Genomic DNA, 144,179 nt, shown 5'->3' with positions numbered 1-144,179 from the left:
AAAAGAGAGGTCAACAATATGTGCAAAGTCATGTAGAAAAAGCAGCAATCAAAACCTTCTGAAAGGCATGAATAAGAAATTTTGGAAAATGTGAAGGTGGGTTAGATGTCAATGAGGGATTAAGATAATTTTTTACAGAAAACACAGGGCCTGCCATGCCTTTGAAGGAAAATGCAATCAGTGCCCAGCTGTGGATAGTTCCCATGTGTTTATTTGTCAACAGCCTAATGAAATTTAAGGCAAAAGCAATGAGGCTGTCCCAGCCCTGAGGCAGCCAACGTGGGGTGCTAAGCTTAAGGGAGCTGGGTCTATTTCTTTCCCTTGTTCCAGGACAAATCCTCAACCTCACAGCCGCAGTGACAGAGTTCCACTTTGTGGAACTTAGCCTTTTTCTCTGTCCATCATTTCCTCATTCTGCCCCAGCAGCCACACAACCAGAAAGCCTTCTCCCCTTCGCTGGGAGCTTTCTTTTATGTAGAAAATGGGCAAAATTCCCTGTCAGCATAAGGACTATGTGAAAGCAGCTTTTTAACAGTACAAAAAACAACTAGTTTGATAGCAGTTAAAAGGCTGAATGTTTGCTCCATCTATGGACCAACATGCTGATCCCTTGCTATTAAATCCCAGGGTCTATTTCAGACAGGGTATTGGTCTGACCCAGGACAAATGAACCAATGTTGGCCATAGTCATTAATCAAAACCAGAAATCATTTCCTAAATGTTTTATGGTGATTTTGCTAAGTGATCAGGATGCTTTTATCAAGATTCCCTCCATAAGGTGATGAAGAAAAATTAGTAGTAAAATTATTCAGAACAGTACAAAGCATAGCCAGTTCAGCTCAATGCTAATGTGTGTCTGACCATGCATTGTACAAATGTCATCCCCAGGGAGGGTCCAGTATTTTATGTCATCATGATGCTTCATATAGATTTCTGGTGAAATAGTGTGAACTCATTGTTGAAGTGGTCAGTTATACAATCACCTATGTCTCTCTTGGCAGTCACTTTCCTTTTGCACTTTAACATTTCTGGCTTCACACATAAGCAAGCAAGACTATGTATTCATTGTTAGGGATTGACTTCCAAAATTGGCTCTGAAACCAGGCACTACAAACCTTCATTCATTCATTATTCATTAATTTATCCAAAAAATTCCTGAGGGCATTGTATATGCCAGTTACCATAGTAGTCACTAGAACTAGATATACTGCCCATAAGGAGCATGCAGTCCAACGGTTGAGACATGGGACTAAAAGATGAGTGACACATGAAAATAGTGAAATGACAGAAAGGAATACAAAGGCAGCAACATGGAGAGATGTGAAATTAATCTGCCAGATATGGGAAAACCTGGAGGGTGTTCAAAGGAAAGAAGAAATTGTCAAGAGAAAGAAGTTCCCTGGAGAGGACCATAAGTCATTCCCAGGTGTTTTCATTGCCTTGTTCTTTTGGTACCTCACCATAAAACAATTTATAACTATAATAAGTCCTCAAGACTCACTAAGATGACAACAGTTACTACCAAAGTAGGCAGTGTGTGACCTCAGTGTTCTGGCATTAGGTGACTGTTATTGGTTCTGCAAGCCGAAGCCCTGAATCAGCGAATCCCAGGAGTGAGCTCTCCCAGGCCCATCTCTTTTTAGAATGATCTCTGAGCACCCAGGGTGAGACAGGGTTTTTGTATTCCTGGTCATTGCACAACTGTGTTAGTGTCCATCTTTGTCCAAGTGGGTTTCTAGAGACCTTTCACCAGCCTCTAGGTTTGTCTACACCTGTCCTCAGGCCTCTTCTCTTTCCCTCCAGGGAACTGGAAGCCTTCACCCACACTGTGCTTCCCTGGACACAGAGACACTCCCCCATCCAACCACACTTTATAATATAGTAGATTACAAGACTATAGTAGATTATAAGCTGAGGCTTCCATGTAGGAGAGTCCAGAGGATGGTGGGAAACTGGGAGAACAACACATTGTCCCACATATGCAAGCATCTGTTTTGCCTGGAATTGCTCAGGGATTTCTTTGCTGCTCCGTAAGAACTTCAAAGTCAACTTATCTCTTAGTCTATGCTGTCAGTCTCCAAATCTCCAACTTGCTCAGCTCTTCTACCTCTTCAGTTCCCTGCAGCTCTTAGGAGATGGACACCCTAGAAGCTCCTTAGGAGGAAGGGTGGTTGCATGATGCTCTCTGGAGCCTTGCTCAGCTGCAGTAGACCTTGAGCTCAGGACATTCAGCCTCAGCACAGGGGTGTCCTGTTATGCCCTCCACCATAGGATCTGGCCAGAACACCAGGGAAGAATTGGCATATGATGTGAAGAGCAGAGAACTACAGATGGAGCCCTAAGAAGCTGCAGTATCTAAGGCAGAGGAAGAGGATCCAATGAGGGAAGGTGGATATGGCTAGATAGCTGGAGGGGAACAAGAGTGAAAAGCCACCATGCTGTCATTCCCAAAGGAAACAGTAGCACCAAGGGTCACATTCCACCAAGAGGTCAGATCAGACCTGAATGCATAGGATTCAGGAATCAGGGGCTCAGCAAGAGCAGTTCTAGTGTGGGAGTGTAGGTGCAGCCAGACTGCAGTAATTCGAAGGCAGGATAATGGAGGCAAAGGCTGCACAACAGTGACATGTATTCAATGCTACTGGAATGTACACTGTGACCTGACCTCAGTGGTATAGCGTGTACTGTGCTGGAGTGTGCAAAGAACACGGATAAGCTCTTCATATGACAGACTGTTCATCGGGTTATCTACTTGGACAAATGGATTTCTAATGTGGTTGATTTTCTGAAACAATCAAGAAAATGAGAAGGGGAATGTTCATTTTTCCTTTGCATTCAGTTTTTATAATAAAATGAACACTAGTAAAGTACATTCAATGTATATGAAATATGTGCTCTGTTACATATGAAATACTATGCTTCATGTGCTTTATGCATCCATAAATAGGCAATTAATATTATATATACAATATTATATATACATAAAATATTATAAATGTCCATAGCAACTATAGCAAGGGCAATAATGCCTACCAATGTTCCATTTGCCCTTTTGACTAATGGACTCGGGTCAGAAATGATACTTGTCACTTTTAGATTCAGTCATAGAAGATCAGTCCTGATTCTGATGCACTCATTTTTGCATCAATAAAGTGGAGTGTTCTAAATGGGTGTAGCCATGAGGCAAGGAGCATCTACCAGCCAGATCTCAGGAACAGAGGCCCCTCTCCCACTCACCCCTTGGCTGACTCACAGTGGATGGGCAGCACAAGGGAGAAATTTTTGCTGTGCTATGCCACTACAATGTTGCAACTCATTTGTTATAATAGTTACTCTATCATAGTTATTCTGATAGAGTAACTACTCCTTGGAATTCCCTAAACTAAAGCTTAACCAGAACTTTAAATTCAGAGAAAAGGGCAATAGATTTTAAGTGCAATGATTGCATTCTATTCTCAAACTGTTAGAGTCTGTAAACAAGTCAAAATAACACCTGGCATTTTGCCAGGGGAATGTTAGAGTTTGTAAACAAGTCTGGATGGTGCCTGGCAAAATGCCAGAGGGAGTGGTTTGAGAAGTAACAAAAGCAAGCCATTAAGTGTGGAGATTCCTTATTGGTTGACTGATGTATCTAGTTTATGCTAATTAAGATAAGCTGTGCGGAATGTATAAATACCGCTCCTGTCCTGCAATAAACGGCTCCTACTCCTGCTGTATCAACGTACACAAGTTCTTCGTCACCCCCCGGTTATTTTGCTGCAGCCGGACTGCGGCATCAAACCACTTTTTAAAAATCAAGTAATAACTTCAATTTTGTTTTTAAAATATTTTATTTACCTCTTAAATCTGGGGAAAAAATAATTTCAAACTCTTCTATCTGGATAATGTTTAATGATTTTAAATCTTCTAATTTCTTCTTATTTCTAGACTTTTAAGCAAAAGAACTTATAACTAATAAAGTTAAACTAAGTAGTATCCCAAGATTAGAAGGAAGAGGCCTCAGAACAGCATTCTATATGGATTACAAAAGGAACTCACAAGATATTTTTTGTAAAGTTAAAATAATTGAGCTAACATTTATCATGAAAAATAATATTTTTTTTTTTAAAAAAAGAGTAGCCTTCTGCCAGCTTCATGGTTTATTTGAGACAAAATGAAATGCTGAAGGAAGCATTTTTCAGAATTCATCCAACCCAGCTAGATCCAAGTAGTCCAGGAGGGTGCAAACACACTTTAGTGGTTAGAGTTCAAGACTATGAAGTGTGAACAGTGTACTGCTTTCTAACTTCAGCTACATAGGGGTTTTATGAGGATTAAATAGTTAAAACTCTTGGATGGGGACAAATGCTTAAGTGCTAAGCATTATTATTATCTGAAACTATTACTACATCAATTCTTTGTGTAATCAAGTATTATTATTGGAAGCTCTGCAAGAAAACCTAATCTTTAGAGATTTTCAGCTCCATCTGCAGAACAAAGGGGTATGGGTATCATTTATCCTAAGTATTTTAGACATGCGAATCGTGAGTACCTAAACAGTGAGTGTTTCTTGTTTGCCCATATTTCAACCCATAAGAACTTTGTATTTATTGGCATGACCCAAAAAGCAATATGTTACTCTGGGGAGGAAATAAAACACAAAAAGATTTAAGTTCTAGAATAAGAATAAAGTAAAATGGAATCTATCCAAACATTTTCAGCTGAGATTAAAACCCCTCCTGGCTATCTGAATAAATTGCTCTTTAAGTAATTAAAACTATAACCTGTGCTCTTTAGTAAATTCTGGTAATTTCTCTGTACTCAGTTTCAAGTATTTTCTGCCTGGCTTCTTTCCAAAGAGCACACCTGTGTGTTAGTTGAACAATGTCTTACTGAAAGATGAAATTAACTAATTTTGTTTGATTTGGATCTTGGTTAAAACTCTGAAGTTAGATATTTATATGCAGAGCTACATAAAGAATACTAGCTTAAATTATTCCACCAGGGACTATAATAAGATTTCCATTTAGCTAATAGAACATTAGAATATGCTTGGCTAATGAAAATGATTCATCTCTGTTTTTCTATCAAACACAAGAGTTGGGGGGCAGGGATGAGCTATTATTTTAGGTACAGACATTTCAGTGTTTTAACTTTCTTCCCTTTCATGCTACATCTTCTTAAAAATTTCAATTTTGTTTCTGAACTCTGAAAAGTCCTTGATCTATTTTAATTATGAAAAAGTAATAAAACATTGTTTTGACTTTAAATTATTGGTCTTTAATGCCTTTGATCCCCCTTTCCCATGTAAAACAAAAGCCTAATGATTCCCATTAAATGAGGGAAATAAAGTTTATCCCAATGACTATTTTCATTTTATGAGGGCAATTTAAGTTTTTGCTCTTGCCCATTAATTACATGGGGATGGCACAAACTACAGAAGACAGGCTTTATTGGTTTCCAATTTTGATCTCAATTGTTGTTACCACTCTATAGAGAATTAACATGTAACTGAGTGGGGGTGCCATTTTCCACACCTCAAGGGTACAGGTGTGTTCAGTAGGTATCAGGTGCCATTTACAACAATGAGACAATTTCTGAGCAATCATGCTTTCCTGTAAGTCTTCTGCCAGAATGGCCTCCAAGGAACTTCCCTCTTGCTGTCAGATGAGCCAACTCTTATGGTAGTTCGACATGTGGGCTTTCTCAGGCCTTGATGGGAAAGAACGTTGGTGACTTTCCGGCCATCCTGTCTGAGGCTCCAAATAATGACCTAGTCCAAGATTGGAAGAGAAATCTCAATTTAGGAAAGGAGTCTTTGATTGCACTTAAAATGTCTCCTTGGTTGCTTCTCAAATATTTTGCAAAGCACCTTAGGGAAAGTAGTAAATGTGCCTATTTAAAAAGATGATTCGCTGGATGCGGTGGTGTATGCCTGTAATCCCAGCGGTTCGGGAGGCTGAGGCAGGAGGATCACAAGTTCAAAGCCAGCCTCAGCATAAGTGAGGCACTAAGCAACTCAGTGAGACTCTGTCTCTAAATAAAATACAAAATAGGGCTGGGCATGTGGCTCAGTGGCTGAGTGCCCCTGAGTTCAATCCTTGGTACCCACCCCCCCCAAAAAAGATTATTCAATTCTACATACAACATTGGACAAACAAATGAAAAAAAGATGAATGAAAGTAAGTATAGAAATAGGTATCAAATAAGGAACAGATAAAACAGAAGTAGAGCATATGTGTGCTAAACATGGGTTAGAAAGGATGGAAAAACCAAGTGCTTGATAAATATTCAGGGGTCATGTGATACCTCCAATTTTCATGAGGCATTGAATACCCATGTTATCTTTAATTAGCTAGTTGGTGGTGGTACCCAATTAACCTCCACTTTTTCTCAATCCACCACTCAGTTCAGGCTACTTTTTTATGTAGCAGTAGAATTATTAGGACACAGTGTCCCACGAGACATTAATGCACCACAGAAGCAATGTCCAAAAAGCAGAAGCAGCATCTGCAATTTCGAAGGCCATATGTCTCTAGTTTATAAAACTTTAAACATGCACATATTAAAAAGGCCTAATTGTTAAGGAGCAGCACACATGGAATTTCTTGGGAAGCCATATATTTCTCTAATTCTCATCAGGTTGACCCCCAAAATCATATTTCTAGGCATTCCCAAGGATGCCTTATGTATTATGTGTGCTCACTTAGATTATATGCAGCTTCTCCTATCCAGCTGGTGCTTGAAGTCTCTGACATGAGGGTTTCACAACTCTGAAGCCATGGTGTTTCCCTCCAGAAAACAAAGAATGACTCACACCAACACTCTACATCACTCTTTATCACACAGATTCAAGTAAATGGTCTCTAGAAGTAAATGGATGCTACAAGATGGAATTTGGTTGTGGACCAACTAGGGAGATTAAATTGTCAAATAATCCAAAGGGCTTTCCATAGCATGACAGGGAGGTAAAGTCCTGGGATTTATGACCTCCCTTATCCTTCTTCATTTCTTTCTTCTTAAGTTCTCTACCTTGACTTTATTTATAGCCTCGATCCTCCAGTGGGGTTGAGCAGCCTCATATTGCCTGTGAGCTTTTTAGAAATGTAGACTCTCATTCCCATCCTACACTGACTTTGCCAGAATCCGCATTTTAACAAGATTCCCAAGTTACTCCAAAGCACATTAAAGTGAGAAAAGTACCAATTTGTAGAACAGAACCTGTGGATTCTCCCACTCCAGTTTCACATCCACGTTCATTTCCAGTCTGGCAGCTCTTAGACTCAAAGCTCGGTCCCTCCTCCTCCTCTCTCCTTCCCTTTCAGACTGCAGCATGTGCAAAGCTGTCCTTGGCAGCATTTGACTCCAGTGCCGTCCTTTCCCATTACCTGTAAGTAACACTTTCCTGTTCCCTTCCTGCTGAAAATGTCTGCACAGGCTCCTGGGCTCTGTTTACCCTCTTCTCGGAGAGGCTGGAAACACAGCCCAAGCATCAACCGTAGCTGGCTTAAGGGGCTCTGTCTGCCCTGCCTCTTCTCATGCCAGATGTAATCACTCCCAGAGTTCAGAGGTTTATGACTTGTTTCTTGTAGTTCCAAATTTGTGGTCAAGATGCCCTAGTGTTGAGTTGGCAGGACTAATGGCTTGTTTAAATATTTTTCCATCTCTTCCCTTCCAGACCATTTCTTCCATGTTGATATCACTTATATGAAAATGTGAATGTAGTGAAATCGTGTGAATCACAGCTATCAAGCCTGTCTTTAAACTTTTATACTGATTAAGTCACTACATCAGCCGATTCTACACACTTTAAACCTACTCTGAAAGAAACAGTACCTGAAATTGGATATCAAGTCTTTCCATAGGTACTTGTATGTACTCTGGGAATATTCTTTTGCTTCCTAGAAATGGCAAGAGATTATCTTTGGAGTCCAGAAAGGGAAAAATGGCGAAGATGTGTAGAAATCAGAACCCTCATGCATTGCTAGTGGAATGGCACCACAACTCTGGGAAATAGTTGGTTGTTTCTCAAAAAAAAAAAAAAATAGCAAAATAAGGCAGTATTAAAGGCAGTATCATATTGGCCCAGAAATTCCACTTACAGGTAACAACCCATAGAAGTGAAAACATTTACATACTTAAATGTAAATGTCCATAGTACCACAGTAGCATTATTTACAATAGACAAAAGGAGGAAGCAATACATGTTCATGAATACATGAATGGACTTTTAAAACATGGTACATGCACACACACACACACACACACCCACACACACACACAAAACACACATATGGAATATTACTCAGCCATAAAAAAGAATAAAGTTCTGATACATGCTACAACATGAATGAGCCTTAAATTTATTATACTAAGTTAAATTATCCAGGCACAAAAGGACAAATTTTGAATGATTATGCTTATAACATGCAGATTCACAATTTTTACAGGGCAGGAAAGAAAAGCCCTGGAGAAGACAGTAGGAATTAAAGGGTTTATATTGTGTGTGTGTGTGTGTGTGTGTGTGTATGTTGCAGTGGGAGGACAGACACTAAGCAGATAAACAAATAATCTCGGGATGAGATTAGTAATGTTAGAAAAAATAAATCAGAATTAGAAGCTGGTGAGTGGCAAAGGAAGAGAGATTGGTTGGGGGAGGCTGTTATGTTTTGGTTGTGGTTTTTCCCCAAAACTCTCATGTCAAATCTTGTTGCTAATGTAGTGCTGCTGCAAGGTGAGACTGTAAGAAGAGTTAATGTATTTCTCTAGAGACTAGATAAGGTAATACAGGAAACGATTATCTCTTGCAAGAGAAAGCTGTTATAAAGTAGGTCAGCTCTTTTGTCTCTTCTCTTCAACACATTCCTGTTTCCCCTTCTGCTTTCCCACCAAGCATACAGCAATACGTGGCCCTCACCAGAAGCAGAGCAGAGTCTGGCACCATGCTCTTGGACTTCCAGAACCAAAGCTAAATAAACCTTTTTTCTTTATAAAGTACCAAGTCTCAAATATCCTGTTATAGCAACAGAAAACAGATTGAGACAACACTCAGCTAAGACATCTTGGTCATGCCTCAGTTTTACTAAGGGCTGTGTCTACAGGATATAGTCTTTAGACAGAAAACTGTCCTTTGATACTACCTTATTTTGATTTTCATATATCTGTCTAAATTCTTTTTCATTTTACTCCCCAAACTCATCTTCTAACCCTAGAATCAATAAAACAGTGCAGTTGTCTAAGAAAACAATTTAACTAAGTCCAGCTGGCCCAAATTCAAGTTCTCTAAAGTCAATTAGCATATAATCAACTTGCTTAATGATCTACTGACCATGTACTGCTTTCATCTACCTTTCTTGTAATGTTTCATCTGCTGCAACAATGACTAAATCAGTCAGGGCCACTCCAGGTGAAGTGGACTGGCATGAACAAATGACACAGACATTGGGTTCAGTGACAGCTCTTCAGTCCCAGCTCCCACAAGGAAGGCAAGAGAGGCAGGAGAGAATGTGGGGGGAGAGAGGGGCAGAGAGGGAGAGAGGGGGAGAGGGGGAGATAGAGAGAGAGAGAGAGGGAGAGGGAGAGGGAGAGAGGGAGAGGGAGGTGGGGGGAGAGAGAGAGAGAGAGAGAGAGAGGGAGGGAGGGAGGGGGAGGGGGAGGGGGAGAGAGAGAGAGAGAGAGAGAGAGAGAGAGAGAGAGAGAGAGAGAGAGACACGCCTGAAGCCCTACTTATGAGGCAAGGGATTGGGTTTCAGGGGGTGTAGCCCAGTCCTATTGGGTGGCCCACTCCCAGAGCTGTAATTCCTTGCCAAGCAAAGGTGGGGTCCACTTGCTTTCTGCTGCAAGCAGAAGCCAGTTCCACACCTCCATAGCTCAAGGCTAAGGGCGATGCTCAGCTGCTACGTGCTTAGCTCCTGTTCATGGTGTCCCCGACAGTTTCACTTTTAGAGCATTTCCTGTGAAGTAGGACAGTTTTAGCCTTTTTACAAAGTTTTGTATTTTTCTACATATTTTTATGCTTCAGTCATTTATTTTTGTATTCCTCATAAGCATTTATGCAATTATTCATGTGATTCATCAAATTGATCCATTTGAAGGGTTCCTACCTCGATTTTACTCTTTCCTTTGGATTTTTTTTAAATACCTATTTGTCTGTATAGGCTCATTAGTAGAAATTAATCCCACCTGTGTTTGATGTAGCTCATGAAGTATTACTATTTTGACAGAGGCAAACTATTTTCCAAGAAGCTTCCTAGTAGCAACTTTTTACAGGTGCTTCTAGGCTCATAAAAATGAAAAACTAAAAATGCATTACCAGTAATTACATACTATCTGATCACATTATACTCATTTGGCGGTTTAGGAAAGGCTGAATCTCCAGAGCCCACACATATGGACAGAGACAAGACTACAGGTTTTCTGACTTCAAACCCAGTGCATCAAGCAAGCCTTTATGCTGCCTCCATGCTGATGCTGCCAACGTGCCAGCTGTACTGTTAAATAAGACATGGTTTATCTACCATTTGCCCAAACCTTGTCTGATTTGGAAAATATCATCTCTTGTTACCAAGAGTACTTTATTCAGGAGGAAACTTGGTTGAATAGATAGGCAAATTATATGTAAAGTGACATTCTAAAATTTAGTCCATGAATTCAATCCCTAGCACCAAAAACAGAACAAAAAAATTTCAGAGATAAAAAATTAAAAACCAAGATCAGGAAATAGTTGAGCAAAGAAACATCCCCCCTCCAGAAACATTTAAGTTAGCAAATCTTGGTTGGAGGGATTTTATACCCCTCCTGGACATGTAGCAGTGCCTAGAAATATTTTAGGTTGTCACAACAGGGGAGAGGGGGCTACTGGCATCTAATGGATAAAGGCCAGGAATGCTGCCAAATGTCCTGCAATGCACAGGACAGTCCCCACAGGGAAGAACTATCTGGCCCCCAAATGTCAGCTGTACTGAGGCTGAGAAACCCTGTTTCAATGGCTGATTATTTAAGGAGGAAAAAGTGGGGTGTACTTTGGAGACTAATGCTGGCCTTGCAGAGAACAGTCTTCTTTGCACAGCATAATCTACTTCCCCAATATGGCTTTCACATGTCTTGCCATTTATGCCCACACTCTTTTTTTTTTTTTTTTAATCTATGTTCCTATGTTCATTTTCTTGGCCTGAAGTCTTGGGTGAGGCTCTGCTTTGTTCGTCTGTTTTCTCTGGCACAACCCCCTCTCCACCAACTCTCTTTATAAGCTTGACTCTAGTTCTCAGTGGAGAGAAAGACCATTATTGCCTCAAGTTTTGTCACTGCTCCCAGACCCATCACCTGGGCGAGGCTCCAACATCAGGCAAAGCAGGCAAGGTCTCTGGCTCAACCTACTCCTTTTCTAGGCCAAGACCAGCTGAGAACCAACTGAGGTAGGGGAGGATTTCCTACTCTTTTCCATTTGTCTTTCCAACTCCAAAACTCCAGTTTCCTGCTGTCCTCCTTTTTCCTCCTCTGCTCTTCCTTTAGAAAACTAGTGAAATTTTTACCCCTATCTTCTGGTCAAGGTGTCCCATCCAATGTCTGAGCCTTAAGACTAATTTCTTTCAACCATCCCTTTAAGCCTCATTCTCAGAGAGGATCGAGACTCAAAAAACTAATTATTGACAAAGTATGGCCCTTTCCAGCCTTTCAACAAGGGACCCTGCTCAATGAACATAATATTTCCTGGTGGAATATAGGGCATGCTAATACAAAGTGCACTTCCCAATCTTTTTCTCATTGGCTTCCAGAGCTTTTCTCCAAGCTTGGGAGGGCAGGGCTCTCTAATGCCCATCAAGATGGTGAAATATGCACAGACATTCAAGTCACCCATTGGTGGCTGGTGGTGCTTGCATGAAACACAGGGGCTTCAAACCCCATGAGATCCTGCTGGGTGGGAAGTGGGTATGGAACCTTTGCATTATACCCAGGTTCTTCCTTCATGCATGGTCCCTCTACCATATGTCCCAACATTACCCTACCTCCCCTCTGCCTCCAAACCTTTGGAGCTATGTGGTTTAAAGAGCACTCTTATGTGAAACCCTGGCTCACATCAACCAGTTGGCATCTTTTCTTCTCAGAGAGATCCCCAGCAAATGTTTGCCCCTTAGGAAGGACCCTCAAGCTTCATTTGTGTGATGTCCACAGCTCCTCTTGCTCATTTCTGACATGGGAAAACTCCAGCTGAACTAGCTCACATTCTTTCCCCAGGTTCTCATTCTGCTCCTTCCTCATTAAGTAAGGTAATTAGCCAAAGGCAAAACAAAACTTGGGATTTCATTGTTGAGCAAATGTAAAAACATTTGAGAAACAGCCTGAAGATCTATAAGGGACATACAGTCTAAAGGGAAAACAGAACACCATTAACACAGTCAGTCTGAAAAAAATGCTGTAATTGATAAATGTCCCATGTGGCTATGGAAGTCCAGAAGTAAGAGAGCAACTATCTGGGCAGTGTGGCTGGGGAAATGGTCTCCCGGCCTCAGAACTAAGTAACATCCTCAGGTGAGAAGCACTTGCCTGTTTCTATGGCACCAGCAGCGTAGTAGATGGTTTTATTTTTCATTCCATGAATGGCTCCAAATGTCAGTATTACTTTAGTGTGCACTGCTATATAAGAAAATCAAAGGTTGATTTTCCATATGATCCAAGAGACAAATTATAACTGAGAAAACAACAGTTTCATTGTTGCTTTGGCCTAAATTATGGGCAGTTTCATGTTCTCTCAGTTTGCTGACTTTTGCCCTGGAATAAACTTCATCTGATTCTAGATGAAGTTCTAACACTACCTTCAGTCATTTCTGCCCTCAGGCCTTCATGGTTGTGTACACTAATCATTACCAAATTATTTCACAGCTGCAGCAAAGTGGGACAATTACCTAACATACCCCAACAAGTGGCACCAAACATTTAGAGGCACACTTAGATATTATGATACCATAGTTAATCCACTCTACTCCTCCCTAGCTAAATGTCATTAACCTAGGTAGCTGCTCCTGTCTTTCCTTTCAAACTCCCACAATGATTCTACCACACTTGGCATGAGTTTTGGTTTGGTTTGGTTTTCACAGGACACTTATGTGTTCCAAACAACTTTTTCCTTTTTAACTGAAGTAAGCAGCAAAGCTCTCTTAAGTGCATCTCCATTCACAGATTCAGGGCATTGTAAGCCAAGGTCATGCACTTATGATCAATCATGCATCATCATATTTGAAATCAGAAGTGGAACCACAGAGAATGACTTTAGATAGAGCCTACCTCCTCCAACACTTTGACCCACAACACAAAGAAAGCCTTCTGTAAGAACAAGAGAGGAAATACTGACTGCAGTCTAAGGAGACATGGGGAAATTAGAAGAGAGGGGATGGAGCTGGACCTTCAAACCTGTGTAGAATTTCAAATAGTAGAGAACAGGAGAAAGTCTCTCCAAGATCAATGCCTCAAGCAAGAATACCATGGCAGAAAAGCCTGGGGCCTAATTTTTTTTTTAAGTCAACGAATGTTGCTGGATGCCGAAGTCTGGGGTGGGGGGTGGCGAGTGACAAGGAACTTGTGAAGGTTGATACAGCGGGAGCCGCTTTATTACAGAACAGCAGAGGTACATATACTTAACTGATTACACACAGCTTATCTTAATTAACATAAATTAGATACAGCAGTCAAACAATAAGGAATCATCATTTTAATGATTACACACAGCTTAACTTAATTGACATAATCTAGACACAGCAGTCAGTCATTAAGGAATCTCTATCAATCATCTTAATGGCTCGCTGGCATTACTTCTCAAACCACTCCCTCTGGCAAAGTGCCAAGCACTATCTTGACTTGTTTACGGACCCTAACAGCTGGAGATCAACATTTTGGGGAAAGGCAGAGATGAAAAGGAGCCCCAACAAGGAACAGGATATGTAGGGCATTGGGTGGCAAGTTAAGACTTTATTCTGTAGGAAAGGGAGGCCCTGTGAGACTTCAGAAAATACTCTAGGAGCATGGGGGAGAGGAAGATATCCTAAGAGCAAAAGTGAAAACTTGAATCTGGACACTAGGTATGGAGAGGAGAGGGAAATAGTAATCAAATTGATCAGATTGAAGTCAGGTTGGGCCTGGGAAAGTGAAGTGAAGGGTTGATATGAAGAAAAAGGAAAAGATCAGACCATACATATGAAAGTATTCTTTCAGGGGCTGGGGTTGTGGCTCAGCGGTAGAGCGCTCACCTAGCACGGGTGAGGCCCTGGATTAGATCCTCAGCACCACAAAAACATAAATAAATAAAGTAAAAGTATTGTGTCCAACTACAACTACAAATAAATAAATAAAAATAAATAAATAAAAGTATTCTTTCAGCCCAAGGCCCAGGGTAGGAAATCAACAAACTCTCTTTTCAGTTGATGATTTCAGGATTTGGAGTATAAGTGTCAGGGGGTAACATTTACTGGAACCAGGAAGAGAAAAAAATGGGCACTGGGGAAAGATACCGGGGTAAGCCCATGAGTATGTTACATTTGGGATGCTTGAGAAACACCCAGAGGGAAATGAAAAAATGACATCAGATATACAACTCTGGGACTCAGGGAAAGATCTGGAATAGAGGCAAAATCATCAGTGTCCACAGTTCACAGGTGAAGTTACATAAAAATAAATAAGAAGAATAAGTAAGAGAGCATAGAGGCATGGAATCCTTGGGAGCATCAGCATCTGCCACTGGACACTGTGCTGTGCACAAGCCACTCACTGCCCTGCCACCTGTATCTCTAGAGCCTAGCACAAGACTGGCAAAGATCACTTTGCTCAGTCAAGTTTTCTAACTAATGGGATGAACCATCTTAATACAGCAGTCCCTTTCATCTCAGGAGTAGACAGAGATGAGACTTTGCCGAATATCAACTCTACCCACTTTTCTTGTGGTTTCTCTTTTAGAGAATAAAAATGTCACATAAAGCTGTACAAAGTATATGAACCCACCTTTCCAGTGACCTCAGCTTCTGCAGTGTCTGGAACTCCTGTGCCTCCTCACTGACTCTTCTTGCCTTCAGCATGTTTAATCTCCACTTCAGGGAGTCGGGGCAAAATGAAACTCCTTTGAACTTAGGACATTTTTAACATTCTCTTTCATAAAGAAAACTTTCAAATCAAGAAAAACCTGGTTGTTCCTCTGGGACTGTTGTTAACTGATTCATCATTTTCTAAGAGCTGGCCCTCATGTACAACATGTGGGAAGCTCAGAATACCTTTAAAATGCATGTGCATGTGCACACTCACCTGTATATGAATCTTAGAATCTATCAGTAAGCACTGTTCTCTGGACACACTCAGAAGAGAACAGGTGAGGATGGCGTATCATCAAGATCTTTACAGAAGAAAAGTTTTGAGAACAGAGCCACAAAAGCTAAGTAAGTTGATTTGCTTATTTGTTTGTCAAGGCAAAAGAAACCACATAAGCAAAAATATGGAGGCCTGAGTGCAAACTATTTGAAAGGTGCTGGAGCAGAGTCTCAGAAGAGTCTTAACTACATGTCACATGATTGGATTTGTGCTTTGGGAAGGTTGTTCTGCAGCTAGTGTGGACATTGGAACACAGCCTGGAAAGACACCTGAGCAGAGAGCTTTATGCCAAGGTACCTCCTTCCCATCCCCTTGTTGGCCTCACAAAGGCCTCAGGAGGGCTGGATCTTGAAGACTGACATTAGTAAATGGGACCTAAGTTCATACACAAAGCCTCTGCAACTGGCAGAAAGAAAACACATGGAGCAGTCAAGCCCAGAAAAGGGAGGGGTCAAGATGATACTGCTCAAGAAAGTATCCTTTAGACCCCATGTCTTAGATGGGATTTAACTTGTATTTATAGGTCTTGATTTATCATTACTAATTTTTTTCCAGTAATAATTAGATTTACACTTAACTTCCTAAAGCCCTTTCTGTGTTCGAAGGAGTTTGCCTATGTGTCAGCTTTGGATCTGGCTTTAGCCTCAGCCCCAGGAAAAATGCAAAGCTCTCTTACCTTGAGGAATCCAAAGAAAATGGCAACTTGCTGTGGCTTCTCTCACTAGGCCTTACTCCTGGTAACTTACATTTTAAGAACTCTGCTAACACAGATAGACCATGATGCTATAAAATTCAAGTGGGATTTACTAAGAACTCTTATGGTCTGATGCAATCCCTAAATTATATCTTGGGAATATGACCTAACCACTTCATCAGGGTTTAAGAGTCTTTACTATACAAAAAACAATTTTTAAAAATACTGATTTAATTGCTGGTGCATTTAACTGACTTTTCATAGTATACTTTAAGGATTTTGCACATACAGATGCAAATGAAGTAGAGACAGAATGGCTGAATTTCTATAGTAATTTCTTAAGATATAAAAAGTACAAATAGTAAATTCTGTTCTACATTTCTAGATGCATAGCCCTCTTCTGCCTGGCAGGAGAAGCACAGTCATGTAAAGGACTCTCATTTTCAACTCTAGAAAACTTCTACTTGTTCATTTTCTTTCTGGTTCAAAGAATAAAAAACATATTGCTATATCAGGATCTTGGAAAGGACTTCTACCCCGTAGTCGGTAATGATATTGGTCCAGGTTTCCAAGTAAGAAGAAATTCTTACATTGGTTATCCAGAGCACTACCATCAATCCACTTGGTATGAGAAAAAGAGAAACCTCCCCTAGGAAAACTCCTAGAAGACTCTAAAAGTGAGACATGATTATAAAAAAAAAAAAAAATGGAAATAGGTAGATAGCACTTCCCCATCAACTGGTTGCTAACACCTGGGAGGAGAGGATGCACTTTCCAATACAAGAGATTACCCCCTGGGGCTACTCATCCCTGCTCTTTCTTTTGTTACAAAGGCAAGATAAGAGGAGGAGGAAGCATGAGAAGAAAGGAAACCTAAAATCTATAAAAGGGCCAGACACCCCCACTCCCACAGATATCAGCTCTGGGTCCCTTCTCCTCTCCAGAGAAGTCTGTTTCTGTTTATCCCTTAAATAAAACTTGTTTTCTTGCTTAGGTGTTCTTCGGGTGTTTAGTCTTCAACACCAAACCGAGGGAATGAGGACCCAATCTTGATTTTCAAGACCCATATCAAAAGGATCAGCGATTCATTACATATGGCAGCATATGCTAAAGATGACTTTAGAAAGATGAAAATCCACCCAGGACAGTCGTTTACATTTACCGTTTACTCCCAGGGCTTTATCATTCCAGGAAACTCATTTTCACCTCATCTCTGAACTTTTCAAACACAGTTATCACCCACCCAGAAATTCCATTCTAATGTTCACTAAATGTGTTACATTTTAAAATATTCTTAATAAAAGCCTATCATTTATAACAACTTATGATATTTAATTCATTTTCCTTTTTATTTCTTGTTATGCTCTTTTATTTTCTCCAGATGTCACAATGAGAAAGAACATTCAGAGAAGAATGTAGAGAGGTCCGAGTTTCAGACAGCAATAATGCTAGAAAAACCTTAGGTCAATTAACCCTTCTCAGATTCAGATTCCTAACCCCTTAAAGGGAGAGGATCTTTCTGAGTCTTCTGATCCCATAAGACTGCTGTGAGTTTCAGACAAGAGCGTGTCTATAGACACAATCTGAAACCCACCATGAGCCAGAGCAAAAACAGAGTTTCTAAGTTTCCACAGATACATCAGACATCATGTAATTTCTATATCCTTAGTTTCCTTTGATTATGATCCATAACTTTGGCCCTCAAATATTTCACATTCTTAGACTTAATTTTAAAGTAACCTAGCACTGCAGGCTATGCTTTCTACAATACTAGCTAACTATAAAGTTATCATCTAACTTTCTCACCTAAGAACCAAAGACTTGACCAGTCATTGCTCCATATTAAAATCTATTTAAATTATAAATTTTTATGGTAACCAATGACCATCTAAAACCATTTCAAATTTAAGAGATTTACCAATATGTCCTCATATAATGATTGCTACAGTCTGATTATTCTTTCAGTTTACAAATATGTATTAAGCAAACACTTGGCAAAGTGCTAGCTACTAAGCCCATGAAGCTACTAGAAACTAGCAAATAAGTTAAAGAGAGAGCTCGGCACAGTGGTGCATGCCTGAATCCCAAAGACTCAGAAGACTGAGACAGAAGAATTGCAAGTTCAATTTTTTAGTATGCTGCTGAAGCTAGCTAGCACTAGAATTGCAAGTTCAAGGCCAGCCTCAGAAAGTTAGTGACACCCTGTCTCAAAAATTAAAAAAAAAAAAAAGGCTGGAATATAATTCAGTGATAAAGCATCTCTGGGTTAAATCCACAGTATATTAAAAAGGAGGGGGGTGGGAATTGAGGAGCCCAATTATAGATTGGAATTTTAGGAGAATTTTGTTGGAACTTCCCCCTTTGGCTTTCCTTTTTTAAACTATATTTTCAGCTTTCCCCACGTAATATTAAAATTACAATGATTCAAAAGTATCTTTTCCTGTAGTTTGATCTGGTAAAAGTCCTATCCATGTTTGTTTTAAACCAACAGCTCATCTAAAACCTTTTACAAAATCCACAACATAAGTAAATTTATAGTGAAGTTTGGACAGTAGAAGACCCAAAATCAGCTGATAGAAAACTAAGCTTTCCTTGGATGGAGGCTGCATAAAACCTTTGCACTGATATATAGACCTGCTCAGAGCAATGTCTTGTGTACTTCAAATTTTCAGTGCCCAAAACAACAATTGTACTAGATTAGGTCCAGAAACATATTGTTGGACTAGAAAGGGAGATTTTTCAAAAATCTGAGTTTTGTTTTCTTCTATTATATTGCTGATAAGTAGAAAATTCACTATGTGAAAACCTGATGCATTTTTGGCCATAAAAGATCTCTTTTATGCATGATCAGCCAAAAGCAAATTTCCAAAAGAATTAATATGTTATTGTAAGAAGATACATTTATGAAATGAGTAGCTAAAATATATTGTCTTCTTCAAGGGCTACAGAGAGAAATTAGCTTTTTTCTAAATCCAGTAGCAATATAGACTCAGAACTCTGAAGAATTCTTCCTATAAAGGCCACTAAAATTGCTGGACAAAATACTTTTATTTTTAAGCTCATTTAATCTCATTTCACATAATTTTTCATTTTAAAATATTTGCTGAAGATTGAATATATTGCACAACATGATTTTATATGTACATACATTGTGTAATGCTTGCCACAATTAAATCACTAAAAACATCATCATCCATGATTTTTTAAAAATGGACAGTTACGGGATGGGGTTGTGGCTCAGTGGTAGAGCACTTGCCTAGCATGCGTGAGGCACTGGGTTCGATTGTCAGAACTACATATAAATAAATGAATAAAATAAAGATCCATCAACTTCTGAAAAATTTTTCAAAAAATGGACAGCTAAGCTAACAAGATAAGTCAGAAGCTTTCAGAAGAAAACAAAAACTAAAAGAAAACACTTTAGGAATACTGAAGTCACCTAAATAAACCTACAGAAGTACTAGAAGAAAACATGAGTAAGATCTACTTTAACTTCAATGTAGAAAAAGGTTTTCTAACCATAGCCAGAAATCCAGAGGCAAAAAAGCTGAGAAAATGTCTGTAACAAGTATCACAGATAAAGAGTTAATATCTCTTATTTGAAAGAATGTTTAACATTCAAGAGAAAAAAAGGCTAAAAATCCATAGAAAAAAAATGCATAAAACCAGACAATTCAAACACACAAAAATGCCTTAAAGCATATGAAAAGATATTTAACTTCACTTATAACAATATAAAGTAAATTAAAACTATGCTGAGGTGCATTTCTTACCCTATAGACTGGAAAACATTTTAAAAATGTAATGGGTAGGGTGTGGTGACACATGCCTGTAATCCCAGCTACTCTGGAGACCTAGGAAAGAGAATGGCAAATTCCAGGTCATCCTTGGCAACTTAGCAAGACCCTGTCTAAAAATAAAAAATAGAGCTGAGAATGTAGCTCAGTGGTAGAGCACCCGGGGTTCAATCCCTAGTACCACACATACACCAAAAGTACAGCAACACCCTGTTAGTGAGGCTGTGGGAAGGAAGCAGGCACTTTTCTGCATCACTGGGTAGAACTGCAAAATGGAAAAAATCCCAAATAAATGGTGTTTTTGGCACAATCTCACAACTACATGTGTGCTTACTCTTCAACAGAGAAATTCTCCTGCTAGGAATTTGCAAACACAAAAATTCATATGTACAAAGCTATTTATGGTATTCTCTTCATTTGTACTTGCAAACTGTTGGAAACTACCTATATGTCCAAGCATAGGAGATTGGGAGAATAAACTATGATGCTTACACAAAATGAAGTATAATGCAACCATAGAACACAAAAAAGAATGAGGGGACCTCTATGAACTGTTATGGAGTGATTTACTAAAGGACATACTAAAGGAAAATGGAAAGTAGTAAAGAGTATATAGAATATATTAAAAATACTTGCACACATATGCAGAGAGTAAGAAAGAGCATGTTCATAAAACTTTATGTAGGGATGCAAAGAAAATGAAAAAACACACATACAACTATTTATTACACAAAATAAAAACAAGTAGATTAATCAGAAAACAGTGAAATCAGTTACCAATTACAAGTGGAGGAAATGGAGTGCAAGGTATAAAACAGGGAGTGAAATTTCTGAGACTTTGAAAACATCATTATCCTACAAATTCAAAAATTAAATTAAATTAAAAAAATAGGAATGGGACAGGAATACTTAAAAGGGGGGCCACAAATGAAGCTCTTTATATTTCAAATGAACACCATAGCACAGTGAATGGGTGTTGGGGGAGAAGAGAATCAATCTAACTATGAACACAGTGTTAGATTGTATTCTTTTAGTCTAGGAAAGAAAAGCGCACAGGGAGAGAAGGGAAGAAATGCAAAAGAATCCTTAACTCTTTGCCGTAAGTTTGCTTATTGCAATGGTGCGCTAAGCAATTTGAAACTATCCTAAGTATATTATAGGATTGAGTAAATGAGTAAATGTAACAATGTTGTTGGGAAACAGTATTCTTAATATGGAGGAAGAGAACTGCAAATGTGGAAAGGGGAAGGCAAAAACCATCTCTGGATGTTGGAATTGGAAGTATCAGCTTTTTAGTTGCAATTTTAAAAATATGCATTTGTACATTTATCCCCATATGTATGTGTTTAGATGTGTGTACAGACATGCATGTATTTCCTAGCTCCCTTCCACTTAAAGGACCAAGAAATAAAGATACCCCAGTTGCAATGAATATACCTTAGCATCCATCTCTTGGTCTCTAATACTATTCCCAACTAAAAAGAAACAGGGCTCCTTGGAGAAATTATTGACTCCAGGACACATACCAAGATAAGCCTGAACAGCTTGTAAATCAGTAAGTCAGAAAATGCTAATGAATATCGTGGAAGTGTCACAAAGACACAGAAGTTGGCTTTCAGGGACTCACACCAACCAAATATATGACAAGTTGAGTTCCCAAATAATTAACTGCAGTAATTCTAAACCATTAAAAAAACACAGGATTCCATAGCATCTATTACAATAATGCATAAATAGATAAGGGAGAGGGAGGGCTTCTTGTTTACAGAAGAATGTCAGGGACCTACTGGTAACTATCAAGGGAGTCCTGGGTTAGAACATCACTATTTTATAGCCACATGGTAAATAATTATCAATGGATGGTAAGCTCCAGAAGAAATTTTGATAAGGTGTAGGGTATTTATATGTTTACCAGATGCTCATAAGTGGAAGGGAGAAAAAAGCAATAATTACAAGCATTATAAAATTGGGCAATACCTTAACCAAGTGATCAAAATTAATACCATGATGAGGGACAGATGTGCACTGTGTACCTCCATAAGATTCCCTGAGAAGGATGTGTCACTTAGCTGGTATTTCAGTTGAAATTCTTAACCTCAGATTAATCAGGAGGAAATAGACAAATACAAAATGAGGAATGTAGTAATTTTAAAAACGGATAGAAGGCATTCTGTAATCTTCAAAAACTCAGTGTCATAAAAAATAAAGATCACAAAAGTTGTCCAGATTAAGGAAGCTAAAAAGATATGACAAAATGCAGTGTCTACTCCTGGACTTAGATCTAGTTTTGGAGGGATAAAGTGCTCTCAAGGAGACTATTTTATCAATTAATAAAACTAGAATGTAGATGGCCAAATAAATGAAAGTATTGTATTGACTGTCACTTAGGAAGTTGACAGTTCTCCTGTGAGCATGGAAGAGAACAGCCATGTGAGAAAGAGGCAGAGGTCGGAGAGGTGCATCTTCAAATCAAGGAGTGACAGAGGTTGCAGGTGAGATCAGAAGCCAGGAGAGAATGGACAGATTGTTCTTGAGGGCCTTTAGAAGAGGACAGTCCTAGATTTGGGGCATTTTACCTCCAGAACTGTGACAGAAATGAATTATAGTCACTCTAAGTCACTGGGGTTTTTGTGATTTTTTTACAGCAGCTCAGGAAACTCACATGAAAGGCAGATCTGAGTTACAGTGATAAAGGGTATTCTTTGTACTATTTTTACTTTTGGAAACATTTTTATAAGTTTGAAATATTTCCGAATAAAAGCTTTTTTAAAAATAGCACAATTAAAACAATAACAACAGAAATGAAACTATAGAGTCTGCTAAGAATCTTAAGGGCACTATCATGCTGCTATATCCCAGGACCCAAAGTTGGGATTTTTGAATGTGACATTAGTCTAATGCAGAGCTATTGTGGTATACAAGTTGTGTCACTGACACAGACCAAACACATTTGTGTCTTTATACAATGTCAGAATTTATTGCAAAACAATAAATTTACAGGCTATACCACATTCATCAGTGGCAGTTCACTGAACACTTGCAGCTCACCTGATAGTCATAAGCCAGGCAGTCACAAGTTCTTTTATTCCAATCTTAATTTCAAATGTCTACAACACTCCAGGCACACATATTTCACACAATAATAAATATATATAAACAGATCATAGAAAGTCTGGTTAAAATAGCCTCAAGTTTACAGGATGTTATGCCAAGAGCACAGGAAGAGAAAGATGAATTCAGAGTCCAAGCGTCATGGTAGGTGGTCAGATAAAGATTTTAACACACCCAGGTCCACAGAGATGTCAAAGCAGAGGATCTAGACTGATGGCAATTTCAATTTCAGAATGTTAGCTCCAGGTGTGCTTGGATATCATACATGGTCATAACAAGTAGGAGAAACTACACTCTGCTGAAGCCTGATGGGGACAAGAAATCAGAAGTCCATCACGGTGGTGGTTTTCCTGGGCAAGACTCATGATGAGTGATCAGATGATAGGGTTAAGGTGCTGCCATATTCATTCTTGGGGGGCTTCTGTTATGGGTCTCAAGTAAAAGGTTCTCATCTGGTGAGGTTGATAAGCTCTCATGTCTGGTGTTACTGACATAATTTGGAATGACCATGTGTCCAATATATCTTGATTTAGTTTGATAAGTTGGCATATATAAGTTATTTATCAATTTGTGGCTTATGGTGGTACCAGGCAGATGGTGGCTGTTTCCTTGTACAAACAAGATGTCGAGTCATTCTACCTTAGCACAAAATGAAGTAGCTTATGGAAAACTGCTGCTTTATAAAATGGAGTAACTCAGTTTCAGCACAGGCTAAAAACTGCTGTTCTACATATCAAAGAATAATGCAGAACAGTGTGCTGCCTGTGAATGGCTCAGCTCCAAATGTAAGGCTATTTCTTACAGAAAAGGAAAGGCGATTTGGAGGGTAGAATGAAGAACCCAGAGGGAGCGAAGAGCCCTGGAGGTCAACTCCTCTCCACAGCACAGAGCCTTAATTAAGAAACTACAAAACTTACCTCGCTGAATTTCAGAACTGTTCTGGACAGGTCACTCTCATTCTTTCTATATTAGAATGGTAAAGTCTATAGGACCTGCCTTCTACCTGCCTCATTATTATGTGTCAAATATGTTGGACTTTTAATAGTCACTTAGATGATGGAGACTCACTTTAATTCCATATAGAAACTAACCCAAGTAGTAGGAATCTCTTTCAAAGCCCCATTAACTTTGGAAGGAGGAAAAGTTATAGCTTTCATAAAATGTACCCCTTCTATAACTCTTGGACACTAACTACCAGAGATAGAAAATAGCGGAGGGAGAGTTAATGAGTTCTACTTCTTGCAGTACTCTCATTTCTCCCCAACCTGTGGAGAATGGGGAGATAAGAACATGCATTCCTAGAAGGTACCAAATAAGATGGCCATAACAGTAGCATCTCTTCCATATCATGAGAGTCATATGGAGGGTGAAGGAAAGCTCCCAGGAAAGTCTTACCACAGCTTTCTCACATACATCTCTACCTTTATACCTTACGCTACTCCACATCCTTCATCTTGCTTAAACAAATAAATTTCCATTCATTAAAGGGAAAGGAGGGAAAGTCCTTATACTAGATATGATAATATTCCCCAAAATAATCTGAATAAAGAATAATCAATACATTATATCTTATAATATGTCCATTTTTTAAAAGGTAAGACCATACTTCTGATTTGGGTTAACAATAGACCCAAGTTCCAGACACCTGGACCTTCAATGTCTAATTATTTCATGTCCCTGGTACTCACCTCTCACATGGAGAAGAGGGCAGACCATACCCTCGAGGCCCTATCCCTTCTTGAACACTATCTCATGGGGCCCTATCACTTCTTCTCTGAGCACTCACCCATTGTCCTGAATCCATGCTCACATAGTGTTTTCCCCACTTCTTTGGTCAAAACCACAAGGCTGCCTTTTGTATCCAATCTCAGTTGGGCCACCTTCCTGAAGTTTGCATAAATCACTTTGTCATTTAACATCCTTGAGCTTCAGTTTATTATTCTATAAGAGAAATGGTTATTTAATTGCCATACCTGTCTCACAGATTATTGGACAATGAAATGAGATGAACTGAATTTTTTTAAAAAAAGAATACCATATGATAAGCAATGATATTGTCAGAAGTGCCTTACACTGAAAAACCTCCCCAATGAGAAATTCTGTCTGTCCTCCTTTTCAGTGACACCACCTATCTAATTGTTCCAAACTTCTAAGGTTCAAAGTTTTGAAGTCATCTTTAATACCACACTCTTTCATTTTCTATCCAAAGATAAATAAATCTTTGAAAATTTTCCTATGCCCTTCTTTCGCTTTCCATCTAGGAGTTCTCAGGGCTGCCTTTGTATGCAACACCACTCACCCCCATCAACCACCTCCAAATCCAATTTTTCTGACATGTCACTGTCATATTCATTTTCCAGATCCATTACTTCAGTCCCGAATCACCAGTAGGACCTCACTTGCCTGTAGGATAAATTTCAAAGGCCTTCATTTAGCTTATCTGCTTCATCTTGCACTGTTCCTTCTTAGAATTTCTGCCTGAGCAGTAAAACCCTTCCTCACTTTTGATTAGTCCAGTGCTCAGAACTTCCAATATTTTCCATAGACTATTTAACTATCCTAAAAGGACCTTGATTTTTATCCCTTTCTAATAAAATCCCTGAGGTGCTTTATAGTGCTCAGCATGGTCATGATCAGTAGACAGAAGTGATGTTTTTGTCTGTTCCCATAATCATGCTAATTCCATCAACATTGCTCATGTCCAGCCTCTCTATACACATGAATCTGGACAAACTGCTTGGTAGATTTATAAGTACACCTTGTCCTACAATACAAAACCAAAAAGAATAAAAGCATTTTATTGAATAAAATGTCTCATGATTAAAGAAATAGTACTTGAAACAATTAACCAAATTCCTGTCCATTTACATCTAATTTTACAGCCACTTGAAATAATGGGAAAAATTTTGTAAAATTTTCCATAAAATACAAGTATATACAATATATATGTAACTAAATATCATTGGAGTGCTGGAATCAACTTGCTAATAGATATTAAATGTATTAATATTCTACAGCTCAATGAAACATTAATGAGTAGGCTTCTCCTTTCTCTAGTACAAAAATTAACTTATTCTCTACAAGACAAAAATTCATTTGCATTGCTATGGACAATAATCATATGCATTATGATCATCTTTTTACAAGTTAACTTATATCTCTACAAAAAGTTGATAGGAAATAAGTCAAAGGCACACACCTGTTTACAATCAGTTAATTCCCTAGTGTATATGAGAAAATAGCACTTCATGGAAAAGTCACTCATCAATCTCTTTTGTCCATTTCCATGTTTTGGATCATTTTTCCTGATGATTCCGGGGGCAAAATTGCACAAACAAGTATTCTGGGGGAAATAAAGCAGAAGATGGTCTCTGGTTGGATATTCCATGGACACAGAATGGAAAGGGGTGGGGCAAAGAGTTAAAACTGAAAAATCTGATGCCCAAGTAAAGTGCTGTGAGTGGACAGATGAGTTGAACAAATGAACTCTATGAGCCCGTCCAGAACTAACATCATTTGTGTTCATATGAAGGGTAATTGGGCATTCCTTAATGGAGCCTCTTGCACTGGAAATGGGAGTTCTTGATGTGAGGGGTTACTGGACCTTGACTCACTCAATTCTCTTGAGTTCCCTCTTATTCTATGGTCCCTGGTTCCTTCTTGCTGCTACCAGGATGCTGACTAACATACATTCCCTCAGGCCAAAGAAGGACACAGGCCCTTGCACTGGTTCTCCTGAACAATGCTTAGATAAAGCTAAAATATTAGCAAATGCACAGAGAGAGTAGACTGTACCTAGAATAAATTGACTTATAATTATGACTTGTTATCATTTTGTGATACATTAGAGAGATCCATTCTGCCTGCAGGGGGGTAGATAAAGAATCTTTGAACACTTCTCATCTAAAAGTATCCTTGTAGAAACCTAGATTCCCCAAAACTTGTGCTCAGAGAGTGTGAACTGCCCAAATGTTTTATCAACTGAGGCCCACCTTACAGTTGCTTTGGTCTTATTTGACGACTTCACTTCTTCTAGAGATAACAGATACCAAGATTGGCCTTTTGGTAAGACTCCATGTTAACCTCTCTACCTTTCCCCCATGGATTCAAGAGGCACACATTGTCAGGACTCAGCATGATATTCTCATTATCTCATAACAAAGGATGGTAGCCCCAGCACTCCTTCAGGGAAACCATACAGTGAGAAAGACATGTAAATAATAAATCAATATTATACACTTTAGTAATTGCTACAATTCAGATGTGTTAGTCAAGATCAGAGCTGGTACACATAAGAGAAAATCCAAATAAGGGCAGGTTAAAATAAATAGCCTCTATGTCTCAAGTGAAAGAAATTCATACATACATAGTCAAAAGCCAGAATGGCAGCCTCACAGTGTAAGTTTCAGGACTCTTTTATTTTTCTACCCTACCATCTCTAATGTATGTTGTTTATTCTCAAAGGAAGCCTCACAGTCCAAAATGGTTGCTGGAGCTCTATTCAATGCATCCACATTTAGGCAATTATGAAGAAATAAGGAGATAAAGACAAAAATAGCCAGTGGCAGCTACCTGTTCTTTTGAGAGAAATTTTTCAAAGTCCTACACAGCATCCATTTATGTTTCATTGTTCAGAGCTTGGTCATTTGACCACAAGAAGATTTGGAATTAGGCAAACTGACACTCTGAATAAAATCAGGACTCTTTCATGAGGGAAGTAGGAGAGAGTGAATGCTGAACTGACAATAAATTAGCTATGTGCATCAACAGGGGCATGATGTACAGAGGGAATAGCAGAGGGTGGCTGAGGTAGGCAAGAAAGGCTTTGTGGAAAAAGAAGCATTTGAGCTAAAACAAAAGAAGCAAGAACAATTAATTAGCCTTCCCTGTTGGTAAAGAGCCCTGACCTCACAAATGGAGAGACTCAAAATAGTTTGACTCCTGGATGGAGAGATGAGACCAGAATGGGAGACTAGAGTCAGACCATGAAGACATTAAATGCTGAATAGAACAGCCTAGGTTTCACCCTGTACAAGAGAGGCAGTAGATAAGCAATTTCATTTGTTTTTTAAGATAGGTTCTCACTCTATTACCCAGGCTAGCCTCAATCTCCTGGGCTCAAGGGATCTTCCTGCCTCAGCATCCTGAGTATTTGGGGCTACAGGTGCACACACCATGATCAGCTGATTTGATCAGCAGTTCTAAGGATGAAAGTGACATCATCTAATTTTCACAACCGGAAGATCTTTTAATGCTTACCCTAGAATATACCCACAATGGTTCAAAGGGAGTTATGTTTTATCCCAATGGTTCGCTCCAGTAAAGAATCACTAACTGATGCTAAGAACATCTCTGATGATGAGAGAAAAAGGAAGGAGAAAGGCAAATAACTGGGACTTTCTTGCAAACACATATACACACTACAAACCCACTCAGTATGACACGCTCCAAATCTGCAGAACGCCTACAGTGATTGCAGGGACTCAGATAAACAGAAAGAAGGGGGAAAATTAAATAGATAGAAAAGTAACAGATTTCAGTAGGGAATTTCAATACACTTTTCATACAGCATGCATTTATCAACACCACTAAAATGTATAATTAATACATGTTTATCAAAAATGAAAGTAAAAAATTTAAAGTACAGCTTTAACTCTGACCTATTGTTTTTTCTTTTATAGATTGGTCTTCTTCCCCACACACAGTTAAATCCTATCTCACCCTTAATGTAATAGAAAGACAATTTTTTAATCAAAACCATCTTTAGGATCAAAGAGAAATATATTTCTAGGTTGATAGTATGTTAGTTATATCTCATAACATCATATGGTTAGGAGTATTAAACTAAAATTAAAGATGATATTTGTAAAATTTCTAAAAAATCAAATGCCTCCAAATCCAGCAGGGTAGGAGTGGGGGTGGATTGAAATCTTTTTTTTTTTTTCTTCCAGAATATTTTTCTTAAGTACTAGCGGAAGTGCTAATGAGAGACAGGCCTCCTTGCCATCTAGTGACAAATGTAATAGGTCACATGAAACCACAGAAAATGAGTCTATTTAAAAATGTCAGACATAACACTAAAGGAAAACTCAGTCTTGTATTTTTCCTCTTGATCATGGTCTAATAGAGAAGATTCAGAAATGTTTTCTTCTGGACTTGGTGATATTCATGATTGAAATAGTGTTGCTAATGGTAACAATGTGTAGAATTGTTACATGGAAAGTACTAATAATATAAATCATATGGCCCTTAGTTGCAGTTCCTCTGCAGATTACTTTTTCCTAGGAATATTTGATTCCTCAGGGATTAGCCTACTAAAACTCAGATTTGTACTACAATACAGGGAATAAAAACAAAGTTAGAAAATTAACAAATTTTCACTTATGCCAGTTTCATCATATAAAATAACAACCATATAGGAGGTACTAAACTAAAACACTATTTCCAAATATTTTTGGCATCTGATAAAATTTTTCTTAGATCTTTCTCTAAGACATAATGTTAAAAACACTTATAAAATTATGAGTACTTGCCAAATCAAAGACATAGCTCTTATGTTTTGTCAAAATATGGCACTCACTTTAGAATCTTTAACTATTACCTGACTTCTTAATTATAATTTCCAAAAAAGCCAAAATATTTTCTTTTCCTTACTTAGAAGAATTTTTTAAAATTATCTTCATATTTCATCCTTTTGCACATCTGATAGTTACAGGAAACTATGTATCTCCTCTGTAAAAAGCAACATTTATAAAGATGCATTATTTCCACTGATTATAAGGAGTAATAACGTTAGATTTTAAAAATCATAAACAAGAAGAGACAGTGTCCTTTTCTCATATGATTGAATTTCTGGAACCCTATCCCAAAGCTGACACGTATACAGCAGTGGGGTTTCCTTTAAAAAAAAATTAAGTGAAGTATGTAGGCACAAGCCTGTAATCTCAGCAACAGGACACTGAGGCAAGAGGATCACAAGTTCAAGACCAGCCATAGCAATTTAGTGAGGCCCTCAGCAACTTAGACTCAGTCTCAAAATAAAAGATGAAAAGGGCTGGGAATGTAGCTCAGTGGTAAAACACCCCTGTGTTCAGTTCTATCTCTATGACAAAAGAAGGAGGCGGAGGAGGAAAAAAGGAGGAAGAAGAGGAAGAGAGGAGGAAGAAGAAAAATGGTCTGAAAGGGAGAATGTTTTTTACCAAAGACCTGCCATCAAACATCTCATAACTACGTCCACAATGATGAAAGCAAAGACACAACTATGAATTTTATAACAATAATTTAAACAACAAAAATTATGTTTCAAGTTTTATAAAATATACTTACACATTAGTTGTTCAAAAGATGTCACTACATCCTATTGAGGTGTACATGATATATCTTATGTGTATTAATAATGTGATATAGTAGATAAAGATAGATACAATGAATATATAACTATATAGTCTATCCATACTGTATCAGTTTTGCTAGTTTAGACTGCAATAACAAACAACCCCCCAAACCCATCAATTTACAACAACAAAGGTTTATTTCTTGCTCCATTACATGTCCTTCACTGGTTAGCTATACCTCTACTCCACATTTTCTTCATGAGGGGACCCAGAAGAAAGGAACAACCCAATCTGGAACATGCTGATTTGGGGCACAGAAAAAGAGAAGTGGCAGAATCCCACAATGGTGGAAGTCCACAATGGACTCTCTATTAACATTCCATTATACAAAATGAGCCAGATGGTCAAGCTTGATGTCAGCAGTACACAAAATACAATCTGTCATTGAAAATGTCACAAGATTATTGGGAATAACTGAAAACAAACTGTGTGCAATAGTATACCTGTAATGCTAGCAACTCAGGAGACTGAGGCAGGGAGGTCATGAATTCAAGACATGGTGATCAGGAAGGGGAGAGGGGAGAAGGGGGAAAGGGAGGGGGAAGGGGAAGGGAGAGAGGGAGAGAAAAGGAGGGGAGTGGAGAGAAGAGAGAGACTGACTCCCTGAAAACATATTTACCCGAAGAATAGATCCCTCAATTAATTATCTCCTTCACAGGACAATAACTAAAGTAACAAATTTGCTTGCTTACAAATGAGTGTTTTCTCCTCATTACATAAGAAACATGGGATACAAGCAAAGCAAAATTCAGAGGAAAATTCACAGATGGAAAATTTATATTCACAAATAAGTGTCAGGTTAGAAAAAAAAGAATCCCAAGTAAATCAGAAGAAACCAATCATAAATAGATATTCAATAAAGAATTTAAAATGAGATGCTTGTGGAGCTAATAGGTGAATATAAGCATTCCTTCTAAAAAAAAAAACCCTTAATATACAAACATAAAACCTGAGGTCATCTGATCAAGTGAAGAAGTGGGAGATAGTCTAAGAGTACAGAAATTAGAAATGATAATGAAATGACCACAGACGAAACTTAAAGATTTAGAATTGACTACTTTGTTCAACTCCGAGAACACGAATAAAAGAATAATCTTTAGAAAATGTACATTATTTATAATTCCAATACAATTTAAAAATTTTCCAGAGTGCAGATAATTAAAAGGAAGACACTTAAATTCTTTTTATGAATCTAGTATACTTTTGATAACAAAACCCCTAAAAGGTAGACAAAATTAATCCTACTTCAAAAAATTAGTATAAAATCATATATAAAGTATTAGCAAAGAGAATATAGCAGAATATTAAAATAATATTTTATTTTTACATTTTTGAGAAGATCCTCAGGATAATATCCTTCATCCCCTGGGGAAAAAAAAACGAGAAATAAGAATAGGAATAAAGCATGTGGATACCAAAATGTCCATCTTGTTTCTGAGAAAGGCTATATTGAAGTCCACAGGTAATATGAGAGTCCAAAGGGCCTGCATAGTGAGCCTCCCAAGTAGGCAGACTTACCCACACAGTCACAGGAGTGGTCTGCTACAGAGTGGGGTGTCTTGTTCAGGTTATTCTTATATTGTGGAAAAGCAAAGACCTCCCACTCCCTGTGGGAAGCAAGCTCAAAGAAGGGGAAAAAAACATGATTCAAAAACTCACAGTTTATTCTTCCATGCTTTATGTATCAGGCAATTCACTCTATGTTCATTCCCTGGGGCAGAGTGAGGAAGGGATTGAGAGGCCAGGAATGCTACACTAATTAAGGTACTTCACCATGGAAAGGAACATTGTAAGTGGAAAATATATTCCAGCTTGTTGGATTTTTGCTTGTTTCTCTTTTTAGTTTCATTTGATTTGATCATTACCCTGTGGATGTATCCCTTCAGAGATAGTCCCACCGGGAGAATTTTGCTCCTACCCCACGAGGCTATTACACCAAAAACTGTTGTTTGGGTGTTCTTCGGGGCCCACTGATAGGCAAAATAGATATTTCCCCCAAAAGGCTAGGACCTGAATCAGAAGAGTGCCTTACTTAATGAACCTAAGAGCACAGTGTTGAAATTTGACTCTTCATTACTATGCTTTGAATGTGATCCCCCCAAAAAAGTTCATGTGATGGAGGCTTGGTCCCCTCCAGGGATTAATTATGTCAGCCCCCACCCCTTGAAGGTGGAAGGGATTCCCTCAAGTGATTAATGTATTGTTTGCAGGACCCCAGTCAGTTCTGGAGAGAGCGAGTTGTTATAAAGTGAAGCTACCTCATGCATTAGCCTCTTACACATGCAGCCATTTCCCTCTCTTCTGTACTTTATTGTGATACAACAGAGGGGTTCTCATGGGGGGCTAATCAGATGGGACCTCCCAATCTTGTACTGTCAACCTCAAAAACTGAACTAAATAAACCTCTTTTCTTCATGAAATATCCAGTCTTGGGTATTTGTTATAGTAATAAAAATAGATTTATATATCTATTCTGTTTTCTGTTTTAAATTTATCTTTGCTGTGCTATCTAAAAAAGCCTAATATATATTCTATGTTGAGATTAATAAAAACAATAAAGTACTCCAATAGTAAAACAAAAATATGTTTTGTTGGCCAAGAAGCCCCAGAGTAGAACCAGGAGGGTATAGTCAGTCAAGTCGATTTTTGAGAAACTGAATATGCACTGGATATTAGAAGATGTTAGAGTTAATTTTGTGAGGTGTGATAATGGCATTATTTTTAACTCTTTGGCTGTTAGAGATTCATACTAAAGTATTTATGGTTAAAATAATACAATGTCTGGAATTTATTTTTACATGTTCCTTCAAACAAGCAAACAAAGATCATCATGCAAACATAGTGCAGATGTAGTACATGGTAGACAATAGATACGTTCAAAGTATCTTTAGAGACCAGAAGCCTTAGTCAACCTGCAAAGCTAAGTATAGTGATATTTGAGTGTTAAAAAAATGCATAAGGATTTTTATAGGCTAACTGGGGTATGGTTATCTGAGAAGGAAATAACATTTTAGGCAGAGAGTATAGATTATGTAAGGGCAAAGAGGTTTGGAAAAGCATGTTGAAGGATGAAGGATGAAGGATGAAGGAGCTCAGGGGAATTCTGCAGAGAAACTGCACAACCCCGCTGAAAACATTTGAAGTAAGGGTGACACCAGTCTGGGTTGTATAGAGCTGAGATGAGTCAATTTTTTCATCACTAGATCATGCTGCTTCAGACCACTGAATACATTTTGTTAATTAAATCTCTTCATCCATAATGCAACTTTCTCTTTTGAGGCAGGACTCAAGATTCCCGCAGTCAAAGTCCTCCCCATCCAATTCACTGAACCCCACCCGCTCTTCTTAAGAACTATCAACTTGGTACTTGATGAGCTCATGGACAGCATCAGTACAGTTCTACCTGGGATAATCTCGCCTCCTTGAATAGAAGGAGTTATCTCCAACCAGGCCCAGCACAAAGTGGAGGAAGTCATAGGACTCATACCATGGGGCATTCTCCAAACACAGGAAAAGGGTCAGATGTGGGCTGCCAAAAAGTTAACATATCTACTCAACAACCCCACCCGACTCCATTCTTTGGAGTTGATATCTCAGTTGACATTTGGGGAAAAAAAGAAAATAAATATGGTTCCTTAGACTTCCTAAAATATTATAAAAATGGATGACTCCAGAACTAAAAATTGGAATGCTTTAAAAATACTGAAATTCCACATTTCACCTAAATTTTGGATTCATTTTATCAACTTCAATTAAGAATTCTACACATAAACATGAATGAAAATGGAATTGACGGGTGAATTTGAACTCTGTGCTAATAATATGACTACATTTTGGTGATTAGGAGATAGACTGTGAAAAGACAGGCAAACACAAGGCTTTTACAGTTCTTTGAATCTAAGAAATCAAACATGTAGCATAGAAACCAAAGCGATAATTTGGCAGAAACTAGTACTCTGAAGCCTGAAATCTCCCTACCTAATATCGTTAGCCCATTTTCTAAACAGAAATGGTCTGAGTCTTCATTTAATTTGATATATTCATGTCTTATGGCTGCTGCAACTACTTGCCACAAATTAAGTGGCTTAAAACAACACAAATGTATTACCTTACTGTTCTGGAGGCCAGAATTTCCAATACTCCAATTTCTATGGGCTGAAATCAAGGTCTTGGCATATCAATTTTCCTTCTGAAGGCTCTAGAGAAGTCACATTTCTTATTTTTTTCAGCATTCCTGGGCTTGTGGCCCCTTCCTTCACCTTCAAGAGAGCAGTAGAACATCTTCCAATCCCACTCTGACCATGATTGATGTTTGAACCTTCAGATTTCCTTCTCTTCCCTGCTCCCAATGTTGTAGTATCTTCTGGGATGGGGGTACTCCTCCCTTCCCCTTACATTCACCCTAGTGATCATATTCATCTCACCTAAATAATCCAGAACACCTCCCCATCTGAAGATCCTTAACACATTCTAACCACATATGCGACATCCTTTCGTTATGTAATGTAGCATCCTTTTGTCATGTAATGTACCACAGATTAGGATGTGGACATCTTTGGAGAGCCACCTTTCAGTAGACCACAGTCACATGGATAATATGAGAAGGAATTTTGTTCTATGAAAAACTCTATTCTTGTTTTTACTGGAGAATAAAAAGTCTCCATTAAAAGTTAAAAAGGAATGATTTGTAAAAGTTCTGTAGCAGTATTATTAGCCTACAAAAACCTTGCTGAATGGAGCTATTAGTTTCTGAGGAATCCAATAAAATGGGAACATACTGTACTCTAAAGGAGTAGTCATCTGTACCTTGTTCCAATTTGTACTTTGTTCTTAATTTATAGAGATAGTTGAACTACATATCCCATATTTTTAATCCTAATTATACCCTGCCCAGACAATAAAAGCTTCTTTATGGTGTGCTCCTTGATGGGGACCAAGGAACCACAGAATGAGTTAAAAGAAAACATTTGGAATTGTAGTTATACTACATATGGTGAATTATCTTAAAAGCATTAAATACAATATTATTTTAGTCTCATATACATGCAAACATACATGCATTTATACATCTACATATACATGTGTGTGCATATATACACACACATGCAATTACATATGCAAATACATGTGTATTTATAGTTTGAATCGTTTTGGATGGCAAGGACACCTAAAAGTTGGTGTTTGGTGTTGGTGTTTGCCTGTTTTTGCTGCTGTTATTATTATTGTTCAGTTTTTTAGTAAGTCAAATGCCTCTATGAAGGCAGTATAATCCATGAGCAGAACTTTTGCAAGAATCTTTGACTCTCACTGATCAAATTTTTCTGACTTTTGTTAGGTTTTCTGCATTATTAATAGTCAGGAGGATCAGTTTAGTCATAATAAGGAAGTTGAATATAGTTTTGTCAATGTTTAGGTATTATCTTTACTCTCCTTAGATTTTTAAAGATTAAAATGGTACATTTTAAAAATTTTTTTTTAGTTGTAGAGGGACACAATATCTTTATTTTATTTATTTATTTTTATGTGATGTTGAGGATCAAACCCAGTGCCTCATGCATACAAGGCAAGCACTCTACCACTGAGCCACAACCCCAGCCCTAAAATAGTACACTTTTTATAAATTTTTAAAAAACATATCTTAAGTTTTAATTTATGTTTTAAGATGACACATTATGTGGATCTGTTTTCTTGACAAAAAGTGTTTGAGAAAAGAATTCATGAGGATCTCAGTGAACAGCAATTCCATTTTGTGGATTTTGCATTAAACAATTATACACTGAAAAACATTTAGAATTATCTCTACTTGTAAATTCACAAATAAGAAAAATTCACTATAGAGCCAGTAGAAAACTAAAATTTAAATTCACTACCATTTATAACTAATAATCTTATCTCTAGAATGTACATTGAAAAGAAATCTTAGTTATCTAATTTTTATCTTTTCTCTCTTTTCTTCCTCTTGCTCCTTTTTATATAGTCTGCACATACTAAATCAAGGTATGTATAATCAGAGAGTTTCTATTTTCTGTGCAATAGAGTAATAAGGGAGAAGACAAAACTTTCTGTTAATAAGCACAGGTTCTTCCAACGTTCTCATAACATCCATCAGGACTATTTTTTCCTACCATAAAGATGCAGGTATTGCCCATTTCTCTGTCTCATTTTCCTTGCTTTGTAGAATACTCAGTCTTCCAGAGGATCCCCAGCTACTTCTTCACTTCCACGAGAGGGTCTCCAACAACTGTGGAAGTACTTAGGCATTGTCTACAGGTTCCCTCATAGTTGATCTTTGCTATATCGCAAATGCAACCTTTTCCCTCTCTTCCTTTTCAATAATGTTATCCACAAGAAGCCAAAGAGCTCTCAACTATCTACTGCAACTTCCTTTTTGTAAATGCTACATGTTACTGACAATACCCTGAAATAATTCACATTCAGGGACATTAGGCTGACTTTCTCTGCTTTACAAGAGGGTGACTTTCTTCCCCTTCCACTATATTCTTTGGTACCATAACCTGTCAAGGTGGGTCCTGAAGAACATGATATTGGTATCCCTAAATCTCTCTTAGTTAAGCTGCTCCTAGTTTCCCAACCAGGAGAAACTGTATGAAGTAAAACATGTGCATGTTTTAAACTGCTATGGTTTTGGTAAGTTGTTAAACAATAGAACAGTAATACACTTCTCATTATCTTTAACATTGCCTTTCAGTTCCCCTTATGCAATCATAATTTATTAATCTGTTTAATTTGCTTGTATTATATTTGTGAGATTAGAGCCTTTTTTGTTTGGATTGCCTTTGTATCTGCAGTCTGGAAGAGTGTTTGAAATGTAACAGTCAGTAAAAATGAACAAGCAATGAGAGTCTAAAATTTTTATGTAAAAGGTAAACATGTCATTTAAGATCAGTAAACAAGGGTCTACTTTTATGCCATTTGTGCTTCTGACAGACATCTTTGTGGAATGTCTGCTCCATTAATGTATGCTCCATTAATATCTTGTATCTTACCCATGTTAGCAGAGGGCCAATACAACCACTAGCACTTGTCACTGATGATTGGACAATTGCTGTACCTCAGACCTACACTAGACCAATGAGATATTCTCTTCTGGATATTTAGAATAAAAATTGAAAGAGTGATAAAAAAGAACCAGTGTGTGGCTTTCCCTCTGCAACAATCTGGTCAGATTCTATTGTACTATAGTTGCGAACAATCTTGAGAACTTTAAACTAAAAAGGTTACTTCTTTTTCATAACATGTCATCACATACTGAATATATTCTGGGCAGAAATAACTACTCAAGGACACAGGCTGTTGGCACAGACACTATCTTGAATGTTGCCATCACCCCATCAAATGAAAATGTGAAGTGTCAGAGGACTCAACACAAAAATCAACTGCTCAGCCTAGAAGTTACCCACCATTTCTCTTCATACCTCATTGGCCAGACCTTCCCTATCTTGTCACTCCTCCCTTAACTCCATACACCCAACTATAAAACAAGATCAATCTTACCATGTGTCTAGAAACTATCTGAATAGCATTAATAACTCCATCAATGGCATAAATTGCAGAACCATATTCTGTCATGTAGCCTGGGAATCAAAGAATGATGAAACAGATGCCCAGAGAAAATTTAAGTCAAGAGATGGAGAGAAAATTTTCCTCAGCTCCCAACAGTTTTTCAGATCCCATTTCCATACTGTAATGAGGTATGGAGGAATTCCTGTCCTTGGAGTGGGAGATCAACAGTTCCGAGTGTAGTCATTTAAACACAGACTTACAGCATGCCTGCCATATATCACATTCTATCTAGACCTAGAAAATACAAAGTGAAAGAACAAAAAGGTACATGTTTTCCAGGATCTCACAGTCTAGTGAAGGAGACAGACAAATAAGTATCTTAACCGAAAAATGTAAACGATAATACATAAGTATAAAGGAGGAAACCTTACCATACCTGGTGGCATCAGGAACCACCGTTTGAAAATGAATCTTGAATCATGTGTTAGAGTAAATTAGTGGAGAAGGGCACACTGGGGAGGGAAGGGCAAACAGCAATCCAGGCAGAGGAAACAGTGTGTGCAAAAGTATAACAACTTTACTATAAAGAACATGGACATTCCAAAAATTACAAGGAAAGAGAGAAGATGGGGAGAAGTGGCTACAAGTAGTTTAGGTGTTTGAACCACAATAGAGGTAATGATATGTTATTCAAGAGTAATGCTTGTGTGTGACTGTGTTATGTAACGTAAGAGAGTCTGGCTCTGCCAAATGATCTTGAAGAATTACTTAATTTCTCAACACCTCTTTTTGCACTATGGGTAAACATGAATAATACTGAATTGCCATAGGGTCTGGAAAGATTTTTTTTGTTTAAGACTGAACCTCTGTGGTTAATTCTGCCACAGGCTTAATGAAATCAGAGACATAAATCACCCAAAGTGATGTATCACAAATACATATGCAAGGATTAAAAAAAATGCTCATACAAATGAGCCATGTTCACGAGAATTTGGTACACATATTGAACCAAGTATTAGTAACAAGGGACACCACCTTGGACATATCATGTAATGTCATTATAATGTAATCAATAATTTATTTTATGTATTTGCTTTACTTCCAGACCCTATGTCACTTGTTAATACTAACCTCATAGGAATGCTCTGAGGATTTAAAAAATGAGCTAATTCATGAAAAGCTCTTAGCACAGGGAGTGGGTTTTTTTCCCCTGAACTCATTAAATATTACCTCTGAGTGTGAGGAAGAGGTACCAGTCTACTTTCAACAGCTGATTGGATGGTAGTGTGGACCACTGAGATGTTTAATTTAAAAGGAGCAAAGGTCCTTTTCTAAGTGTGAGAATCATTGATGACTTGCTAGTCTACTTCTCTGCTTTTTCCCTGGCTACAAGACTGTCATATTCACAATAGCGCATATTTGGTCAGACATATGCTGATCACCTGATGAGTAGCAGGTGCTGGGCATACAAGTCACACAGACATAACCTCTGTCTCCATGGAGTTTGGAGGTGGTTAGTTCAAAGTATCTTTGAAATAGTATACAACCCTAAAGTGTAGCGCATCTGAGGCTGGCCACACTAATGTTAATATACAAGGTCAGTTAAGAATCAACTTTCCTGTGTTCGTGGAGAAGGGAAGAGATGCAACCAGTGATGCAGGAAGCGAGAAATGGTCAGAGGAAACAAAAGGGGAGAAATAGAGAAAAAATGAGAGGGAAAGGAAGGCAGGAGTATATCAAGGATGAGAGGCAACAGGAGGCAGATAAAATTCAAACGAAAGAGAAAAGGACACCGCTCCCACTCCACGTAGTTTAGCGGCATCTTAACACCCGGCTCCACGCCGGGAACAGCTACATCCCACGGCACGCACGCAGCGCGCCGTAAACGCGTCAGCGCCCCGAGAGCGGAGCGCGGCGCAATGTAGTGACGCCATAAGGCGGAACTTCCGGTCCAAGCACGCCTCCCCAGGAACTTCCGCGGGGACCTTGTGGGCAGACAGGTGAGGTGCAGCTCTCTAGGCTTCGCTGACTTTCAAGAAATCAGGCGGGCTGGCTCGGGGCCTTGTGCTCCCTGCAGCTCCTCACAGAGGCCTCGCGGCCCTTGGCCGGATCTTCCACTGAGCCGGAAATAACGGTGCTGAGACAGCTCTGCGGTCATGAGCTTCCTGGAGCGGGAGGCCCCGGGGCTGCCGGCTTATCGCGGCTCCCCAGAGCTAGAGGATGCACCTTTTGGGCTGCTAAACGCAGCCCACGGTGGGGAGTAGGGGCCTGGACGTTGGGTACCCGGCCCGCAAGACGCGGCCCGGAAGGATCAAAGTCAGGTCCGGGGTGTGATTTGCAGCGAGTATCTAGTGCGCACACCGCTTTCCGTTCACACTTAAGGCCCACTGTGTACTCACCTCGGGGAGTTTTTCCCCACCCAAGACAGCATGCAGATCGGGACCCTTTGTTCCTTGATTCGTTAATTCATTTGTTCCTCACAAGTAGTTACTGGACATCTGTTTTGTGTCCTGTCTGCCAGTTCTGGAGAGTTTATAATATCCCTTCTGAAGTTCTAAGGTCACATTCCTATCAGAAAAGAGAAATATATAACAAAAGAAACAGAATTTAGAACAAGCTCCAGTCTTTGTGCAAAAGGTTTACTTTCAACTTCTTTCTGAAACTATGAATAAGAATATCTGAGTTGTCTGTTAGGTGTTTTCCATTTTTTTTACCTAAAAGTGAAAGGCTTGAAGACCCTGAAGCCTGGCTTCCCAGCATGTAGGATGTTAGGGGACGATAAAGGCAACACAGCAGGTGCTTTTCTGAAATTTTACATTTTAATATCTTGTATTTTTACAACTAAGGCTTTTATATTAGGTGATTTTTTTCCCATAAAAAGATCCATAACCTCTCAGCATTTCCTTACTTGTAAAATTACTATAATATACTTAGGATCAAGCACTTAATTTTGAAGTCTACTTTATACTTTGAGCAAAGGGAAATTAATATACTGCTTTAATGAGTATTTAACCTGAAAGTCCAGTAGTCTTCAAACTTTTGAAATTCTTGTCCTTGATGTCAAGAGGCTGAAAGCTGTTTTCTGGCACATTTAAAAAAAAAAAAAAAAAGTGCTTACAAATTTGATGTAATAATTGGTGAATCAGAAGCAACAAAAAAATTATGGAAAACATCTTTTAAAGTCAAGATAATTTAGCAAATCCATCCTGAGTGTAATGTATGCCTTAGTTTTTATATTTCCTCAACAGTAGTAATGGATTTTATATTCATCATCTAAGTTTGGTTTTCTGACCCACTTGTACAGATTTGAGAACTCTCATGCAGCACATATTCAAATAGCAAAATTAGAGAAAGTTGAAAAGGTATAAGAAAAAAAAAAGTGAATGTAAAAGGTGTAAGAGGAAAAAAAGTTGTAAAATTGCTGTTCATATATCCACTTATCTAGCAGAGGCTTGGAACACCAGATAGAATCTTGGTCTAACACATATCATATTTATTCTCTCTTGGACTTTCCCCTACAACATTATGTAATTTGTTCTTTGATCTTAAATAGTACATAAAATTTTTGACATAATATGTAGCTGGAAAAATAGTGTAATAGGAGTCCAAAGACTATAAAATTGATTTTGCCATTAAACAACCTTTAAAAAACTTGACCTTCAATTTCTCACTCTGTTGATTGCACTCTCTACTTTGTAGGCTTTGTTTAAATGAGAAAGGATTTGAATGTACTTTGCAAATGAAAAGAACTACAAAAAGAAAGTGATTTGTTGCAAGTGGGGAAATTATCTGTAAATCAGGATATAGAAAACAGTTACTTCCATTAACAGGTTATTTTGGAGTAAGATTGAGTAGATACAAATAGTTACAGTGACCTTAAAGGTATTCTCTTTATGCATTTATATTATATGTTGACTTGCAACTGTATGTTTTGAAGTTTATATGGAGTTGTGTGGTATTCCTGATTTTTCTTTGTCATACCACTTAAACAGTTTGCAATTAAATAAATGCATAATTAAGTTTTGTGGTTTTAATTTTTTTGTTTTGAATAATTATTATAGATTTTATAGAGGTTGCAAAAAAACTGTACAAGAAAGCCCCCATCCCTTCTCAGCCAAGCTTCCCCAATGGTAACATTTTGAATGACAACAAAACAGTATTAAAACCAGGAAATTGAGATTGACAATAAAATTGGTGGAATATAAAGTTAATTGAAATTTCACCAATTTTATAAGCACTCATTTGTGTGTACACAGTTCTATGCAATTTTATCACACATGTAGCTTTTATAATTATATTATAATAATAAACCAAGATACAGAATTATTTCATTAGCACAAGACTTTATCTCTGCTGCTTTATAGAACCATCTAGTCCTACTCCAATCTCTCCATCTCTAAAAAAAAATATCATTTCAAAAAAGTTGTATAAATGGAATCATAAGTACATGACTTTTTGAAACTGGCTTTTGGCTTTTGTTTTTTCTTTAACTTAATATAATTGCTTTCCATTCCATCCAAGTTATTTGTATCAATCATTTTTGTTGTTGTTGTTGTTGCTGAGTAGTATTCAGGGATCCTACACTGAGTTTAACCATTCACTCATTGAAAGACAATTGGATTGTATGCATTTTTGGAATATGATGATTTGAGATGCCATGGACCTTTGTTTGAAGGTTTTTGAATCAACATAAAGTTTTTATTTCTCTGGGATAAAAGCCCAAGAGTAAAATGCTGGGTCACATGGTAAGTGTGAGTTACATTCATTGATTTTTTTTTTTTTTTCTAATTGGTTATTTATCACAACAGAATGCGTTTCTTTTCATTGTACACAAATGGAGCACAACTTTTCATTTCTCTGGTTGTACACAATGCAGAGTCCCACCATTTGTGCAATCACACATGTACCCAGGGTAATGGTGTCTATCTCATTCCACCATCTTACCTACTACCCCTGTGCCCCCTTCTCCCCGCTTCCCCAAATTCCTTTATTTTTCCCATGCCCCTCCCACATGGATCAGCATCCACTTATCAGAGAGAACGTTCGGCCTTTGGGGTTTTTGGATTGACTTACATCGCTTAGCATGACATTCTCCAATTCCATCCATTTACCTGTAAATGCCATAATTTTATTCTCTTAATGCTGAGTAATATTCCATTGTGTATATATACCACAGTTTCTTTATCCATTCATCTATTGAAGTGCATCTAGGTTGGTTCCACAGCTTAGCTATTGTGACATTCCTTGATTCCTGAATGTTGAACATTCCTGGAGTAAATTTCACTTGATTGTGATATAATATTTGTTTTATATGTTGCTAGGTTCTGTTTACTAATATTTTGTAAGAGAGGTATTGGTGGTTTTGTTTGTTTAGTTTGTTTTTGTCCTGTCCTTGTCTGGTTTTGGTATCAGTAATGGTATTGCAGGGTCTTCAGCAGTAACCTGTTTCATTCTTGATTTTAGCAACTTGTGTTTTCATGTGTTTTTCATTGACAGTTTATCGATTTCATTCATTTTTTAAAATTTGTTTTAATTAGTTATACATGACAGTAGAATGCATTTTGACACATCATACCTAAATGGAGTATAACTTCTCATTTTTCTGGTTGCACATGATATAGAATCACACTTGTTGTGTAGTCATATATGCACATAGGGTAATAATGTCCAATTCTTTCTATTGTCCTTCCTAATATATCCCACTCCTCTCTTCACTCCCCTCTACCTAATCCACAGTACTTTTATTCTTCCCTAGCACCCCCCATTGTGAATTAGTATCCACATATCAGAGAAAACATTCAGCCTTTGGTTTGGGGGAATTGGGTTATTTCACATAGCATGATATTCTCCAGTCCCATCCATTTACCGGCAAATGCCATAATTTCGGTCTTCTTTAAGGCTGAGTAATACTTCATTTTGTATATATACCACATTTTATCCATTCATCTGTTGAAGGGCACCTAGGTTGGTTCCATAGTTTAGCTACTGTGAGTTGAGCTGCTATAAACATTTATGTGGCTGTGTCACTCCTCAAATAGAGCATTTATCTCCAGGATATATAAATAACTCAAAAAACTTAACACCAAAAAAGCAATCAAATAATCCAATCAACGAATGGGCTATGGAACTGAACAGACACCTCACAGAAGAAATATAATCAATCAACAAATACAAAAAAAAATGATCAAGATCTCTAGTAATTAGAGAAATTCAAGGAAATTGTAAAGCTTTCTGTGTAAATCTTATAACTCTTTTGTTAGATTTGTTTGTAAGTATTGGATTTTTTTCATGTAGTTATAAGTGGTATCTTTTCAAAAAAAAGTTTCACTTTCTAGTTGCTCATTGCTAGTATATAGAAATGTATGTGGGTTTTAGTAATTTTTTTTTATCTAAAAACCATGTTGCATCCACTTATTCATTCAAATGGTGCATATTTATTCTTTTGGATTTTCTCTTATGTAATCATGTTGTGAAGAATGACATTTTCTTCCTATCCAATTCACATACCCTTATTTCTTTTTCATGTCTGGTTGCATTGGCTTAAGACCTCAAATACAATTTAGAGTTAGAAGTGTTGGTAGCAGACCTCTGTATCTTGACCCCAAACTCAGAAAGGCATTCAGTATTTCACTTTTAATAATATGTTTGCTATAAGTTTTATATATACTTTATATTTACAAATGTATTTTATATTTATATTTTATAAAAGAAGATATGTTTCTTTTTTAAGAGGTTTTCATGACTATTGGGTTTTTATCAAATATACTTCTGTGCAGATTGGGGTGATTATGTGCTTTCTCTCCTTTATTCAATTAATATAGTCAATTAAAATGATTAAATTTTGAATATTTAAACAACATTTTGTTTCTGATATATACACAATTTGGCTGTCATGTATTTTATATATTACAAGGTTTGATATGCTAATATTCTGAGTAGAGTTTTTTGCATTTATACCCATGAGGGAGATTGGCCTATAATTTTCTTATATTATCCTTGTTAGGTATTGATATCAAAGTTTGCTGGATTCATAAAATGAATTGAGAAGCAGTTCTTTTTCTATTCTCTGGACATACAAGATTGGTGTTATTTTTTCATTGAAGTATTGATTCTTTCATTTTATCAAGAATTATGAATTCTGTGTTTTGAATAGACATAGATCTATTAAGATTCTTCTAGTCTTTTAGTATCTGTTTTTCTTAGAAGTTTTTCATGCTAAATTTAGTGGCATAAGTTCTTTAAAATATTCCTTTTGAAGGGAGGGGAATGGTGCTAGGGATTGAACCCAGAGCCTTGTACATGCTGTACCACTAAACTACATCCCCAGGCTCATATTATTTTATCACCTTTTTGAATCTGGAGAGATGTCCTTTTTTCACCTGTAACATTGATTATTTGGGCTTTCTTTTTCCTTGATAAGTCTCTTCACGGGCTTACTTATTTATAGGTCTTTCCAAAGAACAGAATTTTGGGTTCAGTAGTGCTTTCTAATATAAATCTTTGTCCCTGGCTTATTGATTTCTACTCTTCATCATTATCTTTTTTCTACTTTATTTACTTGAATTTGTCTGCTTTTTCATATTCCTTTACCTAGATCCTTGATTTCCATCTTTTTTCCTAATAGGTATATATCTCAAGACTAAATTTGTCTGTACTTGTGCTTTTATTTGTATTCTGCATGTCTTGATAGGTCATAATCTTTGTTCTGTCTCATTTCTCTGTTATCCTCTTAGTTTTATATTAATTGCATTTTCTGTTTCCCCTTTTATACACTTGTTATATGTTCTTACACAATTCTTATAGTGGTTACTGACTTTTTGAACAAATTTTAAAAAATATTTCCTCTGGCTTTTCTAATTGTCCTCCATGGGAGATTATTTGGAAGCAAGCTAGTCTGCCTCTGCCTTTGCTAATGCAGATTCAAACTTAATTTTAATGTATATTTTAAACAAAAAAAGTACCTCTAATTAAAAACAACTCTCAGACTCACCTCTGTTATTTGCATACTCAACATTGAATGAATATAACCAACATATTGATATTAGCTAGGCCACTAAAAAAAAAAAAAAAAACCTTGAAATAGAGCCATTGACTTTTTGTTTATTTTCTTATATTTTTTTTGATGAGTTAGCAATTTGAAGAGTTAGACGCTCTTATCCACTTATGTAATAAATAATACAAGTTATTAAGCATTGGAAGAAAACTATCTTACTAAGTTAAATGTAATTTAATTGAAGACTATGTGGAAATAGCAACACGAGTTTTTTGGTTTTTGGTTTTTTTTAATTAGCATTGGCAATTCTAGTACCTAAAATAAAATGTAGGCATTATTTGCATATGTATGCTGAAGCCTGAATCAAATATATTTACAACTCCACTTATTTTTTTTATAAATTTTTTAAAAAGAGAGAGAATTCTAATATTCATTTTTTAGTTATTGGCGGACACAACATCTTTGTTTGTATGTGGTGCTGAGGATCGAACCCAGGCCACACGCATGCCAGGGGAGCGTGCTACCACTTGAGCCACATCCCCAGCCCCATAGTCCACTTATTTTTGTTCATTAGTTCAGTTGTAAGGTTATTGTCTAGCTATAATATAAAGACTTGTTATTATAAATATTTACATTATAAATACTATAATAACAAATTTTATAGATTTGAATCTCTTAAGATTTATACCCATCTGATACTGGTTTTCTGTTTTAAATATTGTCTAGGTTTGCATACAATTTAGTTGGAAAAAAATTCTCTTACCACATAAAGTTAGAAACCCATTGGTTTCTAACATTGTTATATGTTCTACATATCTACAAATGAACACCTGCATTTAAGAAAACAGGTCTACCTAGATTGCACAAGTTATGTTCACACTTGATTTTCACCCTATCTAGATCTTGATGCTTATCAGATTTATTTCCTTCAAGATCATTTATAGGCTGAGGCTGAAGGTGGAACCATCACCCTTTTTCAATATATAATTGTAACACATTTTTCTTTGTTAATCTGACACTTGCTTGCAGAACTGAATTACTTTGGATTCTTAGGTAAGCAAGAATTCAAACTCTCATTTTTGAGTTTTCATTTTCTTCTTATACATAGCTGTGTGGGAGTCAGAAATATAAGAGTGAAGGAAAGTAAAAGATTGTTTAGAAATACATGTGAATTCCATGCTTCTCTGTTCTATTTTATTTGAAATGTTTTAGAATTGCAACTGCTTGTTTTCCAATTTTTATATACTATACTTAAATTTCATATCTACTTGGATTTTCATTAGTTTAGTGGCTAATCAAACTCCCAAGATGTCATAGTCTCAAATATTTATAAGTTGAATGTATTTAATAACTCAGAATTCTCCTCTGGTGAACGTGTGGCTTGTGTCTTCACAGTCAGTTCTAATTTAATACTGTGTTTCACAGCTCCATCTAATATTGTTTCTAATACATGGTAAATGTCAGAAGACCTTTATAGAAACACTCTGTTTAAGATAGTTTTGGAGACTGGGCTACAGTGACATTTATTAATGAATTAAAAGTCAATTCATACCAAAAGTTGAATGATAGTTTTGTTTATTTAATCAATATATTTTGAATAAAGAGTGGTCCCCACTTTTTAAGTAAGGATTTTTCATTTTTTCTTAGTATTGCTATTTAAGAAAAAAGAGTGTATGACTTCTGGTTAAACATGGAGATTAGAATGTATATTATTTCTTCCTACTCCCTAAATTCCCTAAGCTGACAGTAAAAATAGTAAAGGCATAAACAAAGAGAATAGCAGCGACAACAGAACATCAAACTGGAGAAGTGAAATCTTAAAAATGTTAGAAAGTAAATGGATAAATTATAAGCAACTTCATAGCAGTCTTGATGGAATGTAACATTTGGTCATAATATTGAACTACAGCTTGTTTAATCATTCCCAAAATTGAGTCATGATAGAATTTTTAGTATCGGCATAATGAATTATCATAATTCACTTATCCATTCCTTCATTAATGATTATATAGGATCTTCAGCTTTTCACCATAATAAATAGCATTCCATGCATTAGGTTTTTTTAAATTTTTTTTAATTGTTGATAGATCCTTATTTTATTTATTTGTTTGTATGCGGTGCTGAGGACCAAACCCAGTGCCTCACACATGCCAGGCAAGTGCGCTACCATTGAGCCACAGCCACAGTCCCCCATGCATTAGTTTTAAAAAGTATTTTTGATATTTTTTTTAGAGTCAGTTCCTCAAAATGACTAAATTGAAGTATATGCCTTTAATGGGTATTGACTAGTGCTGCTAGATTGCTTCCCAAAGGCTGTTTTCATTATTACCATGTATGTGTGTTTTATCTTTCATTCCTAGAATGGAGAGTAGCTCTTGGGTGTGCCACATGGTGGCACTTACCTACAATACCATAGACTCAAGAAGCTAAGGCAGAAGGATCACAAGTTTGAGGCCAGCTTCAATTTAATGAGATCCTATTTCAAAAAATTTAAAAGGCAGCAGGGATTGGGGATATAGTTCAGTGATAGAGCACACCCCTGGGTTCAGTTCTCAGTATATCCCCCCCAGAAGAATAGCTGGCTAGTCTTCTATATACACTGTAGCATTTCCTTCTTGGTATTTTGAAAATTGTCTTTTTAATTCTTCAGTTAATTATTTTTGGCTCAAAGTTTTACATTTTGCTGCTTTTCTCCCTTTATTTAGAAATGGACTCAGAAATCAAGGAAGAAATCCCTGTACATGAGGAATTTGTTCTGTGTGGTGGAGTTGAAACACAGGTTCTAAAATGTGGTCCCTTGGATGACCTCTTTAATGATCAAAATGTCAACAGACCTAAACTGCTTATTTTCATTATTCCTGGTAAGTAGAAAAATCTGGATGAGAAGACTTTATACAGATAGCCATCACTATTTCTCTTTCTTTTCTTTTTTTTATTCACTTGGCTTGAAAATGAATAATATTTAGAAGAAAAAAATCAACTATAAATTTAATAGCATATACATTTAAAATGCAGAAAATTAACATAGAATTTTCATAATTAATTAACTACCTGAGTCACTTCTTTTTTCCCTGTATACTTTTTGGCTTGCATATATTTTGCTCTCCTCTCCCATTACAATTTAAAAAAAAGAATAGATTGATATTCTCATCTTTCCTCTAGCATCTGTGGCCAACATTTGTTTTTTGTAATGAGTTTAAAAATAGTTTAATTAATAATCAGCTTTATAACTCTTGGTAATGCCATGCAAAGTTTTAGTATTGTTGATAAAATTGAAAAAATCTCCATCAATTTTCTTTTACACATAACTTGAAAATTTTAAGGCAATTCAAGTTTTCTTGTTTGTGACAACTGAAATGTTCTTTGAGCTGACATCCCTCATCCACCAGGTGAGTCATTACTGTCCTGACGTGTAATGAGTTTTACATTATTAGTGTCAGGTTTTAGTGTCACATAAACAAAAAATTATCTTATTTTGATGTGCTCCTATGATTCACTTCTCATTATCAACTGGTTGTCAAGTCATTCGAGAAACTATTTATTATCTTTAAAAATACGTATTAGAGTCCTCATAATATTGTTATAACCAAGTTGCATAGACCGAACAGATTTGTAATGGCATTTTTCTATAATTAAACTCTTTAAAGAAAAGCTCAGTTAATAAGGATGTTTAAAATACTATATCAGTGAACCTGGAAAAAACCTCACATATAACTTTTGCAAATATCAGAACAGTTACCAATACCAGGTCTTATGCAGGCAGTTTTTGCATGTACTGTGATATTTGTGTCATCAAGCCCAGTAAGTTGGGAGAGTGGGTAGGAAGACTGTTCCTGGAGGCCATTTCTATGCTAGACTAGCTAGTGGTAACTCACTTTTAGAGGGAAATGGTTGTAATCCTATAAAATGAAAATGAACCTAAACTTTAACCCACTGCCAGCCAGATCCTGAAAAGCAGATTGAAGAACTTTTAATTTAGTTTCATCTTTTCTAGTGAACCTTAGATCTAGAATTTCTGTTAAACAACAATATATTTGGACTTATTTTAAATAGTTGAACTGAGCAAAAGAGGCAATTTGATAACTCACTGTAGAACATACTAAATCATTTAATTTTCATTTGGTAATATAGAATCAAATGAAGTGTCTTGTGCTATGAATCCAGTAATTAGAGATCTAGCAGACAAGGCTCTGTGGAAGAGCCTAAAGTTTACACATGATAACCTTCTATATAAATGGTGAGTCATGCTAACTTGATATATGACAGTTTTGTCCCCTGTAAAGTTAACTGGAAAGCATAGTCTATAAGTACAGTGCTTAAATGGAATTCATTGACTGTCAGGGTCTAGATATTATAATCATAGTCTCTGTTGTACTTTGCTTGAGCATTTGACTATTATATGTTCTTTGGGTGTGTGTTTATAGCACATTTTGATACAAACATTTGATTTAAAAAGTATTTACTTGCCTTTTTGTACTGGAATGTTTTTCAACATTCCTATTTCTAGAGATCTGAGAGAGAAAGAGAGAGACAGGGGGTAGGGGATGGAGGGGGGGTGGATAGCTCTTGTTTAGTTGCATAAGCAAAGCCCCTGTAATTTTCTTTGTGGTTTCTTAACCAGGAAGTTTAGTTCATGGTTTGTAAAGTATGACATAAGTCATAACATTTAAATGGTGAAGTATGAAGCATGCAATCATATTTAAACATCTTATATTGTGTGTTTCATTTCTGTCTCTTCTATAAATGGGATCATCATGTTATTGGCCATGTATTCATTTTGAAAAAACTTACTGTAAATGATTGTCATGTGTCCAACCCAGTGCTTCTAGGTACACTGGATACAGAGAATTACAACAAGCCATGGCTACTTTTTTAAAACTTAAACTTTTAGGTTTGAGTAAGAAGACTTACCCAGTGAGAAATAAATTTAAAAATGAGATAATTTATTTCTTTCTACTTACAGTGCAGACATACAGGAAGTAATAGAGTTAGGGGCTATAATATGAAGTTGATAATCTGATGGAGTTTTTAGCGGAGGCCAAGGGAGAACAAGAGCTAACACACCTTCATTAGGAATTTCGCATTGCATTCCCCAAGGCCTTCAAGGGAATAGATGTTATATATTCTACACTTGTAAAAGGAAATAATGGAACTGGAGAAATACCCATTCTCTTGGATAGCTCTTCCCTTTTACTTGTGCCTAGCCTCAGTTTCAACTACACACTGATTATTCCCTACTCTGCATATATATTTTAATTAACAAAATTTACATATCTGTATATATTTATGATATACACAATGTTTTGATACATGTATACATTGCAAAATGGCTAAACCAAGGTAATTAATATATGAGTTACTTCACATACTTTTTTTGTGCTGAGAATACTTGAAATCTCCTAGTAATTTTCAAGGTTCATTGTTATCAATTGTAGTTACTGTGGTGTATGATCCTTTCAACTTATTTGCCTAACTGAACTTTTGTGTTCTTGGCCAGCATCTCCCCAACTCTTTTACTTCTCACCCTGGTAACCAGCATCTGCTCTCTGCTTCTGTGAATTTGACTTTTTTAAATCCTGTATATAAGTGAGATTATAAAGTATTTGTCTTTATGTGCCTGGCTTATTTAATTTACTATAATGTCCTCTTGGTTTACCGTGTTGTCACAAATGGCAGTATTTCTTCCTTTCTTGAAGGCTGAGTAGTATTCAATTGTGAATATATACCACATTTTCTTTATCCAGTCTTCATTTGATGGACACTGAAGTTGTTTCCATATCTTGGGAATAGTGCTGCAATTAACATAAGAGAACAAATGTCTCTTCAAGATACAGGTTTTGTTTCCATCCTAGAAGTGGGAGGTTGGGTCTTAGCTAGTTCTATTTTTAGTTTTTGGAGGAACCTCCATTTTTCATAATGCCTATACTAATTTACGTTCCCACTAATGTGTGCAAAGTTTCTCTTTTCTCTATATCCTCACCAGTACTGGTATTTTGTCTTTTTGCTAATAGCTCTTCTAGCAGATGTAAGGTGATATCTCATTTTGGTTATAATTTGCATTTCTCTGATAGATGATGGTGTTGAACATTTTCTTAAATACCTGTTAGTTATATGAGTTCCTTCAGTATTTTGGGTATTAACTCCTTATCAGATGGATCTTAATCATTTCAGAGTTATATCCATACAGTTAAAAAAAAAAGTAGAAAAGAAAGAGAAAAAACACTTAATGTACTGATGTGGAACAATTTTAATTTATAGCAAAAGAAAAAAAGCAAGGATCAGAACTGTGTGCATCACTGTCATTTGTATATAAAATGTCAAAAGGTAATATATGAAATATCTGAAAGGATACACAAGAAAGGGGAAACTTTGAAGCTGAATAGCTGGTGCCTGCTAAAGGCAGGAGCCTGGATTTCCATGCTTGCACCACACCCACCACTTCTTCTGCCCCTGACTCATTTAGTATCATTCAGCAAATATCAAATTTTTAAATTAACTGCCTGCCACACCTCTGTGAAATGTTTTCTTTGTTTATTGGCCATCATGTTTTCATATGATAGTGATTTAACAAAAATAATTCTGTCTGATTTTTAGCATGATTGAATTTTTAATGTTGATGCATGGATTATATAAAATATGCAACATCACACATAGATGTATTTCTGGTGCTCTGCTGCAATTGATTAACTTACAGATCAGGAATTCTTCATTTTATTTCATGAAGTTCCCTTCATTGTATGGCACATTTATAATTATACATGCCACATTGTTAAGTATATTCATGAAGAAATAACTTTCATTTTCCTGGGTATATTAAAAGGATCCTATTATTGTTTTCCTTTCAGTTTGTAAGTGTGCATAATATTAATTAATTTTTCAGTACAAAACCAATTATGTTTTCCTGTGAAAAACTCTACTGTGTCATGATGTATTTTTTTAATTTTATGATTTTTATTATAATAATTCACACATTAATTCACTGTAATATTTCCATACATTAGGTATTTTTTTTACATTTTTATGGACTCAATTTAGTAAAATTTTCCTAGGGTTTTTCTAGCTATCTTCATGGGGCCATTGGTATATATTTTTCTTCTTCTTTTTTTTTTTTTTGTAATGTCTTTGCCTGGTTTTGGTATGAAAGTGATGTTGTCCTGATACAAAGAACTGGAAAATTTCCTTCCTTGTCCATTTTCTGGGAGAGTTTTATAGATTTGGTATTATTTCTTCCTTAAGTATTTGATAGAATTCACCAGTGAATCCATACAGACCTGGATTTTCTTTGTGGGAAAATTATTAACTAAAATTTTAATTTCTTTGATAATAGGACTATTCTGTTTCTTTTTGAGTGAGCATGATAGTTTGTCTTTTCAGAGAGTTATCCACTTCATTCATCTGTTCTAAATTTGTGCTACAAAAATTTTCATAATATTTCCTAATTATTCTTTGGATACAGAAAAATATTTTTTTTCAAATTTTTGTTCACTTGTTTATTTATTTATTTTTTGTATGTGGTGCTGAGCATCGAACCCAGGGTCTCACACGTGCGAGGTGAGTGCTCCACCACTGAGCCACAACCCCAGCCCCCAGAAAAATATTTTTAAATGTAAATCTGCTCATGCCTTAACCCTGCTATACTCACTCTTCCAGTATTACTTAGATTAAAAGTCAAATTACCATTGAGCATAGTGACACATCTGTGAACCCAGCACGTTGGAAGAAGTATCACAAGTTTGAGGCCAGCCCAGGCAACTTAGTGAGAACCTGTCTCAAAATTTAAAAAGGGCTTGCGATGTAGCTCAGTGGTATAGCCCCACTGAATGCAATCCATACATTAGATATAGAAAAGAAGAACCAAGAATTGGACTCTCTTCTGTTGCTTTAGGAGCCATGTACTTTATTTCCTTTCCTTTTTTTTTTTTTTTTTTTTTTTTCATGTTCTTTATTTCTTGAGAGCCTTTGCTTAGTGTTGTCTTTCCTCAGATTATCTGTCTTGTGCCTTGCTTGGTGGCTTTCATATGGTAAATGCTCAAAAAATAATTGATGGCCTAAAGAAAATGCAAGAGAAGCTATAATGCCAAATAGAGTGAATGAGCATGTAGTCATAGCATCATCATTTACTTGATGATGATGAAATAATGGCTCAGAACATTAAGGGGGTTTACTTAAGTCCTTATGTTAGTAAGGGAAAAAACTCAAACTTATACCCAGAGAGAGGGAGAAAAATTTATTTCATAGCTATTCTATTATCTAGTACTCATTGGTTTTTATATATCCTGTCATTATAGACATGTTGCATCTAAATTATGTAGTTGTTATCTTTACTATCTTCTTAATGTTAAATCAGTTTTTAATTATAATAATAACAGATACAATTTATTGAGCTCTTACTGTGTGCCACATATTGGTATAAGTGGTTGTTTATTCACTATCTCTGATGCCACCTACTTTATAGAGCTATTATAAGACTAATTAAAACTACATATATACAGAATATCCTAGACCAGGTCATTTGTGTATTTTTTTATTCAACATTATTATTTTTTTTCATCTGTTCTTTCAGTGATCATATATTTATTGAACACTAGCCATCTATGTGGCCTTGGGCAAGTTATTTAACCTCTTGCTATCTTGTTACTATCTCGTTCAAAATGTAATTAATTAAGTTAGTGGATGTAAATCCCTTAAATACTGACTGTATGCAGTAACTTACTGCACTTAAAAAATGTTAGCTTTTAGTAGTTTCTAGCCATATGAGGAAGTCTGTAGAACTTCACCACAGTACAAAACATTTGAATATGGGGTAGAACACACTCCTAAATTATACCCAGTGATATAAAATATTAAATCTTTTTAAAATAATGTATAAATAAATGAAATTTTAATAAGAATCCCAAAGAGATTTTTAAAAATTAGTGAAGCTAATCCTAAAGTTTATGAGATAAGCCTTGAAAATTTAGAAAGAGAAAAATAAAGAAAAGGGATTTGCCCTACCAGTTACTGAGACATTAAATACACAGTGTAGTAATTAAGACAGGATGGTACTGGTAGAGGAGAAAAGCAAAAATAAACAGGATTATTTGAAATCAGAATTAGCAAGCTGACATCAAAATTTTTGTATTGGCTCAAAAGACATCTCAAATCAATGCAAAGAGTTATATAATAAATGATCTTGGGACACTTGGCTAGCTACTAGGAAAGAAGTTGGATTGCTACTTTGCACTTTATACTTAAAAATATTCCAAACTTATTGAAAATTTATATTTATAAAACATGAAGCAGTGACACCCACATCCATCTTAGTTGCACAACCCCTGTGCTAGTATACCCTTCCCCTCTTCCATCTCCCTTAGCTAAGAGTACATAACTGCATTTGAGGAAGTTTTTACCTATTTGACAAAAATGACAATAGTACCATCACAAAAAGGAATTTGGAACTTGGAGCAATTGGAGCACTAGGTTAGAATGCAACGAAAGCAAACTGACAGTATGGCTATACATTGGTTTACAAGTTTGAATTGCTAATATTTATGTAGCACATATTATGTTGCAGGCAATGTTGAATTAATTCATTTGGTCATTACACAAAGTAGTATGACTATTATCTCCATTTCATAGATGAAGAAATAGGACACAGAGAGGTTAAATAACTTGCCAAAGTTCACATAGTTCGTAATTGGAGAAGCCAGGACTCCAAACCAGGCACTCTGGCTCCAGTCTTTGCTGGGGATAGAACTTGATTCCTGAGTTACATCCCCAGCATCTTTTTAAATTTTTGACATAGAGTCTCACTAAGTGCTGAAGCTGGCCTCATAGTTGTGATCCTCCTGCTTCCATCCCCCAAATCACTAACACTGCCTATGAGGCCATTATAGGGAATTACAAGTGTGTTCCACAGTGCCCAGCTCCATGTTGGTTTTTTTTTCTGTTTGTTTGTTTTTTTTGTTGTTGTTGTTGTTTTGTTTTTTTTTTTGTTTGTTTGTTTTGTTTTGTTTTTGTGGTGCTGGGGATTAAACCCATGGCTTTGTGCATGCAAGGCAAGCACTCTACCAACTGAGGTATATCCCCAGCCCTTTTTTAAAAAAAATTTTTTTGGTTGTAGATGAACATAATAGCTTTATTTTATTTGTTTATTTTTTTAAGTGGTGCCGGGGATCAAACCCAGTGCCTCATGCATGCTAGGCAAGTGCTTTACCACTGAGCCATAACCCCGCCCCCCCCCCCAGCTCCTTTTTTTGAGATAGGTTCTTACCATATTGTCCAGGTTAGTCAAGAACTCCTGGACTCTAGTGATCCTCCAACCTTAGCCTTCCACAAGCATGCTCTACTACACCTGGCTTAGAATCTATGCACCTTGCTGTGCTGCCTAACCAGGAAACTGAAAGATATGAACAGCTGAGAAAAAAATCAGTGAAGTTTGGCTGTGGTTATTTATATCAGTGCACTCAAGTAAGGTGGGGAAAACCTAACAAGAAGAAATCAATAAATTGAATGGAGAAATAGATAGTGATAGCAATGGACTAGTAACTGAAGATGAACCAGACAATTGCAAGATGAAAACCCCATTTCACTGTCATTTTCCAATGCACATGTGTTAGATTGAATCTTTTTAAAAAGATAATTTATTTATTCAATTTCTATATCAGAAGTATGTCAAAAATACTTTCTGAATACACACAAGAAAAATACGTATTAGTTTGTGTCCTTCAAAGATAATACATCAGTTTGCAGCATAAGTACTTGTGATAATGACAAGTCAACACTGAGTATTCCTTAATGTTCTCTTTGTGTGGGATAGTAACCCTGATTTGACTGGCCTGTTTGTTTAGTTTTCATGCAGCTTAATAAATGAGCCAGTCAAACCTTGAAGGGTCTTATAGGCAGTGTTAGTGATTTCAGACTTTATCCAAATGACAGTGGGAAGCCACTCAAGGGTGTTTAAAAAGGATGAGATTTGAAGATATATCGCTATGGTTTCCTGAACAATGGATTCCAAGGGGACAAGAGCTGACAGACCTGTTAGGATGCTGTTGTAGGAAACCTGGGAATTAATGATCACTAATGGAGAGAGATGGGCAAATTTGAGATGCATTTTGGAAGCTAACTTAGAAGAACTTATTGGTAAGCTGGATGTGAAGGACAGGGAGAAACCAAGAATGACTCTCAGTGTTTGGGTTTAAGCACTTGGTTTGTGTTTAGTGATTCCAGTTAGTGTATTGAGGAATAGTGAGAGTTTACTTGAAATAGTTGGAGAAAAAGCAGGAACAGAATTTTCTGAGTGGTTATTCCCAGACTTAAAGTAGAAAGGATATTAAAAATTGAAGTATAGGTATAAAATTGCAGGATTTGTAGAGCACAGTCTGAAGAGAAATTGACCTTTCCTTTCTAGTCTGCATCTTCTTACAGGAGTTTGATTAATCTAAGGTCTTTGTCTCTTTCCTAGGTAACCCGGGTTTTTCTTCTTTTTATGTGCCATTTGCAAAAGCTTTGTACTCTTTGACAAACAGATGCTTTCCAGTTTGGACTATCAGTCATGCTGGGCATGCCTTGGCCCCCAAAGACACGAAGATTCTTACAGCATCAGAAGGTATGTCCTTGTTAACATTTAGTTTCCTTTACAGTGAATGAGTATTCTTGTTTCTAGAAAGCCGCTAAGATTAAGAGTTTTACCAATGATTTCATCCCCTACACTTTGCGCCACTATATGTAACAGGTGACTTTGATGTGCCTTAATCAGATTACAGGTGTATGAGCAAAATTAATGTTGTTATTGTTTTAAGTTACTATGTTGTGGGAATGGTTTTTTAATAACACAACAGATAACCAAGTCAGACCAAAAAATTTATTGATAAACTTCTGTATTTGTTTTTTTAGTTATATAATTAAGATTAATTTAACCTAACAGTCTTAAAAAAGAGAGAACTGACTTTTAAAGTAATAAATAATTGCTACACCCCCCTCCCCCCAAAAAAGTTTTACCAATGAGAACCCCTGTGTAAGCCACATTTTGGTAATTTTAAGATTTTTAGAGACACTTTAAATCTTATGCAGGAATTCTCTGTAAGAATTTGGGTAGATCAAATAGTCTACATATGACTTTCCTTCTTTTTTTAAATTCACTATATATTTATTGATAGCATATTTCCAAAGTTGTGATAGGAGGAGAAGTAGAGGAAAAATAAAAGGCATGATCTCTAAAGAAGTGATCTCCCAGGCCAGGGAGTAAATATGATGTAGTAAATATGATTACATGCTGAACATTTTTGAACAGCTTCTAAAGCTTGATTTATTAATCTATTGTTAGTTTGGGTAAGTGTTTTAGATCCTATAAACAGTATCAATTCATCTAGTTAAATATGGTTCTTAACTTTTTTATTTTATAGCTAATCTGTTAGTTTTAATGACTAACATTGTACAATTTATTTTCAAAATGGAAATTTTTAATCATTTTTGTATTAAAAAGTTATATGTACTTATTATTTAAAAATTTAAGCAATTCAAAACTAAACAAGAAAGTAAAATAGTTTTCCTTAATATAAAGGTTGGAAAAAGAATGCTGTAGCTTTATAATTTTTTTTTTAATTATGTTTAAATTTTCTCAAACAAGCATTAGCAGCTTGGCAGAGAAATGAGATTTCCCAGTGCCTTTAACACTTTCTCTACAGTAGCTGAGGAGTTTTTTCCAGGCTGAAATAAGTATCTTAAGAATTGTCTAATAAGTGAATTTTAATGCTTTCTTCCCTATGACAATGTCATGATAAAGTGTATATCTTAAGCCTTAATAAAATGGCTACATTTTTATTCTGAGGGTATTTTTTCAAAATTTATTTACTTTGTATTACCTGTCCAAAAAATAAGTGGGCATATATTATGTACCAAGAAAACTTTCAGTGTCGAATGATTTTAAAAAACAAGTAGTGGACTTGTTTTTTATCTCTGACATGTAGAACTTGGAATTTGTCACTTTCATCCTCACAATAAGAAAAAAGCTTAAAAAAATGAAATCCGGTGATTTTTCTTAGATCTGGCAGAGAATTGAGGTCACAGGACAAATTCCCACCTGGAATTTGGAGAGAAGAGAATACCTGAAGTGGAGGATCAGAGAGCCATAAGCTGATAGAATATGCAATAGTGATTTTGATGAATTATTGGAGGTGAACGTGAGAAACTCCCATAGGGCTCCTCTTGCGCACCCACCCACATTTTCTTGGGTGTTACCTCCAGAAACTCCATTAGATTATTTTTTGAATATCTGAGGAAGATTTCTGCAAAGTTTTTGACCCATGGAGAAGAATTTTGCAGGATGCCCAGAGCATTCTCAACAACAAAGGCTTCCCTTTTGCCAGACCCTTATCTAACCTGAGGAAGGACACTTAGCCAGTGTTCCTGAGGAAGGATTTCTCTGTCCTGGAGGTGGGGGAAAAGGTGACAGGCTCTTTGGAAGATCACAGTACAGGTTTTCAGGCCCACGTAGAGACTGAGCTTTAATTATAGGTTATAAGATACTTTTCTCTTCCATATTTTATCACTACCTCAACAGACCTCTGTTGAAAGAGAAATTTATAATGAAAGTGTATTGCAGCTACAAAAGTCACAAGACACAGAGTTTGTTTAATGAGGAGTTCTTAGGGAAAGCCAGTGATGACAAAGGATAGAAAACAGGAACTTAGAGGAAACTGAAGTCTCTGGCATCTACAAGTACAGTAAAAGTTAAATACAACCCAACTTCTAGCCATTAATTAATTAACAAAGCCTCACATAAAAAAAAAAAAAATCTTTTTAACTTAGTTCCTGTTACCAAATACATCATGTCTGGTTTTAAACAACAACAAAAATTACAAGGCATTGTAAAAGTCAAGATAAACCAGTCTGACTAAATAAAGAAAGTATGGAGCTAAACTCAGGTCTATGCTTATTACCAATTTTGAAATTATCATGAAATTTAAAATAACTACTGTTAATAGAGTATAGGACTCTAGTGGAAAGAATAGCATGTTAGAAAGAATGGCTAAAGCAAGCCAGGGTTGGAGACAAGATCTTAAGAAATTTCCAAAAAAAAATACTAAGAAATACTGCAATAAAAAATGAAAGATTTTACAAAGAGATCACCAGTAGACTAGATGTATCTGCGGAAAGAATAAGTGAGTCTGAAAATAGGTCAATAGAAACTTCCCAAGCTGAAATGTAAAGAAAAAATATTTAATTGTACCTATCAATTGATATAGAAAACACAGTTTAAAAAAATACTTATTATTTTAAAAAAATCTCAGAAACTAGTTATAGAGGGAAACTTACTCAAATTGATGAAGAATATTTGTAAAAACTATCATATTTTTAAAATTCCAATTAGTTATACATGACAGTAGAATGCATTTTGACATATTGTACACAAATGGATAACATTATACTTAATGGTAAGAAACCAAACGCTTCCTCCTAAGATAGGGAACAAGACAAGATGTCCCTTCCCACCACTCATATTCATCACTGGGTTGCAATTCCTAGCTAATGTAGTAAGACAAAAAAGGGAATTAAAAGATAAGCAGATTGGGGAAAAAGAAATAAAACTTTTAATTTGCAGAAGATATGACTTTCTGTGTAGGAAATCCCTAAGAGTCCACAACAACAACAGAAAACTCTTGGTTGTTGCCATATCAAGGATGCAAGGTTAATATATAAAAATCAGTTGCTTTTCTATTTAGCAGCAATGAAAAATTAGAATTTAAAATTAGCAACACTCTCCATTAGAATCAGGGCATGTTTTGTTTTGTTTTAAGGGCATATTTTGAAAGGTGAATGAATAGTGATTATCTAACTTGATTTTTAACAGAGTAATGAAACTGAATATACAAATTGCAGCCTTGATTTAAAATTTCTCTTTCATGGCTGGGAATATAGCTCTGTTGGTAAAGTGCTTGCCTCTACCAAAGTTCTCTTTCAAACGTAACTGAAAGTGAATAAAATGTAACATGTACTTATTCTGCTATGAAATATTTTCAAATATTCGTTTATATATGCCCAAAATTGGGGCTTTATTATCATACATAGCTCTTCCTTTATCAGGAAATTCTGATCTGTTTATAATATGTTTTTTGTAGTCTTGTATTTAGAAAATAGCTATTAAGAGAATTTTTCTGGAAGGGGAGTAGGGGAAAGGAGGAGGAAAAGGTTAGGGGAGGTATTAGAGAGTGAAATTGATCAAATTATGTTATGTTCATGTACCAGTATGCCACAATGAAGCCCACCGATTTGTGTAATTAATATGCACCAACAAAAAAATTTCTTCAGTGGTAGAGTTCTTGCCTAGCATCTGAGGCCTTTGTTTGGATCCCTAGCACTAGAGAAAAAAAAAGAAGAATTTTTCCTAGAAAACAGGTTTATTTGATGTGCCAATCTTCAAAAATCTACCAGCTGTTCTGGCCTATTTTCTGAACTAGTCAAGAAAAGAGATAATCCAAAGATTGGGAAGTAGGAAGAAATGGGAATACTACAAGGTACTGGGAAGGGTTTATTCCTATTCTTTTGCTGTGTCAACTTTTTAATGGTGAGTGGTGAGTATGTCTTATTCCTACAGTTTTACTTTGGTGAGAAAGGCCATGTATTGGAGAGAAAATTTATGTATCAAATTCCTTAATCAGAGCAACAGCCAATCACATTTACCATTAGAACTCATGCTAAAGACAGAATGCAAACATTTGAACAAAACATGAATAGCAGCTTTGAAAGTCTAAACAGACTGGAAGGATTGCCATAGATCAAGGGTTCTGAAACTTTGGCATGCATCAGAATTACCTAGAGGATCTATTAAGACATAAATGGCCACCCCCAAGGGTGTTGATTCAATAGATCTGTGGGAATCTAAGAATTTGTATTTCCAACAAGCTTCCAAGTAATACGGATGCTGCTAATCCTGGGACCATGCTCTCAGAATCATTGACCTCTGTCTGCCCCATTGGATACTGATGAACAAAACCAATAGAAACTATGTGTTGTATGTTTTCATTTCTAGGACATGTCTTTAATTCTTGTTCTAAATCAACATCTTATTTGCATCTTTGAGTATGCTTATTGCTGTTTGGGCTGCTCTGTTAATAACTTAGTAATTGGAGCCTGGGTTCTTTGCTATCTCATGAGAACAGTGCCATCTAGAGGCATTAGCCCAGAGGGCCACCATGGGCCAAAGGAGGCTGTGGTTTCTAGAGAGGGTGAAAAGACAACTCGTCACCATGAAGAATTTATTGACTGCCAACTAGATTATCATGTGTGGTATTGCAGGGGAGTAGAAGGAGATGACATGCCAGTCTTTACTTTTAGGACAGTGATTCTGGGTAGCTCAAAAGTTCTGTGAAGGCTGAGCCTGGGCCTTACCAATGCCCATTTGATCAGAACAGTTGTGCTTTCACCTGTTTTACATGTTGAACGTTGTGTTTGAAAGTGTATGCTCTAGAAGGTTGCTTTGTGTAGACAGGACAGATATATTATATTCACCATCCAAGATTATTGTCCTAAGGTACAAGTTTTCTGACACCCAAAGTACGGTGTGAAAAATATGTATTGAGAGAAAGCCATAATGACACATCAGATGGCAACAGTATGTTTTGCTTCATATTAGCACGTGTTAAAATTATGCACAGTTGGAAATAATATTCTAGTTGCACCACATTATCACAGTCACAAATTGACTATAATTGAGAGAACAGATGTTCACCAATGTCAGAAGGGATGATTCAAAAAGAAAAAAGTGAAAAGAAAATTTGAGGAATTAGAAGTATAACTGGTTTTTTGGCTTTAATTTACTAGAATCATTACCAACAATTTTAAGTTATTTGTTCAAGAAGTACAAAATAGAAGCTAGAAATCATACTGGTTCAGTTTAACAGATTAAAAACATTGCCTAAAAATATCTCAGAAAATCTTGTAATTAGTGATGAATTTGAATAATGCATTATCTAAAATGTTATCAACTACTGCCACTACAGTCTCCCAAATGGAAAGAAAGAGAGAAAAACCTGTAGAGCTTTCTTTCTTGCTGGGACTAGACGAGCAGAGACATGAGGAAAGATGGACTGACTAGATGAGCCCAAAGCAGGAATAGTCAGTCAGTTCAGTCTCAGGGCTCACAGTCAGTAGGAGTGAAAGCAGGTCTCTGGGTAGAAAGAAGTAGAAAAACCAAGAGACAGGACAAGGAAGAAGTCAAAATCAAGTGCAGTGTTAGAGTCTCAGGACAGAGGGAAGGACTAGGGAGTGTCAACGTGGCAGTTCTGTCCAAAATCACCGACCAGACCATGCTGCTGCAGGCTCACAGTCCTTAGAGGTCTTCTCACTGCTCAGAAAATGAGAGCAGACTCCTTGGTGTGATCGGTATGATCGTTCATGCCCTTCTTGATTAGTCACAGTCTTCCTTTTTGTTCCACCTCTCCCAGTAACCACAGATAGCCCCAGAACTCATGGCTGTTTCTGAAATCTCATCTCACACTTCTGTGCTTCTTGCTCTGTTTCCTAAGTCTATAACAGTATGTTCGTGCTGAATCTCTCTCCTGTTTCCCACACTTCTTCTGTGAAGTCTTTAGCAGATCACTGGTGTTAGTCAAGTGGAAAGCGTAATTTGAGGACCCTTGATTTCACCATCTGTTTAGAAAATAATAATTTAAAAATATTTTTAAGATGTATGCTTGGAATTTATAGCTTTTTATTATTAAGATAACAATTTTAAATAGAGTGCTTATCTACATCCTCTCCACATGTTGCATACCTTCAGAATTAGGAGCCACACCCATGTTTTGATACAAGGAACTTACAGAATATTTAGGGTACCCAGAACAGATGAGCCTAAGGTATGAGTAAACTTTCACATCAGCTTAGCAAACTTGAGTCAGTTGTGAAAAGAAGGCCTTTCCTATCTGTGAATTAAGTAAGCATAAAGAATTAGGGACCATGGTTCTCATCCAGCTGCTTCCTTGGTGTTTCCCATGAACACAGAGCATCCTTTGGTGATTCTGTGCCCCATTTGAATAATAAAGAAGTGAAGGATAGTTTTCCCTATACATTAGAGGTCAGATACCTGGGAACAGTATGTTTAAGCATTGTTTTAATATTTTGAGAAATTTTTAAAAACATAAAAGTTTAATAGTTTCTACAATTATATAACAGTTCAAGTTTTTTTTACTCACAATTGACAGATAACACTGCCATATACTTTGATATTTTTATCAATAAAAATAAATGAAGTAAAATAATACATTAAAAGGTTTTGTCTTCTTCGTGGATATTTTCCAGTTCTGCTATCATAAATTTAGAGTAAATATATAATGGTTCTTTTTATATTCTTCATTATTTATGTAAGATGAACAATACATGGTATGGTTTTGTGTCTTATAAAGAACTTACCTAAGAAATAAACCGAATACTCCTCTTGCTCAAAGCATTTTTTCAATATGAAGTTCTGTCATTAGCCTTTTTAATTCTACATATAAGTTGTTTGATTACAATTATTGTTAAGATATAGCTTTGTAGAACAGAAAGGAAGAGTTCAGTAGTTAAGAAAATTCTTGTGTGAGATGTAGAGAGTTATGGTCTACAGATCCAGTCTTAGCAAAAGGCTCAGGTAGTGCTGTAATCATATCAGTACTGTGGTCATGGAAGACCTTAAATGCTATATGAAAATATATAGTTAAAGTTATGTATTTGTGTTCAGTGTGTAGCTAGACATGTATATATGTGTGTGTGTATGTATATATAATTAAATATGTAGTTAAATTTAGACTGTTCTGCTTGCATTCAAATTATAATTAAATTTGTACATTTATAGTAATGAGCATGTAACAAAGAATGTTGTCTAGTATTTATCTTAGGTAACTTAAGGGTGCCTTACTTTTTATGAATCCAAAGGAGGATTACCTTTTATCATGATCCATTAAAACCCTATTCTTTTCCCAAATGCTTTAGATAATTTCTTGAGGTTTTTATAATTGTGTTTTTATGTATATTTCTTCTTCTTGGACTGTGATCTTCTCGAAGGCAGGGATAGTTTTTCATTACATCTTGAAGAATCTGAAAAATAGTTCATTTGTGACAGAAAAGAAAGTTAGTTCAAGCAAGTCAAAAGATGTACTGGTTAAAAGAAACAGTTTACAACATTCCTACCTGGATCTTTCAAGTCTGAGTTCTTTAAACAAAGATTATCTAAAATATTAAGGCAGTGAGGACTTTCTTGGTTGTTTATTAATAATAAAAACTAACCTAAACTGGAGGTTCTCAATGTGTGGTCCTGAAATCAGCACATCAGCATCTCCTAGAAACAGAGATGCAAATTCTTGGGCCCAAACCCAGACCTACTGACTCAGAAACTCTGGTGGTAGGACCCAGCAATCTGTTTTACAAGACCCTCCAGGGAATTCTGATGCATGCATGCTCAAGTTTAAGAATCACTTACCTAAACTACCAGTAGTTCGTGGAATAGTTGAAAGATCATGGGCTTTGAGGACAAAAAGACCCAAATTGGAGTCTCACCTCTTCTACTTAGTCTGTGACTGTCCCTCTGTTACATGATACCTACAGTGTTGAGATTTTCATCTGGAAAATGAAAATGATAATATTTCCCTCTCAGGATTGTTGTGAGGATTGATTGATATTATTTAATTACCTAATACACTGTAGCCTTTTGATAAATGATCAGTTTTTTTTTAAGATTTTTCCAGTTTAGTATGTTTACTTATTGAATGAAAGCATGTTCCTGTTTTTGCTTTTAGATGCAAATGCTCAAGAAATTAAGGACATCTATGGACTACATGGTCAGATAGAACACAAACTAGCTTTCCTGAGAACCCATGTGCCAAAGGAAGTAAAGCTTATGCTCATTGGCCATTCAATAGGCAGCTACATTGCTCTTCAGATCTTGAAGCGTGCCCCTGAGCTTCCAGTAAGTATGCCTTAGGAGGTGACTGTCCACACCTTATTGTGCACTGTATACATTCTCCTCAGCACTTTGTCTCTTGGTTAATGGAGAGAGGGATACTTGATGGCTTCCTTCATCTTCACTTCCCATTACTGTGGGCCTAGGTAAGTATATGTTCATGAAATTCCCATAGTTTAAAAAAAATAATAGAAATGGAATTTTCTCAATGAATGCCTTTGAATCTAGAGTTGTCTAGAATTCTGATGTTGCATTTAACTTGCTGTATTTTATAAAGGAATATTTAAAAGTAGTTACCATCCAAGAAATAGAAAGCTCTGTATTGGGAGGGTATTTTGCAAATATTCATGTCTCCTTTTAGAAGCAAAAAATGTATTATCCTCATTGATAGGTAAACAGCTGTCCTTATGGAACACCAGGTCTTTATTTAGTCATAAATCCACATCTTCTGTAGTTTGCCAGGTTTTTTTAATATTTATTTTTTAGTTGTAGTTGGACACAATACCTTTGTTTTATTTATTTATTTTTTATGTAGTGTTGAGGATCAAACCCAGGGCCTCGCACATGCTTAGGCAAGCGCTCTACCACTGAGCCACAACCCCAGCCCTTGCCAGGCTTTATGAGACACACATTTGTTCTTTTATTCACAAATATTTAATGTTACTGTGTATCAGATATTAAGTGAGGTACTGGAGTCAGGAAGACATATTAAAAATGCCTAGGAAAGCAAAAGCACTACATAAGACTTAAAACAAAAACTGTACTTTCACTAAAATGTACCATTAAAATGACCCATTGAATGGATGCAATCCATAAGATAACTTATTTCTTCATTCAATAAACTTATATTAAGCATCACTATGTGTCAGATACTGTGACATGTTTTGAAGACATCCCACTGAATAAGACAATTTGAGGAAAGAGAGCCTGGACAGTCAGGGAGGACAAAGCCTAACCAACGCTCATGACAATTGCTGCCTTGTAGCATCTCTGTCCTAAGATTTTGACTTTTTCCCTTCTTTTCACTACATGTGATAAAATATCTCCAGTAGGTTCTTGGAGCTCACTATGCATTTGTTCCTTTTCCCACCAGCTTGACACACTCATTTATTCATCATTGCCTGGAAAAGGTATTAATTATAACCTCCCTGACTACGGTTTTTAATACTAAGTGGGTTTTTTTTTTTTTAATTTTCTCTTGTTGGGTATTAAAAAACATATTTTTCATCTCTAAATGTAAATTCAAGCTTGTACTTTATTTATTGTATTATTGCTCTTCTCTGTTCTGCCCCCCCAACTCCCAGATAAGGTGTTTTAAAATAAGAAAGCACTCTTTGTTTCTGCTTTTAGCATTTTGCTTGACTACTAACCTCTACTGTGCTTTTGAAATTTCCTCTAGTACTATATTGTGTGGGTACTATCTTCAGAGTGTCCAGGCCTTCCTCTTGGTGGTTCTGCTTTCGTAAGTGCTGTGAGCTCTGTTCCTAGAGCAAGAACACCCAGGTTCAAATACTTGCTGTCATGTTTTGTCTGTGTGACCTTAGACAAGTTATTAAGTCTCTAACTCAGTTTCCTTATCTGTAAAATGGGATAATAATATGTTCTTCAAAGGATTCTTGTGAAAATTATATAAAGTATTAGCAATGATAGCTGGAACTTAAAACTTTCAAATAGGTCTTATCTGTTACTGTTATAGAAATGACACTAGAATCAACAGCTCAGTCAATAGGTTAACTACTGTATTGGTTACCTACTGCTATATGTCAAATTGCCCCAAACTTAGTAGTGTAAAACACATTTAGTCTCTCACAGTTTCTATTCAGAATTCTTGCCACACTTAGCTGGATCCTCTGTTGCAGGGTCTCTCATAAGTTTATAATTAAGTTGTCTTCCAGGGGTGCATTGTCTTCTGAAAACGTGAGATGAATTTGCTTCCAAGCTCACTCATGTGGTTTGCTGGCAAGACTCAGTTCCCTGAAAATTGCTGGACTGAGAATCTTGGTTCATCACTGGCAGCTGGGGGTGGAAGGGGGGAGCTACCCTCCTTAATTTTAGCCTCTCTAGCTTGCTTCATCTGTGTAAACCTGGGAGAAGAGACAGACAGACTCTGCTGGCAAGATAAAAGTCATAGTCTGTAACCTGTAACCTACAGAAGTGACATTATATCACTTTTGCTCTATTCTTTTTGTTAGAATCAAGTCACTAGGTGCAGCCACATGTAAGGAGAAGAAATTACACAAAGGCCTGCATTCCAGGATGGGAGGCCCCTTGGAAGCCATGTCAGAAGCTGCCTATCCCACCACTGTACAATTAGGATTTCACTCGTGTGGTATATATAAATTGAAGTACTGAATTGATTTTTTACTAAAGGCAGTGACTTGGTCCTGCCAAATAAAATGCAGCAAACTGATATGAAATATAATTTTTGGTTATTAGTTGTTCAGATGTTTTTAAAGCTTTAAAAACATTTAAATTTTTAAATTTTTTCTTTAATATTTAAAATAGTAATAATTTACCATTCTATAAATGTAAAGAAAAAAATGCTCATTTCTGAGCTTATCAGAGTCTGTTAACTTAATCACAGGTCTGTGTTTTTTGTTTGCTTGCTCCAGATCCATTCTATATGTGATATTTGGTTTCTCTTGTGTACACTGAAAATGATTGTTTAACACATTCATTTTGAATCCTTCTCATTTGGGGGGCTTGCCTTTTCAGTGTCTGTTGAGAAAGAAGTACAATAGTGCATCTTAAAGTTATATACATTATTATAGCTTCTTCAACTCCCTAACTTTATATTGTCTTATTTTCATGTATTTTGCCCATGCAAGAGTGGTAGTGAATGGGCCTGTGGGTGTGGCTCAGTGGTAGAGCATTGTGCAAAGCCCTGGGTTCAATCCCCAGCACCAAAAATAAATAACTAAATAACAATTTTTAAAAAAGAATATTGGAGAAAAGGCAAAAAAAAGATGAACCATAAGCTTAACCTAGTCTTATTTGTAGAGACATAGCTTACACTGTGATCGTAGAGTTTGCAGAGATTGTGAAACTTTTTTATCTTCATTAAAAGCGTGTGTGCTAGAAAATAACCTGTGAAATAAATTATTCATAAAAGGCACTTTGGGGGGCATCTGTATGATTTTTTTTTAATTCAGAAGTTTTATCTGGTTTCAGTTAACCACATTTTTTGCAACCCCAACCCCAAACACCTGGGCCAGTTTATTTTAGTGGTATGATCCCCACTGAAGTGTTGAAATTTCATTGTCTTTGGGCTACTCTAAGACAAGTTAGCATGACATGCTCCATTTGAGATGCATTTGACAATCAAGTGAGCTTGTGTAAGCCAGAGTGTTGCAATCCCTAATCATCTTGCCAAAAATAAGTTAGCTGTTATGTTTTATAACATATGAAGTGTGATAATAAGAAACTTGTGTTTTCATCTCTTCTGTTATTTTTACTGGAATTTTTGACTCCCATAAGATTTCGAGGTCATATTTGTAGTTGAGTAGCTGGTTTATTTGGTATTATTTTGGTTCAGTTCATTTTAATATTTTTATAACTTATCATAGGCAACCTTGGTCTTAAATCATTTTAAGAGACTTATTGCATATTTGAGATATGTTGTCTGACCTATATTTTAATATGATGTTTATATTTTTTATTTGTTTCTTTAGGCAAGTTTGCCACAGACATATAGAATATTTTCAATCATTTTGACATTGTTCAGAATAGAGAATCTTAAAAGAAAATAGTTGAAAACTATTGCATAAGTAGCTGTCATAATAATAAGCACAATTGTCTCTGGACTCATAGAATCGTGGAGCTGAAGTGGGCTTTAGAGACTATCTAGCCACATCTTTCATTTCATAGGTGAGAAGTGAGAGAAAGGTACCTTGCCAGGATTCAGCCTGGCTCACTCTGAATCCTGGGGTGAGGTACACATACATTAGCTGTGGGTATAGAGACAGCCTAAGAAAATATCTCATGGCTCTCAATGATAGCAGCATGTGCTGATATGATGGTGTGGCTCTACAGTGCACATGAAGAGATTTATGTGACATGTTGTGTTGTAGCTTGAGGAGTATGAGGCCAGTAAAAGCTCTAGCAATTGAGAGAAAGAGGAGACTGATGACATGGAAATAAAAAAGTATTAGTCTTATCCTCACTATCTGGAATCTACTTTCTCTCATCCTCAGACCTCTGTCTGTTAAAAATGTGCCATCTGATTTTGCCGATAAATCATTTGCATAAAATTCAAGATTGGGAGTTGCCTGGGCATTGCACTGAGTTGGGGGTAGACCTCAAGTAATTAAATTATTTTCCTCTTAGAATTATATATCATTTAATGATAACCATTCCTCTTCTTCCAGAGATAGCATGTACTTTGTAAACTTTAGTTTTTAAGTTATTTGGCCTTCTTGAGGGAAAACACACAATAACATAGAGCTTCTTTTGTCTGCCTGCTTAGCAAGTTATCTTCTGAGTGAAACTTCTGAATTTCTTAAACTGACTCCTTTAAGTGCAAGATTGTTTTGTCCAATTGTATAAAAATCTGTGTATGGGCTGGGGATATAGCTCAGTTGGTAGAGTGTTTGCCTCGCATGCATAAAGCCCTGGGTTCAGTCCCCAGCACCACACACACACACACACACACACACACACCAAAAAAAAAAAAAAACTGTTTAAAATATCACTCAGTCTTGTTTGTTGTTGTTGTTATTGTTTCTGTTGAGATCCTCCCAAATAAGTGTTTTGTAGTATTTTAGATACTCAAAATATACAACTGCAGCTAAGAAGCATAAACAACTACTTAGAGGTAACATATATAGGTCGTGTGCATGTTATTTCAGGAGCCATCCTGTCTACATGGGTAAAAAACAATCCCACGTATTCTGCCAACAAGGAGACAATGGAGACTGGAGTGTGCTGCACTGCTCTGCTAACCTTCATGTCATGTTTGTGAGTGACACTCATGAAGTCACTATTGTGTTAAACAGTCGTGATCTGGTGGGGAGTAACTGTTGTCCATGTCCTGTTCCTTGATTGAGTGATAAGAAATGGAAGGCAAAATGGGGAAGCACTGTGAGGTTCTGGATATTTCAAGAAGAGAGGAGACTTCCAACTAGGAAGATAAGAAAAGGCTTCATGGAAGAGTCTTTTTGAACAAAGTATTTGTCCAAAACCAATGTATTTGAACAGGGGTAATGAAGATGGAGTAGAACATGGAAGTACAGCATTTCAGCATTTCATGAGGAAGAGTGGGGGGTTTCTATGCATTCTAAGCAGTGGAACAGTATAAAGAAAGAGACTGGTTTTTATCACCGAGCACATGAGGAGAGCAATGGGTGGTCTGATTGGGTCTGAGAACCCAGGCTGATGGAGGTGGGTAGAGGGACAAGAAAGCTGGGCTAGGGGATCTGGACTCACTTTCTGGACAGCAAGAAAGCATGGAGGATCTCTGATGATGATAGTCATGCAGATAAGTTAATCTCTCAGAGAAGGGAGAATGAAAAGGAGATAGAAATAATGTAGAATGAAAGCAAACAAGCAGGCAAGAGACATGTTTACTAGTCCAAATGAGAAACCATGAAGACTGTATGGGATAAAATTGCCAAGGGAGATTGTTAAGGGAGAAAAGAAATAGGTCATAGATGTGTATATTGGGGGAACATTTTCATTTGTTATGAAGGTAAAGGAAGAGGAAACAGAACGAGGCAGAAAGTATAATAGTTTTTAAGTGTGTTTCAAGGGAACACTTTCATTTGTCATGAAGGACAAATGAAATGAAGAGGAAATAGAAAAAGGCAGAAAGGATAGTGGTTTTCCAAGTTAAGACCCGCAATTCATTAGTGAATGCTAAATTCCTTCATTAGGTTGCAAACAATGGATCAGTCAAGACAAAAATAGACTGACACAATGACATAGTGTCAGTGACTTTAACAACAAAGGTTTGTTTCCTGTTTACCTTCTGTTAGGCTGCCCATATGTAGGTTTTTCAAAGCAGTCTACTCCATAATCCAGACGGATGAATAGCTTCTAGCTAGAATATTCTGATCCCATGGAAGTCTTGTTTGTTGTTGTTGTTGTTTGTTTGTTTTGTTGAGATCCACCCAAATAAGTGTTTTGTAGTGTTTTAGATATTCAGGTTTTAGAGACTCAAAATATACCACAACTGCAGCTGAGAAAGGAAAGGGAATAGTGAACCAAACTCAGTGTTTTAAAACCTCTGTCTGGACATGGCCGAGCATTGGACACAGCAAGTTACATGACTGAATCTTCTATCAATGAGGTATGAAATATAATCCTCCCCAGAGAAGGGAAGCATATGTTTGTGAATGATAAAACATCATTTTAAAAAACAGAATAGAATAGAATACATTTACATTGTAAAAAGGCGTATATTGCAAAACATTTGTTTATATTTTATAAGTATATGTTGATAGATTACAGTATAGAAGAATATTTTATTTGAGTCAAGATTTTAAAAGTTTGAAAACTTTTTTAATAGTTTTTAGTTGTAGATGGACACAATATCTTTGTTTGTTTGTTTGTTTACTTATTTATTTATTTTTATGTGGTGTCAGGGATCAAATCCAGTGCCTCATGCATGCTAGGCAAGTACTCTACCACTGAGCCATAACCCCAGCCCTGAAAACTTTTAATCTAGACTAAATTATACTACAAAAACAGAAGAGAAAGGAAGATGCCAAGAAAGATACAGTCACATGGAGAATTAAAGATGACCATGGATTCTTTGCCATTCCTCTCTCAAGAAGTGAAGTTTCTTTCTTCTTTGAATTTAGGTTGGGCATCTGACCTGCTTTCACTAATAGGATGCAGTGGAAATGACATTATGGTACTTCCAAGCCCTTCCCTTAAAAGGTCTGAGAACTTCCGTTTCTTCCCTCTCAGAAGCAGCTGCCATGTAAGAAATCCAACTGCCCTGTGATCTCCATGCTGTGAAAAAGCCCAAGCTGGCCACACATGGAAGATCATGAGATACTAGAGTTAGGAGTGAAATTTTCTTGGACATCCCATCCTATCTCATCCTATCCCAACCCATTAGATCCCATTCCATCCCATCTCATCCACCACTGAATGCAGCTGAGTGAATGACCCCGGCCCACCACTGTTTGGAGCAGAAAAACCATCCAGATGAACCTGTTTCAATTCCTGACCCACAGAATCATGAGAAAGTGGTTTTAAACCATAAGTGTGTAGATACTATATTAAATAGCAATAGATAATGGGGTGGGGGAGGTAACTTTGAGTACAGTGAAGGTTAAGGAGGATGAGAACTTTAGACATCTGGCATTAGTAATTGAAGTGTCATCAGTGATCTTGAAGAGAACACTTAGTGAAATAATGAGAGGAGGAGGTTGCAGGACATTAGATGATAGTCATCTAGGAACTGACCAGTTAGGGGAGAAGAGAAGATGATAAGTTAAAGAAGAAGTTGATCAAGGAGCATTTTTTCCCTATAAGTAAAAGAGAATTTAACATAAGCTGAGGGGAATACCCATGCAGAGAGAGAGGTTAAAAATAAAAAAGAAATAGGAACATTTGTTGGAGCAGTTTGCATTGTATTTGTCCTTTAAGCCTGTGCACCTGAAAACTAGGAAAAATTGGGTATTTCTTAACCTTTGCATCCTCGCAAAAATGTTTTCCTGGGAGTGGAGGATGTGCAGCTTATACTTGGATTTCCATTTCAGTCTAGAAGCCTGAATCAGTTTTCAGAAAATAGATGTTATTGCCATTACTAACAATAATCATACCAAACATTTGTTTGAAATTTACAAAACATGTTCACATGTAACAAGGCCATTTAACAACTTTATTTTTTCCATCTAAGAAATGAGACTGAAGTTCCAGGGAGTTTTATGTCTAACCCATATGTCAATTACTAATAAGTGACAAAAAAGGAGTCTATTTCTTTCTCTCACTTTCCCATTATCTGCTTTCCAAGTGAGTTAGTTAGGAATGTTAGAATTGTACATGGCTAGAGCAAGTTACTTTTACAAACTACTAAAACCTATTTAGCCTAAATTTAAGATTTCTATTGTTGGTTCTTTAATATTTGAGTTCTTCACATACACAAGGAGGGATTCAGGTGAATGTTCTGGGGAGAGTTTGGAGAGAACTGGGAGCAATGAGATTACCTGTGAGTGACATAGAGCTAAGGAGACAAAGGGAGTTGGCCTTGAGGCCTAAGCCAAGGAAAGAAGTTGAATGGAAAAAGACAGTGGATCAGAATCCTAGAATTGAGCTGCAGATAGAGGGACACGTTAAAGTGTGAAGAAAATTGGAGGATTCTGCAAATATAATGTATAGTCATTTGACACTTGTCCCCATGTGACCCATTAATGAACCCTGATATGTAAAAACCACAGAAATCAGACAATCAACAACTAACTACTCTGATTTGTAAAAGACCTTCCATTTCAGATAACAGTAAATCTCCTACTTAGAGGAAAGTTTGTATTGAATATTGTGAGATACCATTTTTCCAATGACTTACAAATTCATTTATATATGTATATTTATCTCTTTGTGTGTATATGCACACATTATCTTTTCTGAATTACCAGTAGATTACCTTGCTGAAAACTAAACAGTGGAAAGTTTCAACTTTTCAACTTCATCCACTTTTTAGTTATCTGCATATTTTTTAAAATCCTGAAATTGCTTTCAAAGTGGAAAAATTATGCGGGCTTTTTTTCATCTTTTCATAACTCAAAAACTTTTTAATATATTTTTCTCAAACTTTGCAAAAAAATTACCTTTGGGCTGAAACCAAGCATGGAAAATTTTACCACAAAGGGCTAATTTTTTGGAAAGCTGCAAGAAAGTAAAAACAGGGGTTTATAATACAACATTCTTCATGCATGTTAATATTTAGTACTTTAATGCATTTCATCTGAGAATTTCTGAGCACTTTTCAGACTTAAATATTGAGCCATTTTAATATTTGTGTATCCATGATATACTGTCAGATATAGAAAATTTCCCCCCCCCCATCCTCTCAACTCTTGGGCATTAGTGAGATATATGTAAAGAGAGGCTAGGCAAAAGTGAAGAAAAGCAACCACTGGCCAGAAGAAGCCTTACACACTTACTGCTTCACATATCTTACTACCACCTGTTCCTAGCCCAGGAGTATTATGAAGATAATAGAATACATGACACTAGGCACTGGTTCCAATATCTAAGCCAGCACATCTCTAAGCAATATCAGCATCACCTGGGATCTTTTGAGAAATGCAAATTCTTAGGCCTACCCTGATGTACTACATGGGAAGTTCAGGGCGTGGAGCCCACCGGTGTTTTAACTAGTCGAGGTTGTTCTGAGACATGCTCAAGTTGAGAACCTATGACCCAAGCTTTTTGAAAGCTTAAAAATCTGTCCTTTGTCTTTCTATGATGTGACCGTTCTGTATTCTTATGTCATTTCTAGAAGCAGGAAGAATACTAATCAGGTCCTCTGAAGAAGAGGTCTTTCTCTATTAAAGTACTCTCTTTCCCCCTGCAACCTTTTTCACAAGCACAGGATTTCAGCTTGTTCAGTGTAACAGCATTATCAAGATATATTTTCTCATTTTCTTATATGGTTCAAACCTGGGATGGGACTGTACTGTATTTTATTCTTATTTTTGAAGTCTGAAGCTCCAAGATTTAAGCAGTCAGGTCTGCCAGTGGAAGCTGGTTTAAGCTCTGTTTTTTTTTTTTTTTTTTTAACTTCCATTTTAAAAGTGTATTGGTTCTTTTTGGTTATATGTGACACAGAATACATTCTGATATAATTATACAAGCATGGAATATATCTTATTCTAGTTAGGATCCCATTCTTATGGATGTACATGATGGTGGATTCACTGTATGGCTTCTTAAAACCATATGAAATTGGCTTAAAGAAAACTGTAGCTTGATCATTGCATTTTGTTTTTATATATGTTCATGGGAAAATTATGTCAGATTCATTCCACTGTCTTTCCTTTTCCTATCCCCCTTCCTTCCCTTCATTTCCCATTGTCTACTCAACTTCTATTCTTCCCCTTACTCCCCCTCCCCTTATTGTGGGTTAGCGTCTACATATCAGAGAAAACATTTGACCTTTGGTTTTGGGGGGACTGACTTATTTCACTTAACATGATTGTCTCCAGATCCATCCATATGCTGGCAAATGTTATAAAGTCATTCTTCTTTATTTTAATACTCCATTGTATGTATGTATCACATTTTCTTCATCCATTCATCTGTTGAAGGGCACTTAGGTTGGTTTCATACCTTAGCTATTGTGAATTGAACTTCCATAAACATTGATGTGGCTGCATCACTGTAGTATGCTGATTTTAAATCCTTTGGGTATATATTGACTAGTGGGATAACTGGGTCAAATGGTGGTTCCATTCCAAGTTTTCTGAGGAATATCCATACTGCTTTCCAGAGTGGTTGCACCAATTTGCAGTCCCACTAGCAATGTATGAATGAACCTCTTTCCCCACATCCTTGCCAACATTTATTGTTACTTGTATGCTTGATAATTGCATTCTGACTAGAATGAGATAGAATCTCAGTATAGTTTTAATTTGCATTTCTCTAATTACTAGAGATGTTGAATGTTTTTTCATATATTTGTTGACCATTCTTATTTCTTCTGTGAAGTGTCTGTTCAATTCCTTACCCCATTTATTCATTGGGTTATTTGTAGGGAGTTTTTTGGTGTTAAGTTTTTTGAATTCTTTATATATCCTGGAAATGAATGCTCCATCTGAGGTGCAGGTGGCAAAGATGTTCTACTATTCTGTAGGCTCTCTTTTCATGTTCTTTGATTGTTTCCTTTACCATGAAGAATAAGCTCTGCTCTTTTGTGTAGAAGTTCTCAATCTTGTGCCTTGCAAGTGGCCCTCTGTATTCCAACAAACACCAATGCTGTGGCATCATAACAAATTTCAAGAATATAATCCTGGTGAAGGAAATCACCCATATATTTTGTGTGAGGCTTTAGTTAATCACTCATGTCTGGCTTGGTGTAAGAATGGGAAATTTAGGCATGTCCTAAGTGAATTAAAGGAGTTTAAAAGTACATTCAGCAGCAATCCATCTCAGGAAAACACATAGCTATATAAGCTATTATTGAGGAAAAGGAAAAAGAAAAAAACATGTTTTTAAATTGATGATTTAAAATTTTACCATGAAATTTTTGAAACAAATAAAAAAGAAAAAGATTTTTTATTAAATGTTATTATGAAAAATTTCAAACAAATAAAAATAATTGTATAATGAACTTCCAAATACCCTCCATCCAAAGTGACATAGCTACTAATATTTTGTGATCTTTTCCTCATATTCAGATTTTCCTTGTCCCCAAAATTTCTTTACAATTAATTTGCAAGATACTACTTTAGGGATGAGTTGTAGCTCAGTGTTAGAGTGCTTGCCTCACATGTATGAGACACTGGGTTCAATCCTCAGCACCACATGAAAATAAGTAAAATAAAGGCATTGTGTCCATCTACAATTAAAATATTTTTTTAAAAAAAACTTTCATTTAAAAAAAATACTACTCTAAAGTTTTTTTTCCCGATTATAAAAGTTAAGATATTTGCACATTCTAGGAAGGTAGAAAAATAGTAAAAAAATTAAAAAGCAAAGATACCTTTGAATTAGTGTCCAGAGAGACTTGTATACTATATACGACAAATTGATTTTATAATTCAGTTATAAAAATATGTAAATCAATGGATGTGTAACTGATGTGATTCTGCAATCTGTGTATGGGGTGAAGGTGGGAGTTCATAACCCACTTGAATCAAAGTGTGGAATATGATATGTCAAGAAATTTGTAATGTTTTGAACAACCCACAATAAAAAATTAAAAATAAATAAATAAATAAAATTTTATAATTTTATAATTCAATTTTTTTTTTAGAGAGAGAGAGAGAGAGAATTTTTTTAATGTTTATTTTTTAGTTTTTGGCAGACACATCTTTGTATGTGGTGCGGAGGATCAAACCCGGGCCGCACTCGTGCCAGGCGAGCACACTACTGCTTGAGCCACATCCCCAGCCCTATAATTCAATTTTATAATTGATTTTATAATTCTTAAAACCATATGAAATTGGCTTAAAGAAAACTATAGCTTGATCATTGCATTTTGTTTTAGAGATATTTGGCTTAAGAGTTCATGATTTACAAAGGTTCTTTTAAAACTAATTAACTTATCACTCAAGTTTCTATTAGACCAGAGAAAATAACATAGTACCCCCCTTGATATTTTATTTAATAAAGAAGCTGTATTTACATTATTATTTATTAGGATATTAAATGTTATTTAAGGCACATAATTGTGAATGTTTATAGTAATTAAAATTCAAATTATTTAATAAATATCACTATAATTATTATTTAATATATAATAATTATTTATTTATTATTATATTTAAGAATGTTATTTAATCCTTTCAACAACTCTTTGAGGAGGCTATTATTATTCTGTTTTATACATGAGAGAAACTCATGTATAAAAGTAAGTAGATTCATCAGCATTAGGTAAGTAGAGCCAGTAAGTAGCAGATTTGACTACCCATGCATTTGACTCCAAAACATATCTTCTCAACCACCAAGCAGAAAGGTGAACCTCTTATTACAAAGAATTTGTAGAAATCCATAAAAAGAACAGCAAGTTCTCAGGTAAAGATGCACAGGATATGAATAGGTAATTTGATGAAGAACAAGCTATTAAAATATATTTTAAAAAGTTGGGCTGGGATTGTGGCCCTGTGGTGGAGTGCTCCCCTGGCACATGCAGGGCCCTAGGTTCGATTCTCAATACCACATAAAAGTAAATAAATAAAATAAAGGTATTGTGTTCAACTACAACTAAAAATAAATAAATAAATATTTTTTAAAAAAGTTTACCTAGTACAATGTGTGACACAGTGCTTAATAAATTAGTAGATGCTAGTACTTAATGATGTCTGCTTATTAACTATGTAGTACTTAAAAATATTTGATGAATGAACCCCAACAGTTATTAACTGGTCCTTTTATAGAGTTTAAAAGAGAAAGTTGTGTCACATGTGTATCCTTTTGTATATCAGACTGGAAAGTAAACACCAGGTAGCTATAGTTGTTATTCCTAGTGTCTAGGAGTAATGGTTGCATTGGAGTGAAGACTATATTGTTTCTACTACTGTTTTTTTAATGATCACATGTGATCAGAAAAAAATAATTCTTATAATGTGTGTTGATACTCTTTGGCCCTGATAATTCTTTTCCTTGTAATCTATATTAAGAAAATATTCTCAAAAATAAGGAAAATACTCATGTCTAAAAATACTATTATTAAAATATTGGAAACATCCTATTTATTAGCTTTTCTGTTGTATCTTGTGGCTGCAATCTAATTTTTATTATAGCCACAGGACAGGAGCTGCTCTTATTTGTACCCCTGCAAGTCTAGGATATAATTTTATATATTCCTTCCCCATCCCCAAAGGAAGACATTTATTCCTTTTTTATTGAATTAAATTAAACTATATGTCGTTTTCAACTTTAGCAGATGCTGCTGGGTGAAATTTTTACTGGTTCACAAGTGCCACTGGCTTCTGTTCATTCAATATCCTAGCTACCTGTATTGACTTTAAGGAAACAGCTGTCGTGTTTGACAGGAAAAGAGGGTACAGGTCAGTAGCAGGTGACAGCAGCAAGCTACATCCAAGGGGGCAATATTAATCAGGTTCTGGAAGATAGAACTGAAGAATATTGTTATGGCCTTAGAGTGAGGATTTCTTAAATTGCACAACACAAACATTTGTTCAAAATATTGCTATATGTAAGAGGAAAGAATATAATGGGTAGACTGCAGGGTTGCCTCCCATAGTCCCTACCTCCTACCTAATGTTGCTTGTTTGTAGTCTCCTCCATGAGTGTAGGTTTGACCTATTACTTGCTTCTAACCAACAAAATACAGTAAAGGTGACATATAGTAAGTATATGGTTGTGTGTATGTGCTTTTCATACCATAAGCAGAGGACCTCCTCAGGCCAGGTCTTAACTCTTGGCCTGAAGAATCTCTGAGATAATAAATATGTTTTATTTTAGGTTTTAGTAATTTGTAACACATCAGTAGGTAACAAGTGAAGAGAAAAGTAAAAGTACAGTGTCAACTGCATAATTTCTCTGCAGGAAAATCCACCCCTAAGACCAACGGTGGTACAAAGTCAGTATCAACATCTTTGGTAATAGCAATTAGCCTGACTCCTCACCCTGCCACTCTTTCCTCCCTGCCTTTGCTTCCCTACATGAGATTCTCCTCTTCTCCATTAGGTAGGCTATTGGCCTTCCTTGCGGTCCTTTATTCGCAATGATTCCTCCCCCTCAAAAGAGTAAGTAAGGTTGTTGATATGTAAGCCTTTTGAGCCTGCCTCTTGGTGTTTCCAGCTTTATTAACAAAATCCTAGGTGGATAATCCCAGCTACTTGAGAGGCTGAGGCAGGAGAATCATAAATGCGAAGCCAGCCTGGGCAACATACACAGAAGACCCCTATCTCAAACAAACAAACAAGAAATCAAAGGTGGAGACTGGCATCATTCATTCTACTACTAGGCTGAAGCAGGCCTTATTTAAAGTATGCCATATTCAAATCTCACCCAGGTATGAGGTTCATAGTGATAGGATATTAAGGGGCTTTACAATGTGAATGAGTAGGCCATGCTAAGGCAGAATGCCTCATTTGTAAATTTCCTTGCAACTGGTGGCTGTTCTGAAAATTATAACTTATACATTGCTGCACATGAGCCTTGTTCATAAAAGAACAAATTCATGAATTCTCCGTGGATGGATCATAACTGTTACAGAAGAGATAACAAAGAGGAGAGTGGAAACAGATGAACAAAATTCTTTGAAATTGCCTTTTTGTGGCTATTATTTGTTCCAGCCAGAAGCTTCTATTTGTCTTTTCCTGGAGATGAGAAATATGAATGTGATCATCAAGGGAGGAAAGGCTTTCTAATATGGTTATCTGGTGTGTATGAGGTTGTTTTACATTCGCATCTTGCTTGTATGGAAAATCTGTGAACAATATGCAATGCAGACCACAAAAAAATTCCCTGAAGTGGAAAAAGCCTAGCAGGCACTAAATGAAAGATACATCACAAGAATAAAATGTGGTCACTTTGAGGTCTGACATTCCAGGCTAGACTACTTGTTTTAAGAAGCAAGATTGTCAGGTATCAGGAAGGCGTGCTGATGAGTGGATAAAAGACTGAAGCCAACAGTCCTGAAAACCTATGGCACCTTCCCTTTAATGGGCACAACCCACAAGTTTTGTTTCTTGAGCCCCATAGATTTCCAGAAACTTCTTCAGTTTCTCAGTTTCTTAGCTACTACATTAAAATCAGAAAATAACTAAGAAAAACTACCTTACACTCCTTTCCGAGTTTCTTCTTTTCCTGGGATTTTGTCCCTTCAAATTCTCTTTGCCTTTGGTGTTTTTAAAGGACTTTTAAACAGTATTTTTCCAACTTTTCTAACTGCTTTTGGTTGGGAGATTGCTCTCTGTCAAGGTAGTCTACTTCGTGCACACCATGACCAGCTTTTGCCCAGCTTCACATTCTGCCAGCCCTGCTATTGAGAATTGTGTCTTTTTGAGTTTTTTACTGTATTGGTTTTTTCCTCGGTAGAGTCTTAGAATTTTCAGTTTATCCCCAGTGTTATATTTTATGCTGATATTAACTTGAACTGTTATTGTTTTTAAGCTGGAAACTGGAGGACTTACTAAGAACTTCTTATGTTTTTTCTCTCGTTTTATTATTATTCATGTGTTATGCTTTCATAAATTATTTTCTTCATTTATCTTCTATAGTCCATCTCTTTTGTTTTTTATTTCTATATGATAAGAAATGTGGGATATTTCCCCAAATTTATCTTCTGATGCATCTAATTAAACTTTTTATTTCAGCATTCATGCGAATAGTTTCTAAGGAATTCCTTGTTTTTTGTTTCCTTTTTATATTATCTTTTATTTCATGGAACTCTCTTGGGATAGCAAATTTTGGGAGTTTTGTCTTACATTGCCTCTATTCATTCTGATGTATTTTTTTCTAGAGCCATTAAGTTTCTCCAGGAAAAAAAAAACAAAAACTTTTTTTCTCTTTCCACATTTTTCATTGTCGCTTTATAGCTGTACATATTGATGGTACTTTTTACATATTTGTACATTCACTCAATGTAACAATATTATTTGGCCAATATGACTCCACAGAACTCCCTCCAGGACTCTCCCTCCTTCCCCATTTTCCACACCTGTCCGCTTTCTTCTACGGATCTCCCTTTGATATTTAGGAGATTCTCCCCCTAGCTTTCCTTTCCTTTTTCCCCTCAGAGTTGAAGTATTCCCTTTTCTCCATATCCTCTCCAGCATTTATTGTTATTTGTATTTTTTAACGACTGCCATTCTGACTGATAAGAGATGAAATCTCAATGTAGTTTTAATTTGCATTTCCCTAATTGCTAATGATGTTGAACATTTTTTCATGTATTTGTTGGCCATTTGTATTTTTATTTTGAGAAAAGTCTTTAATTCATTTGCCAATTTATTAAATGGATTATTTGATTTTTTTAGTGTTTTTTGAGTTCTTTGTACATTCTAGATATTGATCTTCTGTCAGAAGAGTAGCTAGCAAAAATTTTCTCCCATTCTGTATGTTCTTTTCACATTCCAAATAGTTTCCTTTGTTGTACAGAAGTTTTTAAATTTGATACCATCCCAAGCATTAACTCTTGGCATTATTTCCTGATCTTCAGGGGTCCTATTGAGAAAGTTGTTGCCTGTGCATATATGCTGGAGTGTAGACCCTATGTTTTCTTCTAGGAGTTGCACAGTTTCTGGTCTTAATTCTGAGATCCTTGATCCATTTTGAATTAGTCTGAGTCTTCTACATGTGCATAACAGTTTTCCCAGCACCATTTGTTAAAGAGGCAGTTTTCCCCCAATGCATGTTTTTAGCACATTTGTCAAGGATCAAATGACTGTAGGTGTGTGGGTTCGTCTCTGTGCTTTCTATTCTGTACCATTGCTCTATGTATTTTTATGCCAGTACCATGCAATTTTTGTTACTGTATCTCTGAAGTAAAATTTGAGGTCAGGTATTGTGATACCTCCAACATTGCTTTTTTGGTTTCGAATTGCTCTATCTCTTCTGGGTCTTTTATTCTTCCGAATGAACTTTAGGACTTTTTTCTCCTAGTTCTGTGCAGAATGCCATTGGTATTTTGATATGGGGGAAAAAAATCTTTAAACTTCTTGTCCAAGGGCAGCATCTCTAAAGCAAATATCTCAGCTAGTTAGCATTTGGATTTCACTTATTCCCCCTTCTTAGGATGTCCCTTCCCCCTGTCTCTTTCTCTGCCCAGTTACTCAGGTCCTGAATCTCTCAATTTTTACACAGAATAATCCTTGAGGCTATGCTGGGGTTGCAGAGGAGTTGCTTGGGAGTTCTGAATGAAGAAGGTGTCCTGGGGAACTGGCTGCCTCTCAGCCATATTTTCTTTCATTTAGGTTACTCTGTTCTGTGTCTTTTACTGAGCACCTGTGAAGGACTTGGGTGCATCCGTGAACAAAACAAGAAAACTCAGCCACAGCTCTGCAGAGTTAGAGGTTAGGAAGGAAAGATGGGGATAGGCATAAAAAATTAGTAAATTAATATACTGCCTTGATGGAAAGAATGAAGCAAGATAAAGGGGTTTGGAAGTGCCTTGCCTGGGGGATAGAGGGCAGTGGTGGACTGCAAGTGATCTTTCAACATTTTATTTGGAAGTCATTTCAAACTTACAGTTGCAAGAATAAGAATAGTGCAAAGAACACAATATACACTTTACCCAGATTTACTTACTGTTAATAGTCTACCTCATTTGCTCTCTTTACACTCTTGTTGCCCTCTTTGTGCTCTTCCTCTTCCTCCACTTTGTGTGTGTGTGTGTGTGTGTGTGTGCATGCACACGTGCATGCACATTTGTGAACTGTCTGGGTTGAGTTGAATGTATCTTTCATCCCTAAATACATTCTTATGAGTATAGTTTGCAAGAATAGGGTTATTCTCTTTTAACCACAGAACAATTATCAACTTCAATAAACTTAATATTGATGTAATACTTTAGTTTGTCTCCATATTTCAATTTTGTTGTTTGACCCACTAAAGCCCTTGATCCCCTATCCCCGAGTATGAGACCCCATCTAAAATCTGGTATCACATTTAATTTTCATGTCTCTGTATTCTCCCTTGGTCTGAAACATCTCAACAGCATTTCTTTGTTTTTTCATGAAACTGACATTTTGAAGAATATAGTCACTTGGGGAGGGTGGGCAAGTAGAAAAAGAACATTCTTAATCTTGCATTTGTCTCATGTTTCCTTTTGATTAAACTGAGGCTGTCTGCATTACCACAGAAGTGATACTGTATCCTTCTCAGGGTTACACCTGTGGGCACATAATGTTCAGCTGCTGCTCATTGGTGATGTTACTTTTGATCACCCAATCAAGGTATCCAAAATTTCTCCACTGTAGAGTTGTTACTTTTTTCCTAGTAATTAATAATCTCTGGGAAGACACTTTTAAGATCATGGCAACATCCTTCTTTTTATCAAAATTTTCTCCTGTATTTAACATCCATTGTCTGTCCTTACCTAATCAGATCTTTGCCATGATGATTGCAAAACTAATTTCCAACTGTAGCATGCTCTCCATGGGGGACCAGTTGTCCCAGTCTTCTAAAAGCCCTACTTTCCCCCACATTGTATGTATTTATGTATGTGTATATGTATATATGTATATATTTACGAGCATGGACTTGTGAATTTGATTTATTAAAGATGTATCATTATTGTAATTAATTATTTTGGAGATAAATTTGTTCCATATTTGACCAATGCTAATCCTTCAACCTGACTTTCATATTAAGCTAGTTGGTCAGTAGGCCTCTTTGAGAAATGATTTGCAGCCGGGGGAATTAGCTATGTGCCTGTCTAGGGGACAGGGATTCCAGGTTCAGAAATAGTTATCACAAAGGCTTTAAGCCAAGAATATGCTTATGTTTGAGGAACAGCAAGGAGGCCAGGTTGGCTGGAGCAAACGAATAGTGTGGAATAATAGGAAAGTTGTCTAAAAAGTCTTTGTTTTTACTCTAAGCAGAAGAGTGATATATGACTTGGATTTTAAGAGGAACATTCTCATTGCTGTGTTTGGAATAGACTGTAAGAGAACAAGAATGTAAGCAGGGAGGCCAGTGATGAGGGCATTGCAATAATTCAGGTGAGAGATGATGGGGTGCATATGAAGTAGACCATAGAGGTAACAGTTGGGGTTATCAAAAAAAGGAATCTGATTCGGCAAATATGTTGAAAAGAAAACCAAAGAATTTCCTAATTGATTAAATGTGGAATGTGAACGAAAGGGAGGACTAAGGATGGCTGTAAAGTTTTAGGCTGACTATCAACTGAATTAAGAAAGACTGAGTAGATTAGCTTTAGGATAGATCAGATGTTTCATTTTGGAGTACTAAAATTGAGATGTTTAGGCAATGCAAGTAGAAATGGAGAGTAGGAAGTCACTTTTTTAAAAATGCTAGAGGTAGAACTCAGTAATAGAGGGCTTGCCTGGCATGTATAAGGCCCTGGTTTCAAGGCCCTAGATTTGATTCTTAGCATACCTCCCCCGATGCACACACTCAAAGTAAATAAATAAGAATTTTTTAAGTCTGGGGTGTCAGTTGTCAAAGGCAATTGAAAAGGAGAAACTGAAAAAGTGAGAGGAAACCCCAGTCAATGTAGTATCCTTGGAGCCAAGTGAAATAATACATCAAGAACAGAGTGATTTACTCTGTTGGATATTTCATAAATTCACATTACATGAGGACTGAGAATTGACCATTAGCTATAGTGATACAGAGGTGGCTTTGAGAGACTTGAAAGATTAGGTCTGCTTTATTTTTCTTTTTTCTCCCAGAGTATTGTGAGAAATTTAACAAGATATAAGAACGAGCTCAGTTAGTATTACTTAAAATCATTGTCTTCTGTTACAAAATGATCAACTGCTCCTCAGGTGCTAGTGACCACTTAGAATTAGGCTTCTTTTTTTAATTTCTCAGATGTACACTGACACTTTGAAGAACCTGAGGTATTGCAGTACAGAGGGCACTTGCAGCCTCCGAAGCCCTCCCCTTTTTCCTCAGGCACCCCTCAAGTTATACCACGCCCTATCCTTACTGGCCCCAGTTGGTGGCTTCCAAGAGATGACTCCAGGAATTTCCCTGGAGATCTCCCCTGGTGAAGTCTGTGGCCACAGAACACGGCCCCCTCCCACCCCCCACCCGGGACTAGAGAAGTTGTTGGCCTCAGACCCCTGTTTGTTGATGCCACCAACACCTCCCAGCCCAAGGCTACCTGGGACTTACACCAGCATTTTTGATTGATAAACCAGTAGTCTGTCCTATTTATAGGCCAAGTATTCTTGAGGGCCAGTGACAGTGCCTCCAGGATGTCAGGAATGCTATCCAGTCCTGTCAGGGAAGGCAGGTCTTCCAAGCTCTGTAGCAGCCGAGAGCTCTGAGTTGAGAGAGGCAGTGACAGGACCGGGCTATCGCCACCAGGAGGGATGCTGACCTCATGAAGCTGGACACATCTTTAATTTTTCCCTCAACTGAATAAAACAGATCCTACTCTTGAAACAGGCTACTGGGAATAGGTGTACTTTCTGTAGTTGCTTGGGCCTTACCTTTGGCCTCTGAGTTAACTATGTTGCCGAGTTGTAGTCTCTCTCCTGGGGCCTTACTGTCCTAACTAATGGATTTACTTTTTTCCATATAAAATGCAGCTAGAAAGCTATGCTGTGTGCCTTCCAGTTGATATCTAAGAAGTTGAGAGTGTTCTGTGACAGCTTCTATGGCAGAAATCCCTCACTGTCTGGTGCTTTGTGCTGAGTATATGCCTCTGACTATGGGACTCTCCATTTTGTCACTCTCTTGGTCGAAAAGCTTGTGTTTCTTGGTCAACATCACCATCCTTTCATGTTCTGTATAGCTTTACCATTGGGAATCATGAAAAAGGCCATAGTAGTTAATGTGAGAATTTTGTAGCTGTAGATGTGAAAGGGGGTGTGCAGTTGTCATCATTCACTGAATTCTGAGTCTACAGAGAACACTGTCTCCATGAGAGATTATTATGCTACAGAGCAGCTTGTAAAGAATAATCTTCAGTGAACCTATGAAATTGATATTTTCTAAGTGAACTCTGAATCAGAAAGACTCAAAATAAAGTGGATTCCAAGAGATCTCAAGCTGAGAGAAGAGCATTTTGCATTCAAAATGAAGGAAATGTAAAGTACATAAAGTGATAAAAGCTGGAGAAGAATGGGGATGTAGAAAAATTTTTTGAAAGTTTCAAATATTTGTGTAATCATAAGTTATATAAAGATCTCTGCAAATATGCAAGCAGTCTTGGTAATTAGCAATCTTGGCGTGTAGATTAAATACTTGAAAGGACTTTTTACATTCAGATAATTAAAATGTAGTAAAATTTCTGCCCCAGGAGGTCTGAGTATCGTTCAAATGAATGGAAAATGGTAAAAGTAATATGTTTCTTGAATACCATAATAACCAGAACATATTGAAACAGCATAATTTTTGTTCCAGTAATCAGTAGTTGAAAGATTTAATGCTTTATTTCTTAGAAGATGGGCTTAGTTATTTCTGAGGCAAAATGATTCGAGATACTTGTAAAGACAGCCCATGTTTAACATTAATGATAGTTATTCATTCAAACATAAGAAATTTTGTCTCCAAACAATAACTATTACAAAGAAATTCGTGTGTATAGCATATTTAATGGTTAATGACATGGGCTCTGAAGTTCAGGTCTCTGTTACTTCATAGCTGAACCTCAGGTTTCTCGTCTATGAAAAAAAGGAAACTTTAGAGGGTTGTTGTTTTTATTAAATAGGATAACAAGTATAACAAATAAGATGATCATAAGTGTAGAGTATTAATGTAGTGCCTAGAGAACATTAAATAATCATTATTACTGTCATTCTAAGTACTTCCCTACTGTGGAGTATATTCCTATCTTACGTATGAAATTTTAAAGACAGAATATAATATCTCAAAAAGCAAGCTCTCAGTGATTAAAATATAATGGCATTTGCAGCTTATAAACTGCATACTTATTAAATAAGCCAAATAGACTTGTGTTTTCAGTCTGATACTAAGGAGAGGAATACCTGACCGTATGAGGAGAAGAGGTAAACTGGGATTATTTCTAGATCTACATTTTGACTGTTAGCAACTTTGTCTTTGATGGCTGTCTGAATTATGTTATATGTTTGTTAAGACATGCTTTAACACTGTTGGCAATCATTTAAGAAGAAAAACTGTGTGCTACATTTTCAGCCTGTAGAGTGGGAAACAGTGCCTTTACTGAAGCAGGCAATCCAACCTAATAAACAAATAGGTACGATAGCAGTGATGCTGTTCTTTTGAAGAGGTTGAGGTACAATTTGTTGTGGCTTCACTTGGTCATAACATATAGGCATTGTTTTTCTCCCAGGAAAATGGATGCCTCTATAATAAGCTAACTATACAGTAAAGTTTATAAAGGATTTTTTTCGGTTTATTCTGCCTTTTTAAAAAATTTTATGTAATGAAACATACATACAAACTACACTGTAACATCATACTCTTTACCTTATGGCCACACCTCAAGTTGTTTCTTACCTTCTATTCTGAAAAATGATTAATAATAGTAATAAATTCAAGAAATACGAGCACCAGAATATTGTCACTAATCCCCATAAGTGTATCCAATATAAAAAGTCCCAATGTGCATATTTACTTTCCTATACTGTTGAAGACATTGTTGTGCTTCATTATCAAAAGTTGACTGTGGCAGATTTCTAATGAGAATGTGAAATATGTGAAAATGTTTTCTTAGAATAGAATAAATTGGCCAGCCTAGAAGTTCTTTTTTTATGAGACAGTAATATAAGAAAATATTTTGTCATGTACAAAGATTTGGAAACCTTCTCTGCACAGCTGTGTTACAAAATTAGGTACACTTCCTTGACCTGAGTGATTTTTTTTTTTATTTTTGCTAGTAGGTTTCTATATAAAAAATAAAGGAATTTTGTATTATTTTGACTTATACTATAAAATTTAGACTATAAATTTTATTGAAATCATCATTATGATATTTAAGAAAAGTATAAGTTTCACCTAACAGGTTATAATTGTTGTTCTACAAAGGCAAGAGAGGAAAACTAACGAAAACTTATTAGTTGTGATAAACAGTCTTTGGTTTTGTATTTTTGCGAGGCAATGAGGCATTCAGAGTACATATTAGAACTTCCTTATTGTTTTGGTCCATTCCTATGATTTCAGAGTGCACTTTAATTCTCAATTTGTTATTGATATAGATCAACCAGATATAGCCCTGTGGTTGCTCATGTATGTTTAGTTTCGCTTGCATGCAGTTTTGTTTAACATGGGTCACAGTAAAGGATCATTTATAAAAGTAATGGATTTCTTCCTGTTTCTGCCAGCTGATTTGATCAGTCTAAAGTTCCTTATGTATTATTGGTTACATAACTAACATGGAATCTGTGTGGTACATTTTTTAGTTTGACAGTAACTGAATTATCCATCTATATTCTCTAAATCTTTGAGGACATTTTCATAAACATAATAAGGAAGCCCTTCATTTTGAAGTGAATCAACTCAAAATTAAAATGAGGAATGAGTTACCATACCAGACTAAATGATCAGACTTCTTGGCAAACAGATTGTTTTAATTAATTGATTATACTGGATAACTATTTGCCAAGTGGAAAAAAAACCAAGAATATTAATTTCTAACTTTCCTATGTAAAATGTTTGTAATATGTTTTAGCATATTATCTGCATTCAGAAATAAGAGTATAACAGTATATAATTTAGTTTTACTTTCCTAATAAAGATTTTTATAGTACCTAAGAGTTCTGGTTTTGAATATCTTCTCTAGAAAGCAGGTTTTCTCTACATTGTAGCCTGCACTTATCTTTCCTCTTATTGATAATAGCCATTCTAACAGGAATGAGGTGGTATCTCATTGTGCTTTAATATTGCATTTCATTGATGATTAATGAAGTTGAGCATTTTCGTATGTATCTGTTGGCTGTTGGTGTGTCTTTTTGAGAAGTATCTATTCAGGTCCTGTGCCCATTTTTAATCCACTGCTAACATCATATCCAATGATTAGAGTTACTTGTTTCCTGTTTTGACTTGTTTGAATTTCTTATATATTTTGGATATTAACCCCTTGTGAGATGTGTGATTTGTAAATATTTTCTTATATTTGGTAAATTGTCTCTCCATTCTGTTGATTATTTCCTTGTTTGATGTAATCCCATTTAATAATCCCATTTGTCTCTTTTTGTTTTTGTTGTCTCTTTGGGGATCATATTCAAAAAAAGCATTGTTTACACAATTTCACAGAACTGAAAACCTTATGTTTTCTTCTAGTAGTTTTACAATTTTATGTCTTTTATGTTTTACAGTTTTGCATATATTGCAAGATAAGGGTTGAATTTCATTCTTCTACATGAGCATATCTGTTTTCTCCAACATTATTTATTGAAGAGACTGTTCTTTTTCCATTGTGTGTTCTTAGCACCTTTGTGGAAAATCAATTGACTGTAAATGTGTAGAGGGTGCTATATTTTGTTCTGTTGGTCTATGTGTCTATTTTTCATGCCAGTATCTGGCTGTTTTGATTACTAGAGCTTTGTAGTGTTTGTTTGGTTTTTTTGTTTTGCAATGCATGCCATCAAACCCAGGGCCTCACACATGCTTGGCAAGTGCTCTGCCACTAAACCTCTGGCTCATATAGTACATTTCTGAAGTCAGGTAGTTGATGCTTCCAGCTTCAATCTTTTTGTTCAAGATAATATTGGCTATTTGTATCTAAAATCTGTGCATATTTTAGAGTAGTTATATTTCTGTGAAAATGTCATTGAAATTTTGATAGGGATTACATTGAATCTGTAGGTTGCTTTAGGTAGTATATATTTTAACAATATTAATTTTTTCAATCCATGAACACAGAGTAACATCTTTCAATTTATTTGTATCTTCCTCAGTTTCTTTCATCAATGTTTTATCATTTTCAGTCTACAGGTCTTTTGCCTCCTTGGTTAAGTTTATTCTAAAGTATTTTATTAGTTTATTTTTCATAAGCTTTTATAACTGAAATTATTCTCTTGATTTCTTCTTTGGGTAGTTGTTAATGTATAGAAATAGTACTGATTTTTGTATCCTAAAACTTTACAGAATTTGTTTATTCTAACAGATTCTTGGTGGAGTCATTAGGTTTCTTTCTATATAAGATCATTTCATCTGCAAACAGGAACAATTTAATTTCTTTTTTCCCCCTAATTTTAGTGCCTTTCATTTCTTTCTCCTGTTCGTTTTGGCTGCAACTACTATTATTATGTTAAGTAGAAGCAGTGAGAGTGGGCATCTTTGTTTCACTCCTGATGTCGAGGAAAAATTTAACTTTTCACCATTGAATATGATGTTAGCAGTAGGCTTGTCATGGATGGCCTTGGTATGAGATGCATTCCTTCTATACCTAATTTGTTGATGAGAGTTTCTATCATGAAAAAATGTTGAATTTTGTCAGATGCTTTTTCTCCACCTTATTAAGATGATCATGTGATTTTTGTTCATTCTGTTAATAGGGTTTGTCACATTTACAGATTTGCATATTTTTTACATCATTCTATTCAAAAAATAGTAATAAAGAAAAAAATAACCTAGACATAGTAGTGCACATCTTGATCCCAGCCACTTGGGAGGATGGAGTCAAGAGGATCACAAGTTTGAGGCCAGCATCAGCAACTTAGTAAGATCCTGACTCAAAATAAAAGATAAAAATGGCCAGGGAGGTTATGCAGCCATGACTGAGAGATGAGTGTTAAGCCTCTTAGGCATTGGGACTGTTTGTCAGCCAAGTTGATGGTATACATTTCCTAGTGTTCATAAAGGATTGATCACATTAGGCATATTTGGAAGAATTTATTTTATACTGAGTCACTAGTTGTATAGTGCTATTTGTGATTGAATTCTTCTGTGGAAGGGAAGAGGATCTGAAGAAGCTGTATGCCATCAACGATAATGACAAACATTGTTGTGTTGAAAAGAATGTATACCACTGTGACTTTGGAAGAGGTTTTTATGATTTTAGCATATTAATACATCATTCAAAGTATCTATCAGGAGAAGGTTTACGTTTGTGTTTGTGACAGACTGCCAGTTGTCACCTTACTACATAATGTCCAAATAAATTGAGGTTTAAAGAATCAGACACACTAAAAGCACACCCTTCAGAAGGAAGCATGTTCAGTCATTATGTATAAGCCTTTCATGATATTTATATAATGTTCTCATATACTATTTTGCTTTCAAAAATGTCTCATGCCTTAATTTTATTTACATGCTTAAAATTTTAATTAATAAAATCATTAATGCAGTTTTACCTTTTAATAAACACAAATATTTCAAGTTATCACAGGTCTAGAAATCATATTAATAGTGGATTCACATAGATAAATCCAGACGATGACTTTGAACAGTTAAAAACCATGTTTAAATGAATAGTTTCATTACTATTAAATGGTTGTACAAAATGAAGAAAAAAAAAATGGCCAGGGATGAAGCCCATAGGTACAGTGCCATAAATGCAGTCTCCAGTACTGTGAAAAAACGAAGAAAGAAAGAGGGGAGGCAAAGGAGGAGGAAAAAGAAAAGAAAGAAGAGAAAGAATAAAAAATAATAATATGGGAGTGTGAAAAACTTAAAGTGCAGAATAAGGTTTGAGATTTACATCTTAGATTTAGACCTCAAATATAAGCAATGACTTTAGATGGAAATGCATTTAATGTACTAAATTATATTAAAAGAGTTGGAGAAATCCAACTATATTCTATAAACATAAGGTGATAGCAATGTAGAAAGTAGAAGAATGGAAAAGGATGTATCTTGCAAATTCTCACCAAAAGAAAACTGTTAACATTAAATAAAATAAACCCTAAGGAGAAAACATTCCTAGAAATGAAGAGTCACTTCATATTCATAAAATATTTTGAAAGTGGTAACATCATCACTACTGGTAGTGCATAAATTAAAGTATAATAGCAGGATATTATAAATAAATTTATGCCATAAGTTGTAAATTTAAATAAAATGAATAAATCCATAGAAAAAGATAACACCAAAACAGGTGCAAGAAGACTATTAAAGAAATTAAATAAATCTGTAGTCAAAACTCTTTCTAAAAAATAAAATTCTAAGCCCAGATGCTTCACTGGTGAGTTCTACCAAATATTCAGAAAATAAACAATTTTGTTATTTTACTAAATTTTCAGGATAATGGAAAAGGGAGTCATGCTTCCTCACTTAGTTTTTTCAAAATAACAAAATTTTTGTATCCAAAACCTAGAAAAAAATAATGTGAGAAAAGAAATCTACAGAACAGGCTTACTCATTAAAGTACAAAAATCTTATACAAAATATTAGGAAACCAAATATAGTAACATTTATAAAACTAGTACAATGACCAACGTATGTTTATCTCAAGAGTGGAAGTTTACTTTCACATTAGAAAGTCAGTATGGTAGTTTATTACATTAATAAATGAAAGTGGAAAAATCACATTATCATCTCCAGATATACAGAAAAAGCATTTGATGAAACTAACATCCATTTAGGATTTCAAAAAGTAATTTTCAAATTGGGAATAGAGGGAAAAAAAATTCTAATCTGACAAAATACATCTCTTGAAAACCTTCACCCATATTTTAATTTACTGGCTAATTCAAGTGATGATGCTGAAAATTTTTCCTTTGAGATTGAGAATAAGAATTATTCCAGGGGCTGGGGCTGTAACTCAGTGGCAGAGTGCTTGCCTAGCATGCATGAAGCACTGGGCTCGATCGTCAGCACCACATAAAAAATAAAATAAAGGCATTCTGTATCTACAACTACAAAAATAAAAATAAAAAAGAATTATTCCGTTCAGTATTTTACTTAAGGTTTGGGCCAACTCAGTAAGCAAAAGAAATAAAAGACACGGATTTTAAAGGAAGAAACAACATTGTCATTATTTGTGGATGATATGGGTGTGTACTTAGAAAATCCAAGAGATCTCCAAACAAGTTATTAGATCTAGAAGGACACTTGAGTAAGTATGCTTGACACAAATTCAGCATGTAAATATTATTTGTCTTATATCACCAACCACCATTTAGGAAGTGAAACTTTTGGATACCCTTAAAATAATCTTAAAATAAATAATAAAATCTTGAAAACCTAACAAAAGTGGAGCAGGATGACTATAGGTCCTTGTCTAAAATGTCTTTTACAGACATTAAGGAAGATTTACAGTAGAGGGAGAACTGTCCTGTGTTCATGTACTAGAAAACTCAGGTATTACTGAATTTAGGATAGACAGTCCCAATCAGAATCACAACAAGAAGCTTGTAGAATTTGGATAGCCACTGCTGAAGTGTTCACAAATATGCAGAGAGCCAGAAATATCTAAGGCATTCGTGTGTGTGTGTGTGTGTGTGTGTGTGTGAGAAAGAGAGAGAGAGAGACAGACAGACAGACTAGGGATTAAATCCAGAGCCTTGTGCATGCTGAGCAAGCACTCCACTGCTGAGCTACATCCCCAACCCTTTTTTAAATTTCATTTTGAACAGGGTCTTGCTAAGTTACCTAGACTGGCCTCAACCTTGCAGTCCTCTGCTTCAGCCTCTAGAGTAGCTGTGGTTACAGGTGCATACCACCACACTGGACTCCATGGCATTCTTGAAGAAGAAGATGATGAAATAAACTTACCCTACCAACTGTCAAAATATATATGAAGCTTTAGTAAATATGACATTGTGATCTTGGCACAGAGTTAGAAAAACTAGGCTAGTGGGACAAATTAAACATCCCTAACTTGGGTCCATTCACACATATACAGGATTTACAACATGAGTATCATTCAGAAAAGCAGGGAAAGGGCAGCCTTTGCAGTTAATCGTGCTAGGACAATTGGGTTTCCATATGGTAAAATATTAAATGAGACCCATATTTCATAGCATATGTGGAAATAAGTTTCAGGTTGATTATGGACCTAAATGTGAAAGGCAAAACCATCAGGCTTTTCAAGATTTGCTCAGGAATATTGGCTGCCCGGGACTCTGCAGCAACTGTAAACTGGCTGACCTGGCTTCCTTACCAGATCTTATTCCTGTAGCTCCAGGTGGGACTGACAAACCAGGACACAGCCACAGTTGAGAAGTCAGCTTCATAGTTTTCTTTGTTGCTGCCTCGGCTGCTAGCAAGAAATCTACTCCCTGGCCTATAGGGAAAGCTCTTCCTGCAGGATGGAGAGGTAGCCTCCTTAGCCCTTCACCTAGGAGCCCTCAGCAGGGTAGTGAGAAGCCCTTCGTTTTTCTACCAGCTATGTCTTCACATAAACCACCCCTGTTTGAAATCCATCAAGTCTTTTGAAGTCCAACAGAACGTCTATAGCACTTTCAAGAATAAAAGGACTCATAATATTAAAATTAACTTAAAGAGATAGAAGAACTCTGAATTTGAAGGTGGAAAATAAGTGGTTGGTTGTAGCACTACCCTGAGTACAGAAAGATTTTTCATTCTTTTTTCCTCTCAGACTCTTCACGCATGCTGTTAAGTATCCAAGTAAAATATCAGATCCTTAAATTGTACTGTTAACATTAGATAATATAATATAATATCACACTTTCTGTGTGAGCTCCAGACATATACTAAGGTAACTATACTTTAAAAAACAGAAGAAAGAAGTGTAATATTTTATAAATGTGGTGGTATTCTAGAGTTCCTCTTGATCTACATCTTCTTCAATGTTTAGTATTATTAGACTTCTTAAATTTTGCCAGTCTGAACGGCATAGGGTACAACTCTAAAAGTAACAGCAGTCAACATGAATTTGAGCTATTGATAGCAGTCCTGAAAAAAATAAATATCTTTGGACAACAGGCAGAGGTGAAATAGTGGCATAACCACTGTACCTCAGTGTAACAGTGGGACGATTTCTGCTCCAGAGCTCTGGAGACCTGGAAAGCTGCTGTGTTCATTGCTTATAGTTCCTGTACCTGAAAATGACTAGTTATGATGGTTGTGCTGTATACTCTGCTTATCTGTTTTCCTCAACATCGTAGTGATTACCAGTGAATCAGGAATGTTGTATCCCTTTGTTATGCTAGAAGGGGAAAAAGAAATTGATCAGCCATTAGAAAAGTGCTGGCTTTCCAGAGCTGATCTTTCCTTCTCTGTGTTGGAATGCCCTGAGTTGGAGTTTATGATGAAAGTGGCATCCAGAATGAGCAATTTCTTAAGCCCAAGACAATTCAGGCAACTGGCTCTGATTTGTGGCTTTTGGAGTCTGTCATTGCTGACTTACTGAAGCCTATGACATCTCCATCACAAGTACCCATTGCATGCCGCATGAAGCATTTATTAATCATAGTTCAATCAATCCAGCACCCCCTCTTCTGCTCTTTACTTGAGAAGATGCCAGAGTAGCAAAATCTCGCTTTCATATTCTGACTGAAATCCTGCATTTATTCCAAAAACACATTAGAAGCATTTGCACTGCATTATTGTCAATCTAACATTTAAAAACTGTCTGAAAATGTTGCTTCCTCCTCCCAAGAATGTTTTTCACTCATCATCAAGGTCATACAGGTGTTCAAGGAACAATATGTTCTTATTATGTGATACAGGAGGAAATCCAGTGGAGGTCAGATTATTATAACCAAAAAAAGAAATAGCTAAAATATCTCAATTCTTGTTGAGAGAAAAGGAAAAAGTCTACAGGAAATAGCTGAGCACTTAGCTGAGTGATATGACCAAGGAAAAACAAGAAATAAGGCTGGAAAGAAAAAAGTCCTCCACAGTTTTGACCCTCAAGGCCCTGTTTTCTATTAAAGAGATACATGAAGGCAGAATCACAGGGAATATCTTATAGGATTCGACATTCGGGCATTGCCATCAAACAGGCTACTATGAAAAAGGCCTGTGTACAGCAGCAGATGAAAAAGACATGAAACCCACCTTTACTCTCAGGGACTACAGGAGAAGCATTTACTTCTTTCAGAAGGAGGAGTGTAGGGCTGGGGTGGTGGCTCAACGGTAGAGCACTCGCCTAGCACATGTGAGGCCCTAGGTTTAGTCCTCAGCACCATATAAAAATAAATAAAATAAAGGTATTGTTTCCAACTACAACTAAAAAATAATTATTAAAAAAAGAAGGAGGAGTGTAAATGCATAACAGAATTGGTAAATGAAATCTCTGATATCAAAGGCACCAGATCACAACTGAAGCTAAATATAGCCAAAGGTTTAAACCTACATTGTAGGTAACACTATCTAATTTATTAAAGAAACGTTCTATTTTTTAAATTATTTATTTATTTATCTATTTGTTCTAATCAGTTATACAAGATAGCAGAATGCTCTTCGATTCATTTTACACAGATGGAGCACAATTTATCACTTCTCTGGTTATACACAAAGTAGGATCACACCATTGGTGCAATCATACATGTATCTAGAGTAATGATGTCTGTCTCATTCCACCATCTTTCCTACTCCCATCTCCCCTCCCCTCCCCTCCCCACCTTCCTCTCTGCTCAATCCAAAATTCTTCCACTTATCCCATGCCCCCCCCCATTATGGATTAGCATCCACTTATTAGAAAAAAACATTCAGCCTTTGGTTTTTGGGGATTGGCTTACTTCGCTTAGCATGATATTCTCCAACTCTGTCCATTTACCTGCAAATGCCATAATTTTATTCTCTTTTATCGCTGAGTAATATTCCATTGTGTATATATACTACAGTTTCTTTATCTGTTCATCTGTTGAAGGGCATCTAGGTTGGTTCCTTAGTTTGGCTGTTGTTAATTGTGCTGCTATAAACATTGATGTGGCTGTAGTATGCTGTTTTTAAGTCCTTTAGGTATAAACTGAGGAGTGGGATAGATGGGTCAAATGATGGTTTCATTCCAGGTTTTTTAAGGAATCTCCATACTACTTTCCAGATTGGTTGCACCAATTTGTAGTCCCACCAGCAATGTATGAGTGTGCTTTTCCCCCCACATCCTCACCAATACTTATTGTAATTTGTATTCTTGATAATTGCCATTCTGACTAGAGTAAGATTAAATCTTAGAGTAGTTTTGATTTGCATTTCTCTTATTACTAGAGATGTTGAACATTTTTTCATATATTTGTTGATCTATTGTATATCTTATTCTGAGAAGTATCTGTTCATTTCCTTAGCCCATTTATTGATTGGGTTGTTTGTTTTTTGTTTTTGATGTTAAGTTTTTTTAGTTCTTCATATATCCTGGAGATTAGTGCTCTATCTGATGTGTGTGTGGTAGAAATTTGCTCCCATTCTGTAGACTCTCTCTTCACTTCATTGATTGTTTCTTTTGCTGAGAAGCTTTTTAGTTTGAATCCATCCCATTTATTGATTCTTGATTTTATTTCTTTGCACTTTAGGAGTCTTATTAAGGAAGTCAGGGCCTAATCTGACATGATGGAGATTTGGGCCTACTTTTTCTTCTATTAGGCATAGGGTTTCTGGTCTAATTCCTAGGTCCTTGATCCACTTTTAGTTGAGTTAAAGAAACATTTTAAATGAAAAAATAATATCTTCATGATTTGGGGTTAGAGAAGAATTTCTTAAATAAGACACAGGATAATGAGTATTAAAAAGAAAAAAATATCTGAACCCAATATAAAAATGGGCAAAGGACTTGAATAGATATTTCTTCAAAGAAAACATACCAGTGGCCACTCAGGTAGGTATATGAAAAGGTACTTGACATTGCTAATCATCAGGGACATGCCAACTAAAAACACAATGCTATATCAACTAACACATGTTAGGATGACTATTTAAAAAGCACAAGATTATAAGTGTTGGTGAAGATTTAGGGAAATTGAAATCTTTGTACATTGGACACATTGTTGGTGGGCATGTGCTACTGCTGGGTAATAACTGGTACAAATACTTTGGTCAAATGTTCTCTCTGATATGTGGATGCTAACACACAAGGGTGGGGTAGATGTTCAGTGGATTAGATAAAAGGGAATGAAGGGAAGTGGGGGAAGAAATAGGAAAGACAGTGGAATGAATCTGACTAACTTTCCTATGTACATATATGAATACACCACAGTGAATCTCCACATCATACACATTCACGAGACTGGTATCCTAATTAGATTAAGATATTCTCCACATTTGTATAAATATGTCAACATTGACTCTACTGTCGTGTATAACTAAAAAAGCAAATAAAAAATAAAATTTTACGGAAGGCACCAAAAAAAAATTGGAATTGTCTCCTAAGCAGAATACATGCATGCCATACCATATGACATCAAGGTAATAGAGCCAACCAAAATACAGGCACCCCTGCACCAAGAGACATGAACAAAAATGTTAATAGGACTTCTGCTTTCCAGGTCCATGTGTAAGAGTTTAGAAGTTGCTACTCCATCCTAACAAGTGAAAAGCCAAACAACCTGAATAATCAACTCCAAATCCCCCCTCCCTGAAAATTAACCCCAGCATCCCAAGAGACATCCTTAGATCCTGTCTAAACTGGTTATGAATTGAGAGGGAAAGCAATAGGTGGTGGTTCTTCTCAATCTGAAGGGGAGTCTAATCATATTCTAATCTAGTCATTTGTCATTATTGTGTAGAGAAACAATAAAGGAATGAGTTATCCCTTAAGAAAACCTCTCATCAAAGTGTGTTTGTTTATTTTAGGTCATTCACACCTTTCTGCTATTCCCAACCATTGAGCGAATGGCTGAGTCACCCAATGGCAGGATTGCCACTCCATTTCTGTGCTGGTTTCGATATGCTCTCTATGTCACTGGCTACTTATTACTTAAACCATGTCCTGAGAAAATCAAGTCCTTGATAATCAGAATGGGCCTTCAAGTAATGAACCTGAAGACTGAATTTTTACAGACGAATATATTACAACCATTCTGCCTTGGTAAGCACATTTTAAAAGGTATATGTTATTGTTGAATAAGGAAATATTTACAGAAAAATCTTAGGCAGAGGATGAATATCAAGCAAGCAGTTGTTTGTTGGATTTCCCCCCAAAGGTTTAAAACCAGAGATAAATAAATTAGAAATAGGAGTGAGTGAAGGGAGTTCTGTAATGCAAATGGGTAGAAAAGCCTCATCAAACTTTAATTTTACCTATGCTTCTGATTCTCCAGTCTCGAAGCAGTTCTGTGTGTAGTGCGTAGCATGTGTTGAGTCCTCCTAGGAGCCCAGGGTTTGCCTTGTTGGTTCAGTGTTTTGCAAAAACAGCCTAAGAAAACCAGGCCCACTATTCCAGCGGAGTAGACAGGTTATGCTTTTATTTTCCTCCTTTAAATCTTGTTGTGGGAGCTTAAATTCTAAAAGGATTAATCATCACACCACAGTGTTCAGAGCCAGGTAGTGTGTCTTTCACTGTAGCTGCTGCAGTTGTCTTTTTGCCCTAATTGATGGTAAAGGCAGGACTCCTGAAAAAAGTTTAGCATCATCTCCTGTGTTGAGAATGCCACGGAATCACATGCACAGTGATTAACTAACCACGGACCCTGTCCAGCTGTGCAGCTACACTTAGTATGTGAGGTGTTTTCCAAATATGTATCTATCAACAGTCATCACAGATACAAGGCTTAATATATATTCTATATTTGTGGATTTTTTTTTCTCTCCTCTCTCCAACTCCCATTCTTTATTATAGCCTTAACCTAGTAGTGACAAAAAGATGAGAGAGGGAGAGGGAAAGCAAGGCTGAGGACAGTCATAGAAATTGCCAGAGGTTGAAGTTGGAGATGTTCCTTAAAGAAGACTCTCTGGTCTAACTCCTCACCTTTTGCTCCTGTTTACAGACAAGGGGTTGTATGGTGTGTGGGAACAGCACTGCCTGGGACCAGAAACCCTCAGCTCTCAAATTGGGTCAGCCTAGACTGAATCTGTGGCCTCAATTTAGTCACTTTCCCTCTTTGGTTCTGTTGTTGATCAAATTAAGAATTACACTAGGTGATCTCTCAGGGCCAGTTCATCTTTGGAAATTATTTGAGAACAAATGGAAAGCAACATTTGAAATTCTGGCAAACGTATGTGAAATTTTCTATATGTTCTTCAATAAGATCATCTTAATTCCCCTTATGATTCCTCTCCTCCTACCCCCAGCATTTTCTTGGTACCAAAAGTGTTTCAGATATATGAGGTTTTTGGATTTGGGGAAATATTTGCATAGACTGTACAGGTTGAGCATTCCCGATCCAAAAATTCAAAATCTGTAACTCTCCCAAATCTGAAACTTCTATGCTCAAAAAGTTTCATATTTCATATTTTCAGATCAGTAATGTGCCTTGTAATAAAAATCCAAACAATCCACTTAGAAAACGGATTAAAGACATGAACATACATTTTACTAAAGAGGTTATTCAGATGCCAAGTAAGCACATGAGAAGTTATTCAACGTCATTAGTCATTATGAAAATGCAAATTAAGATCACAATGAAATATCATTATATACCTGTCAGAAGAGCTGAAATGAAAAATAGCAACAGCAGACTCCAGTGAGGATGCAGCAAAATTGAATCACTCGCACTCTGCTTCTATAATATAAAATTATATACTACTTAGGGAAAAAATAGCTTGTTTCTTAAAAACTAAATGTGCAACTACCATTGAACCTAGCAATTGCATTTACAGACATTCATACCTGATGAATGAGAATTATGTTCACACAAAGACCATAATAACCCAAAACTGGAAACAACCTGATGTCTTTCAGTGGGTGAATGGCTAAACAAAGTCTGATGTAGCCATACCACAGAAAGCTCTCAACAATAAAAAGGAACAAGCTCTTAACACATACACAAATGTGTAATCTGTCTCTAGAGTATTATGTTTAGTGGGGGGAAAAATCCCCAAATTTACATAGGTATTTACATAGGTATGACTCCATGTAATAGCATTCAGAAAATTATAAAATTACAGATTTGGAAAATAAATTAATAGTTGCCAAGTGTTAAGGATGGAAAGAGGGCAAGGATGGAAATTAGTAGGTTTATAAAAGGGCAACAAGAGAGATCCTTGCAGTGATGGAATTATTTTTTTATTTTTTTTTATTTTGACTGTATAAGTGTCAGTGTCTTTGTTGTAATACTATACTGTAGTGTTGCAGATGTAATCTTTAGAGGAAACTGAGTAAAGGGTACATATATTTCTCAAAACTTGCATGTGACTCTAAAATTATCTTAAATAAAAATTAAATTAAAAATAAAAGCATTTACCAGACCTGGTGGCACATGCCTATAATCCCAGAAGTTCAAGAGGCTAAGGCAGGAGGATTATGAGTTCAAAGCCAGCCTCAGCAACTTAGTGAGGTCCTAAGCAAGATCCTGTCTCTAAATAATTTTTTTTTTAAAGGAGGGGGCCTGGGGATATGGCTTAGTGATTAAACACCAGGTTCAATCCCCAGTACCAAAAAATAAATAAAAATAAAAACAAAAGTATTCTTCAGCTGGGGACTTCATTTTCCTCCCTAGGATAGGTGTTTTCTTCATTCTGACTGCCTAAATTAGGTGTTCTTTATCCTTGAGACACGAGAAGGTTGAGGACCCATAGCCCTAGGACTAAGAGCACATTCCAAGGCAGCTACCATGCTTTCCTTACGCCTCCTTGGAAATATTTTCTAAGCCCAAATTAGGACATGGGATATAAGAAATATGTATTTGTTTCTTTATTTACAAATGAAAAGTCTAGGTAAAATGAATTACAATTATATACTTATGAATATATTATACATATAACATATAGTCAAATACTTATTTTTTTATTTAAAAATATATTTATAAAAAGGTATTTTTCCAAGTTATAAATGCCTGTTAGAGAAGCAGGCCCCAAAAACTACACTTGAAAGAAAGGAGTCTTCCTTTTAACTGCAGTGATTGACCTCCAATTACGTCTTCTAGCAGCCCCAAATTCAGGAAACAGGGAGAAGGCAGGTTAGACACAGGACACATTCACCACAACCAGAGCCTTCCAGCCACATTGTTGCTTGAGGAATCTGGACTTCTTTTCCCACACAACCATAGTAGAGTTATGCCACATGCAAAATGTACTATAAACCAGACTGAACATTTTTCATCTCATTCCAACAAATAAACTTGAAAATGAATAGCCCTCATCTTCCATCCTTTCCTTCTCTAGTCTTCTAACTCATTGGCTCTAGATATGGCCTTCTGATATCCAAGTATTCATTACTTCAGTAGCCTCCATTTTATTCCCATTACCTACCCAGTCTGTGTAACTGGGTAAAGAGAAAGGAGATAAGAATTACTTGTCCTCTTTCTTTTTTGGGTTCTCAGTTCATTCCCTACTTGGATACTTAGTTCAGTCTCTTAGTAGTGTCCCCAAGCTGATCATTAACTAAGAGTCTCAAATATCCTAGGCACCTCTTCTCACCTGTCTCCTCTGGATCCCGTGTCGCTCTGCCTGCTCTTGGCAACAACCCTCACCGAAGCAAGCTTTGTCCAGACATGCCTTTGCCATCCTTATACAACTCCTATTGGCTTGCTTACTACAAATGGAAGAAGGTCCCAGCTGAGAGAGAGCTCAAAATAGAAGACCTGACCCCCTTGTAGATGATTAGTGGGCTCTGTCAGAGCCTATGCCCCACATATGGTGAAGGTAACCAATATTCATATAGTCACATGAATTGGTGGCATGATTTCAGGTTTCATGAAGAGAAGGGTTGCCAAGAGGAAAGAAGCGGTACTATCTGGTCCAGCTGGATATTCCCCCTGCAGATCTCCTTCTCTGTGACTTGACTGTCATCTAGACAATGACCCTTAACTTGCCAGCTTGACTTGTACAGGCCTTGCAGTGTTTGCACATTATGTAATGTCTGTGCTTCAGGAGAAATCACACGGAAACAAATGGAGGAAGTTCTCTAGTCCAAGTAGTGGATAATAAATCCTGCCCTATCTAGATAAAAACTATTCTTCTGTATCCTTTAGTTTATATACTCACATTTTTGTTGTTGTTGTTGTAAGCTCTGAAAAATTCAAGGAATCAAAATATTCAAGTATTTCAAATGCTGCTACCCTTTGGCAAAGATGGCGCATCCCTTCATGGAGACTGGTGTGCTGTGGCATTAGTGTTCTTCTCCGGTGTGTGTGAAACATCATTTCCTACCCAGCATTCAGAGAAGAGTAACCCTAATCCAGTTAGCATGCATTATAAACACTACCAGTGTTCACCAGTGGTATCTGTATAACTAGATTGTTTTAAATGTTATTTTTAAAGAACGTTCATGGATATTTTCCTCCTTTATTTCAAGTATGGAATGTTTGCTATTCCATATTTTCTTTAGAGTAGATGTTCTTCCATCTCATGAGAAGTAAACTTTCTTCTCAGACAACTAAATTGGATTTTCTGATCAAGGCTAAAAGAAGATATATTTTAGCTCAGCAGTATCACAGGTCAAATAATTAAATTTTTAAAAATATTCTAAGTTCTTTTCATTAGGCTAAATTGATGTTTTAATTCCTTTCAGTTACCTAACTAGAAAAACATAGCACAGAGACATAAAGAATTCCTGGTGGGTTACTTTGTTGAATATGTTCTTGCAAAAGAAACTTTCACATTTTTCCTTTCTTTAATCAATATCAAAATAACTTTTTAAAATATTTACAATGACATCTAATGAACTGAACTATTTAATGAGCTGACAACACAAGATTCACTGAAGAATCACAAATTTCTTAGAGTATTTTTAACTCAAACACATTAATTTTTTTTATTAAGAAGAAACCCCCTTGCTGCCTATTCTTTCACTTGTGTGAGCAGCTTGTAAAAATAAAACCCAACTGCAGTTTTTAACAATTCATATAAGTTCTACCTCAAATTCAGGAATAAAGGGGAAAACAAGGCGTTTTTGGCTTTTGTAGTGTTTGGATTTAGGGCCAAGAATGATTAAATCTGATGCGAGGATATCATCTCCCTTTTAGAAACAAAAGGGCTTGTGAATATCCTACTGTATTTTTCTGAAGAAATCTTAGGATTTAAAATTATCTTTCAGTCTAAAAAGTTGTATCATTAAAAAAAAATATGGTATCTTGGGTTGCATTTTTCTTTTGGGTGAATGCACTGTCACTTGTGTGAGTTATCAATTTGCAGACTAAATGGATGATCATAATAACCAGAATCCTGGCTTACAAAGAAACACATAATAAATCAAATGAATAATTAACATTTTTCCATATTACACAGAAATTTTACAATGGGAGAATTTCTCTTTTAGTTCTGATTTCTACATTGTTAAAAGCCACATTTGGCATCATTACTAAATATGGAAAACAACCTGGAAAAAATAAAGAACCGCTAAAGAAATTCCCCTTGTTAAATGGCTTCATCCTAGTTTCTGAGCCTGTGTAGCCCTGCTAAATCTTTTGACAGAACCTCCTGTTTTATGGCTCTTTGAATACCCCACCTTACTCTGCTGGCAGTGGTGCATGGATTTCATAGAGTGGAAACTGCTTAGGTCTCCAGAATACTTAAGTCTCATAATCTGACCTCAATCCCAGACTTTGCTACCATGCAGACCTGCTTGGCTCCAGCCTTCCTAACTCCCCTGTACCCCCAAAATCTTGTTACCCTCAGGGATAGTCAGAAGATGTACAAGGAGGGGCTACCCTTGAAAGGCTCTTTTCAGTCAGCCACTACAACTTCTTTCTCTTGGAAAGCCCTAGATTTGTGCAGATGTGGTATGATGCCACCTTTCTCCCCCACTCCATTGCCAGAATCTCATGGAAGTTAAGCATAACAACCCCTGTGCTTCAGATAAAAACACCCAGAAAATTCAAAGGCACTATCTTTATTTTTATCAGCTGGGATGAATTTGACTATAGTTATCAGAAAACTATGAATTTGACTATAGTTAACAGTGGCCAAAACAGAGAGGTCTGTTTTTCTCATGCACCAAGAAATTGAGATGTAGTAAGATGAAGTAAAAATCATCCACACGATGCCATCAGGGCTGTGGGGTTATTGGTACATTTCCACTCTGTTGGCCTTAGCATGTAGACCTTTCTAATGCTCATCATCTCATGCTTACATGATGGCTCCCTAGGCCTCCTATTTGACATTCCAATAGAAAACAAAAAGAGTTGGGGAGAGGTAAAAAAGCAAAAGGTCTATTCCTAATTAGCCTTTGGGTTATTAAGAAAGAGAAGTCCTCCCCAGGATCTTCCTCTTCTAGATTAAAAGCCAAAACTGTCACATCACTCCCTAAAAGGGATATAGAGAAGTCACACATTGACTTTCCTCATCTCTTGTTAGAGGAAGTCAAGGGAAATGAAGAATTTTTTTATTGGCTTTTGGATCATTACATCATTATCGACTACAGCCTCCTACAAGATAGTCTTAAGACTCATCTTTCATGTATTTAATCACCTACCAAACACCTCACTAAGGCAGTTAACTCCATTTCCTGTTCACCATGACTAAAATCTACCACAGCCATGTTTATCCAAAATGTCTTCAGAGTTTATAACCCTTGGCAAGTTAAAACCTCAGACTAGGGTCTACAGTGTATTTCTTAATTGTTGCTGGCCTTCTGCAAAGATGTCTGAATGTATCTGTTCATGGGAGAGCCCATTTCAGTTCCCATGGTTGTTATTATTATTTTTTTTTATTTTAAGGGGAGTTTAAAATAGAACATGTTACTGTTTCACCTGTATTAGTTGTTACTAGTGACTTCCCTTCCCAGCCACCCTTCCATCATCATGGAGATAAATGTACTAAACCCTTTTTCTATCCACCAAATCTTATAAGGAATACATTTTTTAAAAGAATCATTTTTCCTTATAAATATCGTGATTTATTTTGGACATATAGACTCTGTTGGCCCCTTTAAAGACTTAAAGTGATAAAAATAATAGTTCAGACAGAATAGATGAGGAGTAACCATCACACTTTACACTGCAGTGTGTATACCACACATGGTAGATTTCCTGTCTCCATGATTCACCTGCCCTAATTACACTACGCCTGTATCCAGTAATTCCCTTTGCTTCAGCACCAATTACCTTTTCTCCCCACTATGGTGACAAAGTCATAGTATTCTGTGGAATCACCCAGTGGCACTAGACCATATACTCCCAAAATAGTAGGACAACTTTTCTTCTCAACTCCAAGTTCTGCTTCAGAAAGCTATTCGTACATCTCTTTAAAACCTTCCATTTGATCATTACCTGTGATTTTATTTGTCTCTCTATTGTCCCTGGATGCTATCTAACTAGTGCTTATGTAGCCTAGTTTCTGACTTGTCTCAACAGAAACTCCTGGACCTGCCCTCTATCCTGTGATTATTTATCCCACTTGTATACCAACACCTGTCAGCTTGGCCTATCAATGTTGGTGTGCTTCGGCCTCCACTTTTGGCCTCCATTGTGATCTCAGTTCTTGGACCACTTCAAATGAGGTGGTAGACTTATCCTTCTCACCCTCCAAAACTACTAGCCCCACGCTACCTCCTCCCTCAGTCCATTCCAATTTATTTCAGTTAATAACCTTCTTTTCAAAGACATGCCATAAACCAAATTATCAAGCATGGTGGAAATAATGAATGAAATATAGGTCCTGCCCTTAAGTTACTGACAGTGCACTGGGAGAAACAAATGTGGAAAATGTTTAATTTAACACAGTAAGGGCTCTCATAAAAATAGATGCAGAATGTGGGTGGTTCTTTGAAAGAGAGATCATTCTACCTGTATAAATAATAGAGAAGATAAGTTAGCTTGGACTTGAAGGTGACTTGGTATTTTTCCAAACTGACAAAATGGCACCAATATAAGTGACAGTATTAAACAGAAGGCAGCCTTCTGCTATAGATTATGTGCACTTGGAAAACTCATTGATAACATTTGAACTATGAAATTAATGTTCTACTGGTCTTCCAACTTTAACCCCCACTCAGATATTTCAAACCGTTTAGCCCTTCTACTATAAGTTGAAGTCCCAAAGTAATATTTGAACATTAAGTAGATTTCAGAAGATGGTGGTAGCCAATAAAATAGATTGACACCTCAGCGAGTCCTTTTTTCATACCTGTATTTTTATTTATTTTTAATATGTATTTTTTAGTTGTAATTGGACACAATACCTTTGTTTTATTTATTTATTTTATTTATTTTTTTGTGGTGTTGAAGATTGAACCCAGGGCCTCGCACGTGCTAAATGAGTACTTTACCGATGAGCCACAACCCCGGCTCTTGTATTTTTATTTTTAATGCAACTAAAGTAAACAATTAACATTCTTCTGAATCATTCTTTCTTTCATGTTTTTGTTTCCATTATTCGTGGTACTAAACATTTCCTTCACTATGGTGCTTGAAACTCTGAATTCTGCTGGGTTTCCAGGAATGCTGTTAACATTCATTGCCAAGAGAAATGTGTTTTCCACTTAGGAAATTACACTTCTATTTGATATTATTATTTCTGACCACTGTGCTGCATTAAGAGCATTTCTGAGGAATGACAAAGATGGCTTCCTAAGAGCAATTACTGGAAAATAAACTCGTGTTCTGGTTAAGTGTGGGGGGCATGGGTGGAGGGGAGAGTATACTTGGAAATTACCAAGAAAAAAAAAACAAATAAGAGTCATAATAAAGGGATTGGGCACATTTCCTGATGAAACTTTTGTTTTAAAAAGTGTTAAAAATCTCTACAAGTTCTTTGAATTTTAAGTTTTTAATTAAGAAATGACAGAAAAATATTTAAAAGTACCCCATGAATTATATCAATACAGTGTTCCCTTAACTACCACCCAACTCAAGATCCACTGCCTGGATCTGAGAAGCCCCCTTTAAGCCCTTTTACACCATCTCCAAATGTAGTTACTCTCTTGACATCTACTGATACTATTTAGTTTTGCCTGGTTTTGAACTCTGTGTCACTTGTTTGTCCTTTTGTATCTGGCTTCTTTCATGCAGCAGAGTGTGATGTACACCTGTTTTGCTGTCTGTGGTTTTTTCATTTAATTACACTGTACTTTGCCATTGGTTGAATTACACTTCAGTGTATTTATTCTGTGTTGATGGTGTTTGGGTCATTTCCAGTTTGGGACTATTAAAGGTAATACTGATCAACATATGCTTCCCCCAGTTTCTGGTTGTTTCTCATATGATTATACTGATCAATACTTAGCTGAAACTAAATGGTAACCCTCTGCAGATCTCTGGAGCTTTCCTCATTCATGGCAGATCTCTCCTCCCACTATTTTGCCTTGTCAAAAACCAAAGCATTCACCTCCCTAGACTGTCAGTCCTGTCTCCTTGTTTTAAAATGTACCTGGAAAAGTGACAGACATGAAAACAAACTGTGTTGAAAGAGAAGTTAGTTACTTACAGTTCCCAGGAGAGCAGGGGGACATGCTACACGAGGCAGGGTTAGACAGGTAAGCACCTCATTGGGTCAGAAAGCAGAAGGAACACAGGTGAACATGGCCTAGGGGTTCCAAGAAAAGGAGTGGGTGAGGCAAGTTTAAGATAGCTAATTTGAATAATTTTGCCAAGCTCTAGACTTTTGAGATGGTCCCTAATTGTCTGGTACTTGGCCCTGGGATGATTTAGAACAGGGAAAACACTGACTTGCTGGCTTGTTTCCTAAGTAACAAGGAGTATGGACTTTGGATTGGTTGGCTTGCATGTGAAAGGCATGTTCGCAGGGAAATCAAAGAACTAACTATCCCTGAGAGAGGTAATCTCCCCCTGGTCAGCAAGGTCACCAAGATGTCAGTGCATCATAAAATGTAGAATATTAAAAAAAAGACTCATGCTCTCCTCAACTTGGGGAGATTACCAAATTCTGCATGTCTTCCTCCTTCCTGTACTGCAGCCTGAAGACTTTTCAACACAAACAACAAGCTAAGATGATTATAACAGTCACCTCATCATTTTCAGTTTTCTCTAGGTTCTTTGCCCAATATCCAGTGTCTTGAAAATCTTTTCTTCTTCATATATTTTATTTGTTGCTCTAGTTTTAGAGAGGAAATCAAATCCATTTTCTATCATTCCATTTTGTTCAGAAATGGAGGAACTATGTGAGGTCATTCTCCCCCCCCCCCCTTTTTTTTTTTTTTTTTTGGTACTGGGGATGTTTAATCACTTAACCACTGAGCCGTATCCCAGCCCTTTTAAAAATATTTTATTTAGAGAGAAGGTCCCACTAAATTGCTTAGGGCCTTGCTAATTTGGCTTTAAACTTGCAATCCTCCTGCCTCAGCCTCCCAGGCCTCTGGGATTATAGGTGTGTACCATTGTGCCAAGCTGGGGTCATTTCCATTTGAGATTACAATTCAGTTGAGATTTTTGGAAGCAACAGCATGGCTTCTATCTAAAATTCAGCAATCTTCATTAACAGATTCCACTTTTCCATCTCTGAAGACATTTTTGTTTCATAGAAACTTAAAACATCTCAAATTTCATGAGGAAGATTTTGTTTTATAAACAGCTTAAAATCAGAAATCTTTTACTAACAGTGATTGAAGTTTAATTATTTCTTGACTTACAAAACTTTATTTAAAAAATGCCAAGTATGAGGTATTAAAACCACACATTTAATGCTATAACACAGTACACTTCAAATATATAGATGTGGGGCCTTGGAGGCATCTCACATGGCAGCCATGCACCAAAGTTAAGCTTCCCACACCCAACATCAGAACCTTATCTGGCATTACCTAACAGTTCCCAGGTGACCTTTCCATTGCATTTATAGCCCTCAGTGCTATAAATGAATGTGGCCTTACTAAAAGTTGGAGAATGTCTAATGTAAATACTCATTGCTACTTACCTAGTTAGAATGTAAATTGAAGGCCTCCGTTACCATAGGACATCCCCCCAAAGGGAAACAAGTACCAAATTTAACACAGTTGATTTAGGATTTAGCTTTTGTAATATAATTCTTTTGTAAGTTCTATACTATCTATATTGGCATTTTTATAGGAAGGCTAAAAAAAGACATTTTTATAGGAAGGGTATGTTACTTTACATTTTATACTTCTTATACTATATATATATATGAAACGAATTGATTTGATTATGAACATCACTGGTCAACTGGAATCTCTGTAATGGATCTGGAAAGGTAAAAGTAAATCTACCGTTTATAATTACAGAGTAACATTTTGCTCATGGTCAGAGTGTTTTGTGTTGAATTTCAAGCACCCAGAATTGCAATGAGGAACTTCTACCTAGGAGAAAAGGTGTACTATATAAGTCACTCTTGGACTAATTAGGACTGCTCCTAAGGTTCTTCTGTCACATATAAGAAAGTATTGTGCTTTCACTTCTTGTAATATGGGACTCAGCCCCTTGGTAACAAAAAGAAATCAGACCCACTATGTCTGCAGGGAAGGTAGGGGAATGAGTTATATCCACCTATCTTGGATAAATGGGGCCTTCACTGCAGATAAGTGTCTTTCTAACATTGTGTCAAAAATTGAGAATCTTAGCTGAGACTAGCCTATCTATGTCAAACTCAATGATAGCCACATTACACAGGAGAGCTGGAAAGTGGATTGCTGTACAGCAGGGCCTGCTGTTAACAGGAAAGAAGCTCATCATTCTGATTGCATCTATAAGGGAAAGCTTTCTACCTACCTGTGAATGAACAGGGTATCTCATATCCAGGGACAAGACCTGCACTCTCAAAATGAGACGGACATCATTATTCCAGGTACATGTATGAGTGCACGAATTGTGTGACTCTACTTCATGCTCAACCAGAGAAGTGAAAAATTCTGCTCCATTTGTGTACAATGAATTGAATATCTTTCTGCTGTCATGTATAACTGAATAGAACTAATAAAACAATTTCAAGGCTAGAAGAAGAACACAAGTAAATACTTTTCCTGAATAGATGCATTATAGATCTTGTATTTGCAGGAAGAATACCATTACCAGTTGGAAGGGAGGGAGGAGAGGGAGAAGAAAAGGGAGAACATGGATTCCATCAACTAGAAAGAACCACTATTATTATTTTATTGTTCATCATTTCATATATCTGTACCACATATCTGTCTTTTATTTACAATAGGATCATACTGTATCAGTTTGTAATCTGCTTTTTTCCAACTACTGTTATGCTTAAATATGTATTTGACATTATATATTCTTTAGCGTAATTTTTAGTAAGTTATGTGTTGAATTAATTGAGGGGGATGGACCATAATTTATTAACCTATTGTTTTATTTGGTTATTATCAATTCCTTGGATTATATTACAGTAATGTGGAGTACCGACTTTGGAAGTAGGACTTTAGAGTCTTGCATTACACATCCTTACTGTAAATCTGTGACTAAACAGCCTGTCTTGATTTAGATTAGGCCAAGGAAATGCAGACTATTTACCCCTATGTGTATTTATGCTAATATCACAGATGGACAAGAATGATTAAAATCTCACTTTAGGAATTATATAATGGCTATATTTAAGATGTTTAAATGGAGGAAGCAGCTTGCTATTATACACATGGGATAAAATAAATAAAAACTACTTAAGTGTAAATTCTCTAGGATAGGGATTATCTCTTTGCGTCTCCTGTACCTAAGACATAGTAAGTGCCCCATTGTGAACAAAGAAACTGGCTAACCCAATAATTAATATCATGTAGATGTTTTTAGGGTCACTGAGGGAATTAAAGAAGTTAATAAATTATTTCTTAAAAAAGTAATTTATTACTTTAGAAAAAGCAAAGACTTCTCTTTGAAAAAAAGCCAATTAATCACAAATACTTGCCTTCATTTGATAAAAATTATATCAAAGGAATTCTTGAGAATGATAAGAGAATGACAGGGAAGTCCTTAGCTAATAAGAAATTTCAGTGAATTTATGAGAGTGAGTGAGCAAGAGTAGGGAAGGCTGATGAAGCAAAGTATAGGGAACAAGCACTCACAGCCCTGCTGTCTAGTACAGAAGACACTGTCAAATGCAGCTGTTGAAGGTTAAATTAATTATAATTACGTTAGAAATTTAGTTCTTTGTCCCACTAGCCACATTTCAAGTGCAGCAGCCACATGTAATAAACAGCAGGTACAGAACATCTCTATCATTCATCATGTGAAATACACTGGTATAGCACTGGCTGAGAAGATGGTCTACCCAGTTACAAAAGAGCCTGTCCTCCCCCAAGTTGAGACTCAGAAGTTCAAGTGCGAGAAGGAAGATGAGCCTGAGAAGGCCTCTACAAACAGATTCATCACCAGTCACCCCAACCCTGCTGTCTTGCACAGCACACACATTGTCCAAATTAAAACTTCATTAGAAAGGACAAAAGATAAAAGTGAGGTGAAGAACCAATTATAGAACCGCAACAAAAGTTATGTATTAAAACAGGAAAGAGAAGAGCAAGTAAGTGAGAAAAATGAAAACCAAGAGGAAACACTTATCAATAATACAAGAAATTTCCCAGAACTGAAGTTTGCAGTGAATTGAAAATGACCCACGTCATGATACATCATCATAAAGATTGAGAATCTTTCATGACTGATATGCAGAAGGTCTTAAACACTTCAGAGTTGCACGCTCTCTTGCACACACACACGCAAATACCTTCAAAGGAAAGCGAATCAAACTGACACTGAACTTCTCATCAGTAATTGCAGATATTTAAAGACAGGAGAACAGATATCAAAGACATCTTGAAAGTGAGGGTTACTTTGCTTATTTTTCAACCAGTATAATGGAATGTATCCTCATTGAATACTCTTAGAGATCCTGTAAGTCTATCTTTTAAAATGAGCATTCTTTTTTAGTTTTTTTCCTTTTAAAAAAAATCACCATTTCATGTTAGTTATCATATGCAGTTTCCCTGGTGTACATGATTTATCTGTAACAATTTGTGCTTCTGGTCCTTAAATCACAATAGTGCAAATTGTCAGGTACAATTACATGTGTCTATTGTGATATCTAATATTAAACTGTTTGACAACTAAACTTTACTTTTAAGAATCCAAGCAGGGTTAAGAGAAGGTTCTTTGGAAGCATGTGCTCTTGTTTCCAGAGACTCTGCATGTTACTTGTCTCATGTGCCTCTCTTAGACTCATAAGTATGTCACATCAGATAGCACATTTGGTTTATAAAAAAGGGAGGTAGATGAATTGATTAAAATTAATTTGATATTTGTGTTGCTCTCCATATTCTAAGTGTTTGACTTTTTTATTTTATAAATGTAGCTAATGCTGCCTACCTTGGAGGCCAAGAAATGATGCAGGTGGTGAAGAGAGATGATGAAATCATAAAGGAACATTTATCTAAGGTAATTACTTTATGGCTGATCATGAAAGGTTAGAATTGGGAAGAATCTGCAAAACCTTGAGAGTTTGTAGATTCAGACAGAGTCCTACTTCTAGTTCAAGTTGATGTTATCCTTGAGAGTTGCACAGAGTAAGTAAAGCTGATTGCATAGTTATTTAAATATATTTTGCTACCTGCTTTTGTTGAATCTACTTTTATAATCAATATTTTTCTGTTTTAACAATGAACTGAGAAGTTTCAATAATATTTATGGAATAAGTGAGTTATGTTGAAGCATAATAAAACTGGAAAAAAAAACTAATGTGACATATCATCCAATGACCAGTAAGCCTGTCTTTCAGATTCTTCAGCACATTGCAGTAGATGGTCTCATTCTGGCACAAAGAATAGTTTTCTAAAATATTCACCATTTGCAAATTATTCCTGAAAATACTAGACTCTTGCACACATTTTGAAACACTAGTCTCTAAAACTAGAAGATCACCCTGGTTTAGAATATGTCTCAATATCCTTGAATGTGTGTGGCTGTATCACTACTATGGCAACATTTGTCTGTCTGTCCATCCTGAATAGAATACAGCTGCACTTTATTTTTGTATTGTCCACAGTGCTGAGGATCAAACCCAGGGCTTCGTGCAGGCTTAGCAAGTAAGTAACACCTGTAGCCCTGTAGCCCAGAGGTATGCTGTTTATGATAGCTATATACCACATGTGGTTTTTTGTGACTAGTCAGAGTTGAGATGTGCTGTAAGAGTAACAAACACATTGAATTTCAATACTTATTACTTGAAAAAAGAAAATATTTCATTAATATTTTATATGGATTACATGTTGAAATGATAATATTTTAGATATACTAGATTAAAATAAAATTCTATCCATTCCTTTATACTTTTTTAACACAGTTATTAGAAATCTTTTAAATTGCATATGTGCCTTGCTTTATCTTTTGTTGTCAGCACTAATCTAGAGCTTTACAGTTGGTGCCAAATAATGGCATCTGCTGGGAGCACTAAAATACTCTCTGCTGAATGGCCGTCTCTTATTTGGTCCAGACCCTGCAAGTCAAATTTTAGATACTCTGCTGAGTTTAGAGTCTCTTCATAAACAGAGATATTTGGCCTACACTTGCCTACAGTCTTAACCCATATTTCTTTAACCTCCTAATGTAATTTCCTAGAGCTAGAATGAAGATATTCTTTAAAAAATATTTTCAGAATAGTGAAAATATTCACTCATAGAGAAGACAATCTGGGTTTGTCTTATGGACATAGTGGTCATTGTATTTCTTAAGTAGCAGTTGTCTAGAGAGAGAAAGTTTGAACCAGAAGCAAGCCTTCACTAATCAAATGGAGAAGTTGGGGCCCTCAGGAGAACCCTATATAACTACTTCTAGTCATTGAGGAATGCAAAAGTATAAGAAAACAGTATTTTATTTTTCAGCTAAATTGTAAGTGAGCCTGCTTCAAAAATACATTTAAGTTCTCCTTGTTGGAAGTTCATAAAAACAATTCAACTCCCATTTAATAACAAGACTGGCAAATGCTCACTTCCAAACCTCACACTTGCCAAATGACTAGACCCATCCTGTGTCAGAGCTTGTCTTACCACCTGTGGAAGCCAGCTGCTATAAGATATTCATCAGTTCTGGATTCTGTTTGTATGTTGTGCTCAGAAAGAGGTCAAAGAAAGGTGCTAACTTATTCCTGTGTTAAGTTAAATCCATATGCATGTGTAATCATTCCCAGATAGAGGTCTGTTCATGGTAACTGTGTCAGGGATGTAAGTTTACTGAAACTGTTATGGGAGAAATACGGGGGTATAATGGTAGATGGCAGACATTTCAAGGTTAGTGCTAACACACAATACAGAAATACACTTTTCCAACTCCAGAGAATACTTTTGTTTCTAAGGCGGTGTTAAATGTATTTGTAGAATTTGGGGAAACGGCATTGTTTAGTTTAATGATTCACAACTACCTTGCAATTCATTAATTATGCTTTCTGCGAGCTAAATTTGAGCTCTCCACTCAAATAATATAATTCCAATTTCTGAGTGAAACTTGGTACAAAGACACAGGAAGTTTATTGCGATTTTTTTTTTGTTTCTGTAATGAAAAAGAGGAAGCATGCTGTAATTTAATATTGATAAAAGTCAAATCAACATAACATGTCCCGGTATGCTTGAGAAATAAGGAAAGTTAACAGGATGCATAGTTCCAGGAAGAGAGTAGGCATTGCCTCCTGCCTTCCAAACACCCTGATAATTAGTCAAACTTAAAAACCACCTCCTGAGATTTGAAATATCCCAATTTTAGGTATTCTGGTGAAAAGATATGCTATCCCATTTCCACCCAAACAAAGGCATTTAGGAACTTCATACGTATCCAGGGCTATCCAATGGGAAGAGGTTTTGAGCCACACATTGTTGCAAAAATCATTCCATATATCTCAGTTATTCAACTAAAAATAGTTTGGAAATATGTAACTTTGTGCCACATAGCCAGAAAGCCACAGGAAAGTTAGAAAGGTACAGTGTCTCTACTGTATCATGCAGGTGGCTTTCTGATTCTTTCTCCTCCTTCAATAGAAAACTGGCATGACATAATCAGCGGGCATTGGTTATAAATTCAAATTTTGCAACACTGGATTTTTATTGTCCTCATGAAGAGGGATTTTTATATTCTTGAGAAAAACTGGCCTTTTTAATTCCAAAAAAATCTACTGAGCCGATTTTCTTCCTTCTAAGGTCTACATACTTTATACCCATTATTGGACAGTTTTGTTTATTTGCAGTGCTTCAGTGCTCAATACTTACTTTCCTTTCCTGAAGCCAATATATCATACTTATAGTTGTTTCCAGAAGAGTATACCATGATTTATGGCGTCATGGATTGTTATGTATTCACCTGACTAAATCCTGCTTGTACTTTAAAACTTGGTTCCACATGGGGAGGGGAAAAATAGAAGTCCATTAAATTAGACAAAGGGAAACAAAGGGGAGGGAGGAAGAGGGGGATTAGAAAAGCCAGTAGAATTAATTGAACATAACCTTCCTCTTCTTGTATATGATAGACGACTAGAGTAACTCCACATCACGTATAACCACAAGAATAGGATTCTAACTAGAATAAGTTATATTCCATGTATGTACAGTATGCCAAAGTACACTCTACTGTCATGTATATCTAAAAAGAACAAATAATAATCATAATAAATAACTTGGCTACATTGTCATCTCCAAGAGGCCTTCCCCAGCCCTGGTTTTGGTAAGATGGTCTTCCCTTTGACTCTCTTGGCTGCATATATAAATTGATAATATTGCATTTGTCAGACAGTATTTAAATGGTCCTCTGTCTTTCACCTTGAGGTTAGGAACTGTATTATCCTGATTTGGGGATTCCCCTGGGACCCAGCACAATTCATAGTACTTGATTTTAAAAAAATCAATAAATATATGCTACATAGATGGATGGTGTGAGACATCGATTGGGAATCCTTTGGAGTATAGATTCTAAAATTTTTTGTAACAATGATCTCTTTGGCTCTCTCACATAAAATATGTGAACCTCTTCTAAGAATAATGTTTTTAAGGACATAAAATAAATACAGGAGATTACAAAAGAAGACAATTATACCAAAATATAATTATCAAAATATTTTAAAAACGGATCTGTGATATAGTAATGTGTGCATATTTATTAACACATTGAATAACAAAATATAATAGAATTGCTGTGGCAAATTTGTACTGAAAAGTTTAATTAAATTCTTAGTTATCTACAAGTTTACTGTGATTTTAAAGTATCCAAAATTTTTATAGGTTACTAAATATAGGCATTACTAATACCAGTTTGTTGCTTCTATTTGTAACTAAGGGAAATGCCAAATGGTAAAGTTTAATTAAAATTAAGATATAATTTTTCCTCAAGTTTACATGATCCTGACCCACAAGTCATGGACATACATAGGTCTGTAGACCCCAGGTGAAGAAGCCCTGCATTGGTTAGGTGGCATGACATGGTGACTTGGCACTGGTCTGAGAATAAGGCATGATGTACTGCACTAAAGAGATCAAGTTGTTGGGGAGCCATTGGAGGGTCCAAGCAAGGAGGTAACAACAGGGTAATATTCTGAATATTTGACAACTACATGACATAGCCTCTTACCAATCAGAAATGTATCAGCTATGAACAGCCAGTGCATATTAGTTAGCCCTCAGGATGTGGTGAGATGAACAAATGAGAAAGAGTATTTGGGGGAAAACGTGTGGCAGAATATTGGGAAATAATGAAATTGGAGGTGGGAAGACTATTTACAAGGCTTTTACAAGAATGAAGGCAGTGAGTTTAGGGATATAAAGATTTAGGAGGTAGAATCAATGTCACTTAATTAAAACAGAATGTGACAGAGGAATCTAAGATTATTTCTCTGTGTCTGGATTGGGCAATAACGAAGGAACACAGAAGAAGCAGCCCCAAGTTGTGGGAGGTGGTTGAGAGTAATTAACTTGGTGCTTGGGTTTGAGATCATGGTCCAGCCAAGTGAATACATGTCTGCAGATAGCTGGATATATGGAATGAAGCTTAAAAGAGGAGCCTGGGCTGGATTTAGATTTGGACATGTTAGGCCTTTAGATGAAGCCATGAGCATGGAGAGTGGCAACCTATGGAAATGTGCATTGCAGGGAGAGACAAGATCAAAAGACTGATCCTTGGGGAACCCAACATATGGATTGGGGGTAAGAGGAGCCAACGAATAAGATGGGAATGGAGGGGGAAGGAACATAGATGAGAACCAAGATGGAATAAACCAAGGGAAGAGAATCAACTGTACATTTTCACCACTCTAATCCCCATGTGTCTGAGAGCCTCTGGGGCCTACTCTGCTTTATAAGGCACCCAGTGTGTCCAAGACAACTAGGAGGTCAGCATTCCCTTGTTCTGTCATTGTTTTAAACCAAAAGGGATACATGTCTCCTTCCTAGAAAAGTGCATTATTAGTATTTAGTCATAAACTTAAAGTTTTCATTTAGAACTCACTTAGGAGGGAAATTCTGAACTGCCGTGACCATCTTTGGCCCAGGCTTATGGAAACAGCTGGTGTGTGCTACTTCCAGACTGAATCTGAGCATCACTATCACTGCATAGGAGTCTGAAATTTTTCTTCAAGAGGACACATGGGGTGTAGCTTTTACATGAAGGTGAGAAGAGGTGGAGGGGCTACCTTCAAGGAAGTGCGGCCCCTACCCCAGAGTGCCAAACCAGAGCCACAGTGTAGCCTGGGAAAGGGTAAAGTGTCCTCAGAAACAGGAGCCCTCTATAGTGGTTCTCTCCCCATCCTCCTTACCCAGAGGTGCATGCTGCCTTTGGGAAGAACTAGCATGCCATTGCTTACAGAATGGCCATGCAAATCCTTCTGACATGCACGTGTCCTGCTTGGTGGAGCATAGGAAGTGTTCCGTGGACCCGCTAACCAGGACTGCCTTTCCGCCAAGCCTTAGTCTGAAACAGATTGTGTTAGTTCTGCCTGTTTAATTTGAAGCCTGTCCAGAATGTTATAATCATCCTGGAAGCAGATAGGTTTGTTTTTATCTTGATCATTTTGACCTTGAGAGCTTCATTTGAGACATACCCTTGAGCACTCCGGGGAGCCTGCTTGAAAGGAGGTAAGTGTGTTGGAGAGCAGAGTCCATGAGAGTCCTCAGTGCCACAACCTAGACTCAAACTCCAGCTCTGCCACTTAGTAATGAGAGCTTGCTTAAGTTACTGAACCTCACTGTCCCTCATTTTTCCATCAATAAAATCATTTAATACTGTAATTCAGACTTAGTATCTGGCACATAATAAGTACTTAATGAATGTTTGTTATTTTCTATTAAGATATAGCCTGTGTATACCTATGAGTACTTTAGAAAAAGACTAGTTGCTGAACTTTTCCTTCCCATACATACTCCCTTCCCAGATATTTTCATTGTGTAATGAAAGATGTGAGTGATGTTAAGAATTGGCCAAGAGACCCTGGAATGCCCAGTCCCATTCTGTTTCGTAGCCACTGCTCCCACTTCAATACCTAAGGGAGCTGTCTACAGGAACCTTGACAAGAAGAAACACAGTAGCACTCAGCCCAGTACCCCAATGCAGAGAACTTGATGAGCTGAACTGAGTGATTTCTCAGTTAGTTAAGTAGAACATTCCAGCACATCTACCACTTTCCTGAGGCATATAACCAGTGAGGAACAGAAATACAGGAGGATTCATTTTTGACTCCCAATACTTTGTACTCATTTGCCTCAGCAGAGGTGAGTAGACACCTTGGATCAGCTTTAGTCTCAGGTAAGGATATGGTAAAGCTAATATCACTAAGTGGCTTCATGACTTCCTTGACAAGGGGAAGTGATTTCTATACACAGTAGCCAAACAAGAAGGAAAGAGCCTCACACTGCATGCCTTTGGAAATGTGGAGAAGGTGGGAATGGCATCATTTCCCTCGACCTCTCAAAGTCAAGCAGAGGAGACAGAGCTCCTCACTGAGCATCTGTGTCATCCTCTGGCCACCAGAGCCACCACAAGGTGGTCCAGGCAGGACCCTAATGGGACCAGGGTCCTGCTCCTTTGACACCTCTGTTCCCCTGTTCCCTAGTGCCTGCAGAGGGAAGCAGGCTTCCATGACTGGGAAGGGTTATGTTTTCCCCTCTCTCTTCTTTGAGATTTTAATTCTTATTTTCTCAAAAATGGTAACTGAATCAGGTAGGGATAAAAAGGAAGAAAGAAAATTAGTTAAATTGAAAATTAAATGTCCTTAATAATTTTCCTTTCTTGTTCAGAAAGACCACAGTGAAATTGTAAAGCATTATAGCTACTTGTGTCCCTGAAGAAGTAAGAAGAAATAAAGGAGATGCTTGTGCTATAGAATAGGTTTCATTTAATGTCACAAGGTCAAGGCCTGATTGTCTTGTGCTCTGGTGGGAAGTGGAAGCAGAAGCCTGCTGCCATCATCCAGCCTATTCTCTCTACACTGGAAAACCTAGAGTCAGTACCTTCCAGCCTGGAAAGCTGGAAGGGATGAAAACAGGGAGTGAAGGCAGGACAGAGATCTAGCTTGGAAATAGGGGTCTGCCTTAGTTTGGGCCTAGAAGTTCCTCCAAACCCCATGTGTTAAAGGCTTGGTGCTATTAGGAGGTGACAGAACTTTAAATAAAAGATGGGGCCTACCAGGAGGTCTTAGATCATGGGGTGGTATGCCCTCCCAGAGAATCGTGAGAATCTAGCCCCTTCCTATCTCTTCACTTCCCAGCTGCCATGAGGTGGTCAGCTTCCTTTACCACATGATCCCTGCCATGATATGCTGCATATCACAGGCCCAAAGCAACAAGACCAATTGATGGTGGACTAGAAACTGTCAGCCACAATAAACCTTTTCTCTTTATAAGTTGGTTATCTTGGGTTTTGTTACAGTGATAGGAAGCTGACTAACATAGGCCTCCTGATATGTGTCCATGCCTTGGTAAGCAACTGGCTGCTTTGTATTTGACCTTTTGCTTCTTTAAAAAACAAACAAAAAGCTTGGTCTTGTGGGAGCTATTCCAGAGAAGGAAAGTAAAAGCGGAGAAGGTAGAATAAAATCCTTTTTCTTGACCTCTCAAAGTCAGAGAAAGGAGACCACGCTTCTCACTGAGCATCTGCAACATCCTCTGATCACTTTTGCCAGAGCCAACCAGCTGTTTGTCCCACCCTACACATGATAGCTCAAGACACTCTAAAGAAATCAACACATGACCCTAGCAGCAGCCTGCTAACTCAGCACCCTGGGAGCTACAGATCCCTGTAGTGTGCCAGAAAGGGTGTCTTATGCAGCCCAGGCAAGCAGTTGCCCCAGCTGCCACCAGAGTGAGAAGTAACACACCCTAGGTGCAGGTGCCTTCCTACACTTTGGAAGATTTGCAACCAAAGATACCCAATTGACACTGTACCTGGGTGCAAGATCTTACTTACAAGGAAATGTAGGTTTTATTTTTTAAATAGATTTAAAGAATCTACTCCATGAGCCGAGTCTTAGTGACAGTATGAGGACACGGAATGTACTCTCTGTTTATTAAGTTGATGACTTATCTTCCATTCAATCTCTTTCTTCATAATTTCTGGAAATACACACACACACACACACACACACACTTTTGCTTTAGGTTTAGAAAATATTTAATATCTGTTTTTCTGAGCCTGCCTTATGTCAAAAGTAGCTTATCAGAAGAAAACATATTTTCTCAAAGACTAATTGAAAATCATGATACAGTTCCCACTGTGGAGCAGAATGTAAACAGATTCCCTGCCCCACCCCACCAGCACACAGTCTGTGTCTGGAAGTTCCCTTTGTCCTCATCTGTCATGCAGCCACTCTTTAATAGTGCCTACTGTGTGTAAACTTCTTCCTGTGTTTAGTCTCCTGATCTCACCACTAGCCCACAAGGTAGCTGTTTTAATCCCCACTTTACAGATGAACAAAAGGACAGGTAGGCTGAGCAACTAGTTCAAGTTCACAGTGCTAATTAATGCAGAACCAAGGTTCCAGTCTGGGTGGGTATGGCCCCAGCCCAGGTCTTAACACTGCACCGGCCCACCATGCCCTCTCCCTGTCCCACATAATGACTGACTAGTTTCACAAATCACTCTACCCTAGTGTAAATAAAATTATCTCACTGTACTGTGATATAAGAGCATTATGAGCAGTCCTTTCACTCCAGAAATGCCACTTCCCACTCTGCTCCAATCTATGCTGAATCATGGAACAAACTGCCAAAGACTGAAGGAGTGAAGCTCAGTTTATGCCAAATTTGGCTACATGGTGAATTATGATCTACAAAGCTTCTAAAATTCAGTTTATCCACAAGGTTAAAAAAAGAAAAAAAAATGTGTTCACACACACACACTTATTAAACTTTGAAAAACTATCCTTTTATTGGACTTGCCATTCCTATAAGAACTATAGCCCCATTAGCCTGTTGAACAGAGAGAGATTTTGGTGTGACTTTTTTCATTGTTAATATGTTAAGATGTTAATATGTCATTGAATGGATTTCATTAGTTACTAGCCAAATCATACTATGGTTTCTAATATTTCTTTGTTCTATTAGTATTAAATTCTCTATTAGTAACGCATGAAAGTCAGTAACTCCAAGTACGTATTCAAGGTTTTGCTGACTTCCTTGGGGCAGAATTCCTTTTTCCTGCTTTGTCCCTGCCTGTTGTCTGCCTGCTGTGTTGGAGGGCCCATTGGTACAGACCTGTTCTCTCTCCTGGTCTTTGAGCTTCTGTGTCCCTCACTTCTAAATTTCAGCCACTTAGCCCAGTACCAAATGTGGAATGAGTCATTTTTGTGAAACTTTTGATCTGTCATCTTTAGCAATTCACTGACCAAAAGTTCATAGACCAAAATAAACAAACAAAAACAAAACCTGAGAGGGAAAAAATGTTGCTTCTACATGGCAAGAGGTTAGCAACTTACAGGAGGAGAAGGAGGCGTTAAAGGAAAATACATCTAAGAGCTCAGAGACTGTAGTAACCATAATTTCACTTTCCTGTAGAAAACACAAGAAGAACAGCAAAAGTACAGTCCTGGGAAACCAAAATCTAGAAGAACTGAGAAAATTAAATTTTGTGTTAGTAGAAAAAAATTACTTAACATGACAACAACTTGGGAACAAATCTCTATTTCAATAATATGTATTTTATCAACTCTCATGAGTATTGAAACAAATGCTAAGGAGAAATAAACCATAGGAAATAATTAATGTTCTAAACCTTTGAATATAAATATCCTGCTAATAGTCTAAGATTCTTAGTTAACAATTGCCGTATTTTTATAGCAGTTATTACCCTGTGACTTGTGGCACCATGACACTCAGTGCCCACGGAAAGGAGCTACACAGGTGTTGAGAAGACTTAAAGGACAGGTAGATGGGTTTGCTCCTGTCAGCAATTATTACCCTCATTAGTTTTCATAGCCAGTTCAGGACCTCCCAGTCTTCAGGCTTTGTGTTTTATAACCCAACTTTATAGCTCATTCATTGCTTGAACTTGAGCAAGTTAATCCCACTAAGCCTCAGTTTCCTTTTCTGTAAAATAGGGATAAGATACCACCCTCAGAGCACTGTTGAAAGGGTGCAAAGAGGTAATATAAGGAAAGCACGCAGCGCAGGGTCTGTGTATCAGCCTCAGTTTCCACAGCTGTTCATGTTTAAATGCCTGTAGGGTAACCGTGTGCACTCTTAGCCACTGTGTCCTGGTATCCAGTTCGTTCCCTTCCCTTCTGCTTCACCTGTCCTTCCCCATCCCCCACCACTGCCTCCACACACTCCATACTTTTTCATTTTCCTGTTTAGGGTTACAGTGCAGAGTTGCTGGGCAGATCTATGGCTCATGATTTATAATCTATAAGGAACAGGAAGTATCTCGAGCCAGTGTTTTTAAAGGCATTAGATAACCACGTGTTTTACTTGTAAGCCAAGATTTTCATAGAGAGCCCTTCAGTGAATTTAGCCTGAAGAACTTTTGAAACAAAACAAATTTTTAAAAACCTTAACCCCTCCATCAATTAGGGATTTAACTAAACAGAGCCCACTCTAAACAGTTACCAGCCGTGGAGAATTGAGAAGGGAATTCAGGTGAACATAGGGGAGTCTAGAATCTTCACTATTACCTGTATTAAACACTGACAACACTTTTCGTAACCTGCCATGGACACTATGGGCCCCATGGATGTAGTTTGTTTCTTGATACCCTGAGGTGTGGGTGTAGGGTCCCTATAATCCATGCTGATAACCCCACTCAACTACATAGCACCCTATGCAAGAGAGAAGGGCTGATGGCTCATCAAGCTGTATCTTGTTGGGAATAGTTCAAGTTTTAATTGTCTCACTGAAAATATTAGCTTCTTCATGGAAATTGTCCCCAAAATGCCAATTAGAAAGCAACAGGAGGTGTAGAGTGATGTTCTTGTCAAGGGAACTTTGTGAAGAGAGGTCTTTTCTACCTTGCTTTCCTCTGGCTTCCTCTTCCATCTTACAGTTTTTATAGGACTCTCCCGCAAAGCATGTACTAGTGGGAGGGTCCCAGTGTGGCTTTTTCCATACTCGGCATCTTCATTCAAAGGCATGCACCAGAGCACACCTGCTCGGCACCAACCCACGTCTGGACTTTTAGACTTCACAGTGTCATGCTCTGGGGATACGCTGAACAATCCTGCATGTGACTACCATGTATGCTGTTTCCTGAATATAGTTTTCAAGACTTCCTGGTAGTAAATGTAGAAGGTGATCTAGAGAGAACCTGAAGTTTTTAGCCATGTTGGTAGGTGGACAGCTTGTACTTTTAGCAGTTTTTCAAGATGAAGCTATAACAGAGTGATTGCTGAGAGATCCTGGGAAATGTATGCTTCCATGACTAGCCACAGTAGTGGCAACTCTAGAACAATAAGAATGAGCTCTTAGAGCTATTGGAAGCCAGGAGGAAGCACCAGGCAACTGCTCGGCTCTCCTATTCTCCAGGAAGCAAAAGAAATTCATATCCTGCCAATTGACAGGGGAAAACAAGTTTTCTTTTTAGGGGTTTTTGGATTGCACAGAACTGGTTAAAGTGAGAGTGGGAATAGTAAATTAAGTGGTAAATGTATAAGCCACAGGTCCTCTGCAGCATTCAAAACTGGAGCCCAAGTGACAACCAGAAAAATCTCTGTGAAGGGATTCAAAGTAAGTCTGCTCCTTAAGACTTGGTTGCTAATAATTTACCCTCTGGAATACTACAAAATGAGTGAAGACCAGCACTTCCATAAAAGCAGCCTCACATGTCCCATATTCAGATTAGGGTTGATAGAGTAAAACTGTCCTGTGTCACATCTGTGTTGGGTAGAAAAGTTTTTCTAACACTGGATGCTATCTTGTCTTTCAGCTTACATTTTACTATGGTGCCACAGATCGCTGGTGTCCAAAAAAGTACTATGAAGACATCAAGAAAGATTTTCCAGAAGGAGATATTCGACTCTGTGAGAAAAAAATACCTCATGCTTTTATCCTCCATTTTAGCCAGGAAATAGCTGACATGGTTGCTAACTGGCTGAAAGATAATCTGTTCAAAATATAAACACTATGCAGGAAACAAGCACCTACAGCCAGATCATGGAGGCAGTAGATTAACTATGCTTAAAAGATTAAATATTACTTTTGATCTTTAATGTTAGAAAGAAAAAAGTGAGAACTTCTTGGCTTAAAAACTCCCAGCTCCCTGTCTAAAAGCTGAAGTGAACACGTGGTGAATCATTCCATAGCATCAATGGCACACTTTCCAAGACTCTGGAACACCGTGATCCACACAAGGACTCCCCTTTGCTTAAGAGTCCAGTGGCACCATGTGATGTATTTTAGTCAACGGGATTCTTGCAGACAAAAGAAAAATCTAAATTTAGGTGACTTTAATTAAGTTACCTTGTAGAACAGGTTTTTCTGGAGGAAATTATGAAATACTTAAATGAAAATGTAAGAGATATACTGAAATGAAAATAAATAAGTAATTGTGAGAATATAGAAGAGACCAGTGAATATGAAGAGTGTGGTCAGTTATGTGAAGTGTACGAGTTCACAACAAGGATGCAGGAAGTGATGAGCAGTGGATATTGGCAGTGAACATGGATGGAAGGTGAGAGTGAGTCCAGTCTACCTTAGCACAAGTCTCACCTGAGATCATTAGGGTGACATCGTGATCTGCCTGCATTAGACCAAGAATAAAGTTCACCACAGTATTCTGGTCAACTAAACAGATGAAAAGTCGTTGAAGAATCCCAACTCTGCCTCTTGTCACAGGGCAGCCAGCAAGCCGTGTATGGAGCCTTAACTTTCCAGGTGATGGTCCCCCTGCAGTCCCCTCACCTCCTAAGCCAGCAAGGGGAGGCTCTGGACAGTCCCAGTCAGATCTGTATGGGCCCATGTGCAGTTGCTCCTTCTATGTTGAAGACCAACAGTGAGCCAAGTACTTCGCTAGCCCTTGGTGAGAATAAGGGTCTTAACTACTGTGCATTCTTGTGAAAATCTCCTAGTAAATAATTTGGGGGAAGGCATTTTAAAATTCTGAGTACAGGGCTGGGGATGTGGCTCAAGTGGTAGCGCGCTCGCCTGGCATGCGTGCGGCCCGGGTTTGATCCTCAGCACCACATACAAAGATGTTGTGTCCGCCGAAAACTAATAAATAAATAAATAAATATTAAAAAAGAAAAAAAATTCTGAGTACAGTATTAGCATAAATTGGTTCTCCATTTGCATTAACATTATTTGTTGGGAATAGGTTATTTTGCTAACAAACCAAAGTAAGCCATTAAATTATGTGATTTCAACTTTTCTGGACACATGGAGGTCTAGTAGAGAGAAGCAGGTTCTCTGGCTGAGAACTGTATCCTGAGACCTTAGGAGCCAAGAAGTCCCACAGTTGCAGTGACAGTTGATGACCAATCAGAAACATTCCAGTTTTCTTCTAAAGGAAAGCCCTCTGGGCATTATTATGCTTTAAGGACAATGAGATAACTCTCCTTCCTCTCAATACCTAAGGCCCCCTAATAAAAGATCCAGCTCCAGTGTGCTGCCAGCCCTGTGGTGTGTGTTGAATGAGTTACTGTCCTTTGGCCTGGCTTCTGCATCAGAGCAAATGGAGCAAATGATGCAGAGGGGGAAAGCCAAGCTCCACACAAGGAGTGTTATTACTTCAAGAAGAAGAGCCCTTAGATACACCTGCTGTGGGCACAGGGCTCCACACAAGTCCTCATCAGCATCTGCATGGGGCCTTCTGGAAAGCTGACATTAGAAGCTTGGACTTGTGGCTCTGAGTCCTATATACAGTAGGTCCCTAATAGCACTAAATCACTCACATAAACAAGAACTGGTAAATCAGACCTACTGTATTAAAAAGTAACATCCACACCTTTTTTAAAAAATACTCTGTATTTCAGACGTCTGCTCATACAAAATTGTATAATTTTTAATTTTTAGAGCTTAGAGAGATATGGGCTCTTAATTCCTGCTTATCATCTAAACACCAGTGAATTTGCAAAATAAATGTTTTTGTGATCTTGTCTGGCCTGATTTCTGTGTTGGGGGGAGAGTATACAGTTTAAGAAGTTTGCCCAAGTTACATTGGGATTGAAGTCTCACTATTAAAGTAAAAAACCACTTTCTTGTTACTTCTTTTAAAGAAGGAAGAATCGGATTCCAGGGGATTATAAAGTCCACTTTCTTTCATTAGGAATTACATAGAAGACAAAAATCAATGAACAGTGGATGTAATCCACTTTTTAGAAGTTCTGCCTATATGTTTCAGGCAGCCACAAGGATGGTCTTTGTCAAAGATTTACCATCTGCCAGGTGTGTTGGTGCAAATCTGTAACTCCAGCAACTTGAGAGGCTAAAGCAGGAGGATTGTAGGTTTGAGGCCAGCCTCAGCAACTTAGCAAGTCCCTAAGCAATTTAATGAGACCCTGTCTCAAAATAAAAAATAATAAGGGGCTGGGGATGTAGCTCAGTTGTAAAGTGGGACCAAAAAATAATAATAATAAAACAAAAAACTTCTTAGAAAGCTAAGCTGTCTAAATACTGAATGAAAAGTGTCAGCTGGAGCCTTGACTCACAGTGTCATGAGAGAAGCTCCAGAGGCAGTCCCCTGCAGCTCCAATGGCCTATGTCCAAGACTGCCAGAGCCACTGGCCATCGCTTCTGTACTCAATGCCTGAAGAGCCAGTGACCTCAAAAGCCTTGATTTTTCTTCATCATACATTATATTAAAACAAAAGCAATCTCAGACTATAAGACTAAAAGAGACATAACCTGACAGGACACCTGAGTCTGTATTGGATGTTTTTATTATAAAATACTGGGACAATTTGTACAACTTGAACATGGTCTGAAGATTATTAGCTGGAAGTAAAATAATGATTAATTTTTTTCCAATTTCATGATTATATTGTGCAGAAGTCAGAGAATGAGGACTCAGTGAAGTATCTGGGGGCCATGGAGTACCATGTCCGTTAGCTCTCAAATGGTTCAAGGGAAAATAATGTTTTCTCTCTACTTAGAAATTCATTTTGGAATTTTGAGGTGGTTTTTGAATTTATAAAAAGTTTAAAAAAAAAAAAAAAAAAAACCAACATGTTCTCTCCTGCATCTGTCTCTCATTGTTTATTTTCCAGAAAGCAAATTTCTTCATGACAGTAAATGGGGACCTAGGCTCAGATCTGTCGTTTATTAGGTCTTAGATGCTACATAAGACTCCACACCTCCCCAACACCCCCCAACCCCAGTTCCTCATCTGAAACTGGGATAATATGAGTATTTATCTGAGGTTTTCATTTGGGAGAAGATTTTTGTTTTGTTTTTAATGGGGACACAATGAGGTCATGCATGTGGCATTTGGCCCCTTGCCAGCTTATGGTGGATACTCTATGAAATTGTACCTAATGGGAAAGGATGATAAACTTGTTTTCCTCTAACCTGTCTTCAATGCAGTGGAAGACCCCATGCTAGCTCAGTCTCGGCTGTTTTTCCCAGTCTGTAAGTTGATTCTTGTAGTCTTAGCATTTTTGGCTCATCCAGTGGGGTGACACTTGCTCACCTGGCTCTGCTTTCTGGCCTCAGGCCACTCAGCCTCCCCACATAGCCCAGGATGCTCTCACAGTTGACTTAGAAAAGGTGCAAAGCATTTCTTAGATAGCATGAGACATTCTCTTTTTTGCTGTCTTCTCTTGCAGGAGAAAAGAGGTAAGGACATACGTGGGCTGCTCCTTCCCTTAGAGGTAGGGCTGAAGGAGAGGTCAGAGGCAGGGACTAAGCATACTGTCTGACAGATTTATCTCTGAGGCTTTGAACAAAGCTTTCCTGAAGGAGGGGCAAGGACAGAAGTGTCTAGGTGTCCTTCTGATTGCTTCCCAAGAGGACTGAGATTCCTGACAGTGCCCCAAGCAAATGTAGGTAAGTGATCGCATTGGCTAGGTGGAGAGTGGCTGTGGACATGGGTTTGGCCTCTCCAACCATAACAAAGACATCTCCAGAGCAAGCTTGGTGTCCCTGAGTATGATGCCTGGTGAGACTACTGGTGATGTCTCAGAGCATGGCAAGGGCCCAAGAGTCCCCCAGTTGCCACAGTTTTATAAAGAGAAAGCTCCTAGGGAGAGAGGGAAGAGGCTGTCCCTACTCCCAGAAGAAAAGGTAGAACTTGGATGGGTTTGGAATAGAGGAAAGCGAATCCAGATCAAGAATCCCTGTACTGTTGCAGTGGGATGCTCTGACCATGCTCAGTTTCCGGATCACTCCTGAGGTGCAAAGTTAAGTGCCTTGCTCAGGATCTGGCAGCTGGTGGGTGAGCTCTGGGATTCCAATTCAGGCCTCTACTCCAGAGCCTTCGCTTCATGCCCTTCTTTCCTCTGCATTGGGCTGCCTCCTGGAGGCCACAGGGGAAGCTCGAGAAAGTGGAGGGATGGGAAAGGGAGTCATGTGAAGGGCAAGTGAAAGCCTGGTTGGCAGAGGAAGTAAAAAGCAGGTAGTTGGTAACAACTAAGCCATTTTAAAAGAATAAAAGCTGCAACAAAGGGTCTCCAAGGCAAAAACTGCATCCAGTAATGGGTTAAGAGGAGGAGACTGGGGACTGGGGTTGTGGCTCAGTGGTAAAGCACTTGCCTCCCATGTGAGAGGCCCTGGGTTCAAGCCTCAGAATCACAGATAAATAAACAAATAAAATAAAGGTATTTGCCACAGTCCGGCTGCAGCAAAATAACCGAGGGGGGTGAGGAGCAACTTGTGTAGATTGATACAGCAGGAGTGGGAGCCTTTTATTGTAGGACAGGAGCGGTATATATACATTCCACACAGCTTATATTAATTAACATAAACTAGATACAGCAGTCAACCAATAAGGAATCTCCACACTTAATGGCTCACTGGCGTTACTTCACAAACCACTCCCTCTGGCAATATGCTAGGCGCCATCTTGACTTGTTTACAGACTCTAACAGGTATTGTGTCTATCTACAATGAAAAAAATGTTTAAAAAAAAAAAAAGAGGAGGCTGGTCACAGGCTCAGCACCTCTGCCACGCATCCTTGGCACCTGATGCTCCTCACCAGATACAGTCACTAGTTGGCCCCTCTACACATCTGTGCTCTTAAACCTTGGGAATCACTGCCTTGACTGCAATTTTGCCCACTTTTACCTCACCCGTAAGACTTGGCCCAAAATACCAACTGCTCCAGCCTCCTCGAGCAGTCCATCCTTCCCTCTGAGCCTCCAGGATGCTCTGGCCCTGGCTCCACGGAAACACTCCTCATTGTTGCAGAAATGATGTCGTTATTGGTCTGCTTGTTGCCCCCACCACCTGTATTCCTTTCTATCCTTCTAATGAGAGTTCTAGAAGATGGACTCTGTCTTAACTACCTCTGCACTGGCATACCTTAGAGAATAGAGCTTGCCACGTGGAATACTGTATAATTTGGATATCTAAATTTCTTAAAGTTTCAGCCATGCCTAATAGGCAAACTTTGAAGAAATGTGCATTCTCACAGTCGGTCAGACTATCAGGAAAGCCCATTTCAGGGCCTCCTCATCCTCCAACTGGGTATGTCAGTGCAAGTGTTGGACATATGCACTTGCTCTTTTATCCTGTAAGCATTTCCCTGGCAGAGCAATGCACAACTGGGTAAAACAGATCCAAGCACATCAACTGCTTGTTTCCTGGCACCAAGGAGCTACAAGAAAGCACGGCTTCTACACCTCATGGTGGATTCATCTTGTGCAGTATGACTGCAATTATTACTTTCATTGTTCTATGATTAGAAAATCTCTGGGGTTTGGGTATTAGCAACTACCAAATATGTGGCTTATTATTTGTTGAGCGCTGGCCCCATGTAGCACCCCAAGTGGGAATTATAGCAACAATACACGAGACCGTGCTTGAGGATAGTAGAGCATTCTCATTTTGTGTTGCATTCCTCAAACATTCTGGCAAAAGGGCCTGTGCTGACCTCTCCACATTGGGACAGGTTTCCTTGCTGGTAAGTCTATGGGAACATTTCTCTTCCCTGGGATGGGAATGTGACCCTGTGACTGGGCGTCCATTACAGCCAGGGGGTGTGGGTGCACCTGCAGGGTCCCCCTCCCTCACAGAGGGACTAGAATCCCGCCTCTACAAATCCACCCTGCTCAGGCTCTGCAGAACATCTGGGTTTCCTCCTACTGGCCACTGCTGAAGGGCTGCACACCTGCATGTGATTAGGACTCGGCAGACGCCCACAGCCCCAAAGTTGATTGCTGAGCACTGGTGACACATCCCAGTAGACACGTTTCTGCCCAGATCACTGTTCCTTCTGAGAGGCCACAGGAGAGCCTTGCATCCATAACCACATCAGGCACCACCCTCAGTGGAGCAGCTGTTGGAGGCATCTTCACCTTGACCTGCTTGGAAATAATGAAGCATCAGGGGCAGAGCTGGAACAGGGCCAGGAAGGGAGCAGTCGGTCTTAGGCTGTCTCTTAGCCATCAGTCATTACAGAGCCTTTCAGACTTACTCTCATCCGTGTTTGGGAAGTCAAATAAATGTTTAGATGCCACTGTGTCTTTCCTCTTTCCCAGTAACTTCCCCTTCTCTACTGAATGTGGAAGCCTCTACACAGAATGCTGAGGTAAGTCAAGTGGAGACTAAAAGGTAAGAAAATGAAAAATTGACCAAGGACTGTTATTTAAAAAAAAAAAAAAAAAAGCATGATGAGACTTTACCCTTGGCAGAGTCCAGAGCTTACATATTTATTGTGCCTGCCAAATGACTTAGTTAAAAAGAGAATACAATTTTTCTTCCAAAGAAAAATTCTCCTTCATTTAGTAGTAATGAAATTAGGGAGCAGGAAGAGAGCAGTTTTCACGATCCATCTCAGCAGAAGAAGAGACTCTCATGACCAAGACACTTACATTAACATGACCGTGGGAACACTGGATTCTGAGAGGACAGGTACTGTCATACTCTGAGGGAAAGGTGGGTCACACTGACAGACTCCCTGTCTCCCCCAAGAGGTAATGCTGGTAACAAGTCCTTAATGAGGGCAAGTCCCTAGCAGCTTTCCATATCTGCAGCTCTGTCACTAATCCTCTCCCAGGAACATTTAAGAAACAGGTGAAATAGCTTTCTCCTGCATCTGTAGGAAAAATCCTGGGTGGCACCAGAATAACCAGGGAAGGCTGCAAGGTGGTCCTACCCTGCCCTGCTAGGAGAGATACTTAGGGATGCAAGATGGTGTCACTGAACACACAGCATCTCTGTCCTTGTCACAAAGAGGCCTATCAATTTTGCTATAAGTCTTTATTGGTTTCTCTGAAATATGTCATTGGCCTTGCAGAGAAAGCTGCTCTCATTGGACCTAATGCCATAGGACTTTGGAAGATGACCGTGCAACCTGCAGAGGCACACTTTCTGGAGTAAGATCACTCCTACAGCAGCCTGAAGTGTATGCAAACCCAAAGGCTTCCCATTCCAACTGGGTTTGGAATGAATACTCAGTATGCAAATTACAATGCTCATTTCCGAAAGAGAAAAACTTCCACTGCATTTTGGCCTCTTCTGCCTGCACCAAGCTTGATTTTTTTTACCCTCCTGTGCAGTGACATCATACAGTGTGAGGCTGCACTCAGTATCCTATGCAGTTTCACAGGGGGCAGCAGCTGCATGTCTGAGGCTCCCCACTCCCCATTCAAATCTGAGACCCTGGTGTTTCAAGGGGCAGTGATCAGCATAAAGACTAGCAGCATCGGGCTTACCTTGTAACTGCTCCTGTTTCAAAGCAGTTATTCCTATTGCCCAGATGCTTGGCTGCTGTCCTCAGATGCAGAGGAGAACTAGACTAACACAGAGAGGCTGAATAACATAAGACAAAACACTGTTCCCTAAAGACCAGTCATGAGCAGTTTTATGAATAAAATATTTAATCAACTTATCTGTACAAAATATCAAATGGTTAATAACAAGTATACAAGCATGTTTAACAAATATATACTGCTATGTAATAACCAAGAAAAATAGAGTGCTGTTTTACAGGTCATTTACATTCTGATATGTACAATCTATTTAAATTTGAGAATACATATACACATGGTTTATACCTGCCCTTGAAGGATTCCCTGTAGCTGGCCTAGTCACAGACAGCATTTCATGATGCCAGTGAGTGCTGCCCACATAGCCAGGCTGGGCAGCAGGGAGACACCAGGCTGCAGCCTGCAAGCCTCAGAGTCCTGCTCTAGCCAAACCAGAGCTGGAAGATTGCCAACAAAGAAGATTTCAGTTTGCATCAAATGGGTTTTTAAACCCCTCTCCCCCATCTCCCAAGCCAAGCTGAAAAACAGTAGGTATCACTGCAGAATGAAAGGGACTTGCCCTAAAAATAATTAATTTTGTCTTTAGCTGTGGAGGGAATGAAGTGTAGTTGAGCCTTGATGGCATTACCGTCACTTCAAGTTTCGCCATTTCCTTCAAATCACAGTATTGGAATCTGATTAAATTTGCTTTTGAAGCTGTAGGCCACTCACCATGCGCAGAATTTTGCTGCCCACCCAGAGCCTACTTAGACAGCTTTGCTCTGGAAACAGGTGCTAGAGTTTGAGCAGCCACCTTCACAGTGAAAGGATCTGCTTCTTTATGCACAAAACAAAACAAAACAAAAAATCCAAACTTATCAGAATCTACAATTGTCATCTACTGAAAGGGCAGATGACGTGTTAATCCTTTTAAAAAAATTACCTTCTCATTTGGGGAGGAAAAAAAAACCTTCCAGCTAAAAGACCTAAAGTGACTCAATTATAATTCTCTGTCAAAGAAAACATAGAAACTATTTGCACTACAATATACAGTGAAATATAAAAAATAAAATCACTCTAAGGGTGCTTAGGTGGAGAAGACCAGAACAGTTCTCATCTCCAGAGTCACTGCTCCTGGCTTAGAACACTTGCCCAATTCCCAGCCAGGAAACACGTTTCATCCTGAGCTTGCTTTCTCCCCCAACTGGATCATCATTTTCTAAACAGAATGCTGAATGGCTGGCCTTCTCTGATGCTGACAGGCCCTGGTCCAGAAACATAAGTTGCTAGAAAATAAGCCCTGTTTACAGGGCACCCCTTTCCCGAAACAGCCTGCTCACCTAGAGCCAAAGGGGAACCCAGGACAGTGCACCATTTTCTGGCCTTGGCAGCCTTCAAACACTGAGGGATTAAAAAAAAAAAAAAAAGAATGCCATAAGGAAAGGTCCTCAACACACTTGTCACTGCCTCTCAGACTTGGCCCACTGAGAAACCCAGTGAGGACAGCCCATAGCCAGCTTGAGCACCCAAGAGCTGTCAGGCTCCCCCAAACCTGTTACTACCAACTACCATCAAGCAGTTCACTGGTCTAGGCTGCCCCTCCCCATCCAGTGTCCCAGGGAGTGTCCTCAAGGGAATTTTGCCTCGGCGCATCTGATCCACTTATGTTTACTTCTAATTCAGCAGGACTTTTAGAAACAAGCCTTACCAGAAGTCCTCTCTGGGTCAGCCATGTGCACATCTTAGCCCCCAAAATGGCCAGCGGTGGTTCTAGATTATGGCAAATGTCCAGGGACCTACAGAAAGAACAAGCCATTCACCCAACTCTAGACCCAGGAACTAGGTGTGACTATTGCCACTGCTGGTCCAATGGTGCAATATGGACAAAACTGCCAAGACAGCTGCATGCCCATGACCTGCCTGGCCACTTCTCCTGCCACCACTGCCCCACTCCTGTCTGCCAACTCCAAAGGTGGTGAAACAAAGATAAAAGCAAAACTGTCAGCCTCGTCCCAAAGGTCTGCACCACCCCTGACCACCAGCCTTTCCTTGTTTTTCTAGACAACTTATTTCAGCATCCCTTGAAAAAAAAAAAAAGTTTCTGCACCTCAACTTCTCTCAGGCAGCTCTCTCTGAACCCAGAATTCCTATCAGAGAAGGAAGTCCACCTGTCAAGAGCAAAATATGCTTCTTACACCTTCAACCTACAAACTCACCTGCCTGTGCAGAAACTCATCTCTCAGAAGTTTCTGTGAATGCTGCAACCCTCTTGCCAATGAAGGGGATGCATGTGAGAGAAACTAGTCCTTTCTTTGTCATACAGAGGCAAGCATACCATGCACAGATGCTGAACGAAGTCTGCAAGGGCAGGAGGAAGCAGATCACTGGCTGAGTTTGCTACTCTGAGCATGAATTTGAACTTTTTCAGCAATGGTAAGCAAGTATTGAAAATAGACTAACGTTTTCAATGACCTCACACCCCTCGACTGCCCATGGTGTCTTGCTCTGATAGAATTGCTGTGGCTGCCATGATGCACCAACCCAAATTCTGTCTGGCTGAAAGCCTGGTTGCCAAGTCTCAGCATAGCACGGCAGCAGTCAAGCACTGGTAAAGCTGGGCCCGTGCGCATCTTGAGCAGAGCACATCCCTGACTGACACTCAGGGTTCACAGCCCTTAGTCACCCTCACTGATTTAAAAGACCAATTTCCAGACTCTCTCTCTCTGAAGTCTATGTCCATGCAGGTGATTCCTCAGGTTGGGATGATGGCCCTCATGAGAAAGAAGATGGCCTTCCTTCACCAGAACCTCACTCCAGTTCTCACTGTATGTGAGAGCTGTTCATGCAGCTCTGTGCTCTGGGCACAGATCAAAGACCCAAACAGCAACATAAGAAACCTTAGCTCCAACATAAATGGTTAGGTGACTCCAAGTGCAAAAGGCTGAGTGTCTGAAAAATTCAAAATGAACCATTTACCCATGATTTCCATGGTCATGGCACCAAGTGAACCATGAGTATTCAGTGAATTAAAGATGATGAAATTGATTAGTGTACCTTGTGAATTGTTATTCAATAAATTTTGACATTGTGGAAAGACCAAAAAAAAAAAAAAAATCTTTCTGACACCTCCCTTCCTCCTAGTGCTCCTCAAGTTCAACTCCACCACCACCTTCCAGGTCATGAAAAGGTCTTCTGCCACCTGCCCCCAGAGTCACTCCCCTAGAAAGATGAAGAGGGACCTCAGAGGCAGACACAGCATGACAGTGAGGTGTGTGAAGATGGGGTAGGGCCAGGTAGGGAACAGCCCACCCCAAGACAAGACTATTGCCTTGCCCAGGGACTCTAGGACAGTCCCAGGCATCTGTCTGGGCTGTCACACCCACCATGGTCACTGACTCTGGCACTTGGACATTCCAGTCCACACATAGATATGGTGACTTTCCACTCACTCCTGAAGTTTTTTCACTACTGGTTTCACTGGTCCACATCCTCTACCCGCTTCCCAACCCTTCCCTCTACTCCCCCAACAGAGGCACCTATAGCTAGTTGGAGCATTTTTCCAGTTCTCTGTCTGTGATCCAACCCACCTTATGTGGCACAGGTGCTATTCAAGTGGGTTAGCAGTGCCCCTCAACCAGGGGGCACAAGAAAGCTATCAGACTGGGGGAAGCTGGGCCCTACCCTAAGGTCCTGGCCTCCCCTGCACCTGCTTTGCCCCAGGTAGAAATTGAAGCAACATCTGTGAAGTACCCACAGAGGCTAGGAGTCGGGAAAGAGGGCATACACTCACAGGCACAAGGAAGAGCTGTGAAACTTGTGAGATGTGGCTCTATGATTGGGGTCAGGAGGAAACCTTTTCCAGGAGTATTAGCATTTGCTATACCTTGGAATCATCTGAATAGGATTTTGGGACAGTACAATCTAGGCTCTCTGGGCTGGAGAGGTCCTTCCTCCACCCTCCCAGGTTCTGACACGTGCTAAGCAAGCACTCTACCACTGGGCCACATCTCCAGCCCAGAGGTCCTCATTTTAAGGGGCAGAAGTTGAAGCTCAAGCAGAAGGTGACTGCCCATGACTTGCCTCAGGCCTCTCAGGAGATACCCTATAGATCCCTAGTGTTGGAGTGTCTTCCTATCAGGCAGACACAGGCCACACTGGGGAGATAGTTGAGTTCTGGGGTGCAGAAGCCCACAGTGGGCCCTGACTCTAGCACCACTTGGACATGCCGGCCCCCACAGGGGTCTGGTGACTTCCTACTCACTCCCAAAGTTCTATAACTGCTGGATTCACTGCTCCACGTCCTCTCTTCCCTTCCCAATCCAGACACTTCCTGAGGGGCAAAAGCAGGTCCACCACTCCCTGGACAGACTGCTGCTTTCAAAGCCTGGTTCCCTCAGTCCACCTGCCTAGGCCATCTGGCCCTAAGCCATTGGGGGAGGTCTGTATCCTGAGGGGGTGGGTTCTCAGGAGAACCAGCAAAGCCCTGGGACAGCTGCAAAGCTTTTTCTTTCTCACACTCAGGTTTTCAGGAGACCAGACTCAAGCAAGGGGAGAGCTCTGTGCACAAGCTGCTCTTGGAAAGAGTTCAGTTTTGCTCCAAGTTTTGCTCTGCTTTAAGAAGAAAATTGGTCCCAGTTATTTTCTGCTATGAGTAGAGTGAGACCGCTGACAGGATAAGAACTTGTAGGACTTGGATTGCTCCCTGCTCCTTTCACAGGGTTACAGAACCCTCCTCAGGACACAAGGCCAAGCTTCTGCCCTTGTGTACACCATGTGCTCTGTCAGGGGAGAATCTCCTCACAAGCCTTCCAGGGGTTTTTACCCTCATGCAATCTATACCTCTTCTCTTTCTCTTCCTCTGAAGCACTCAAATGCCAGGAAATTATCCTGTGTAACAAATGAGCACAGCTCTATCCTGGCTTCCCCAGGCTAAGACCACAAAGCCCGCCACCTCCACAAGACCCAGTCCAGCTCCCTTGGAAAGCCTGAATTCCATAAAACCAGAGGTGGAAGTGTTCACCTGCCAGTATAGGGGTCTCCCTTAATACAAAAATTCTGGTTTTAAAAACCAGGCTTGTCTTGGTGTTTGGCAGACCCAGCAGCAGCACCCCTGGCTCCCTGAGCAAGGATGTCAGACCCTGTTCATCCACAAGAAATAGTTGCGCAAATGATCTCAACTAGCAGTGCACAATTTTCCCCAACAAAGTGGAAAATTCTGTTTACTTTAGTAAGGACACTTTGGTGACTTCAGATGGAGGGGAGCACTTTCATTCATGGTTCTGACACACTTGATCCCAGTTCCCCACAGTGGTGTCTGGAGATTCCAGCTGGGGACTCAAGCAGAGCAACTGGGTTTTATGCTGGTCACCCAGCCTATTCCCCACCACCTACAGGACAGATGGCACAAGGTGTTCCCAAATGCACTAACAGAATGCTTTTCTCCACATCTTGGCAAAGCTAATTTAACCACATCTTTGCAGCAGAAAACTGGCCACCCCACATATGGTGGCCCTTGTACTGTCATTTGTACACAGGGAAACACAACCTCTAGAGAATGGACTCTGAGGAGACAGAAGGCTGGGCAGAGCTGAAGACTGGTGGGCACCCTGAACCATGGTAGTTCCACAGAGGAAGGGGAGACCCAGCAGACATTCCCTCTATTCAGTAAACCAAGGAGCACCCTGGGGCCTCAGAGGCCATGGAAAGAACTGTGCTGTCTAAGGACAACACCTCTCCCTATGGTGCAATCTGGAAAGACCCAAGGAGACGCTGACTTCCTACATCACCCCAGACACATGCTGTTAGAAGGAGATCAGGAGCAAGAAAACAGGGGAGATGGACACCTTTTTCCCTACCATAAAAAGCACAGGTTACATTAAGACATTTCTTACCCCAAAGATTTTTTTTCCTAGTCACTAAAAAAAGTATCAAAATGTTTTCTTTTGTCCAAAGATATTAAACACCCTAAAATTTCCTCAAAATAATATTGAAATGTGATTTTTTATTACCTTCCTTTCTAAATCTTCTAATACTATAACCTGTAAAACTTTTGTGCAATTTTTTAATCTTCATAATGAAAGGTATCAGAGCAATCACTATTAAAATTATCATTTAAAACAAAAGAAGAAAGTTTCCCTGGAAAAAATCCATAAATCTGGGCACCATATTTGCTAGTCAAAAAGATAAAATGCAATTGTACCACAGTGGCTACTTCTGACGTGTTTCTTTTTTTTTAATCTGAAGAAACTTTGTATTTTCTGGTTATTTATGGCTATGCACACTGTTGCAGCATGTAAATTCACATTGCAAGAGGGGAACAATCTTAATTTTAAGAATAAGTTATATGTGGGTTTTCCCCCTTTGGGGGAATTTTACAGAATAAAAAGGATGCAGGTGGGACCTTTAACTAAATCAGTGATATCTCATTTGTTAGTCTTTCCTCTTCATCAAGAGTGTAAAGTAGAACCACTAAGAATTAAAATGTATATAAACTTTCCTGGACAAAAGCATCCAAGACAAGAGCAGAATTAACGCCTAACCAAGGCCCCTAAAAAGGAAAGCCAGCACAACCTTAAACAACAGTACCAGGAGGGCTCCAGGGTGTTCCAAAGCAGCCCTGGGAGCCCCTGGCAAGTGGAAGCCAGCTTCTTTCTCTCCTGACCATTGACAAAAAGGCACAAAGAACTTCTGGGCATGAACAAATTACAGACACAATGAAGGCTGGCATGTTGGAACTCACTTTTACATAACAAACATCCTACCATCAATAACTCTTCTAGGCAAAATTCGGGAACCAGGAGACAATCTCCTGCCTCTGCTCCGCCCACACCAAGGCCCTGCCTTCCAGAAGGAACCACAGGGGAACCAAGCAAGGAGCAGAGGAGGCGACCTTCCTCCTGCTCTGAAGGTCTGGGCTGTGAGTTTAAATATGACAAAAGCACTTTTGTGTGGCTTCACTTCCCGTTACTATCACCCTGCCAAAAACTTCAGCAACACCGGGAAAGCATGTGTAAGTCCACACAGGCTGGATCATTAAGCGCCAGGACACCCTGGCCCACTCTGGTTATGCTATTTGAAGGGAGCTGCGCCTACTTGGCAGACAAACCATCGTCCTCCGCTGGAGCAGGCCCCAGGAAACTCAAGCCCTGACAACATCTTCCCCAACTTCTTAGGAAACCCTCCTGGAACGTCTCTTGGAAGAGCAGCAGCTGTCCCCCCTTTCTCAATGGCCCTAAGACACTGCTACTGCCTCCTTCTGAGTAGGTGCAGAGTCTCCAAACCTGACACATCCCACCTCACCCCTCCCAATGTCACATGGGCTTCGACTTCGCAGTTTAGAACCTCTCCCCTGTTTCATTTTCCCCCAAAGAGAAAAAGTCTTTCCACTTTCTAAATCACTCTCAATTGGAATTGATAAAAAAGGGCGGTGCTGACCTTTGCAGGGATCTGGGCCGCTCCCACCACACATTCTTTCAGACAAAACTGCCCTTTCAAAACTGAGGCACCGCCACATTAAGTTTTAAAAGTTAAAGGGAGAGGATACCTTTTGCAGCGGTTCTTTCTGAGAGTAAATGGCCTCAAGCAACACAAACCTCTAGAAAGGGCATCGCAACCCTTCAGGGGGCCCCAGGGTGCAACACCAGGTACACAGCCACCCAGCGGGCCAGAAACAAAAAGAAGACAAATACACTCGAGTGCCCCTTCAGGCCGTCCATTCTGGAACCCCCAGTCTTAACCCGTTTCTACCCGGGTTTTAGTGGGGATTACCGAAACAAACACAAACTCCCTCCTCTCCCAAAAGGGGACAACGGGCGCTACAGCGATCTGCTTACAAACTACACATGGCTGTGACATTCAGTAGCGGCAGTCTCCCTCTCCCCAAGGCTTTCGGATGCTGCTGTGCACTGCAGATGTGTTCGTGAGTGAAGGAGTGTGTGGGTGTGAGTGTGAACTTGTGCGCTCCTTCAGGTAGACGCGGCGCCACAGTCCGGCGCGCACCCAGGCTCGGTGACAGACCCGGCCCGAAGCTGCCCTTCAGCAGAAGTCCTTGGCGGCGCGGCTGCCCCTTCCCCGGGCCGCATGCTACCTGCAGCCGCAGGCCTCCACCACCATGTCCTCGTACTGCTTGTAGACCACGTTGTTGGCGGCGTCGATGTAAAGGATGCTGATGGGGCTGAGGCGTGCGGGCACGCAGCAGGAAGCCGGCGCCGCGTCTGGCGCCATGGAGTTGAGCAGCGTCTGAATGATGGCGTGGTTGGTGGGCTCGAGGTGCGAGCGCAGCGGGAAGTCGCAAACGCCCTCGCAATGGTAAGCCTCGTAGTCCAGCGGCGCGATGATCCAGTCATCCCAGCCTAGCTCCTTGAAATCCACGTGGAGCGGTTTGCGGCTACAACGGCTCCGGCCCCTTCGCCCGTGGCCCCGGCCCAGGCCCCCGCCGCTGCCCTGTGCGGCCCGCGCCCCAGCCAGCGCTGTCCGCCGCCGCCTGCGGCCGCCCATGACTATCCTCGATGGCCCATTGCCGGGTCCCGGGTCGGGCGGCGACTCTGCGACCAGAGCGGCCCCGAGTGCGCGGGCCTGGGCGCGTATCTCTCGGAACAGGCTCTCCTTCCTGTGCGTGCGGGAGGAGACGACTAGCAGCGCGCGCTCCTCAGCCGCAGCGCCGCCTCCGCCCCGCCAGCCGAAGCCCAGCAGCCGCAGTGCCATTGGACTCCGGGCGGGACCGACCACTGCGTGGAGCAAGAGGCAGAGCGCGCGGGTGGCTCGGGGCTCCTGGCGGTGGTGCCGCACGGCGTCAGCCACGTCGAACACCTCCCACCGCCGGCCGTCCAGGGGCTCAGCTGCACGGGAGTGCAGCTGGCGTGGTGAGCGGGATGCTCCCGGACACGTGGATAAAAGCAGCAGCGGCGGCAAAGTCCCGCTGCCAAGGCCTGGCTCTGAAGATTCCCGGCGCAGCACGCGGAGCTCGGCTCGCACCACCTCGTCGGCATCTGGAAGGCTGGACACATCGAACAGGAAGCTCTGACCAGTCTCGGCTGCCGAATCGTCTGCAGGGGTACCGACAGAAACAGAGCGGAATTGAGAAGGAAGCCTACTCCCCGCCCCAGGGGCTCCAAACTGCACCTGGCGCCGCCGCCCTTGAAGCAGGATTAAGGCCCTTTGGAGTCGGAGCCCGCCCCCGCACTGGGGCCCCAGCGGGAATGCGGCCAGCCTGGCCCAGAGCTTCGAGCCTTGGTCCTGAGGCTTTGGTTCATAGGGCCGCTGGGACAACCACGGACACCCTTATAATCACTGAGCCTTGTGGGCAGAAGCGTGCCACCGCACCCGGAACCAAGATTTAAGGCCACAGCAGCTACGCGGCATGCCTTGAAGTCATAGATTTGCAGTAATAGGGTTGGAGGCCAGACTTCTGGGCAGTAGGGAACGGGAGGCAAGGTGGGCTCCTTAGAAGTCATGCTTTCCTTACTGAGGTCCTGCGCTGTGTGGTAATTGCTCCTTACAGCCCTGCTGAGCTCGCAGGACAGCCGCAAATCCCGGCTCTGCGAAAACAGAAAGTTCCATGTCCCCTGAAAACACTTTCCTCTTCTGCTACTTCCCTCCCCTAACCCTGCCTGGACACCTCGGCCGACCACGGTCTCCCACGCAGGCTAGGCTCTGCGAGTGGTCCAACAGGGGAACACGCAGCTCCGCGGTAGAGACCCTCTAATCCAAATTCCTCACTGGGTCGAAGGGGAACTAACCGAAGCCCAGAGAAAGGCTCTCCCAGGGTCTCGCACGGCTGATCACCATCTGGACCCTAGGCTTGGTTCCTCCTAGTGCTCCTGCAGCTTCTGAAGGAGGGCAAAAGGCAGCAAAGGAATAAGCAGAGGGAACTTCTCCAAAATTTGGGGGGCAGCTGAACAGCCTTGCTTAGTTAGGGCAGTGGCCCCCGTGAGTTCCATCTTCACAAAGAGCACCCTTGGTAGGTTTAATCTGTGTTGTGACTTAGGCTTGGTATTTTATTTCTGGTCATGGGCACTTTTTTTCTTTTTGGGTTCGGGTGGGGGTTAAATTCCACCAAGCAGTGGATAAGGAGCTCTCTTTGAAGGGGAT

The 144,179-nt window shown here is 38.0% G+C and overlaps 2 protein-coding genes across 4 annotated transcripts in view; one reads left to right on the top strand and one right to left on the bottom strand.

Moving 5' to 3' along the window:
* The first annotated feature begins 39,791 nt into the window (after window positions 1-39,791).
* Window positions 39,792-128,341, top strand: Ldah (lipid droplet associated hydrolase). 3 transcript variants are annotated; one of them, XM_027937866.2, is made up of 7 exons: window positions 39,792-39,847; window positions 48,546-48,701; window positions 57,284-57,427; window positions 65,589-65,758; window positions 99,653-99,887; window positions 114,152-114,234; window positions 126,175-128,341. In XM_027937866.2, the coding sequence occupies exons 2-7, from the start codon at window positions 48,548-48,550 to the stop codon at window positions 126,364-126,366; spliced, it is 978 nt and encodes a 325-aa protein (XP_027793667.1). In that variant the 5' UTR covers window positions 39,792-39,847; window positions 48,546-48,547; the 3' UTR covers window positions 126,367-128,341. The 3 variants fall into 3 exon arrangements, 2 of the variants coding, with proteins under 2 accessions (XP_027793667.1, XP_027793668.1); XR_011704313.1 differs by lacking the exon at window positions 99,653-99,887 and having other exon boundaries at window positions 126,175-126,262; XM_027937867.2 differs by lacking the exons at window positions 114,152-114,234; window positions 126,175-128,341 and adding an exon at window positions 103,362-109,100.
* Window positions 128,342-142,172: 13,831 nt separating this feature from the next.
* Window positions 142,173-144,179, bottom strand: part of Gdf7 (growth differentiation factor 7) — a 4,027-nt gene continuing 2,020 nt past the window's right edge. Inside the window, exon 2 of the mRNA XM_027937744.2 lies at window positions 142,173-143,134. Within this exon, the coding sequence (XP_027793545.2) occupies window positions 142,173-143,134 (962 nt within the window). The remainder of the gene's footprint in view (window positions 143,135-144,179) is intronic.

The sequence above is a fragment of the Marmota flaviventris genome, chromosome 14 (assembly GCF_047511675.1).
Source record: "Marmota flaviventris isolate mMarFla1 chromosome 14, mMarFla1.hap1, whole genome shotgun sequence".
Taxonomy (NCBI): Eukaryota; Metazoa; Chordata; class Mammalia; order Rodentia; family Sciuridae; genus Marmota; species Marmota flaviventris.
The sequence above is the reverse complement of the archived record's forward strand: the minus strand, read 5'-3'. Positions and strand labels throughout refer to the sequence as shown.

Coding starts and splice junctions, on each gene's coding strand:
- Ldah (XM_027937866.2), top strand. CDS start 48,548: ATGGACTCAGAAATCAAGGAAGAAATCCCTGTACATGAGGAATTTGTT. Junction 48,702..57,283: donor GCTTATTTTCATTATTCCTG/GTAAGTAGAAAA, acceptor TCTCTTTCCTAG/GTAACCCGGGTTTTTCTTCT. Junction 114,235..126,174: donor TAAAGGAACATTTATCTAAG/GTAATTACTTTA, acceptor CTTGTCTTTCAG/CTTACATTTTACTATGGTGC.